The 118,467-nt window shown below is 33.1% G+C and overlaps 16 protein-coding genes and 1 non-coding gene across 33 annotated transcripts; 10 read left to right on the top strand and 7 right to left on the bottom strand.

Moving 5' to 3' along the window:
- Positions 1-2,562: 2,562 nt before the first annotated feature.
- On the bottom strand, positions 2,563-10,629 carry LOC111016504 (AGC (cAMP-dependent, cGMP-dependent and protein kinase C) kinase family protein). Of its 2 annotated transcripts, none has more exons than XM_022291932.2 (13): positions 10,091-10,621; positions 8,896-9,070; positions 8,519-8,602; positions 7,443-7,684; positions 7,069-7,312; positions 6,625-6,704; positions 6,184-6,268; positions 5,450-5,581; positions 5,262-5,375; positions 4,864-4,908; positions 4,240-4,324; positions 3,197-3,250; positions 2,563-3,099 (listed from the first exon to the last, which is right to left on the bottom strand). In XM_022291932.2, exons 1-13 carry the CDS (start codon positions 10,267-10,269, stop codon positions 3,008-3,010), a joined length of 1,611 nt encoding a protein of 536 aa, XP_022147624.1. In that variant the 5' UTR covers positions 10,270-10,621; the 3' UTR covers positions 2,563-3,007. The 2 variants fall into 2 exon arrangements, 1 of the variants encoding a protein (XP_022147624.1); XR_015791624.1 differs by lacking the exon at positions 2,563-3,099 and adding an exon at positions 4,559-4,645 and having other exon boundaries at positions 3,199-3,250; positions 10,091-10,629.
- Positions 10,630-11,951: 1,322 nt separating this feature from the next.
- LOC111016543 (protein ALP1-like) lies at positions 11,952-13,843 on the bottom strand. The gene has a single exon (XM_022291984.2). It carries the CDS (start codon positions 13,715-13,717, stop codon positions 12,263-12,265), a length of 1,455 nt encoding a protein of 484 aa, XP_022147676.2. The 5' UTR covers positions 13,718-13,843; the 3' UTR covers positions 11,952-12,262.
- A 7,973-nt stretch (positions 13,844-21,816) lies between these two features.
- Positions 21,817-23,708, top strand: LOC111016588 (Lactoylglutathione lyase / glyoxalase I family protein). Of its 2 annotated transcripts, none has more exons than XM_022292033.2 (5): positions 21,817-22,042; positions 22,377-22,551; positions 22,808-22,891; positions 22,980-23,183; positions 23,302-23,708. In XM_022292033.2, the coding sequence occupies exons 1-5, from the start codon at positions 21,986-21,988 to the stop codon at positions 23,394-23,396; spliced, it is 615 nt and encodes a 204-aa protein (XP_022147725.1). In that variant the 5' UTR covers positions 21,817-21,985; the 3' UTR covers positions 23,397-23,708. The 2 variants fall into 2 exon arrangements, with proteins under 2 accessions (XP_022147725.1, XP_087981612.1); XM_088125486.1 differs by lacking the exon at positions 21,817-22,042 and adding an exon at positions 22,084-22,321 and having other exon boundaries at positions 22,397-22,551.
- Positions 23,709-26,764: 3,056 nt separating this feature from the next.
- On the bottom strand, positions 26,765-28,906 carry NMT1 (myristoyl-CoA:protein N-myristoyltransferase). 2 transcript variants are annotated; one of them, XM_022291975.2, is made up of 2 exons: positions 28,748-28,906; positions 26,765-28,456 (listed from the first exon to the last, which is right to left on the bottom strand). In XM_022291975.2, exon 2 carries the CDS (start codon positions 28,400-28,402, stop codon positions 27,098-27,100), a length of 1,305 nt encoding a protein of 434 aa, XP_022147667.1. In that variant the 5' UTR covers positions 28,403-28,456; positions 28,748-28,906; the 3' UTR covers positions 26,765-27,097. The 2 variants fall into 2 exon arrangements, with proteins under 2 accessions (XP_022147667.1, XP_022147668.1); XM_022291976.2 differs by having other exon boundaries at positions 26,765-28,436; positions 28,748-28,905.
- A 1,766-nt stretch (positions 28,907-30,672) lies between these two features.
- On the top strand, positions 30,673-38,795 carry DWA1 (DWD (DDB1-binding WD40 protein) hypersensitive to ABA 1). The gene is made up of 13 exons (XM_088124978.1): positions 30,673-31,098; positions 32,240-32,265; positions 32,355-32,453; positions 33,123-33,199; positions 33,410-33,455; positions 34,072-34,132; positions 34,253-34,306; positions 34,433-34,513; positions 35,560-35,599; positions 35,928-36,040; positions 37,508-37,618; positions 37,972-38,088; positions 38,448-38,795. Exons 1-13 carry the CDS (start codon positions 30,904-30,906, stop codon positions 38,535-38,537), a joined length of 1,110 nt encoding a protein of 369 aa, XP_087981104.1. The 5' UTR covers positions 30,673-30,903; the 3' UTR covers positions 38,538-38,795.
- A 1,195-nt stretch (positions 38,796-39,990) lies between these two features.
- Positions 39,991-40,845, top strand: LOC111016528 (uncharacterized). The gene has a single exon (XM_022291967.2). It carries the CDS (start codon positions 40,309-40,311, stop codon positions 40,669-40,671), a length of 363 nt encoding a protein of 120 aa, XP_022147659.1. The 5' UTR covers positions 39,991-40,308; the 3' UTR covers positions 40,672-40,845.
- A 1,830-nt stretch (positions 40,846-42,675) lies between these two features.
- On the bottom strand, positions 42,676-46,403 carry LOC111016465 (calmodulin-binding family protein). The gene is made up of 7 exons (XM_022291879.2): positions 45,351-46,403; positions 45,012-45,077; positions 44,657-44,745; positions 44,430-44,517; positions 44,118-44,348; positions 43,913-44,014; positions 42,676-43,416 (listed from the first exon to the last, which is right to left on the bottom strand). Exons 1-7 carry the CDS (start codon positions 45,975-45,977, stop codon positions 42,949-42,951), a joined length of 1,671 nt encoding a protein of 556 aa, XP_022147571.1. The 5' UTR covers positions 45,978-46,403; the 3' UTR covers positions 42,676-42,948.
- A 12,577-nt stretch (positions 46,404-58,980) lies between these two features.
- LOC111016603 (Ribosomal protein S16 family protein) lies at positions 58,981-61,509 on the top strand. The gene is made up of 3 exons (XM_022292051.2): positions 58,981-59,202; positions 59,350-59,395; positions 60,979-61,509. Exons 1-3 carry the CDS (start codon positions 59,070-59,072, stop codon positions 61,187-61,189), a joined length of 390 nt encoding a protein of 129 aa, XP_022147743.1. The 5' UTR covers positions 58,981-59,069; the 3' UTR covers positions 61,190-61,509.
- Positions 61,510-62,276: 767 nt separating this feature from the next.
- Positions 62,277-67,488, top strand: LOC111016457 (DNA repair protein recA homolog 3, mitochondrial). Of its 5 annotated transcripts, none has more exons than XM_088125827.1 (8): positions 62,277-62,656; positions 62,827-62,884; positions 63,155-63,375; positions 64,471-64,558; positions 64,842-65,014; positions 65,398-65,544; positions 66,005-66,139; positions 66,659-66,795. In XM_088125827.1, the coding sequence occupies exons 1-8, from the start codon at positions 62,594-62,596 to the stop codon at positions 66,659-66,661; spliced, it is 888 nt and encodes a 295-aa protein (XP_087981953.1). In that variant the 5' UTR covers positions 62,277-62,593; the 3' UTR covers positions 66,662-66,795. The 5 variants fall into 5 exon arrangements, with proteins under 5 accessions (XP_087981953.1, XP_022147561.2, XP_022147562.2 ...); XM_022291869.2 differs by having other exon boundaries at positions 62,285-62,656; positions 66,655-67,488; XM_022291870.2 differs by having other exon boundaries at positions 62,286-62,656; positions 63,158-63,375; positions 66,655-67,488.
- Positions 67,489-68,897: 1,409 nt separating this feature from the next.
- On the bottom strand, positions 68,898-72,439 carry LOC111016480 (putative transcription factor bHLH041). Of its 3 annotated transcripts, none has more exons than XM_088125824.1 (7): positions 71,684-71,818; positions 71,476-71,561; positions 71,288-71,382; positions 71,109-71,186; positions 70,342-71,025; positions 69,862-70,248; positions 68,898-69,275 (listed from the first exon to the last, which is right to left on the bottom strand). In XM_088125824.1, exons 2-7 carry the CDS (start codon positions 71,477-71,479, stop codon positions 69,207-69,209), a joined length of 1,317 nt encoding a protein of 438 aa, XP_087981950.1. In that variant the 5' UTR covers positions 71,480-71,561; positions 71,684-71,818; the 3' UTR covers positions 68,898-69,206. The 3 variants fall into 3 exon arrangements, with proteins under 3 accessions (XP_087981950.1, XP_087981949.1, XP_022147589.1); XM_022291897.2 differs by having other exon boundaries at positions 68,899-69,275; positions 71,288-71,393; positions 71,476-71,592; positions 71,684-72,439; XM_088125823.1 differs by lacking the exon at positions 71,684-71,818 and having other exon boundaries at positions 71,476-71,595.
- A 5,604-nt stretch (positions 72,440-78,043) lies between these two features.
- LOC111016540 (uncharacterized) lies at positions 78,044-83,269 on the top strand. Of its 2 annotated transcripts, XM_022291980.2 has the most exons (9): positions 78,044-78,196; positions 78,348-78,417; positions 78,810-78,928; positions 79,214-79,296; positions 80,530-80,651; positions 81,519-81,683; positions 81,862-81,955; positions 82,565-82,763; positions 82,886-83,269. In XM_022291980.2, the coding sequence occupies exons 1-8, from the start codon at positions 78,053-78,055 to the stop codon at positions 82,746-82,748; spliced, it is 981 nt and encodes a 326-aa protein (XP_022147672.2). In that variant the 5' UTR covers positions 78,044-78,052; the 3' UTR covers positions 82,749-82,763; positions 82,886-83,269. The 2 variants fall into 2 exon arrangements, with proteins under 2 accessions (XP_022147672.2, XP_087982085.1); XM_088125959.1 differs by lacking the exon at positions 78,044-78,196 and having other exon boundaries at positions 78,243-78,417.
- A 1,935-nt stretch (positions 83,270-85,204) lies between these two features.
- On the top strand, positions 85,205-87,371 carry LOC111016493 (uncharacterized). Its single transcript, XM_088126147.1, is given in 8 exon segments — positions 85,205-85,465; positions 85,760-85,878; positions 86,031-86,113; positions 86,342-86,463; positions 86,584-86,748; positions 86,820-86,880; positions 86,882-86,911; positions 87,131-87,371. Coding segments are annotated over 8 exon segments (846 nt in total). The 5' UTR covers positions 85,205-85,440.
- LOC111016492 (CRS1 / YhbY (CRM) domain-containing protein) lies at positions 87,009-91,900 on the bottom strand. 5 transcript variants are annotated; one of them, XR_015791653.1, is made up of 10 exons: positions 90,777-91,900; positions 90,080-90,560; positions 89,865-89,995; positions 89,209-89,559; positions 88,946-89,102; positions 88,572-88,864; positions 88,424-88,483; positions 88,066-88,351; positions 87,502-87,639; positions 87,009-87,357 (listed from the first exon to the last, which is right to left on the bottom strand). XR_015791653.1 is itself a non-coding variant. In XM_022291918.2 (8 exons), the coding sequence occupies exons 1-8, from the start codon at positions 91,857-91,859 to the stop codon at positions 88,328-88,330; spliced, it is 2,580 nt and encodes an 859-aa protein (XP_022147610.1). In that variant the 5' UTR covers positions 91,860-91,900; the 3' UTR covers positions 87,865-88,327. The 5 variants fall into 5 exon arrangements, 1 of the variants encoding a protein (XP_022147610.1); XR_002602190.2 differs by having other exon boundaries at positions 87,009-87,639; XR_015791652.1 differs by having other exon boundaries at positions 87,009-87,636.
- A 67-nt stretch (positions 91,901-91,967) lies between these two features.
- TRNAG-GCC (transfer RNA glycine (anticodon GCC)) lies at positions 91,968-92,038 on the bottom strand. Its single transcript has one exon. It is a non-coding gene; the product is annotated as a tRNA-Gly (tRNA).
- A 2,209-nt stretch (positions 92,039-94,247) lies between these two features.
- LOC111016466 (cotton fiber protein) lies at positions 94,248-95,575 on the top strand. Its single transcript, XM_022291880.2, has one exon. It carries the CDS (start codon positions 94,421-94,423, stop codon positions 95,147-95,149), a length of 729 nt encoding a protein of 242 aa, XP_022147572.1. The 5' UTR covers positions 94,248-94,420; the 3' UTR covers positions 95,150-95,575.
- A 7,720-nt stretch (positions 95,576-103,295) lies between these two features.
- Positions 103,296-110,450, top strand: LOC111016533 (Translation initiation factor SUI1 family protein). 3 transcript variants are annotated; one of them, XR_015791759.1, is made up of 8 exons: positions 103,296-103,573; positions 103,680-103,769; positions 104,365-104,417; positions 104,505-104,586; positions 104,676-104,743; positions 104,831-104,914; positions 109,050-109,188; positions 109,723-110,450. XR_015791759.1 is itself a non-coding variant. In XM_022291973.2 (7 exons), exons 1-7 carry the CDS (start codon positions 103,426-103,428, stop codon positions 109,104-109,106), a joined length of 582 nt encoding a protein of 193 aa, XP_022147665.1. In that variant the 5' UTR covers positions 103,296-103,425; the 3' UTR covers positions 109,107-109,350. The 3 variants fall into 3 exon arrangements, 1 of the variants encoding a protein (XP_022147665.1); XR_015791760.1 differs by lacking the exon at positions 109,723-110,450 and adding an exon at positions 109,404-109,653; XM_022291973.2 differs by lacking the exon at positions 109,723-110,450 and having other exon boundaries at positions 109,050-109,350.
- A 4,811-nt stretch (positions 110,451-115,261) lies between these two features.
- On the top strand, positions 115,262-118,000 carry LOC111016468 (cytokinin dehydrogenase 4-like). Its single transcript, XM_022291882.2, has 5 exons — positions 115,262-115,879; positions 116,176-116,303; positions 116,628-116,897; positions 117,059-117,327; positions 117,565-118,000. Exons 1-5 carry the CDS (start codon positions 115,288-115,290, stop codon positions 117,878-117,880), a joined length of 1,575 nt encoding a protein of 524 aa, XP_022147574.1. The 5' UTR covers positions 115,262-115,287; the 3' UTR covers positions 117,881-118,000.
- The last annotated feature ends 467 nt before the right edge of the window (positions 118,001-118,467 follow it).

Here is a 118,467-nt window from a genome sequence, read left to right as displayed (position 1 = left end):
AAACCATAACACCAAACATATCTTGGTTTGTGAATTTGGAAAGTTTCGATTTTTGTTGTTTGGAGTTGAAGAGTATGCTTCTAATGATATTTGGATCGTCTAAATATTTAGATTTATAATTTTTAAAAAACATGTAGTATGAGGTATGAGTCCTCAAATTAGTTTTACATAGTTGTTTAGATTAACAAATTATCTGTTCAATTTGAATACTAAAGCGTCGTTCGATAATCATTTTAGTTTTTTCTTTTTTATATATGTTCTATTTTTTATTTTTTGTTTTTAAAAAAGAGAAATCAAAACATATTTGGTAACCATTTTCAGTTTTTTGTTTTTATAAGATTAGAGAATTAAAAATACATATTAGAGAGAGAAAATTTGATGTAGGGTAGAGATGACAATGGTGTGGGTGCGAGAGGATGCTCTCCCCCATTCTCGTGCTCGTGAAAATTTGGAGTCTCCGTCTCTACCTCATTCTTGGGTCCGAGAGATGTTCTCGAGAAAAATTATCGGTTTTATAATTGTTTTTATTTATTTTTAGAATTTAAGTATAAAAAAGTGTAATAAATATATAAATTAATTATTTAAAAAATGGAATCGGGACGGGGACGAGGTCGAGACATACATATCCTATTTTTGGGACCCGACCCTAATGTAATCGGGGACGGGGAAATTTTTGTCTTCCCCTAATGTAAAGACATGAAAATAGAAGTTTAGGTAGATGTAAATAAACTTTTGAAAGATAAATTTTAGAGAGATAAATAAAAAAGATTAAGAAATAAAAAGAGTGAAAGAAAAGTTAAAGACAAAAGGAGAAAAATTATAGAGAAAAAAAATAAAGTCGAGAGGAAAAGATATGTTAAAAGAAAAAAACAAAGAAATTATAAAGGAAGAGAAAAATTATAGGAAAACAAATTTAGACATAATAACAAGATTCAAAATATAATTTTTGGAGAAAATAAATAAATACAAAGATAAATAAAAGTTACGTAAAGAAAATTGAATGAGAAAATAAAATATAATTTTAAGAGTAAAAAATAGATTACAAAGTCAAAGAAAAATTATAAAAGATGAAATTCTAGAGATAAAAAAGTTAGAAAAAATATTAAATTTGTAGGGAGGGAAATGAAACTGGTCGAAAAAAAAAATACATATAAGTTTGGAGAACGATAAATAATAATAAATATTTAAAATATGAAAATTTTAGAGAGAAAAAATAAAGTTTGTAGAGAGAAATTTAGAAATAAATATTTAAAATATGAAAATTTTAGAGAGAAAAAGATAAAGTTCGTAGAGAGAAATTTAGAAATAAAAAATTTTAGAGTGAGAAATAAATTTTTTAGAGATAAATATGAGAAAGAAAAAAAATTGAGTATTATAATAAAAAATCAGATTTTGAATAAAAAAACCTGTTTTTGAAACTATTTTTTCTTTTTTTAAATTTACATAGAATTTCAAAATCGCAGAAAATTAAATAACAGTTATCAAAACGGTCGTAAATGTAAGTTTTGTTTTTCAATTTGAGTTATATTAAACTCAATTTGTGCCCAAATGCCCTCTAAGAAGCTGTGATGATAGTATTGCTCTTTGGCATGACAACTTGCAAAAATATAGTTGGTTTTAATATTGAAAAAATGTTTTCATTTTTTTTCTTGCACATGGTTCGTGGCAAGAAAGTACACCACTCGATTCTTTAATATTCCATACTTTAAATAAATATGTTCTATTCGACAAAAATAAAGTGGTGATATAGATAAAAGAACCAGGAATGTTAGCTATAATTCACTAAAAATAGCAGTGGCTTCAGCAAGCACGGTAAATCCAACATCATCTAAAATGTCGGAGAGAAAGTCATTACCTAACCATTTAAGTCTATTATCGCGAAACTCTCTAACTTAATGCAACACCCAGTTCGGACCGCATACGAATTACTAAAAGTAATTAGTTACATGATATAAGGTTGTCATAAATATTATCATGAAATGAAATGTGGTCACTTTCAACTTAGTTATATTGATGTAATGCTTGGACGTGGATCATGTTTGAAGACTTTTATTTATTTAAATATGACAATGGTCCTCAAATTTGTATGTACTCTTATCAAGTTTCGTGATGATAATGGTCACACTTAGACTTGATTTCATTTTTATATATATACAAATAAGGGAGATTGAAAGGGGGACAAGTTAGGATCAATTCACATTAAAAGTTCATATTTAGTCTTTATAAAGAATCTTCTTGTGTTTGTTTATAGCTGGTAGTTGAAGCTTTGCTCCCTTATACATAGAGGCACTCGCATCCGCTCCAAAATCCAGACCCGAGAGAGATCAAAGGTTTTTGGTGTTAAGCTTATCAGAAGATTTGAACGTAATCAGTATGACTAAGAAATCTCAAGCCCTTGCCACCTAGACTGTCACTTTGAGCTTATAAAGAATTCTTTTAGCGAACATGTTCTGTTATGATTCATGTTAAATCAAATGAAATACATTGCGGTGGAAAATAGATGATATTAACAAGTCACCTCATACCATCTTTGATAAAACCGAACATTTTACAGCGTATACATTAGAGACAAAATTATATATTCAGCCTGATTGGATAAATAAAAAAGCACTTGTTTTTCCAATGTAGCAAGGAATTTTGTGAGCAACACGTCAAAAAATGAATATTGAAAATGACACTTGAGAGACACCAAAAGCTCTGAGCACAGCTTCATGGATATCAATCAAGAAGAAGAAGAAGAAGAAGAAGAAGAAGGGACCAGAAACTGCCGCAAGAGAAGGGTAGTTTTATGAGCCAACCTGGGCAGTCAATGCCTCAGAAGAGAGAACTCAGTCTCACATGGAGGGGGGGAGGGAGGATGTTGAGTTCCTAAACCAAAACGCTGTACATGAACTCTGCAAAAACAATTTGGAACTTGGAAATTCCTTTGCTCACAGGCACCACCTGGCTGAAAAATAAGCAGGTGCTTGGCCACCATCTTCTTCAGACAGGTCTCTCTTTAGCATTTTTACTGTGACAAAGCATCCCCTGATGATGCCAGTATGGCTGCTTCCCTGTCATCTGTTGAGCAGGTGGTGGAGTAGTTCAATGCTGAGTCACCTGTACAAGATATCCGCAAGTTGGTTAGAAGGTCGCCATAGAACAACTTTAAAGCACTAGTCGATACCGATATGTATGGTTCACTTGAATCTCTTACTCTGAGTAGAGTCGACAGAGGAAGTCCGTGTCGGGCCGGTGCTCGACTTCAAATCTGTAACATGAGGAATCGGATGAACAAGAATGTCAACAAGATCATGGTGTGTTTGTTTTAACTCAAACCTTAGTCACTTTTTAGATAAGAGCTTGTCACTTTCAGCAGAAAGGAGAATCAAGGAGTTGGTAAAGTGAGAAGAGGGGAAAACTAACTATATATGTTTAGGAATTTTTTCGACCATACTCGATTCAGGTGATACGATGTAAAAGTTAGAATGAGCTTTGCAGAAAGTGAAGGAACAGAATGTATGTTTGAGAAAGTAACCACGGTTCAGAAAGAAGAATTAAACCCAGTCATCGTTAGCAGATAAAAGATAGAAGCTGCTGTGTGTCATTGAAATCCATATATCAAGCAGGAAAAATGGGCTTATGTCCTAAATTTGTCACAGTGGCACCACCTCAACAAGTTTCTCTGTTTTCTAACTGATCCTAATGCTCCACAGCAGTGCAGAGGTGTTTCTCCATTTTCTCCTTTGACATAGTTCATAATTCTACTAAAAACATGACTGTTAGTCTGTTACAAATATGCACCTATTTCTTTTCTTTCTTCTTTTCACGTCTGAGCCAGCTTATGCGCACGTCTACTCATCTCACAGAACAACTATCTGATGATACTATATTTGGTTTCCAAGAATAATCCTGGATATTTTATAAATGTGAGCATCTTGGTGGAGCATTGAGAGACAAACGCAATATAGGATAATTTGATGAGAGGAGATTTTTCGACAGGTCAATAACTATCGCAATTGTTTTAAGAGTCCTTAGAAACCCATCCTGAAGCAGTAAACTACTAGGCACTACAAACTCCTCCACTGCAATAAGTGTGCAAGTTCCATTATTGGTGAGTGTAATAACATTAAAGCTCTAGCCAATTGAAAGAGAAATGATGATGAGTATAATATGTCTAAGATGCAGAAATTACTTTTTAAGCCAGCAGCATAAATTCCATCACCAGAGAACAAAATCGGGAAAGAAGAAAATTCCTACCAAATGAATGGTGTAAACCTTTGACAGCTTCAAAGTTTTTGTATGTATAACCAACAAAACTAAGATCCTTGGGAGTCAACATCATCTGGTAGAAAGTCAATGGAGAAAATCAGATACCAAAATATTTTTTATTGTATTGTCAAAACAATAAACATAAACTGTAATGCAATCACCAAATCTTTCAAAACAAGCATGGTTGTTGGTCTGATCGATTTGATGTAGCTTCTTAACGAGCTTCACAGCGATGTTCTATTTCTAAATTGTTTATGGATTTTCATTTCCATGACATTTGCTTAAATTGGGATGATTTTATACTCACTGTTTAGTTTTTCTTCTTTTTTATTCTCTTTTTGGTAGTTTGTTTCTTTGTACTCCCATTTCTTATCATTTTATCAATGAATTGTTCCTGGTTCAAAAAAGACAAACATAAACTGTAGCAATTGAAAAAATGATAAGAGTAGGTGGGTTTATAATATTTGAAAGCAATGGGGCAAAAATATAAAAGGTTTAATCATTAGCAAAATGAAAATTGACTCTATGTTATGGAAGTTGTTTTTCATGTATAAAGATCTTATTCTGTTCTACATTGCATCAATCACACTAAAAAAAAATTAATTAACTTACCTTCCTTATCGGTCCAGATCCGCTTCTAGTCGGTGGTGGATCAACCTACAAAACAGTAGCTTGATCAGCATAAGAAAGTACATATTTGCTCTATTTTGTTCTCTTTTTTTCTCTCTTTGAGTAAAAAATTGCTTTATTTCTTTCTTAAACAATGGTGTGAATTTGAAAGAGTCCCTAGATGAACTCATGTAAATCTATTAATTGAATGTGTTTCTAAATGCTGGTATCACACAATCTGAATCAATAATCTCTTGACTGCCACCAAGGGCCATCTTTTAAACACCATGCCCAATTCTTTGAGGAACATTCATACAGTTAAAAGTTGGTCACCATCAAACAGAAACAGATTTGTCGCCCAATATTTAAGCAAATGCAAAAGATCATCTATAAGACCTCACCTCATCAAATTGCATAAAATTTTGCGTATCAAGTTCCCCATTGACCTCGGGCTTAAATGCTGCATCAATTTCATAGAGATTGTCCCAGACGGTATCTTTGAACCAAGGGTGAGCCTATAGGTTTCTTGTCAATATATAAAACATTAAGAATAGAACACCAACATATGTCTTATTTGAGGATAACTGACCTTGATTTGGTCTGCACCTCCAGTACCGAGCCTATGCTCGGCATCACAAAGCAGCCTACTGATCAAATCTTTTGCTTCAGGTGTTAATCTTATCTCATCGGGGAATTTTAAGTGATTTTTCCAATGTACAATCTGATAATACAGAGTTCAACTGCAAGCATTAGTTTAACTTGAACATTTCTTATCCCAAAAAGAAAAAAAAGAAGTTTAACTTGTGAACCACGAGATAAAAGAAAAAAGACATGAGAAATAGACCATGTAGCGTATCTCTTCAAACTAGACTAACATATAGAAGCAATGCTTTACAAATGACTACTCATAAAGTTCCTTTATGACAGCATTAGGTGAACTACAAAGACTTCTTTTAACTTCCTTTCACTGTGGGTTGAGACTTTTCTCTTCCTCTTTTGTATCTTTCTTTAGTTTCATTACTGCTTGTTTCTCATTAGAAAAAGAATATATAGAAAAATCATAACGAGTGTGACAAAGTAAAATCTCTGTGGAAAGTTCTAATAAACAGAAATAACATTACTACTAGGCAGTGGCTAGCTGCCTCTATTCCATATAGGGATTTTATAAAAGCCTTAAGAAGAGATTCCAATGTCATCGAAATTAGTATATTTGGACATAGAAATGAATAATGGCATTCTACTCACACAGTCAAAGAAGGAAGCAACAAGGAAATCAGATATCCTATTTATGAACAAATTCACAAGTGTAATTTTAGAGTCGACCTTTCGGCATGTTGTTACTGGATCATCAGAATAAAATGGTGGATAACCAACAAGCATTTCATACATTATTGCACCAAGAGACCACCTGCAACCGGAATATGTATAAGAATCTGTCCCTCATGATGACATTGAAGCAATTACAATTTGTTATTAAGACGAAAAAGAAGCAATAAAGTAAGGGATAGGGAACAATGAAGACGAACAAACCTTATAACAGAGTGACAAAATAATCATAATTGAGAATTTCCAATGGGAGGAGAGAATATCGTCTATCATTCTAATGATGTACAATCACAAAGATAAAGTAGTTAACCCTTTATTCCAGATCATTGTCATTTCCATCTCCCATTTATTTTGGAGATAGTAGGAAATTTTCATATATTGACTACTGTTGGAAATTTTCATTGCAAAAGGCCATACAAACAAATTTGATCAACTCACCAGTCACATTCCACACCGTATCCTTTTTTTAGCAACACTTCTGGAGCTATGTAATCTGGAGTGCCAACCGTGGAAAATGCCTGGCATTAATGACAATGTAGAGTTGTAAAATGATAGCAAAGAGCCGTGAAGGCGTGAACTATGACCCCTGAAGATGAATGGAAAAGAGTACTTAATATTAAATGTCGTCTATGTTTCGCATGTCTCCATTCTCTAATGATTTTATACCACCCCATGCAGAAATAATAAATAGGTATCAAGGTGCCTAACAATTTCAAAAGTAGAAGGACAAGTAGTTGATAGAAGTAAAAGAGTGGCCGCCACTTGGATTCTCCAGTGTCAGAAAAACAGAATTTGCTGGTGTTTCTTACTAAAAAATATGTGAATAAACACTGAAGATCAATAGGATTCCACAGTAGGCCATGAAGGGAGTTTTTCTTGTACCAGTTTCCTTCTGTTAATCTGCCAGTGCTGAAGTTGTTCAAGAGGGCTCTTCCAGCGCCTCCCGCTTTTTTTACCTGGGAAGCTCTCATCCACGTCGACTGTATCGTGCAAGCTATCATCATCAAGGACTTCATTTTCATTTATAGCAGACAGATTTGTGCAGTCAAGAGGCTTGCAAAGACCAAAATCAGAGAGCTTCATATGACCCCTTTTGTCCAGCAGAAGGTTATCAGGTTTTATGTCTCTGAAAAATTAGATCAACAGAAACGCACGAACCACGTTTTAAAGTTGTATGAAGACACACAATGAACTTGGAGATATACTAGATGCAATCTAGCTTGTCATTTGATTTTCCACCAACATTATAAACCAACCTGTGGATGTAGTTATGTTTATGAATTGACTCTATTGCCAGAACACTTTGGGCCACGTAAAATCTAGCCACGGTTTCTGTCAAAGTTTCCTCCCTTATCAGTAAAGTCATCATGTCACCTCCAGGAAGATACTCCATAATCAGATACAAGTATTCGGTATCTTGGAAGGAATAATAGAGTTTCACAATGCAGTGACTCGCAACTTCTGCAAGTAAATTCCTTTCAGCTCGGACATGTTCGACCTATGTTGTAAATATCAGACAAGTGAGAGAAGGTAAACCAGAACATTCCCATGGTGCAGAAGCTATTATGTTGCATGGTTGAATGGATCCAATAACATCTTTTCCACAATGGTGACAAAAGCCACAGTAAAACTAAAGGACTTCTCAAATCAAGTGAAAGGATCTGTCCTTTCCTCTAAATCAAGAAGCATGTTCACCACAAAAAGTTAAACAAAGAAATGGCTAGGATATTAAAGATTATGACGAGCAATCAGATGGAAGTTGAAAGTATATTCTACTAATATACATTTTACAGATTTTCCTTGCAAATATGAATGCTTATCAAATGCATACCGATGTCTATTTGCATGATTTCTGTAAAAGTAAACACGCGAACAGGAACAGAACTGCAGGACACTAATCACACTCAAAAAGAGCAGCAGGAAAAGATTCCACTTCATCTCTCTTCAAAGATGGAAAGGTCTTAGAAAATCAATCTAAGTTTTTCTGATGATTAAATGATCTTTTTTACGTCAAATTAATGAATACCCAATATTTAAAGGTCAGTCAAGGTAGAAGACAGTTGTTGGTATCTGAGTCGATCATTCCAAATATCAAATTCAAGTTTTTTCTTTAAAAAAAAGACTGGTATATTTACACAAAAAAGATGGAAAAGTCTAGGGAAGAAGAATAATCTATTTCAACTTCGTTGAGCTTTCTTTTCATCTAAGCAATTCTTGTACAAATTTCAGTATGAAAGAGCATTCCCATTGAATGACACAAGTATAAAGAAGATATTTATTGAAAGTTAAAACATTTAGAAGTTGAAATGACCATTTACACGTCAGCTCTTACCTGTCCTCTGCTGAGCATTTCTGATTTCCTCAGCTTCTTCATGGCATATATAGTGCCTGTTTTCTTCTCCCGACAAAGTCTGACCTGTAAAATAATACTAAATATACATTAAACAATATTTTCTCCTAGAAATAAGGCAAAACTAAAGTGGAAAGTTAAAATATAAGAAACAAAACAAAACATGTTTGGATAAAAAAATATTGTCCATCACAAACAACTTGTGAGCACATTTTAGTTCTCAAGAGATATTAATATGAAATGTAGTGAACATATCATAGTTTATCCATCAAAAACGTTGTCCAAAGGACGCAATTTGGTATTTTTACAAGATATTGTCATAAATATTTGACACAGAATTAATCATATCTATTTCCAACCTCCCCAAAAGCACCTCGCCCGATTATTGTCAAAAGGTCGAAATCTTCAACACAAATTTTATGCCTTTTCAGCCTCATGTAATGAGTCTCCGTGCGCTCCAAGTCCTTCAAAAGATTAATTTGTTCTTCTTCTGAGACATCTGAAGATGCCAACTTCTTTTCTAGCACAGAGCGCCTACAGATGTTAAAATAAGTCAAGAGAACCAGCCTCATCTGTTATAGAATCCGTAATTCAGTCCCTAATCTAATCAACATGCCACATTGTTGTTAGTACAAATTCCAAAATCATTTACAATGAAATATTATGTCAAGCAGGCATTGAAACATTGAAAGCCAAAAAAAAAAACTAATACATTTTACAGAGTTTTATGCCCCAAATGTTGGGAACAAGACAGGTACAAAATGCACCTTGGCTGTAAAATTTTAATGAACTTTTAGAGGTCAAGGAAACTTTACGGTCAAGAAAATTTTGAACGGGTAAATGTTGTAACACGCACATATCACTAAGGGGCAAGACAACCCACATTCTCTCGACCCCCATGTTTGTTTGGTAGAAATGTAGAGACTAATATCTGAACTTGTAATTTGATAGTTTGAAAATTTGCCTAAAAGGTATCAAGTCATGGACGGCTCGGTTGAATTCAAGGGCCTCTGCCACTAAATAAACACTTTTCAATTTCATATATGAATAGGAAATGAGAAAAAAAAAAAATGAAAACAACTCTTGATATCGCTTAGCTGACAAAAATCCTATGATAGATCAACTCATCAATTTAAGGTAGCATCTTGCATATTCCAAATACTCTTGAGACCTTTCGTTCGGACGAATGAAAGAATAAAAACAGACAATACAAAGACAAAAGTGTACTACTAAAGAGGAATTATGGTTATGCTTATAACCCAAGTCAAAAGCTATATACTTCTCCTACCCTTTTAACTTTTTCCGCAAGTATACGCCTCTCTCTAGCTATATAACCCGTTTTGCAAAAAGCAAAACATCATTAATACAGGAAGTTGATTTCTTAAAGCTTAACAACAACAACAAATCAAGACAAAAATCAGCTGCCCAGAACCCATCTCCGCAAATGCGTCAAATGTGAAGAAGACATGATATAAAATCAGATTCAGAGGCGATCATTGATGGAATCAGATTCAGAGGGGGGAAAAGGGGGAAATGGTGGGAAAATTGTGAAACCTCTCCTTGCGCTCTTGAATGTGCTTCTTTTGAGCCTTGTAATGGTTCTCGATGTACTGTTTGGCCGCGGCGACTTTCTCCAGAGTCAAGCTGGAACCCACGATTCCGATTTCCACTTCTTCATCCTCCACGGCGGCGGGTCCCTCCCCGTCTTCTTCAACCTCCTGAAGATTCTCCATATGCCTTTTTGGCTTGGTTCAGAATCTGCTCGCCAAAATCAATGAAACCCAGCTAGCTATTTCTCTCTCGGTTTCTCTAAACTTTCGGTTTTGGTGCGTGGGTGGTGAAATTTTAACGAAGCGGAGGAGAATGAGACCTCAAAAAATAACAGAGCTGACGAATTTTTTGTTCCTTTGACATCCATTTGTCCACCTGACATGTGGGAAATCGCGATTCGTTCTTCCCAGTTCTTTTACAATGGAAAAATTGTTAGAACCACGACAGCCTTCCACGTGGCACGCTCTCACGCATCCCCGCGCTCTCTCTCTCACTATACTCCATTGATATGTTTCATTCAATGCAATGATCAAGACAGATAAGCATTTCAGCAGATGTTTTTGTTATCCATGTTTGGTCCAAATTCAAAAATTTGAGAGCACAACAAATTTAATTTTGTGTCTAATATATTTCAAAATTATAAAATTATTTTTAACTCTCCATCCCGCTGAATTTAAGGAAAAAAAATTATAAATCTATTAAATATAAAATTGAAGTAAAATATTTAATAAACACGTTTCAAATTTCAATAACATATTAGGTGCAATATAAAAGTTTATGGGTTTTTAAATTTATTTATTATTCGTGATTGAAATTATAATTTAGTATTTTATATTATTAATTCTGCAAAATGGTTTACTTTATGAAACTCAAATGTATCCATTGCAAAATTCTAATCTACATCAAGAATCTTGGAATGTGTCAATAAAATAACAATTAAAAATCAAACAGAATATTAAATATAATATTTGAATTTGATTTTTATTTTTATTAAGTTGCTTTTCTCGATTGCCCCAAAAGTAAACATTCTGATTGGTGAATTATGAATCTCCCTCAAATGCCAAAACGTAAAGTGGTTAAATTAAAAACTTTAAAAAGTGAAGATCGGGGATGGAAGTAAGTAAAATGTTGATGTTGCGGCTGGCTGACCCCAATCATATTTTCATCCCTTTCTTTTTTTTAATAAAACATGGATGAGATTCAACGTCAATCCAATTCACAATATTTTGATCGTGTCTTAACCAATTGAGTTAAATTTAGATTGGCAGATCTTATTTTCATTTCAAGCAATAAAATTAAGATAAGGATTTTAATAAATTTATATTTGTACTGGATATCAATATTCATAAATTTCATCTCGAAATTAACTAACAATGAGAATAATAGGTATACTATAAACATGTGTTTTCGCTTAATGCGCAAGATTCCTCCAGTTTGGTGGGTGTGGATACACTTGCGCGAATCCACTGATGATGCAAAATTTTTACAGAGACAGACTCGATGAGTAATCTATTTAAAAGAACCCTCCGTGTAGTGTGCGAGTTGAAGCTAGCAACATGTCCATTACACACCGAAGGTTGGTAAGAACCGAGGGGGACAATGCCTCCTAACCTAAGTGGCCCTACCCATAGATCCTTGTGTCAGCGAACGTTGTTGTAGCAATCTTCGCTGGCTGAAGATGGAAGAGTGAACGTTGTTGAGCCTAGAGCCCAAGAAGGAAGCCCTCAAAGTAAGTTCAAGTCAATCCATGGATTCGATCGGGAAACCGTATCCAAACTTCGTGACTAATCTGCCTCATCTTTGATGTAACATGGTATCCAAAATTTTAGGTTAAATTTTACTATTTGGTTGGATCTCTTGATAATTGCCAAAACCCACTTATATATTGATTGGAATTTTGATGTTTGAAGTATAATTTCACATAAGAAATATGTATCAATTATAACTCTATAACTTGAAACATGGCTGGATTACATATCCATAAATCCTAATACCAGCACCACTAACCACTAAAAATCACCTAAACTAACGATTTTTTGTTTTCCATGATGGGAAAATCACCACCAACTTACAAGTATAATTACCTTATTTTAAACATGACTATAGCAATTTATATTATAGCCAAAAACAATGGAAATAAAAAAAAATTAAGAGGAACTTGAGAAATTTTCTTCACTAGAGGAAGCCAGTGCCGGCAAGGCCATGGTGGAGAAGATTATGAGCAATATGATCCCTGGACTGAATCGCAGTCGCCGATCGGAGCCCATTTTCCGGCGCCATCTCGTCGTCAAAAATCTCGAAATTCAGCTCCGGATCGAATCTCTCCTTCCTCATCTCGCAGATATTGTGCAGAACGCAGCAAGCTCCGAGCACCACCGGCAGCTCCTGCAGCTTCACCTCCGTCCTCTTCTGCAAACACGACCACCGCCCCTTCAGCCGTGCAAACGCCGCCTTCGCCGCCGCCTGAATCTCTCCGACCTTCTCGTTGAAGGCGTGCTGCGTCCACGTCAGATTCTGCACGGCGTATGGCACCAGAAGCCAGTCCATCAGCGGGAACCCTGAGTTTCCGACGATGTGGACGTCATTGAGAAGCCCTAAGTTGGCTCGTTCGTAGAGGGCGGATTTCTCGAGGACTTGATCGTCCGGCATCGAGCCCGGCCACCCGATGCAGACGTCGGTGAAGACGCCGGCGGGATCGACGACGCCCTGGACGGTGATGGAGTATGAGGTTTTCTGGTTCCGTTCGGTGTGGCGTTTGTTGAAATACGCGGCGACGTTGGATTTGGGGGCGATGATTGGGATGTGCGTTGTGTAAATTGATCCTCCGACTTTGGGGATTCCTGAAATCGACTCGAATTCTTGCTTGATTTTGGCTAATTTTGAATCGTCCGGCCATTGGAGGAATTTGGGCATTAGGACTTTGCGAATGGCGGAGCAGACCTCGAGCACCAGTTTATGGCAGGTGGAGATTCCGAGGCCGAATCGCTTCGAGACCAACCGGAGCGGCTCGCCGGTGGCCAGCCGCCAAATGCAGACGGCGACGCGCTGCCGGACCGGAATCGCGACTCGGAGCATTGTGTCCTTCTTCATCACCGTCGAGTCCAGTTCCTTACAGATCATATCGAACGTCGATTTGCTCATCCGGAACGCCCGCCGGAATTCATCGTCGGGGAATTCCGGGTGGTTGCATTGATCCCACCAGTCCTTCGATCGGTCCTTGACCCAGAGCCGCCGCTGCTGGCCTCCGGCTCCGGCGCCGCCCTTCGCCGGAGACGCAGAAGCAGCATTCTCCACCGCGGAACGGCGGGGTTTTTTGGCCGCGATGTCAAATTGGGGGAAACTCTCATCGGAAACTCCGAATTCCCGCTTGAAATCAGCTTCAAAGTTTGCATTTTCTTGATTAGAATCCATAACCCAGTGCTGTTGCTTCTCTTCCTGATCGTACCAGAAGGGGAGCTTTAGTAAGTCGTTGCCATCGAAAGAACTCTGACTCTGGTCATCGCCATCGCCATCTTGACGTCGCCGCTTTTTGGAGCTCTGATTCACACTGAAATTATCCATGTCCGAGAAGAGACTATAGATGGGCAATAACTCCTCCTGATTAAGAAATGGGAACGAGGTAATTTCCATGAAACCCAAGAACAGAACAGAAACAGAAACAGATCAAAAAATCTCAATCTGGGTATGAAAGGAAGAGGTCATTCAATTCAAAGAAGCAAATGTGAAAAGAGAATTGGGAAGTGATAATGGGAATTGGGGGAGTGGATGATATATATACGAAGGAACAGAGAAGAAATGGAGATTGGGGGAAGAAAAAGAAACGTGTGGGTGAGTGGGAACGCGTAGGAGATTGTTTGACGGCGACTGGAAGATGGACCTTTTTTTTTAATTATAAATTATTAATTTTTTGGATATAATTTTAAAGGGGCGTAGCGGTACGCGGTGTGGGAAGGCGAGTGGAGGAAGATGGCTCCGAAGGTTCCAGTTTTTTGGTTCCACAGCGTAAACACGTTCACGCGGACCGGACCGCCACGGCTCCGGATCTTGGAAGCTTCTTCGCTGTTGTTCATCTTCTTTATTATTCTTCTCCAATTTTCAATTATAAGCTAACCTCTCCTCTTGTAATTATTACTAACTTTGAATTAACACAATTAAAGTGTTTTCCTTTCCTTCCAAGTTTCGGTTTTTTTTTTTTTGCTAGTTCAACGACACGTGGGAAGGAATATTCAATCTTTTGGTTGGTTACATTCAAATTATTAATTTTGTATATTTCAATGTTACCTTTAAAAGGTTGTTTGTTTTTCGATAATCTAAATACATTGGAATATTTATAAGAATATTTTCATGACTACTTGAGAATAGATGTATTGTTAATAACGGTTTTTTGAAGTGTTTTCTTTCCCTCCAAGTTTGGTTTTTTAATTTATTTTAGTTGGTTCAAGAACACATGGGACGAGGATTCAACATTTTAATTGGTTATGCTCAATTTAGAAGTTTTTTAGACTTTAATGTCGTGTGTAAAAGGCTGGTTGTTCTTCGATAATCTAGATATATGTCCTCGATAGGAATATTTATAAGAATATTTGGATGAATGCATGTGAGAATGGGTAGTTACTACTATTTTTTTTAAATCACATATATTTATTATCTTTTAGTATATAATTTTGAAGCAACATATTTTAACGACCAACAAACATATGACATGTTTCTTCTTAAAGAAAAAAAAAGAAATTTGATAATACGATAAATAAATTTTACCAAGATAACATAAATGATACATGCTTATCTTTTTTTTTTTAACTACTCAAGTTGAAATTGAAAATTTATACTTGATATTAATTATTTTTTAAAAAATCTTATATAAATATAAATTCAGTTGTTCTAAAAAATAACATACACAAATTATCACATCCGAAATTAATTAAAAAACAAATGATTAAATCATTAAGAACAATTCTATTATATAAATGTAAATTAGATTAAATCAATATATAGATTATATGAATATTGGTAGAAACATTTTCCAACCTTATATAAATTTAAAACGTCCCAATAATAATTACGTAAACTAAACGAAATATTTTTAAACATCTTTATAAATTTTCCAACAAAATAAACCTCACTATCTAAATATGTCAAACCGTCTAAAATTCCAAGCATATAAAATTTCAGATCACATCTATATTCTCAAAAGAGACGACCCCTAATAGAATTTTGAATTTAGAAAAAAAAAATGTCTATTAAATCTCTAAATTTTATAAATATGTAGGGATTTGAACCTCGAAATATATATATCTCACTTGGTTAATTACATGTACAATTGAGTTGGTGACGTTTTTTTTTCCTAATTCCGTCTCTATTATTTTGTTTCGAAAATTAGATCGATGTGAAAGTAAAAACTCGTACGCGTGAGTATTTCTTTTTTCTTTTAACCTATAAATATTATTTTCATTAAAATTGAAAACTATATATATAGTAAAGAAGGAAAAAAAAATTATGCCGAGTGAGACCATGCACAATACAACTAGGCATCAAGCATATCCTCCCTTGCAAGTATCATCTACCTAGTGAATCCAGCTATCAAGTATCAACTTAGACTCAAATTTTGTTTTTATGTATTTAAAAATGACACATCAAATAAAGTAAGGTTTAAATTTCAATTAGTCAAATAATTTAAGATTTTCTCTATTTTGATTCAATTTTTGAATTTGTTTCATTTTAATTTATATGTATATTCATCACGGCGGACTTTAAAATAATTATCATTTATGGTCTTTACTATATTATTATTTTTAACAAATCGATAATGCATAGCTTCAGATGTGTATACTAACGTAATAATGTACTTAAATCTTGAATACGAAGATAAGGTAGACAAATACATGGTAAAATAGTATTTCAATAATCAAAATAGTCACTTGTTGGAAGGTTGTGGGTTTATAATAGTTATTGTTGTTATTATTATTATTTTAATTTGGTAATTAAAATGTTCTAAGATTGAAACTGAGACAAATTTGAAATTTCAATTACTAAAAATAATTTAAATCAATAAATTAAATCTACCGAATAATAAATTATATATATATATATATATATATATATATATATATAATTTTCTAAAAGTCAAAAGTGCATGCCAATTGTGCCTGACAGCTGACATATAAACACTTTTAAAGTTTTGAGGTAGATGGTTAATATATTTAAACAATTATTTTTATTAAATAAATTTTTGACTTGAATCAATCAAATTGTTGATCTTTGGCAGAACTATACTTAAACTTTCAACTCCACGTGGACTACATTTATGTTACAGCTAAAATCATAAAATATTCAAGAATATAAATAATTAAGTTTAAATTATTTGGGTCTAAATTTTTAATATATTTCAAATAAGTTCCAAAAATTAAAAATGTGTATCGAGTCTTTAAATTTTAAATAAATAATAATTTTAATTATTACCGATAAATTTAATGTTCGTAATAACCAATCTAAGAATCCATATATCAACATGTAACAAATAACAAGAAAAATTAAATGGTTGTTTGTTGTTGTTTTTTGCTTTTGTATTTTTCAAGCTTCCTAGATTAAAATATAAAATTTGAATGTTCGATAACTAAAATACAATAAACTAAAAAAATTATGAACTAAGATAGACTTCTAGCAACTTATAAATTAAAATAGAACTATCTTAAATATTAAACCAATAAACAAATAAATAAAACTTAGATTAAAGTATAAGTTATCATTGAACTTGACAATTATATGTAATAGGTCTCTAAAATTTTAATTTGTTTAATTTTGTATTTAAAAGATTGAAAAAAATGTTAATAAATACTTTAATTTTTAATAGTGTGCCTTGTAAGTCCAATTTTAAAAAGTGTTTCATCCCATTAAATATATTTAGAACGTAAAATTGAAAATTCAAAAGGAATAAAAATAAAAGTCATATACATATTAGATAGCTGGTAAAATAAAAATATTAGATAGCTGGTAAAATAAAAATATATTATACGAAATATTGGAAGTCTAAATATCTATTAAATAATTACGATTTGAGGAATAAATTTATAATATTGGTTTGTTTTATACATATTTTTTTTTATCAAATTATATAGATATTTATAGAGTTATAGGTTTCGATTTTAATTCTCGAATTATACTTATAATTTAAAAAAAGATAAAAACAAATAACAGTTAAAAGGATTCATAAAGCGATATAAAAAAAAAAAAAAAGATTTAGCGCAGCCCCCAACGTGGAGCACGCAATTGTAGCAGCAATTGGCATGCTCTAATGATCCAGCTGACGCAATCATACGTCATAAATACATATCAATAAATTTTATTTTATTTCATTCTTTTATGCTAAAATTTAAAATATATCTTATGGCCCTGGGTAGTTGACCTTCGACAAACAAACAGTTGGCAGTCAAATAGCGCAGGCAGTTATTCTTTTAAACCTTTATTTATTTATTTTTCTTTTCTTTTTTAATTATAAATCAGATTTCAAGTGGGAAATTAGTGAAATTGTTTATTATTTATTTGCATTGTAATCCACTAATGGCAGAGATGGTTGAGATTAAAAAAATGAATATAAAAATATGGTTTGAATTTGGGAGGCATTTGAAGCTTGATTCTTGGATTATCTACTGGTTTGATTTGTTTTAACTAAAGAAAAACCCTTTTGAAAATTAAAAGGTAATATTTAGTAATGTTATTATCAAGCTTAGTTTGTAAAATAAAGGAAACTAAAATAAAAAATGTTCATTTTCATTTTATAGTTCTTTTTATTAAAAACAAAATAAAGTAGATATTTTAAAGTTTAGGTATGGAATAAATTTTTTAAATTTCCAATAAATATTATGTCTAGAGATAACGTATTGTTTGTTTTCAATGGTGTTTAGGTTTGGTTTATAATTATTTTTTATTTACAAAATTCGAATCTTTATTTTATTTTATTTAGGTTGAAAATGCTACACAAAACTTTGAGATGATCTACTTTTTCTATTTTTAATTTAACTGGAATTTCGATAAATATAGTTAAAAATGGGATTGCCTTTTCTTTTCTTTTCTTTTTTTAATTAAAACAAGTACCTTACTTCTTCTTTTCTTTTCCAATTTAATCAAATTCTTTTGACCAAAGAAAAAAAGCCACGTGAGATCACGCGCCACGCGGAAGGGTGTAACTGAAAATTTCCGGATATTCTTTTTCTTTTTTCTTTTCTTTAGGAATTTCCAGATATTCATTTGTTGGAGGGTAAAGACGACGAAATATCTGAAAATATTATATATATATATATATTTCATTCTTTGTCTTTTAAAGACATAATGGGACCCACGCGTCAAATGATAAGATGCGTTTTTTTTAAAGACTTTCCCATACACTTCTTGATCGTTGATCCTCGGCTTTACTTCCTTTTAGTTATTAAAGTTTATGATTTATTATATTATAGCCAGCTTTTAAAATCTCTATTCACGTGGTCAAATTTAAAAAAATAATAATTATTTTTGGTTTACAAATTTTTTAAATTTCTAAAGTGTGTTTTAATCCTTTAACGTAAAAAAATATAATTATCTTGACTATCACTGTTATTCTATATTCTCACTCATTCATCTGATCTATATGATTTTAATTCAAAGTTAGATTTATTTGTTTGTTAATTTGCTCGTAATGATAAAATTAACCAATAATGACTATATATTTTTTTAATGGTGTATCAAAATAGACATATTATGATTTTAATAACCAAAATTTATTAAAATAAAGAAAAAAGGGTTTAATGACCAAAATATAACAGATGAAAGTTTAAATTCGGTTCCCTTTTGTTTTGGTGTTATGTTTTTTAAATCAAAGCGTGTTGTTTTTGTTATGCACCTTTTTGAAAAATTAAAGTAAAAGTCTGACTACAAAAAGGAAAAAACAGTATTTGATTATTATTTTTGTTTAGTTTAGATAAGAAACCAAATATTTCTAAAAAATACACAAATTTTAAATAGAAAAATAAAAATGAAATCAATTGGTATATTTTGGAAGCTTGATTATTATCATAAGTTGAACCTTCAAAATTGGACGCTAATATGAACATAGCTAAAGTGGATACGTCATTTGTTATAATTTGTTGATTGTATGATCGACACATCCATAATTATTGAAATGACATCTAAGGCTAAGCGAGAAAGTATTAAAGGGAGTCGATTACTGAGACAAGTGGTGATCTCATATTGTAGCTTGTCGAGAGAGAGGAAGCATTCAACCACCTTTCTAATATAGCGAGTGATCACTTTGTCTGACCATGAATATAAACAGTTGATAATATTACTCATCCCTTACGAAATCAAACTAAAAAAACAAAGAAAAAAATTAATTAAATATTAAGATTGTTCAAGATTGTTTTAAATTTAAATTTGCCTATTTAACCATTATAATCAACAAACACATAAAAGTAACACGAAATTTACATCAAACATGAATTTTTTTTTTTAAATTGAGTTGATTTTACTATATACCTAGAACGCGTAAATTATATGTTAGATTTTCAACTTTGTGATCATTAAATTTAAAATACAAAGTCAATTAGAACTTGTAAACCTAGTATAACGACCCACCCTTGCTATTTTATCAACGAAAAATAAACAAAAAGAAAAATCAAACATTGGAAACCATCAACTAGTGTAAAATAGGGACAAAAATGGGCCAAATCTCCCATTTAAAACGTGGTGAAAATTGAAAAGACTAAAATTATGTCTCACGTGCAAAATGTTTTGCACTTGTATATTTATGTCCTCCATCTCCCTCTTCATCCTTTCCACTTTGTTCCATTTAGGATAAAAGTTATTGCTTTGATTCTCAAATCTCACTATCCTTCTTTTTTTTCTAATTTCATTCGCTTTCAATCAATTTTAAATCTCCATATAAGTTCCATTACATTCTTTCAACGTATTCGTGTTCATTCATAATATATGTCAAATTTATCTCATAACTCTTTATACATATATATTTGGTATCCACAAGTCTTTGACAGAGGTCGTTGGTATGTCTCGATCATATTATATTTGGTTATCAAGAAAGTTTATAAAATATTAAATTTTAAGTAGGTAGCTATAACAGCTTCAACTAGTTACTTTTACTTTTTGATGGAACATTATTATTATTTCTATTTATTCGCACCACTAAATTTTTGACACGTATAATCTTGTGAATTTTTTTTTTTCCTTTGGCCCAATGACCATTGGGTCAACTCCATTGTATTTGTTTTTTCTCTCTTATACAAAAGTTAATTTGGAAACTTTGATTTTGTATACTTCATAAATATGTGCATGTTGAGTTTGCGATATTAAAAATTGTAAAGGTAGGTGTAAAATATTAAATTTATGGTAATTTAGTAACCTAGATAACTATTTTGTTTTTGGTTTTTGTTATTAAAAAATAGAATTTGTTGATAATCAATTCAATTTTATGTTAAATTATTTTAAAATTATAGGTAAATTTAAAAAAAAAGTTTTTAAAAATGTATTTTTATTTTTTAAAATCTGATTTTTTCTTCCAATACTCATACTTTTTTTTTCTTTCTCATATTTATCTCTAAAAAAATTATTTCTCATTCTAAAATATTTTTATTTATAAAATTTATCTCTGCCAACTTTATTTTTCTCTCTCTACAATTTTTATATATTTTATTATTATTATTCTCTCTCCAAATTTTTATATATTTTTGTTTTTTTCTAAGAGACCAATTTCATTTCTCTCTCTAAAAATTTAATAATTTCCTTAACGTTTTTCTCTCTAAAATTTCATATTTTATAACGTTTCTTTCTCTTCGTAATTTACTTTTTCATCTGAAAATTATATTTTATTTGATCGTTCAATTTTTTTACTATAATTTTTATTTATCTTTGTATTTATTTATTTTCTCTAAAAATTATATTTTGAATCTTATTTTTATCTCTAAATTTGTTTCCACTGTAATTTTTCTCTTTCTTTATAATTTCTTTTTTTCTTTAACTTATCTTTTCCTCTCCGAGTTTATTCGTTTTCTCTAAAATTTCACTATTTTTGTCATTAACTTTTCTTTCACTATTTTTTTTTCTAAATCTTTTTATTTATCTATCTAAAATTTATCCTCCAAAAGTTTATTTAAATGCAAGTCCCGATCTCGTCTCCGTCCTCGATTCCATTTTTAAATAATTAATATATATATATTTATTACCCTTTTTGTATACTTAAATTCTAAAAATAATTAAAAAAAATTATAAAACTGATAATTTTTCTCGAGACATCTCTTGGACCCAAGAACGAGGTGGAGACGGAGATTAAAAATTTTAACGAGAATGTGGGAGAACATCCTCACTCGCACCCATAGTCATCTCTACTCTACATAAAATTTTATCTTATTTTCAATTTTTTAACTTTTTAAAGACAAAAAACTAAAAATGGTTATCAAAGCTTTTATTTTTTAAAAACTAAAAACCAAAAACCAAAAATTAAAAACGAAAAAAATAAAAAACTAAAAATTAAAACTAAAATAGTTATTTAACGAAGCCTAAAAATAAATGGTTCAAATGCATATTTTTATGTTTGTATAAAAAATCGTGATACTTTTAAAATGTCTGATCCTAAATTCTTTTAAGGTTGACCATGAAATCATGAATTCACATCACAGTGATCACACCACACAAACTAGTTTCAATATTTGCAAATTAGGACTATATTCTTCATATTTACAGAAGTGGCCAGAACAAGGTGGGGTGTGGTGTGGCTTTCGTCGTTCTCCAGCACACAAAAATAAATTGGAATTTGCAGGAATCTTCTTGAGGTCAGAAATCAGAATCAAGAACAGAGACGAGAAGTGGCCTAAATTGATTTGCGAATTCAGGCGATTTGGGCCTAATCGCTACTCCAAAATGGCGTCCCTTCCCAGCCCATCAACGCCACCATCGGCCATTCATCTGAGACCGAAGGTATTCTTTTCTGCTACAGTTTTTCCGGCCGTATTGAAGCTTTAACCGCAGTTTTTCATCGTCTATTTCTGTTGAATCATATTGACTGTGTTTATGTTACTTACAGTAGCGAATTTGGTGGTTGAAGTTTTCGTAGAGCTAGGACATGCACCATTTGGGAATAAATTAGTCAAAACAATTACAATTTCTTCATTTCCAGAGTTCATAGTTCCTTTTATGTAGGAATGGATTCAAAGAAATGGAGAAGAGCTTTTTTTTTTATTTCTTTTGGGGGGAGGGGTAATGTTTTCCACCATTCTCTTGTAATACTTATATCCCCTCTTCTGAATAACAGGCAAATCTTCTCAATTTCAGTTCTGTATCTACCAACCCATCATTCCGAAGTTGTAGGAGAAGTGGAAGGACTGGTGGTTATCATGGAATTTGCTTTACAACAAGAGCCAAGGTGGGTATTGAAGGAGATGTGATTGAGAAAGATAAAGAGCCAATTGAAGTTGACGTTGAGAATGGTATGCTTTCATAGTGTAAATGTTTGCCTCGTTACACCTGCATCTTAAGCTTCTCAATCACTCTTGTGGAATAAATTTGACCTCTTGGTCTGGGGCAGTGTGGAAGATGTCAAGAATTTGAAGGGGAAAAAGAGCATTATCAAATTTTAACGATTAAGATGTTGATCATGTACCATTTTACACTCATATAGAGTACATATAGCTGTCCTCTATCTTTTGTTTGGAGATATATTTACTGAGTTTGAATGAACTACAGATTATGGAGCTGTTGGCGTTCACCATGTCGGGGTGCTTTGTGAGAATCTTGAGAGGTCACTTCACTTTTATCTAAATATTCTAGGTAAGGCGATTCTACGTGGATCACTGTGTTCGTGTGGAATATTCGTGGGAGACATAAATTTAAACGAAAAATTTCAACTGAAAAACAGGTCTTAAAATAAACGAGGCAAGGCCACATGATAAGCTTCCTTATAGAGGTGCTTGGCTGTGGGTGGGTTCTGAGATGATTCATCTAATGGAACTTCCAAATCCTGATCCTTTATCTGGACGACCTGAACATGGAGGCCGTGACCGTCATACTTGTATTGGAATTAAGGATGTATCGAAGTTGAAAGTGATCCTCGATAAAGCTGGTAGAAGTCTTCCCTTAACAAAGCTGAAAATTTTGTTACTTTTCACATTTCAAGACTTATAAATGATAGAATTACGGTTATTAATTTTTAGCCCATGTTTTCCCACTGAGTTATGCAGGTATTCCCTATACGCTTAGCCGATCAGGAAGGCCTGCAATATTTACAAGAGATCCAGATGCAAATGCTTTAGAATTTACACAAGTGGATGACTAATTCAGTTCTTATCAAATAAACTCTTTTTATCAACATCTATGAGCTTCCATTGCCCGTGAAGCACCTAAGGATCTTCAGATCACTGAAAAGGTCAGTTGCAATATACTATGGTCTGGGAGGGACAAATAACACGATATCTTCTTGCAAGGAAACAAGAATATGATTAAATGTATGCATGTCATGTACAAATGAACTAGTAATATGCTATAAATGTCTAAACTGGGCATCTTCTCTTCTGTAAAGATTATCTCTATATTTTTTTCCCCCTTTTTATTAAGTCAATATTAATGGTGTCTTGGAGTTTTACTGATATAGAGGAAGCTGTCGGTATTGTTTTTAACCTTCAAAGGATAGTTAAGAAAATAAAGGCTAAATTTCACGTTAGTGGCTAAATAAATAAAATTCACTGCTAACATCGCTTCTCATATATAAAAGGGAGTTGGTAGTGATTTTGATAAAGAAATCAGTTCAAATCAGAAAGTATCATGAAGTATTGAAGAAAAAACTGTGCTACTGAAACCAAAATGATCAAACTGTTCATAATCTTCATGTACCATGTGGGAAAAGGAAATAAGAGGCTGTTGTTATCATATATATATATTTATATGAATAGGGCGAGAGAGACAGAGAGAGAGAGCCTAAACTTGGTATTGAGATACGGTAAAGACTGGTGACAGAAAGAGAGAAAGCACGCAGAATATCTTGCACGAGCAAACATGCAAGAAAATAATCATGCGTGCTCACTCTCTTCTGTCACCTTCCTTAACACTTTAGACAAGGATTACCTGCTGTTTGTTGAGCAAAGTTTCCTTCAACCATTAAGTTCCACTGGAGAAGGATGATAAGGAGTTACAGAAACAGAAATTTGGATGGTTGATCTGATTGCATATAAGGGCAACACTAATTACTGATATTTATAATGGAGAAGGTTACTTGCGTTCCGTATTAAAATAACATAATAAGCTTGTGCTTTAAACTCTTATTGGTCTCCCTCTCCTAAGGTTCTGCTTGAAAGTATTTACACCAACTGGTTGGGGAGTGAAGTGGGGAATGGGAATTGGTAGGTCAGGGAACTGGATTATACTTGTCAATTGGATCCGATCCAAAATTTATGTTCTTTATGAAGTTGTTGCAATAAAATTGTTAATCCTTTAAAGATACTAATACCTTTTCATTTGTTAAAAAGGAAAGAAAGGAAGAACAATAATCGTTCTAGTCCTCAATGTTCAGGCCTTGTCCTCTCCACTTTTTTTTGTTTTTTTTTTGGGAAAGCTTTTTGTACCCTCTACTGATCTCATAGTATTATATGATTTCTTAGTATCTATTGTCAAAAATTAGTAGGATGTTAATGTGTTGTGTAACCTTTAATGTATAGCTTTAAAATACTGAAGCTTACAGGAAGTGGATTGTAGAAACCCAATCGTCAGAGCATTGGATAAGGTATTTCTAGAATATAATGAGATAGATTTGATGTATTATTGACGTAATGTTGATAAAGAATTAAACAAAAATCTTGGGGAGTTTTGTATAGTCAATATATTGATTGTGCCATTAAATAATGTGTTTTACCAGTGGGGGATTATTAATTTCGCTTATAGCTGTCTCTTTAGACCATGTAAAAGTAAATAAATAAAGGAAGAATACTGATCAAAGTAGGATTATAGTTAAATGTATCATGTGTGACCAATGCGGTGCTGACAGAGAGCAAGCAAGTAATAATAATTTAAAGAGATAATAATGAACTTGTATGTCACATTAAGACAACTTTGACGAAAATGGGGAGACAGCATTTATTCTTTAGGATATAAAGCAGGTAAAATTGTGCCAACTTCCATAAACCTATTCCCATAGAAATCATCTTTCTGACTGCCTTCCTAAATTGAAAATCTGAAGAAAAGTAGTTGGATGGATTTGGAATATTTGGGAGCACATTGAAAATTCATCATTACTCGTTTTATTGACTGTCTTTGAGGTGATTGCTGTGTCTGCTGAGGTATGATAGCTAGTTGTTAAACATAAATTCCTATTGAGTAGAGACATTTTACAGCCTTTGATTGGTAGAGTTGGATTCTGAGTGCCAAGGCCTGCGCCTTGGTCAAGGATTGAACTGCAGAAGTGCTGAGATGAGCTCATTCTCTATAAAGAAAATGAAACTGTTAATGGAAAAGCTTAGGAGCTGGCTTACTCAGTTGAATTGCTTTAATCAGCTCATTACTAATCTTAGAAGAGCCTAGAAGCTCCCTGATCGGATAGGCTCGGTGGAGGGAGCTCATGAGTTGAATTGTTGCGAACGAAATGAATGGGGTGCTTCAGAAGAAGCGATTTGTTATGATTAGATGATGACTTCATTTTCTCAGTTAGATTCTTGGATATAAACTCAGGCTCATGAAAGAGCTTTTTAAACTTTTTTCTCTTAATTTGGGTAGCTGGATGCGAGTCCATGTTCTTGAAAGTGTAGAAGCTTATTTATTCGACCGAGTTGGTTGGTTGAGCTGACTCACTGGGACCGGAAGAATCTCAGCTCACAAGTTCATAAATAAGCTTGGCTCGAGTTTGATTTTGTCCATCTTTTAGTCAGTTTTGAAGATTTTTTGAATGGTCAATTCAGTTTTGTGAAAGTCAATTTTTCAATTGGAATTTTGTTTTTTCGCAACTCTACTTTTGTGCAAGTGTTGGCTAAAAGTATAATCGTGACAATACTATCCATCCCCCACCAAATATACTATTTTGGAACGTGGCTCGTCCCGTTGCCATAATAGTGTTCAAGACAGTTTAAATGCTATTTTGATCCATTTATTTTCAATTTTGATTTATTTTAGTATGTATTTTTAACTTTTATTCATTTTAATCTCTATATTTTAAAAAGTTCACTTTAATAAATGTGCTTTAAAAAAACGATCATTTTAATATTTATTTGTAACTTTTTAAAACAAATTTTATATACAAATGGAAACTCCACTAAAAAAAATTTGATATACTAATGAGTTAAAGTGTGAAATGAGACAAGATGGTCATTTTTAAAATTACATGGACCAACCATTCAAAGGTATAGAAACTAAAACAAAATCAGCGTTGAAAATAGTGACATTTTAATTAAAAGTAAAAAACCAAAATTGAAAATTCAAGAATCAAATTAGCATTTAAACATTTTCAAAACCTTCACACAAATCCTTACAAAAAACCACATGATCGACTTGTTACATCTTGAAGGTTAAAGATTTAATGAATATGAAGCTTCTAAGTTAAATCTAATAGTATTAGTATAAGATCATCCATTTAAACACCTTTTTTGTTGACAAAATTGTATTAGTAATATACATGACTCATTTGAACAATTGCTGTCCACTACTGAAGATCAAATTATCATGTTTCTACTGAAAAACCTGGAATGGATATCTGATTATACCAACAGGTGAACAGGCAAATAAAGCACATGCTGGAGCAAAATGTATGCAATTGTCCATAGTACAAAACAGAAATTGAAAAGCCAGCACAAGTAAAAATGATCTGCGGAACATTATACATTATCCGGCAAAGTTTTTTTTTTCTCTCATACTCCAGAAGTTTAGTGCTTAGTGCTTTGCTGTTGACGCAGAAGAACAAAATAAAGAAAGGGTGCATCTTCAATCCTAGCCACCATTAAAAAATGACCAATATCTTTCTCTGGTTCACAGTTCAAATCAAAACAGAAACAAATCCAACTATAGCAGTACAAGCCCAAGTTCACTAGGTTTCAAAGCGTGCCGAAGTCGATAATTATACAGGTAATAGTGCAGTTGGCCATCGCCCGGACCGAATTTTAGTTCCTTCAGGAAGGACTCATTCTCCATGACATCCAATGCATTGAAGACATCAAAATCCTTCTGTTTTGCAACAATGAGAGCATCATTCATCAACTGTAACAATGGGGTTTTGGTGGAGACATTGTAATATGAATAAGCGGCCTTCAAGGTGGAGTATGTTTGGTTTCCAAGAATTGATGAAGGGAGAGTGTAGAAGCTGCAGAAGTCAGTGACTTCACGAGAATACTGACTCTCAACCAAGAAACTGTCCACTACACTCTCCTTTGGAAGAAGCCAATGCTCTACATCAGTTTCATCAAAATCTGGTGCAACAGCAAACTGGCTTAAGTAGTTCCTAAGCAACCTAGTAACAGCAGGTACGTCGCGAAGTTCCATCTTTCGAAACCCTGGGGTAACTGGAGAATCTGGTAACTTGTAAAGTTTTATGGTTCGACTCATCGTCATCCTCGCCCCAAGCCTCGAGAACCCGACATCAATAAGCTTCTTCGGGTTTAAAGATCTATGCCAGTATTGGCAAGTGGTTATTGGAGTTGGAAGAACAACTCCAGCCGTGTAAGCTGCCTGCCATATATTTTCCAGGTGAACCCTTCTTGTGACCTCTTTGATCATAACAGGAGCAAGTCTCTTGGACCTAAGCTTCTTATGAACGCATAAGAAATTGATCTCTGCCATCTTCACAACTTCGCCGCGCACCCGAATTCTGGCGGGGACGCCACTGATGAAAGCAACCAACTTCTTCGAAGCTTTAGCACGAACACCAATGTGCCAGCTCGTGAAGTAACCCGGAGGCCGCAAAGCCCATCCAAGAAACTCCTTGGAATAGTTGAATCTGAACAAGTTTTCATCATCTTCAACATAGTTGTTCTTCAAGAGATTGTACACCTCCAAACAAGTCTCATCAGAATCCATGTCGCAGGTGGTCCATTCATAGGAACTAGGAAGATTATAAGGCTCTTGTTTGACCTCAGATAATGGGGTTGGGGCTTCAATTGGCCCATCAGGCAAACTAGAGTCCCCAACGTCCTTGAATTGCCCAACAGGTTGAGTTTCCCAGAATTTGTGCCTTTTTCCAATGGACATGGAGTCTTGAATCCTACGAACCATGCTCTCCAATGAGCCATCGTCTTTGGTGACTTGGCCTGCTTCGTTTTCCTGGTCTGGGTTTTCCTTTGGAGATCCTGGAGAAGTGTTGTTATCGTCCATCTCGACAGAATAATTTAACCGTGACAATCAATGGCTGTAATCGATCCGAGTCACCTGACAAACTTCAAGCTTTAAAATTCTTCGAATAAAAAACCCTCCCACAACAGAAATTTCAAAGTCAAATAAGGAAAAATCAATAGCGAACTAGGTGGGAGGATCTGAACTCGAGTGATCTTCAGGAGCTCAATAAACAAAAACAGAGTAAACAATCAACAGATCTTCCAATGCTACAACACAATTCACAAATCCTAAAATCTATTTCTGGGAAACGAAATAAAGGAAAAGAAAAGAGATCTACGACAGATTATGAAACAATATGATGAATTGGAATGAGAGGAGTGGCACCTGAAGAAGAGAATAAGGTGGGCGAGAAACTTGTGGGGAGAGAGCATCAGATCCTGACCGCAGAGGTGGAATTTGGTTGCGAGACGAAAATGGCTATTAGGGTTCTTTATTTGTTTGTTTGTTTTTCTTCAAAGTCCAATTTTCTTCTTTTCTACTTTAATAACATGGCTGGCTGATGTTCTACTCTATCAAAATCGGCATTGGAGATGCCGATGGGCTTTCGATGATCGCGAGGAGGGCCTTCGTTCCTTTCTGATTTGGGCCTCAATCTTGCTCCATTAACCACTCAAATTTAGGGTTTCTTTCTTTCTTTTTCTAATTTAATTTTTGAATGAAACAATATACTTTAAATATCTTTCAAAATCATATAGCCAATAAATATTTTTTTATTTTTTATTTTTTTTATAACATTAGCATAAGAATTTGAACTTTAACATTCTCGAAAAAAATATAAATGTCTAAATGTTAGTAAGGGATATCTTTTTTCATGGACAGGTCTGGCCCGACGGAACTGAATAAAATTTTGTCCCTGTCACCTAAATAAAGATTAGGATGGGGAATATGTTCCTCTTTCCATGTCCTATTCTGTCTAATCGTCACCTTCCTTTTCTCCCTCTCGAAACTAACATGCATTTTTTATTTGTCCATGACAAATATCACTAAATGACAAAATCGAATATATCATTATGGTTTTTTTAATGATGTTTTAAAAAAAGATGGAATCCTTTGTTATTCTAAATTCTCTTGTGCCTTTTATTTTTTAGACTTATTTATAATTTGAATTTTGTTGTATTATGAATTACAAGATGTCTATAAAATGTTAATTTATTTTTTCAAATGCAGATTCCTCCTACAAATTTAACCATCTAAATGTAAATTTAGATCTACAATTAAATTTTAATTTATAATTTATAAAAATAACACTATTGGAAGATCATAAAATTTCATACAATTTTGCAAGGATGGATAATTAAATAGGGATGGGTTAGGGAGGTCAACAGTCTTAGATTTTTTTTTAAGCAGGTCAATTAGATATGCTTAAGTTGCCATAATATTTTTGTAATCTAAGGATAAATATATAAATAAGTTTATTCAATTAACAATTTATTTTGTTAAGAAAAAAATCAATCAATTTTTCTATTGAAATATAACTAATATCATGCTCACATCTCATCCGATAATTTTTCTCTTCTGCACGACTGCTCAAATAAAATCATACATTGTTAACTGACCAATTAAATAAATTGTATCGTTATATTTGACTTTAGCGATAAAAAATAATAAAATTCGTTTCATTAAAATTAATTTCAAATTAGAAAAAAATATCTTTTATGTGTTTTTTTCCTTACATAATACATTAATCTTTAATGATTTAAAATGTGGAGCTAACCCTCTTTTGGATTTTTTTAACACTGTGAAATTTTTTTTAAACTATTTTAAAACATATTATAGTTTTTTTTACGTGACGCGAGATAGGACCTTGTTTAAATGACTGTCTGACATAGTTAAGTAATTTTAGAGATTAAGATCCAATCGCCTCAACTCAAGTCAAAAACCCTGAGAAACATCAATCACGCAAACTTCTATATTCCATCGATTCGCCCACATGCTGTCACTTAAAACCAGCCAACTATAGCCTCAACCAATAGAATTGCTGCAAAGAACTCGAGGAATGCCAAGAGAGTTCCTACGAAAAGAGACTACATCATCATGTATTAGCTAAGCTCCACTCGACATAAGCATTTTCATGGACAATATCATGGAGAATAAAATATACAATATTTTAAAAAATAATTATATTTAAATAATTATTTATTTTTTTAACAATATTTAAAACGAAAAGTCTCATTTCTTTTAGCATGGGGGAAATTAGACTAGTATATAAAAGAAATATTTTTTACAAATTATTTTTTCAGTAAAAATAATTTTCGCTGCGACATGTCGTTTGTTAATTGCCCTCTACCTACTGCATTCATCGGCCTCACGATTCAGTTCAGGCAATTGATTTACTAAATTCCTCCGGCAAGCCGTCTTCTGATCGTCCGGCGCAATTTACTGGTGCTAAGACCGTCGCAACCGAGTTCATAGATTGGTCATTTTCGTTCTAAGCAAATATTTGAGATACTGGAGAAGGAGCTATAGCAAGCGCCAGTCAAATGTCAGCGGACGCGACGAATTGGGACGAAGATGCCTACAGAGAGAGTATTTTCAAGGAGAGAGAGGTGCAAACTCGGACTGTGTTCAGAACTGCATGGGCTCCCTCTTTAAATGGTGGTCCCGAGACAATCGTGGTCGCCTCCAGTGATGGATCCATTGCCTCTTATTCTATCGCTTCCTGCATCTCTAAGCTGGTAATTTTCTAAATTATTTTTAATCTTATGCTCATTTTTATTTTCTACCCGTATTTGAACGGTGTGGAATGTTTAAGGAGGTTCTTCGAGTGCTTCTTTGTCCAGATTATTTGGAAGATGTATTTTCTTTTATTTTTTGTTGGATAAGAAACTAATTTCACTGAATAAATTAGATTACAAGAGGGAGGGGAGGAAAAATTGAAGTTTGAAGCCAAGGAAGATTTTAAGAGTTCTTCTAAATGGCAGGAAGAGAGCTTAAATGATAATTACGGAAATAATCACAAAACTTGAATCAAGTAGGAGCAAGAATGATATTGTCCAAAAAACAGTCAAAAGACTTTTCAAGGTGGCTCAAGAGACTATTACAACCTTAAACAGGATATGTTCTATAGATTGTACCTCTGTGTCGTTGGGTTCTAAAGTGGCTAAACAGACTATTGTTTCTCCTAATCCACAAATGCACAAAAATGCTATAGCTAGCTGCAACCAAAGGATCTTATTCCTCTTAAAAGGATGAGCATCGAGAGTGAGAGAGAGGAGGTCCTTCGTAGGACATTGAGAACCTTTGGAAGAGTGGATATAGGACGTACCCAACTAATGGACATCCAAAGAGACATCAGACTTACCATAATGAAGTTCCTCCAAAGAGCTTCTCTGGGTAGTTGGATTTGACTTTGAAAGGTTCATTATTTTTTCTTATTCATTGCTTCATAGTTGTTACTTGTGCTCAATGTAGATATTCACGATGTTATAAAGGTCGATCAAATTGTTAAGGAATTAGGATTATAGGATTCAAATTCTTTCCATTTCCAAATTGAAACTTAGTTTTAATGGTTTATTTTATGATCGCCCAAGTCCATCTCAAAATTTTATCACGAGCTGCCCAGTACTTATCACTTCTTACAATTGATTGATTCAAATGATATTTAATTAATGAAGCAAAAGAAGTTAATTTTTGTGTATTTGCTGTTCAGTACTTACCATCTTACGAGGTTTATTTTATGATCACTGAAAAGTTCCTCTTTCTTCTTGATTGGTAATTTAGTAGTTCTGGACTAGGTATGTCGTGTGTTGTATTTCTTTATAGTTTAGTACTTCAAACTCCTATCCTGATTACACCTCTTTTTCATGCCTGTTTCAGCATTTTGGTTATAGCAATGCTAAAAGGCAAGTCCATTTGATCGTTTGTTCTCAATTCATTTCTAAATTTCGTGCTGCAAACTTGTACTTATGGTTCACTTTGTGCCTTACTCTAGTTTTCTGGCAGCAGAGCCTCATTGCTTCCTTCAAGGGCATGATGGGCCTGCATATGATGTCAAATTTTACGATAGTGGCGACAATACTTTATTACTGAGGTTTCTCTCTCTCTCTCAATACTACAATAGTTTGAAGACGTTACACTTGTTAGATGATTTCTTTTCTCTTTCATTTCTTGACAATTTTTTTATTGTTCCATATTCTTGTGAGATATTGGCTATTTTTCAGTTATCTCGATGCTGATTCTAATGTTAATTTAAATATGAATGAATTTGTATACTTATTAATTAACTAACTTAATAATGAGGCAACATTATAGTTTGGTTTAGAATTAGTTTAGTGTTATTTTCAGAAATTTAGAACCAGTTGGAGCAGAATACAGTTGAGACCGATTGGTTGTTTTGTGCTCTACACTGTTCAACTAAGTTTAAGTTCCGGTTGATTTTCTTGCAAAATGCAAGAACATGCCAAGTTCGACCATTCTGCTTAGTAGTTCTTTTGTTGGTGACCCATCATGACTATGTCTCTAGATGATGAATCCATTAGGTACTTGTTGGATCTTTAATACATAAATTGCCTAAAGTCTGTACCCATATTTTTCTTAAATTTATTTGACTTGTACTTGTTTGAGCTTCAACGACTCCCTAAATGCTTTGATTAAATAATAAAATTATACCTACAGCATGTAAACTTAAACGGCAAGTTGCATGGAAAACTTGCACTGGTCTTGATTAAAATATCTGATTAGCCGTGCACAACATTTATAGCTGTGGGGACGATGGTCACATTCGAGGATGGAGGTGGAGAGAATGTACTGATATAGAGATGCCTATTTATTTCCAAGGTAATAGTTTATCGTCTCTTATCTGTAGTTTTATAGGTTTCGTGACCCCTTGAGCAGGGGCTGCATTTTATTTTATAGGTTTCTTTGGCTGTTTGGAAATTCTATTTTCTTGTTGTTTTCTCACTCCTTTAAAATTTAGGTTTTGACTTGGTGTATTGTTTTAATTGCTATAGTTGCTATAATTTCTTCTTTTCTTTCTTTTTATTCCAGGTAGTCATATTGAGCCTGTCATGGACCTGACGAATCCTCAATACAAGTAGGTTAATCACAAATATTTGATATTTTTTCCTTAATTTTTCTTAGTATTCTTATTCAACCTGTAGTTGACCTGGTGGATTCTCAAAATGAGCTGGTTGCCAAAAAATATATACACTCTACTATGTGCATTTATTCAATTTAATATCCCGTTCATAATATTATACAAAAAGGAGAACACTGGTTTGCCTTGCTTTTATGGTTTCCTAATATTATTTTTTTAATTATTAATTTTTTTTATGAATAAAAAACAAACGTTAATACTTGATTTATGCATCTGGAACCTTCCATTTCGAAGATCAATCTCAATTCTCAAGCATTGTCCTTTTGACTTCTTAATTAGAACTTTATGTAATCATCTAGATTCTTAATACAGCAGCCACGCTTGGAAGATGGTTAACATATAATGCAGAGATGCTTTTATTATTTTCTATAGATTTTATGACTTATGTTTCACCTAATTTAATATAGACTTTACGATGTAACTTTATACTTGACTTATCTCATATTTATAAAAAAAGTAGACTATAGAATAGATATGGATTTATTTTTTCTTAGTGCACTTGATCATCTTTATTACTCATTCTTTTTAAATGTATCTTATTGCTGTCTTCTAGAGGTCCTTGGGGTGCTCTTTCTCCAATCCCCGAAAATAATGCAATTGCTACTGATGCCCAGGTTAATGGATCTGTTATTTTCCCCACTTATTCTATGACGCTGATGTTGCTAATTTAGTCCTCAAAAAAAAAAAAAAAAAAAAGGAAAAAAGATGAGGTGATATCTTGTTTTATTTTACAGGGTGGATCCATTTTTTCTGCTGCTGGAGATTCTTGTGCGTATTGTTGGGATCTGGTATGTGTATTTTGAGGTGGATGAGTGTAATTAATTGTAAACTTTCCAATCGGATTTTTTACAGCGAATAATTAAGTTCTTCCTAAAACTTACATAGTTTCTGCCTTTTGTATTTAAAATTTTCAGGAGAGCTGTAAAATTAAAATGGTTTTTAAGGGGCACTCTGATTACTTGCATTGTATAGTTGCCCGGAACACTGTCAACCAAGTACGTCTTTCCTTCTTTTCCTTGGTTATAATAGATTTCGATCTCCATTTCTACCTCGACCCTCTTTGAATTCTGTTTAGACTGCATAGTTTGTTCTTTTGTCTTCAGTGCGGTCGTCCTCCAGGCAGGTAAACTAGTAATGAATAGGAAAGGAGTGTTACTTCAAGGGTGTACACTGGCACAGATAAATGGGAATAGGAAACCTAGTAGATGCATATCCTTAGTTACTTCATCGTCATGAGACACAAACACAAAGCACAACAAATAAAGTGACTCAATAAAAATTACAAGCACCCTTTTCACATGGTAGATATGCATATTGATATCCCCCCTCGCAACCCTCTGTTGCTGTGGGTGGGGGCACACGCTGGCCTCCCGTGCGCACCGTCGCACGGATGGCTTAAATTTGTGTCCTCGGCGCCAACAGGCGCCATGCTACGGCAAAGAGAACTTCCTACTCTCCTCAGAAACTAACTTCTCCCCCCAACACGCACACACCCCACTATCCTTCACAACCTGAGTCTTAAGTAATTTGACTCACCACATAGTTGCTGGAAGATGTGTCTTCTAACTAACTTCTATGGCATCTCCCCATCATCTCATTTACTGCCTCCAGCCTCGATTTCCTCATTCTTGTAAGTGCATGAATTGTGAATCTGTTACTCTGTCAACGACTTTTATCTTTAATTAATAGTTGGTATGCAGTTAGTAGAGTATGGGATTCTCCTGAGCATCAGTGTAAAGCATGAAATTCTTGAGATTTAGTGAGATTGTTTGCCTAATACTCTCTCCATGTTCTGCCACCAAGCATTAGTATTATACCGATTAGGTGCTACTAATGAAGTCCTGCAGCCAAAAGGGAAGACACTAATTTTTATTTTTTTTTCTGTCCAATTCTTCAAAAAATTAATTATTATGGCTTCATTTGGTAAAGCTTTTGGCTTTAGACTTTAGTTTTATGTTTCGAAACATGTGACCATCATTAGTTTTCTGAACTATACTTTTCATGTACTTCCACCTTATTGTTTTCACACCTTGAATTTCAGATCATAACTGGTTCAGAAGATGGTACAGCACGAATATGGGGTATGTAAATTATTTATTTATAATATATATGTCTAAAGCAGAAGGCCATGCATCAACTTCAATCATTTCCTACCTGCACTTGTAGCATATTTAATGCTAAATTCTATTTTAAAAATCGTAAAGTTGTTGAGCAGGAACATAGTTTATTATAGACTATAGTGGTTAAAACTTCTCAAAGAGACCACGGGGTTCGAATTCTCTTTGACTATCTGTCTGTCAATCTGCTTATAGTCTCTACTTTCTTAGCAGTAAATTTTGGTTGGGAGATTTTTTGGTATAAGTATATGAATTTTAAGGTATCTTATACGTGTTTATACTATCAAACCAGATTGCAAGAGTGGAAAGTGCATCCAAGTAATTGACCCAGCGAAGGATAAGAAGCTGAAAGGGCACTTCTCATGTATTAGATGCATTGCTCTTGATGCAAGTGAAAGCTGGTTGGTGAGTATTTACTTAATTATCAGTATATTCCTCCATGGTGATTTGGATTTGAGTTTTTCTGCAGCTGTGCTCTTATTTTGTTATTTGGCCTGTTTTCTATTCTTCATCATTCTTAAAAAAAGCTATTTTTCTTCTTTTTTTTTTTAATAATTGGAAAAGCTTTTTTTCTTCTTGAAGGAAAATATTTGGTAATGGCTCTATATTACTTTGTTGTTTGGATCCACCACTGGATTCCAAAAATCCTACTTATTCAGATTTCCTTCTGTTAATCCTCCCACTTTAGCTGACTTATTCTCCATACTAATCTTCAAACCAGAGACCATCTCAAGCAAATTCGGCACTTTCAACTATATATTGGGTTATAGGAGAGGAACTTTCTGTCCCCATTTTAACTTTCTTTACTTATTTTACTTAAAAATTTGAAATCTAATTTAGTACTTTTTTTTGTTCATCTATTTTTTTCCCTTCAATTAAATAAATGTAGGTTTTAAAGAATATTCAAAATGGTACAATATAATATAAATGTTGTATTTTTCATTTTACTATTTTTTTGTATGGTTCCATTTTGTCTTTTATTTTTTTAGAATAGAAAGATCATTTTTTTCCTTGGGACTATAATATACTAATTAATAAACCTTTTGATTTTCCAATAAAATTTTTTAATGTTGTAAACAAGTAATACTAATCATCCATAACTAAAAAATCTTTGTTTTCAGTCAAATCATTTATATACAATACTCATAAAAAACCAATTTATTAATGGGGTGATAAAAACTATGTCAGATTTATCATTCCGATACTCTAACAATTAAGTAGGTAATTTTATTAATCAGTATTAATTTAATACATAATATTCATAATGATACCAGGAATGCTTCAGGGCGTCCCAAGATATGTTTTCAGTTATTGCTATACAATTACAACCCGTCTTTGCTCAATTGATACAAAACACACATGCTTTAGCACCTAGTATAACGGCCCCCGGTGTAACAACAAGCACCCGTTTGACTTGGGGGTGGTGATTTAGTGGCAGTGGGTGGCAAAGTTGCTCTGTTACCCCTATTCATTAGGAACCACATATTTTTTGGTATATCATATTCATGCATTTATGATTCATGTGACGGTATTGATACTCTTTAAAGGTGTTCTATTTTCTTGTAGCTCGCGTTTGATACTGGATAAAACAAATCTTAGTTTTCGTTTCCCTCGTGATAAATAAATATAAAATTAAATTATAAACTAATTTCATTTATATAGTTTGGTGACATTAATTTGAACTCATTAATAAAATTTATTTTCTTATAGCAAAATACAACTAGAACTTTACATGCATGGTCCGTGTTATGGACTAGTAGATGAAAAAATCATAGGTGAAAGGTTGACTAGGTTTCATTCCTGAGAATATTTCTCTTGCTGAATTGGTGGGTATAATGGAGTGATATTTACATCTGCTGCATTTTATTTTAGGCCTGTGCTGACGGTCGGAGTTTATCAGTTTGGAACCTTCCGTCTTCTGAATTCATTTCGAAAACTTTGACCCGTTCTTCAATGCAGGATATGGCTTTTTGTGATAATCAAGTGAGTGATTCTCCTTCTTGAACTGGTTATACTTTTAATTAAGTGACACTAGCCTGCATTTTGGTCTTGCTCAGGAATCTGTCATCATGTTTTCATCTTTCATTTGATCATTAGACAAGAAATATAAGATTTCCTACTTGCTTGTATGATTTAGCGCAACAGCAAACTCATTTTTGCATAATTATTGTTGACTTACAAGTTAAAGAAGCATGCACATGACCGTTATACGACATGAGCCTGCGAGAAGTTATCTAAGAGCACGAATATGTCAAATATTGTTATCTTAGTATATCTTGTGTTAGATCAGATTATTCTGACACCATTGTATGTTACTGTTGTCTCTCCGTGTCCAGATATTAGGCATTGGAGCAGAGCCATCACTAACCCGGTTCGACGTAAATGGATCAATTCTTTCACAAATACAATGTGCCCCTCAGTCAGCTTTTTCAGTTGCCTTGCATCCATCTGGCGTATGTTTAACTTGATTCCTTTTGTCCTCTGGAACTTCTTCATTTCTCTCAATTTTAGCGTAACATTATGGGAAGATTAGAACTTAGAAGAGCAACTAAAATGGTGTTCCATTTTGTTTTTATGCATATCCGTGTAATCTCATTCATTATATAGTCTACTACCAAATGAGCAACAAATTCAATCATGTAACAATCTGTTGCTATTTCGACCTTTCATTTTCCTTGGACTTTCATCCAAGCCTTAAATTGAAGTCCTAAGAGATAACTTGTCAATGATATGCTATGAATTCAAGGATCTTGCTTAGGTTATCTTTCCTCTATGCTTCTCTCACTCTAGGATGGTTTATTTGTCGGTTCAGGTCGCAGCAGTCGGAGGCTATGGTGGTCTCGTGGACGTTATCTCACAGTTCGGAAGTCATTTATGCACATTCCGGTGTCAATACAGATAAATCAATATAACCAATTGCTTTGCTGCAGGAGTTGGAGGATGTGCTTGGAAATTCGAAGGTGCCTGCTCCCAACTTACCAATGAGTTCCTACAGTTGAAATACGATTTCTTTTCTTGGAAGAAAAATTTTTAGTCGCTGTATCTTGTGGTTCTTCAATTTTGATATTTTTTAAATTGACAACATATATGCACTTTTGATTTATAACCTAATAGAATCATGGTAGTTTTTTTTAAATAATATTTACGAGTATTCAGGTTAGCTTGCACACGTCTCGACTAATTTCATAGGACAACCATATGACTCTACTATATTGAAATTGATTCTTAGATCGGTGGCTATTATGGGGTTTGAACTCATTCCTTCTAAACCCTTTTGATTTATATTCGTCTAAACCGAGTCAACTTATGATGGTTAGAATCATTCTAGTTTGTGAAAGAAAGAAGAATGTTCTCTTTTTTTTTTTTCTTTCTGGTGGGCAGGATTTGAACACACCTTAATCAATTGAGATTAGCTTAACGGAATTATATAAATAACATGGAGAACCTCAGTTGATATTATTATTTATCATAATTTTCAAATTTCAATTCTGAAGTAATTAGTGTGAATATCTTGTGGTCGCAGGAGTTGGATCTCACAAGACCACATGAAAATTCTATTCGCTGGTTCGAAGTTATTAGGCATAAATTGAATTATTTTCAAAGTGAGCAACATTAGAATAAAAATTTAATTTTAATTTCATACAGTTTCAAATAAACAAATTAAATTTCTGTCATTTTCGTTGGTTAATTTTTTGTTTTTTTGTAAATCGTTCTTAATTTTTAAGAAATATGTGTCTTTCATAACATTTTCTGCTCCTCGTTTTCAAAATTATGTATAAATGTTTAAAATAATAAAATCAATTTTTTGTTTCTTGTTTTTATTTCAACTTTTTTCAAAACACAAGTAAAAATGGTATTTTACCTTTAATGACTTAGAAAATACATAATAAATATTAAAAAATTAAAATACACAATAAATATTAAAAAGTTAATATAATGTAAAAATTTTAAATATTTAATTTACCAAATACACTTATATATTTTTTCAATGAAAAATAATTATCAAACCTAGTGCTTTTCTTAAAAATAGAATGCCATAAATTCTATTTATATTGATCCCAGTAAAGTTTTAAAATAAATGGAACTTGTACTAAAAAGTAATAATAATAAATAAATGGAACTGAATAGATGTAATAAAATATTAACACGATCTTTTTTAAGTTTTAACCCTTTTTTTCAATGCCTTTATTATTTTTAAAAGATAGGAAAACATATCCATTTTCATAAAAGAGATATAAATTAAAATAACATCGAAATTTTCATAAATCAATCACATTACGATTTTGATGCTCAAGCAAAAACTGTAATCAAACTTTTTCTTCTTTTGTAAAATCCCAATTTCAGATCAAAACCCTAAAAATGGATTTTGAAAAAGCAGCAGCAGGAGAAGACAAAGACAAAAGTAAAACTGCGTGAAATTTGGGGAATGGACCATGGTCATGGTCAACTACGAACTTTCGGCTCTCTCTCAGCGATCTGTTCGCCTTTCATTGGATAATCCACTTCAATTTCTCACTACCTTGCGGCGTAAGCTGAAATCTCCATCGGCCACCGACGAGGGTTCCATTTCGATCGATCCCTTTGGAGTCCACTTCCCATGAGGTGAATTTTTGGTGCGACAGAATCTCCTCGAGTGTTTCGAAGCTCTAAAACCTCGGATCCGGCGTCTAACTATGGAGGATTTCGAGTCCAAATCCAAATCATATGGGGATGGGAGAATGCAGATTGTGAACTACTACGGAGACGAAGCCAGAGAACCCCCTGCTTCCGGCGGAATGGGCGTGCAAGATTTCCGTTGTTACAGTGCGTCGTATGCTTCGCAAACGCAGATGGGAAACGATTTGAAGCTCAAGAAAGGGAAATCGACGAACGGATTTTCGTCCAAGAGCTGGAGTTTCAGCGATCCGGAGATGCAGAGAAAGAGGAGGGTCGCGAGCTATAAGGTTTATACTGTGGAAGGCAAAGTCAAAGGTTCTTTCAGGAAGAGCTTCAGGTGGCTTAAGGAAAGATGCTCCCGAGTGGTCTTTGGATGGTAGCGGCTTTAATTGGTAACAGCTTTTTCCTCCACTACTGTGTTGTTTAATTAGCTTATAGTTCTGAAATCCAAGAATCTGTTCCTTGAATATTATGATTCTATGAATGTGTAACTAGTGCTGGAACTGGAAGTACAGAATTTTTTTTCAATGAATTAGATAATGGCTTTATGAGAACCTGCATGAATGTGGCACTTGCTGAAACTTAATTTAGAAACCACTTTTTCTTGCCTGCTTTCTGTGAATTGTCTTCTCTAAGATTTCAACATGAGAATTTCTGGTTTTCGTGTTTAAGATATAGCATCTTGAATCTTCCATGATGGATCTGATAAGGATTGTGTCTTGAGTTGCAGTTTTTTTATATGAAATAACTTAAGGCTTTTGTATTTCCTTCTCACTTAATATGCATTGGGTGAGTAAATTGGAGAGAGGGGAGGAAACATTGCCTCATCTTATTCTTCATTAGGATTTACAAGCATTAGTTATTTATGTGCCTTCAGTGAAAGGGCCACAAAAGCCTTTCACCTTTCTTGATGAAACCTGTTTTCTGAAGAGAATTGTATCACTGCCCTTTTCTTTGAATTTTGGATCCCTGCTCTAGTTCTATGAATCACAAACTTGTTTGTGACCTCTCTCTCGTCCTTTAGGTTCCCTCACCCCTTGTTAGTGGGTTTGGTTGGGCACTTTGACACTTCATTAATGGGTGTTTGAGCTACGACCTTACTTGAACAAGATCTGTTTTATCGGTTGTACAACTGTGTCATTGTATTCTATAACTTAATGGGTGCTCAAGCCAATTTCTGACACCTTGACTAATCTAACATCATAGACTCATAGTAGCTCGGTCCTACAACATTTGACATTGAAAATTTGTTACGTATTTAATCTCTTAAGTGGATGGATGATCATATGACATTTAGATTTCTTTACGAGTTTGAAGCTTTTGTTCTATTAACATCATTATTTTGCTTGCTTTCAAGGGTTTGCTCATTTTAACTTGGTTGATACATAAAGAAGTTTTTATATGAATTGAGAATCTAACATAAACGTCGAGGACATATCTATGGGATCACCGAGAACTTAAGATTCTTTTTGTGATTAGTTTTGCTTCCTTTTTGGGTTTGCTCACCATCATGTTTTGCTTCAATATTTTCTTTGATTCATGATTAAAAGTGTTCTATGCTTTGTTTGTTCTCCTCTATTTGCTTCAATATTTTCATGATTCATGATATGGCATAAAGCATGAGATTTAAAGTAGATATTTTTCAAAATTTCCAGTGTTTGACTACAAATCGTAGTCATTAAAATCAGCTCAAAATATTTTTTTTGAGCAACCACTTGATTTAATCTAAAACACTAATTTTAGAAGTCTTAAATGAACAAACCCATAGTTTTGTTGAGATTTTTAGCCACTAATAAATGTTTTCTTTTTTAATTTCTAATAAAAGACATTTTAAAATTTTCACGATCTTTATTTTCTTTCTTCTAGCAGAAAGAATTAAAATATTTTTTTTTCCCTTGAAAGCTTCTCTTTTACAATCGAACACTATTTTCTTTTCTTTTTCTTTTTCTCTCTCAATTTTTTTTTTCTTTTTTCCTTTTCCCATGGAATCATGCGTGCTTTGAGGGAAAAGCCAAAATTGAGTTGTAGTCTTGTTTTTCGCCGCCTCGCATTCCCTTCTCTCCCCGACATCGTCCCACACAGCCGACTAGCAATTGCTCGTTTTTCTTATTAGCATGGGATTGGATGTTAATAATGAAAGACAGAACATCTATTAGAAGGCAGGCAATCCCCAGGGTTAATTCTATTGTCGGCTACGTGTTTTACGAGTAATTTTAGAATACATACATGTTTTGGTTGATGTGTGTTTTCTGTTAACATTATTTTAAATTTGTTATGTTAATTTTTTTAGAACAAGTGGGAGTGGTAAAGATTTGAACATCCAGTATAAAAAAAAAAGAATTATATATATTTATCAAGTTGACAAATATGATTGTTAATTCAAATTTTGGATATTGTTGACCGAAAGATAAATATGTATGTGATTTCCTTTCAAATTTATTCTTTTTACAAGAAGAATTGATGTAACAAACTAAATAACGCGAGAACCTCAAGTCAAGCCAATTCAAATTACTCTTTGGCCCTCAATTAGCCCTTCTGACCAAAAAAAAAAAAAATGGAGACAAACAGACAACAAAGGAATCAAAAAATTGGGTTAATCACTTCCACCTATTGTTGGGCCAGGCTAGTAAAGCCCATAAAGAAACCCCATTTTGGGCTTAGCTGGCAGCGGGAATTGGGGTTCTTGGGCTGGGGTGTCCCATATAAGCCAGCCTGGGGGAGAGCCTGATTTTTGGGCTTGGACGTGGAGAAGGAATGGGCCCATAATTAACCAACGGGCCATTGCCCACGCGTGGTGACAAGTTGACATGTTCCAGTGCTCTCGTTTGTAGTTCTGTTGGGTAGTCCCGGACGCACCCGATCCGAGGCCCAGCTCCTGTCGACCACTTACACGACAGCCGTTTCGACATGTCGAATTTTCGTGCTTCCGCTTCCTCCACCTTCCGGCCGTCGTCTTTCTTCGGCTCCACCGCCGGCACGGCGACTGTGAACTTCTCTCCTGATTCTACGACAGCTGTCGATTTGATTTCATCCAACGGTGTAGATTTGGAGGAAACCTCGCGTGATTCCGGTTTCTGTTCCTCATCGACGGCCTTGTATTGACTGTCGTCGTCAATTGCACACATCTGGGGAAGAATAAACAACCCATATAAGTATTGATTTTCCACTATTTAAAGAAAAAAATTAAATTACAATTCTAATGATCTCATCATGTCCAATGGATCCTAAATTAAAAGTTAATGGTTATGTTTCGTATAAAATAAAAATTAATTTTTGAAAACTAATTTTTTTAGTTTTTAAAACGTGACTTAGATTTAGAAAATATTCTTTTAAAAAATAGACACCAAACAAAGAAATATCAAATGAGCCTACACTCTTAATTTGAGTCTAAGACAACTTTCAATTTCATGTTTAATAGGTTTTGACTTGCTATATACAAAATTAAAAGTTTAGAATTGTACTAGACATCAAATTTAATTTCGTGTCTAATCAGTGTGTAAAAATGTTGAATAAATCAAAGATTAATTCAACATGAATTTGGTATATTTTGACACTATTTAAATTTAGCCATAAAATTTAAGCTCAATCTAAAAGTTTGATGGAAGGAGATGGGAAATCTACCTTGACATTGGTGAGATCTACGTGGTTTTCTTCAAGGAAGCTGAGAAATTCTTTGAAATTAGCTTCAGTGGGGTGATAATGACCACTGTACGGCCAAATTGCCTATACCCAACAAAACAAAAAGAAGCAAAATTTATTAACTTTTCCATTTCAATTCAGCATATGAAGAGAAGATGCAAAGACATGATGGGTTCAGATTTTGTACCGTAATGAACCCATCATGGGCCACCAGCCGGCCGGCGGCGGTGGTGGCGGCGCCGGAGAGAAAACTCGAGTGTTGAAATTGGCCCTTCTTTTTCTGGCCAACGTACAAGGATCTTGCAGTGCTCAGAACAAATATCCACTTGGAACCTTCTTTGGTTTCCACAATGGATCCACTCTGTTTATAAACCAGCTTCCCATTTTCCACCACTACTTCATAAGCTTCTCTTTCTTTCTGCAAAAAAATTGAAACTTTCTGTTAAAAACCAAGTTCTAGCAAATGGGTATCCATGGCGGAGGAGAAAAAGAGACTCACTGGACCCAAATATTTGATGCATTGCCGCTGCAGAGTTGCTCTTGGGCATTTCTCGAGGTTGATTTCTTTCCCATCTCCAATATCCAGCCTATATTTTTGCAAATCAAGGTAAGTTAGAAGATGGGTTTGGATTGGAATTGTGTTTGGATGCCGAGAAAGTTGCCGGGAAAATGACTCCTCAGAATTTTCCGAGCAAGAAAACAGAGGAAATGGAAAAGGTCACTTACCAGTAGAAGAATGGCTGATTGCTCTCACTTGCAAACCAGACGTCGTAGTACAAGTGCAAATTGTGGCCATAACGGTGGCGTGGATCAATCTGTAACCAAAAATATAATAGCAAAATTTGATCAGCAACAGATGTCAAAATTCACGGAGTTCTGTCTCAAAGAGTAGCTATTAGAAATTTTTGTTGGGATCCTCGACATGCTCTCTAAGATCACGACTCTTTTCAAGGTCTTGGCCGGATCCTACTTTTGGACCGGAGAGACGTTTGACCATTTTGGACCTTGATATTTGGACCTGGATATCATATCAAGATTCATAAAATTTGGCAAAATTTTGGTGAAATTTTGAGGAACTTACAGCTTCAAGCCAGTGCTGCAGGGCTAACTTTTGGGCCTTGTCGTCCTTGCTCAAACCTTTTCCAACCTGAATTAAGAACACGGTAAATGATCATAAGCTTTTGAAAGATTTGAAGTAATGATATGGGGAAAAGTTTTTGGGTTTAATTTCCAAAGTATTTGAAGCAAATCGCTGCCACTTTTAGTAACATTCAGAAGAAATTTGTTTGGTTCATTTCTAAAATTTCTATAACTTTGAGAATGTTTTAAAAATATAAAAGACAAGTTAACGATAAAATACTTGATTTGTTAAGAAAATTAGAAACAAGTAACAGAAAAGAATCGAGAAAACACAACTTACCTTGGCAGCTCTTGTTCTGGCTCTGGCCCACCGCGACACGGCGGTTTCCGGCTTCTCGATGTTAAAAAACGAAACAGAGCTCCGCTTCAGATTGGCAAAATCGATGGCCTTCCACCACAATTCTTCCACAACCACCGCGCAATCCGCCAGATTCCTCCTCGTCCGGTAGCTTTTGTAGACCTTCTGCAGCTTCACCGCCGCCGCGTCCAGCTCGCTCACCGGCCTCGGCGAGTACAGAACCGCCGGCTCCGGCAGAGAAGCCGCCGATTTGGCATATTTTCCGGCCGAAACAGGGAAGCTGAACGCCGCATCCTGATTAATCACAGTCTTAAACGAGAAACTGGTCTCCAGAATCTCCGGCTTGTTCCCCTTCAAACTGTTCGGTTTCGTTCTGCCGGTGGGTGCTCTGTTTTTCACTGCTTCCGGCTCCGAAATCTTGAAGCTGCTAGATTTCAAAATCAGAGCTCTGTTTTTGGCTGCTTCCGGCTCTGTAATCTTGAAGCTGTTCGATTTCAAAATCAGAGCCTTTTCTTTTGGAGAGAAGCTCGAATTGTTGCAGATTATGAAGAGCCCTTGGTCCAGAATCTGTTTCCAGGCTGAAATCAGCAGGGACAGGGATAACCCCATGGATGGGAGCTCGCAAGATTTCGGCAAATTGGAATGAAACCCAGAAATTAATGAAGGAGAATCGAAATGGGGTTGTTTCGATTCTGAAGTTTGGTGAGGGAACAGGATGAAATTGTGAGTGGGATTTGGTGTGGAACCTCTGTTTTTATACGAAATCGGGGACAGAGGAAGCACTGAAATGCTTTGAATGGCGAAGAATTTTTGGTCTGAATGATTCAAAGATTAAAACTTTGGAATTGGAATTAACTGTGTTGGGGATTGGGGAATGGGAAAAATGGTGGAGAACAAAGAAGGCTTAGAGATTTATAAAGTTGGGTGAAGACCGGAGAATTTGAGAGTGGTCAAATAAAGTGCCTCGATAACTCGAGCCCAGTTTCCATGAAAAAACACAGACTGCATTTTTTGTTTCTGCAACTTCTGGTTTTTTCTCTTTCTTTCTTTTTTTTTTCATGTTAAAATTACTTTTAATGTTTTTTTTATATAACATGTAGGTGGATTCGAACTCATGACCATGGTCAAATATAGGGATCTTAACCATGTTCGATTTGACAATTACTTTTTAAGTTGGGTTCATTTTTTACTCTCAAAATGATTTCGTGATTTGTATTTTTAATTTTAATTTTGATTTTAGTTCGTATTTTTAGAAAGTTTAATGGATTCAAACAAATATTATAAAAACAAGAATTAAAATAAATTTGTAAGTAAAAGGACACTGGGCTAAAATAGTATTTTAATTTATTTATTTTTACTGTAGGGTCGGCAGGGGCGTCACTATCCTCCTATTTTTGTAATTTCACTTTTTTATTTTATTGGCTGTGGAAATTGAAAATTCTACATCTCGTCTTGTTGACTTATGTTTTCCAAATTGCCACCACGTCGACGCTGGAACTTGTACCGAGTCACTGGTTTTTTTAATGGTCCAAAAGTAAATATCAAATTCATTTATTTATTGGGTGCAAAAGAAACATAGAAAATAGAAAATGATGTGAGAGTGAAAGCGAGCCTAATTTAGTTATAATTGATATATATCTACAGTCAAGAGATGGTGAATTCAATTAAAGAAAATAATTTGATAGGATAACTATTTCATTTTTTATTTCTTCTTCTTAAAAATTAAGTTTAAAAATATTACTTTTATCTTTATAATTTTGTTTTATCGTATATTTTTTTAACATTTTCAAAATTATAAATAAATTTATTTTTAAAATTAGTCTAACAGTTCAAATAAGTTTTCAAAATCCAATAAACACTTACCAATCAAATTGCGAAAAAAATAAGTATAATTTTTAAAAGCATAAAACAAAAACAAAACAGTTATCCAATAGTACTATGAAACATCTTTTTTATTAACCGACGTGTAGGTAATTTTTTTTTTCTTGGACAAAAATTATTGTCGGGATTGTTGAAGGAGAATTTTGTATTATTGGTACTTTGGGTTGGACCACAAAGAAGTAAGAAAACGACATACTTTGTTTGGGGATAGCCTTGACATAGCTATTCAAACCATACATTGGAGATAGGTTTTTTTTTTTTTTCCCTTTTGTAGGAAAAAATTACTAGTACTAAAATATTGGTTAGTGAGTTATAGAATTTGATGTTATATAACTAATGATTTAGCTTTTGGATTTGCAAATTGTAAAACTTATTATTACGTAGTTTGCGGGATTAAATTAATAACTTCATTTTGAAAATAAAATTAGTTTACAAATCAAAATATGGGGTCTGATTTTCCTAGGTTTCTCCTTAATAGTTATTTATATCACAAAATATCTAATAAATGTGGGTTTGTGGTGTTTTTCTTTTCTTTTTTTTTTTCAATTTTTGGTAGGGTGGGAATGGATTCACAAATTTTTTGGTCGAAAATACATTTTTTAATAAGTTAATTATGGTTAGGCGGACAATGTTGGTTTGTGTGTAATTTGGTATCATATTTGAAAAATTAAATTAGTTTGCCACATGGACCAATAAAAATATAATATTCATTTATCTCTTATTAGATACTGGTCAAACTCATGATTGGAAATATTGGGACCGCCGTGTAGTTGAGTCAATTTATATATTGTTATTAAAATTAATATAAGATCTTTTTGTTTGAATTTATATTTACTAAAAGTATATAAATAATTAAAAAGAGAGAGATTTTTGACTGTGGAATCCATGTATGCCTTTTCAAACTTCATATTGGACACGCCAGTGCTAATCAAGATAGCCGCTCATACGTGACCTAATAATAATAATAATAATAATAATAATTTGAAGAAAATTTTGAATAAGATGGAAAATGACACAAATATTTGTAGATTAGGTTGGGATATTATTACATTTATTTTACTGTGAATGAATGAGACGTCACATAAATATATGAGTATCAACTAATTTAATGTGGAGCGCATTAAATATATTATATCGTATCATTTTCTCCATTTTCTATTCACTTAATAAATGTTAGCATATTTTAGAATTTAATTTGGAAACAGACACGAAATTACTTAATTTCTTTTGTTTGTTTGACTTAAAATCTATGGATTATATTTTACTCGTTATTTGGGCCGTAAAAACACGTTCTGCTCGGTACAATTATTACTTTAATCAAATTAACCAACATATATAATTTTCACTTTAACCTCCAAACTAATATATAATTTTGGTCATTGCTCTAATTCATTTTTGTTGTTGTTGTAGTTACTACATTTGAGAAAAATTATTTTAATTTTTAAAACATTTCCTGCCTTAATCATCGTGCTACAGAAAATTTAATTTTAAACTTCCAACCTTTTGTTTATTTTTAACCAATATTTTCATTACATTTCACCCCCACAGTATTTATTTTGAAGTGGATATAGTATTTGAATGACATCAAATAATGTATTGCCATCACATCGTATTTTGAATAGTTCGTGATACAAAGTTTAATGACGATGACCAAATATAAAAATTTAATGAAATTTGGACAAATTACAAATCATTTGATAACGAGATACTTGTATACAATTTTGATTACACTTTAATTCGTTGAAATACAATAAATTTTTAACCAACGACTTAAAAACTTTCGAAAAGTAATTTAAAAATATGGTTTTATTTATTTATTTATTTAGAGGTTCGCTTAAGAGTTTTGAGAGTGAAACAGGATGAGATTGCCGAAGTGAAAATAAAATTGATAAAATAAAAGTTAAAATTAAAAACAGTTTTTAAAAAATTTTAGAATAAATAATGCATGTACTTTGTAAAAAAAATGACATTCTAGTGAGACCATGTTTACTTCAAACTAATGGGAAGGAAGGAATGAGAACAATTTTTTCATTTTTACACTTTATCTGTTTATGTATTAACGAGATTTACAATATTTTTTAATTAATTGCTTTATACTTTTATTATTTCTACCTTCATTTATACAACTAAAAATTTTTATCACTTTTATTACTCGATGTAATTTGATTATAAAATATTATATTAAAATTTTAAAATTCAATACAGTTTTTAAAAATATAAGTAATTATTAAATATTATAATAATAATATTTTATCTTAAATAATTATTTTCTAATAAAAAATATTATTTTAATTATTCATTATTTATTAATATTAAATAAATTATTATAATAAAAATATTGATTATGAATAACATAATAATAAAATTAATTATTATTGTAATTAAAAGAAATGTAATTAGCTAGAAAGAAGAAAAAGGTTTACTAATAATAGTTATATATATGATTAATAATATCAAAATAAGTCTGATTCCAATTTCAACAAATTTCTAGTAAACAACATCAAATGAATAACATTATCTGATTTGATTCCGATTCATGCCCGTTCTGATTTAGACCTAAGGGTTTGGGAGTGACTTTTGACATGTCAAAATCATTTTTGCTATTGTCAAAACCACTCCTCTTTTCCATCGATGTGTTTGGCAAATCAAAAGATTAATTTTAGGAAAGCTTAAAAATCACTTTAAATTAACTTTCAAGGTATCACTTAGACGGTGATTTTGAAAAATTAATTATACTTAAATATCTTTTTTCAAAATCACCTATCCTACCATAACTCTCAAACACACTGTAAACTTTGGATCCTGATTGATGAAAATCAAATAATGTGTATTATTTTAAATTAACAAATAAAATTATATTATATGCCAACTTAAATTCGACTGGTTAATACATGTATATTCTTAATTTAGATGTCGAATCAGCTATACACACATCATTTTTATATTCATATTTTTATATTTTTATATCAGTAATTATTTATTTTTAGGCAATATTTTTTTTAGGTTAAAAAACACATTTGGTCCCTGTACTTTCACTAAAGTAACAATTTAGTCCCTGAACTTTAACTGGTAACGATTTAGTCTCTGTACTTTCCCCAAAGTAACAATTTAGTTCCTGAACTGTAACTTTTAACGATTTAATCCTTGTAGTTTAAAATTTATAACAATTTAGTCTCTATCATAAAAATTTGTTTATTAAAATTAAATGTCAAATTTTATCATATAACAATTTAATATTTCTAATTCATAAACATATTTGGTCACTCTTTAGTTTATCAATCTATACATACAAGAAACTTAACAACAACAAAATTCACGATAAGGACTAAATCGTTACAAAATTTAAATTACAATGATTAAATTGTTAAATATTAAAGTTCTAAGGACTAAATTGTTACCAATTCGAAAGTACAATAACTAAATCGTTACAAACTAAAGTTTATGGACTAAATTGTTACTTTAATAAAAGTAGAGACTAAAAGTGTTTTTTAACCTTCTTTTTATATATATTTTATCTAGGTTGGCCTAAAATTGAAACATGTAATACTTTCTATAAATTTTTGAATATTTAATCACTTATTTGTACAAATAATATATACCTACAAAAAAAATATAAAAAATGTAAAATTATAGATTTGGTATGATTCGTGGACCCAAACTTTGTAAAAAAAATTTAAATTTTTAAAAGATATCTTATAAATTTCATAAACTTTTTTATGTGTGTCACTTTTGGCCATTTTTCCTTTTTAATATAGTATACCACCATTAGATATAAAATTAAAAGATTGGAATTAGACATCAAATTTGAAAGTGTTCATAGAATGTTTAAACATTTATTTTTAAGTTAATGAGAAATTTTTTTGAACCTCCTTTTCTTTTGTTTTTTTGGGAGAGAGGGTAAATTAATGAGAAGAGATCAAAGAGAGTTAAAAGTGTACCGCGTGGCACAACTTCCAATGTCGTATTAAACCCTCACCCATCAAACAGCTGTCGGTTGTTTTTTGACCTTGACTTTGGACCCTCCCTTTCCTTGTAAAACGACATGTCGTATACTTTCACATCTCAGTAATGGTGGACTCTAAACCCATTTCCACGTAGTTACAAATGCGCCCCACCTTCACATCTCATGGGGAAAATTATGGACTTTTTGGCTGTTCCATTATAAATAATGCAAATTATTATTTTATTAAAAAGAATTACACCTTTAAAAAATTATACTAATTGGCGAGGGGTTCTTAGACTATGATATTATAATAAAATTCATATATTTTCATCTCAAAATAAATTGGCGATCAAAGAAGTAACTCGTGTATATTATAAATATTCATTAGATTTTTTTATCTTTTCAATGTGGATTAAGTTTCAATTTTGGGTCATTTTAGTTATTTTTCGTTTGAAATGCTAATTTTGGTCTTTATATTTTTAACAAGTGACCATTTTGGTCCGTTTATTTTCATTTCTGTCTAATTTATTTTAATTATAATTTTAACATGATACCCAACTCACTAAATTTCTCGAAATGTAGTTAGTTATTTGTATTAAAATATTTTTGGCGTGTATTAAAAAATTGGTCACTTATTAAAATACATTATTAAAATAAATATTTTGAAAGTAAAATGACTAAACGAATAAAAGATGAAAATAAAAAGACTAAAATGAATATTTTAAAAGTAGAATATATAAAATGAACTAAAATCGAACCAATATAACAATAATTTAAGGTTTACTATCTTGCTTGGTCAGTAAATATCTTATATACCAAGTACTGTTTTGTTTTTGATAATTAGAGGATAGAAATAAGAGATATTTTCCTAAAATAATAAATGGCGGGTAAAGTTTTAGTGGTGGTAAATTGGTAATCATCAAGAAGTAAGTATTATTTCAATGAAAATTAAGTGAGAGGTAGTATTTAAAAATATAACATCATGTGTGAGATTTAACTTTGTTTAATTTTTTAGTATTATTTCAATGAAAATTAATTAAGAGATAGTATTTAAAAATATAATTGTGTGAGATTTAACTTTATTTATGGCCAACATTAGTTAAGATATATGGTTCGTTTTTTAGAAGTTAGAGATTCAATATCTTATTTCCTTATTTATTGTACTAAAAAAAACTTCTTTCGATCTTAACTATTTGTTGTGTTGTCCAATCCAATAAATATATATAATCATTATACATGAATGAAGCTTTGCGTAAAACATATACTCAAAATACGGTAGTTTTACAATTATTTAGGGTGTTATTTTTATTCTTTTTTTTTTTTAAATATATGTGTTTGGTAACTGTGTTTTATTTTGTATAAGAAAAAAAAACAAAAATGTGTATGATAACCCTTATCTAAAATTTTAAGTTAATAAAAGTAAAAATTTTATACGGAAATTAATATTTTTTTATTTTTAAATATTTATTATGCATTATATAGTCTCGTGATTAAAATAATGATAACTTGTGTTTAACTCAAGATATCAATCTCTGACTAAAAAATATTGAGTTTGATTTTGGAATCTTTATTGTATTAAAAAAAACGTTTATTTATGTTTAAGAAAAATGGGAAACAATTAAAAAACAAAAAACTTAGATTTTGTTGTTTAAAAAAATCAATAAATGTCATTAAACGAATTCTTATTTAATTTTACTAGCAACGAAGTTAAGTTAAATCTTTTAAAATATGAAGAAACAGTTGAAGAGACGAGAGGGAGTGTATGGATACTGTATTTATAATTAGGAAACAAACAACAGAGACACCCCTTTTTTTTTTTTTTTTTTTTTTTTTTTGGTGTTTGACAATTGACAATTCTTGTTCCTGTTTTGACAAATTCATTTATTTAATTAGCCGCCTCTATTGTCGGAAAATTCTGTCAGATTTATGCCTTTACCTCCAAAGTTTTAAATATTGATTTAGATGAAAATTCGGGAGTGTCAATGTTACAGAAATATCAATAATGGATATTAGAGAAATTACAAAACCGTAAAAAAACAAATAATATTTTTAATTTTTAAATAAATTAAAAATAATTAGTATTAATATTACTAGTAAAATTTTGTTAGATGTTTTTTATATTTTGTCAAATTTTTTTGTAATATTATGAAAACGTCTATTTACCCTTCATGTTGATGTCGAACGCATAGATACATAGCCATATCGACGGATACTTAATATCATGATATTAGTGACATTTTGTTGATATTTTTCATATTTTATCGATTGTTGTTTGTAATATGATAAAAATATCGATTTACCTCTCATGTAAATGTCGAACCATAGATACATAGAAATATCGTCGTGTCGACATATATGTAATACCATGCTTACTCATCCTTTGATTTTTAAAACGTAAATAATTCATTCTTGTAATCAACCTTATCCTTACTACTATTAAATATTTGATAATAAACAGAGAGAATATAAAAAAAAATATATTTTTTAAATAACGAGCTTAAAATATTTTCCTTTTAAAAATCAAAGCGTGGGACAGGACATTATTTGGAAAAAACAGGCAGCTGTGTTGTGGAGTCATTCATGTGTGTGGTGATGCACGGGGAGTAAAATTCGAGGCTATTTCCCATTCCCAATCACCAACCAAATCTCTCTTTTTCCACATTTTTTCTTCTTTCTGTTTAACCCTAATCAACATTCACGTGTTATACTAATATTTGACTAGCAAACATTTCTTTTCCACCTTACATTCTATTAACTTGAATCTAACGGAACCAACTTTCAATCGTGTCTAATAAGTTTATAAAAATAGAGGTGTCATGTGAGGGTGGTGGAATTTTTGTTTTTGTTTTTGTCTTTTTCATTTTAGCTTCGAGAACGAAACCGCAAGTCCTACAATCCGACCTCGCCTAGATCTCGATTCTTCACATATATATATATTAAGACCACAAATACATATTTTTATTTTCCTCCCTTCCCTTAAATTAGTCTTGATTTTCTTTTCTCCTCAAATATGGATTTTAGTTTTTTCTCACATTTTTTACTATAAAAATAAATAAATAAAACACACGTTTAGTCTTACTTTTGCTAAGAAACTAACGATTTAGCTCATGAATTTTAAATCGTAACAATTTAGTCGTTGTACTTTTAAATTGGTAACAATTTAGTCCCTGAACTTTAGCATGCAACAATTCAATTCCTATAGTTTAAGATTTGTAAAATTTTAGTCCACACGTTGAAAAATCTCATCAAAATTAAGTGTCGATTTTTACATATAACAATTTAGTTTTTGTAATTTATACACACATTTGGTCTCTCATTGATTTATCGATCTATATACAAAAAACTCAACAAAAATTTTCACGACAGAAACTAAATCGTTACAAACTTTAAACTATTGAGACCTAAATTGTTACATACTAAACTTTACAGACTAAATTATTACCAATTTGAAAGTACATGGACCAAGTTTTACAAACTAAAATTCAAGAACACAATCGTTACTTTAGCACAAGTGCAGAGATCAAATATGTTATTTAACCGAGAAAAGTAAGCAAAGAAAAACCTCCCCCTCTTGATTTCTCTATGGGGAATGCCCCCAAAATCACCGTGAAGTTTAATGCAAATGCAAAAGTTTGCAGGGATAAGGAATGATTTGGGACGGAGATGATGAGTCATCTTCATCCATGTCTCACTCTATCGATATTTTTATAAAGAAGCTAACTCAGCTAACTTAAACATAATTTAATTGATTTTGAGGTTTGAACCGTTAATTTGTCACACCCCACATTTGGGCTACTTACAAAAAATGTATGATATTTAGTAACATTTTTTGTGGACCCTATATGATTTATTGACTAATGTAGTTGGTTGGTCGATAATTAATTTTTGATATGGGACAAGTGATGAAGTTTCAAATAAGACTTTAATTTCGTATGTAACTGTAATTAATGTCAATAGATAGAGAGTTGTCCTGTTATTAAGATCAAAGTTTCATGACCTGTTTTATAAGTAAGACTTTATACTTCATTAATTGCGATAATAACTAATAAGTACACCTCAATTGGACTTCGTCGCATTTATGTCTTTTCATGTATATTTGCTCATGATCTCCCTTTTTATTTAATAATAATCTAGTATTTTTATTTTAATTTCGTTTCAATTTAATTCATATTCTTCCAAAAACAACAAGTATTATCGTAATTCAGTTGGTTATACATATCCAAATCAAAAGGTCATATGTTCAGATCCTTACCCAATCGCCCCCACATGTTGTTGTACTAAAAAAACTCGCTTTTCACTTTTTATTCATAATAATAAGCTTCAAAATCTTGCCTAATAATCATTGTACTTATCATAAAACCCTTTATTTCATTAAAAACGAGCGAACTAGTACATTTAACATATGTATCTCTAATTAAAAGGAATTCTCACTCCCCGTATTATTAGTACTAAAAAAAGATTAGAATCTCTAGTAAACATGCAACTTTAAAATTAAAATAATGCTTAAACAAAATGTCACATCATAAAATTCATTTGTCATATTTATAATTGATTTTTTACTTGAATTTTAATTTTGTCACCCTTAAATGAGGATACGTTACTTTTATTTTAATCAAAATGTAAGAAAGAAAAAACAAACAAAACCAAATGCTTTGGTTTTCTTTTCAAAAGGGAAAAAGTAAAAAAAAAATAATAAATGAATAAAAAATATATATATATATATATTTGAATTCTTCATTCAAAGTCTACGAGTTCTTCTTAGATGGCTATGGGAGTGTGAATGAACCATTGGAGTAAAAGGCTTCTTTTTTCTCTCATATTTGGTGGTCTTTGATTTTTTTTTTTCATTCTTGGTCGAGACGTCGGTTTCATGTATGTTGTTCCGTATTAATGTTTTTAAGTTTCATCTCAAAATTAATTGACAATAAAAAGAATGTTTAATGTACGCTGGTACATGCTAAGCGAGGAAATTTACCAATACTTTGCAATAAAAAGAAATCAACAATATTTGAATTCTTTTTAATTAGATTTTGTATTTTTAAAAGTCAATCTTGGGGCGCAATTGATTTGGAATTGGATACCGCACGCTGGTAATTGAATTCCTTCACCCCTAAATAAATAAATTAAATAATGAATCAATATTCCCCACATTTGAAAATTTTCAACTTAGTTGGCCACCCACGGCCATCTGATGCTGAGTTGCCATGCCCAAGAAAATCAAGTTACTTGTGGAATAATGAAAACATTTTTAAATAATTCAAATACTATATTGTAAACTAAGAATATTAAAGAGACAAATTTAAGGTTATCGGTGACCATATCTTCGTTTCTTTTAACACGATCGGTCAACTATAATATTTCAATAGTCCATCACGTGGCGTATGATGCTTGGATCGCATTCATACTAATAAAACTATTTGATCACGTCGAAGAAATAACGAACATATTTTGCACATGACTAAAGTTTTATATTGATTTTGACTTTATAAACGTGTTTATTGTTACATTTTATGTGGTATGTTAGCACAAATTTAGGAGCCCTATTTAATTAATTAGCGACACCCACCCTTCTGATTCAACAACTCCTATGTGAACCCACAACTGTTTTTTTAACAATACATGAGCTCATTAATAGCAAACAGAGTTGGGTACTTTTAGAGTCAAATTATTATAAAAATATAAAAAAAGGTTTAAATTATACTCTGCCCATTCGATCTTAATTTGATTTGTCGGTGTCTTTCTGGTTCTTGAACTTTAAAATCCTTATTTTATTTTTTTTAGTATAAGGAAATTTATGAAAAATCAAAATTGAGAAGGTTAGTATGAATAACTCTTTCTATCCGTGTTCGGTACTTTTCGATCCAAATTCTTCAATGCTGATTTCTCCTTACATGAACTGCTGCGTATTAGTAGTTTCATTCTTCTTGCGTCCTATAAGAGTCATTTCTTCTACCTCTATATTTCTGCATTTTCTTCTTATATCACATATTATTAATTGAGTTTAATGGTCAAATTTATCTTTCTCCATTATGTTAAGTATCCCACATTGAAAAGAAAAGAGACCTTACAATAGTTTATAATAGAAATCGGCTACTCCTCTCATTGCCAATTAATTTCAAGATAAAACCCTATGAATATTGATATGGTATCAGAGTCTAAAACGTTCAAATTGCACGAACCTAAAGAACCTCCTTCAAAGATTGAAATTCTCAAAATCCATTGCCTCCAAACTTCGACGGGACGAATTTTTTTTGGGCTTGATTCAATGGTTGAATCTTGTGGAGTTTTCTTTTTTCGTTAATATTCTAATTTTCTAAGAAACTGGGTTTGCTGCAATAGGAAGATTCTTTCGAGTAATGTTTCAGTAACTCGATGACTAATTCTCATATATCAAGAATTAAAATGCAGCTTCTTAGAATGTAATAATCGTGGCATATTAGTCATGAATGTTGATGGACAAGGATAACCCAGTCAAAATGGCCATCTATTCTATAGAATCCTATATCTACCCCGTTGTATTGACGTCTCTCGCTTATTTTGTGAGATAACCTCTAGTAGCCATATATTTACACATCCATCGTTTCTCCCTTAGGTAAATATTAATATATGTTTCCTTGACTTGCTAATATGCATTTTTGATTTTGTTGGTTTTGGTTACCTTTTTGCCATATTTTATGCATTGATCTTTGTTCCGATGCAGTGATAAAGAAAGGTTATGTGATGCAAAATATGACTATTTTCTGCACATAATTTTCAATTTATTTTCGGCGTCTGAACTTTCACTACCCCTGTAGATGGTGTTATATACAGGGTTAGTATCTACAACTATGCAGTAGTCGCTGCATCTGACATCCGCCAACAGGGATATGCACACGCCACGTCCCTATCTACTAATAGCCTCATAATTAACGACTTGCCAGCACCATTTCTGAAAAGTGAAAGACATGTAATTTTTTTTCCTTCTGGAAAATGAAGATCTCTAGAGATACATTCATAGAGTTGTTGTAGGGTGGAATCGAATGGAATTGAAACGTGCCCGGTAATGAACCGTTGATAATTGTTGTGCTCCTCCCAATTAAAACCGTGGCTAACAATGATCGCATAATGTTCTCGCATTGATTCATTTAATTCTTGAAAAAATGTAAAAATAAAATGGGTGGGGATTAATGATACCTTGTGTAAGAATACTAAAGAAACACTGTATTTAAGGTTGCTGATTACGGTGGAATGTTCAAACCATTAGGTTTGTTTAAAGAAATTAAATACATTTTAAACTTGTTTGAATCATATATGTAGATTTGGTGGTTTAAATTTTGTGGAAAGATTTTAGGAATTATATAGATTTTGTAGTTAAAGGTGGTTTCAATATTAAGTATGATAGGGGTTTAAATTTTGTGGAAAGATTTTATGAATTATGTAGATTTTCTAGTTAAGGTGATTTCAATATTAAGTATATAACATTGCTAGTTAGGGATAAGGGAATGTGGGAGGCCTAAAACGTGGATGGGTAAAATAGAGAAAGATTGCAAGGGCAATATAGATATGAAATGTGTGGAAGGATAAAATGCCATGCAATTTAGAAAAACTTTGGCCATTTTTCTTAACTATAAGGTGTGTGTAGCAATTTGTAGGACAAAGAGACTACCTGGGCTTGTTTATGGAGGCCCAATAGCTAAGATCGAAACGTAGTGCAACCTTGTTTCGTGGGCCGTTTAATATTGGGCCTAAACCCGGTTCGGTTCATTAGAGATCCGAATGTGAAAATGATAGGGAACCCGGAGCCCTAGCGGAGGCGCGACTTCTGTTCTCTAATCCGGTGTCTTTTTTTCCAGTTTGGCGGATATCCAAGTTTTTTGCAGGGTTTTACGAGCTCGAAAATGGTGGTGAGGCTTCGATTGTCGAGGTTTGGCTGCAAGAACAAGCCATTTTACCGGGTAATGGCTGCCGATAGCCGATCTCCAAGGGACGGCAAGCATCTCGAGGTTCTAGGTTACTATAATCCCCTGCCAGGTTAATTTCTCTCTCTTTTTTTTTTTGGTTCGTTTATTCGGGAAATGTGTTTGATTGCTCCTGCTAGTTCTCATGGACGACTTCAGATTCCTGAATCGCGAAACATTCTTTTTCTTTCTCCCTTGATATTCGAGTAATTTTTTTCAGGTCAAGATGGCGGTAAACGAATGGGTCTTAATTTTGAAAGGGTGAAGTAAGTGGTTCCTTTTGAATTGTAGCTTGCTTCATGCTATAGTGTTTATGGTTTATGAATTTAAGTGCTGCATTGCAATTGTGAATACAACTTTACTTATTGGTCATTGTGGAATACTCTCTCCTTATTGCTTTTTCGATCTACTTTTACAACAAATTTTTCAATTTCTGGCACTTTCTACACATTTCTTAGAGTGTTAATAAGATAATTCTCGTTCTCATTTAGTTTTTGTTTTGGGGTGTTTCAGTTGATATCAAATTAGGTAACCATCTGAGGCTAATATGGCTTCGAATGATTCTATACCTATGGTTATATAGAGAAATACTAAATGGTTAAATCTAGCCTAGTCTAACAGTATAAGCTTTTTAATTAGTATTAATAAACTAAAAGAAGTAGTTAAAACTTCTGGGTCTAGTGGTTGATCATTTTCTATTCCATTTCATATTTATGGTTCGCGTTACATATTGTGAATTGAATTAGTATTTGCGCTACACGAGTTGAAAATGTTGAGAAATATTAAATTTTTAAAAATTTATCATAGTTTGACAATCTAAGATAAATAACTTAAGTTTTATGCCAAAGCGAGCATAGCTCAGTGGTAATTGACATGTATCTTCAACCATGAGATTGTGAGTTCTATCTCCCACCCCCACATGTTATATTCAATAACTTGAGCTTTTGAGTGGGTGGTGAGTTAGTAGGTCAGTTGTCCAAGAAGTTATTATATTTTCTTGTGGCGGTAAAGAATGAAAAAAACTGGTGGTTCCTTTCTACTCGTTCACATTTGAAACTTTCATATTGTAAGCTGGAGTCTTGTTAGGAGGAAACTTAGATTATCGACCATCTTTTTATTCATGTCCTTTTGCCACTAAAAAAAAAGAAAAAGAAAAAAATGAAGTTTCGCGAGGAATTGACATTATGGTACTGCCACCTGCTTGTCAAAAAGTAGCTCAGGAGTCGATTTTCTGATAAACAAAAAGGAAACGAGAATTGTGTGTTCATGGAGTGTATCAGCAAATTAGAATCCAAAATTCCATTAACCAAGAACTGGGCAGTGACTTGATGTAGACAATGAGAAAATCCTGACTTTCTAGAGCAACTATGCATCTGATTAACTAAACTGCTCCTCTGGAATGTAGAATCTTAAGTTTGCTATCTTTTTCATTTCTTATTTCAAGTTCTATTTAATAACTAGTAGGCAACTAAGAGGATAAATCTTTAATGATGAATCATTATCTTGGAAGATCATTCCTATTATACAAAGGTCTCGTGCAATGCATCAAAGTAAACACATCATGTATAAGTTTGAAGCATTTAACGTTTGCTTTCTAGCCTTTTTGTGGCTTACTTGGAGTGTATGAAGTTTTAAAATTCCCACAATTCCTTGACGTTCCGCTCTTTTGTGTTTTGTGGTTGTTGAATTGCTTTCTTGAAGATCCACTTTAAGTGGTTCAAGCATCGATTATCACTGCGTTTCACATGCGACATTTCTTTTTTGTTACTGTTCTGTGTCTCCATTTTAAACTCATCAGGCATGATAACCCCTTCACTTTCATAGTAACCATTCACTCTCTCCCTTCTAGGTATTGGCTTTCAGTTGGAGCTCAGCCCTCAGAACCTGTGCAGCGTATTCTCTTTAGAGCAGGGGTACTTCCACCACCCCCAATGGTCGCAATGGCTCGTAAAGGTGGACCACGTGATACTCGACCCGTCGATCCTCTGAGTGGACGCTTTGTGACTCCAGAGAAGCCAACTGATGATTCCAGTAGCAAAGATGGCAACGCCGATTCATAAAACATTTTTTAAGAAATATGTCTGGAATCTTTTAAGTGAAGTTTCCAACTTTGTCCTGTTCTTCAGGTAATAGAGTTCAATAAATCAGTCCATTTACTTCGATTGTAAGATGAGTGGTTTTTGATGGGGAATAGGAGAGGTAAAGTAGTTTCAGTTCATTGTGGATCATTAAAGATGGAGTCTGTAGATATCATCAATAGCCAATCCCCAGTGCCAAGTATATGGCTGTTGGACTGAGCTACTTAAGTTAAGGTTAGCCATTACTTTTGAGAAAACATTCTCGTATTGTCAAATTCAACATGACATCTCTGTTTTATTTCTCTTATTGTGTCTATTAAAATGAGCGAGAATCATGTTTTTGCTGCCCGAGCAACTTTTTAATAAATAGACAAATTTGCCAATTTGTTTCAAATAATCATTTGACTAGGATTTATTCGGCTTGTGGGATAAATTAAATTATGCATAACTTATGCCAAACTATCAGTTTAATTTGTGTGACTTTTTTTTAATATATATATATATAGTTTATTTACAAGTAATTTTGTTTATGTTATTAGTAATGTTTGAGAACGTCATTATTAGAAAACCAAAATTAAAATCATTCTCAAACTAAATTACTTGATAATTTGAAAAAAAATTATATACTGTTAATGTTTCATGTAACTATGCTATTTTAAGTTAAAATACTATTTTAGTCCTAATACTTGTTTTGTTTTGTTTTTAATATTTTGGTTACTGTACTATTAAAATATCCATTTCAGTCCATATATTTTTAAGTTTGGTCTATTTTCTCTATGCTTTTCAGACTTTTGAGAAGTTTGTTTTGATTTTTATACTTTGTAAAAGGTAATTGATTTGGTTCATTTATTTTATTTTTTAAACACGATAGTATACTTAATATTCTTCAAATAAATTTCACAAACAGAGAATAATGACAAGATGTCGTGGACACCCAGAAAGTAGAAAAATTAAACCGATCCAAAAGTGAAAGTAGGGAAAAAAATAGTATTTTAATCTCTATTTATTTGCAAATTTCGACTCACCCATTTTTCTCAACGACAAAAGGAAAAAAAGTGAGGTTACTTTGAACGGGCTGAAACTGTACACAACCCGACCCGCCCCGGCCCACCACCGGACTCCGTGGTTTCGTAATTCCAATTGCCCGCGAATTGGATCCTGGCGGAGGGAAGAGGAAGACTGGAACCAAAAGCCAGACTTCACTTCAGTTGATTGCTTCGCATCTTCTTCTTCTTCTTCTTTTTCACTCTGCTACCAGTACTTGCTCAACCATGAAACCCTAGCATTTCAGTTTATTTGCTCTAAATTCTCCAAATTTTGTTCCGAGGAAACTTCTTTCCCTCGCCCTGGAGGAGCGCGCGAACCTCTCGACTCTGGCACCAGCGAATGTTTATGGCGGGGCTGCTTCGGAATGCGTCTCTGTTGAATGTCTCCCTTTTCAAACATGAGGTTTTTCTCCTTCTGCTCGCTTTTACGGCCTTCGCGCGATATCTTAACAATGTTACGATAGAAATGTGGAGTAAAGAAATAGATTATAGGTTCCGTAAATCGGGCTTTTTGAAGTCTAATAGTTCCGTAACTCGATTCTTGCTAAGTTTGAGTTGATGTTACTGGTGCAGGGATATAGGAGTTTAGTGCCTGGAATGTCTACTCAAACTAGCAGATTTTATTCCAAAGGTTCTGGACGTTACTTTTGAATTCTAATGTTGAAAATAGAGCTTTATTTTCATGCGCTTGTTAACTGAATTGATACTAAGTTTGATGATAGGGCTGACGGCTTTTCTTCTAGAGGCTCTGGATTACGCTTCAAAATTACCATTAGGGAAAATTTTCATGGTTTTTTGTTTGTATTTTTACGTATTTATCGTTGAATATGTTAATGGTTTCTTCCTCGTGAGCTGAAATGGTGGTCTATGTTACCATCTTATTTTATATATTTTGGATTAGAAGGTAGAAGAAAGTTGAAGTCAGACGGTCGTGGTTCGTGTGACGAGAATGTGTCGCAGAAAGATGTTGCTCTTCAACAAGCCCTAGATCAGATCTCGTCATCCTTTGGCAAGGGCTCGATTATGTGGCTTGGGCAATCAGGCTTTTCTAATCACGTCCCTGTAGTATCCACGGGTTCCTTTTCTCTGGATATAGCACTCGGAACTGGTGGACTTCCAAAGGTAATTTCCAGATTTGTGTTTGAATTAACTCATACCATCTGTACTGTCATATGTTAGGGAATTTTATTTTTCATTGGAGACAGATTTCTCACAACGTTAAGAAGACAACTCGAGTGTTCATAGAGTGTATCAGCAACCTAATTATCATGTATGAGTATGTATGTGTTTAGTAACCGATGACGGCTGATCAAATCAACCAAAGTCCATGGAGATTTATTTCCTAAATATTCACCCTTTTTCCCCATAGTTCAAGCTTTAGGCGGGAACAATTTAATTAAAATGGATTCTTGGAGGATTTGTTGCTAGATGAGTTATCCTTGCTGCAACAAGAATATTTTTTAATAATGGAGAAGGGCAATCTCAAAACTTATTAGAAATCAGCAAGAGCATATTTTCCATTCTTTTCGCTTGGAAATGTTCCCCATATTTAATTTTCTAGTAGAAAAAGTTACACGTATGTATTAATCTTGAAAAAACGAAGAACAGAAAAAACAAAATTGCTACTATCTTTAAAGCTCAAAGTAATCTCAAGTCTCAACATCAACCGCACTGTATATGAAATATTTATGGGTAAATGAAATTGGTAATGGATGAGACTGAGAACGCAGACCAGAATCGCCAAAGTCCATGTATCTCAAATTCTTAGAGGATGGGCTGTTAGGAGAGTCATCCTTGTCCTCTGATTTATTTTCCGGGCTTCTTGCTTTCCTTCCATATACTAACTACTATCAGTGGTTTTGAGCGTTACAACTCAGCGTCTATGGAGATCAGATTCACCAAGCCCTGGATGTTTAGTTCCTAAACGCACATCCTTTTCTCCCATAAACCAAGCTCAGTCAATATGGTTTCGGAAGGGTAAAAGTAATACGAAGGAATCCTCAGTTGAAATTTTGGTTGGCGTGCAGGTTTCCAGTTTAAACTTTTAAATTTAGCTTCAAATTTAAATTTTGTGTACTTGAAACAAGAAGTCAACATTATTTATGCTTTTTGTGTTATAAAAATGTTTCTACGAAAAGTGACAAATAAAATTAGCCCATTATTTTATATTAAAAGTGTGAAAATCTCATATATGGTTTGACCTTGAGATGCCTTCAGGGACGTGTTGTGGAGATATTTGGTTCCGAGGCTTCTGGGAAGACAACCCTTGCACTGCATGTAATTGCTGAAGCACAGAAGGAAGGAGGTTTTCTTCCTGCACTGACTATTGACTTTTTCATTCTCTCTAACCACATATCATTTGTCTATGACATATACTACTAAATGACACCAAGGGTTCTCAATCCTGTAGGATGGTGTTATTTTGTCCGTTTAGAATATGTTACAATTTGTGAGCCAATTGCGTCAGAATAAAACACAGAGACAAGAACATGAGTGCTAACTTGTTTGGACTTTTTTTTGTGTTATAAAATGCTCTGGGACTATGTATTTGCTCTTCTTTTGTTTCTAACAGTTTTTTTTAATTGTAGGTTACTGTGCCTTAATTGATGCTGAGCATGCTCTTGATCCAGCACTGGCTAAGGCTATTGGGGTAGACATTGATAAGCTGCTTCTTTCACAACCTGATTCTGGTGAACAAGCTCTAAGCCTTGTCGACACCCCAATCCGAAGTGGTTCCGTTGACGTTGTTATTGTTGACAGTGTATGTTATATGTTTTTTTATGGGTTTTGAACTATTTTTTGGGTATACTAAAGATTTATAGGTTGATATAAAATTTTTTTTACCCTGATTTGGGAGGTGGTAGTCTCCTTTGCTTACAGCAGTGGGAGAATTTTTGAGCTGTTTTCTTAAAATATCCTTGGTTTCTTCTGTCCTCAGAAATAGTTTTACTAAATGCTATTTGCGTCTGTATTGATCTTCATTTTTTTTCTTCTAGTTTCATTTCAATCGGTATTAGACACAAAGCTTCTTGTTTGTTCAGCCCATAACATAATTTTGATGCTTATCAATTAACATAATTTATATGATCAGTTTTTATCCACGTTGTGATTGCTATTCTTACGATGAAATTTTCATTATTTCAGGTAGCTGCGCTTGTCCCTAAAGATGAACTTGATGGTGCAGTGGGTGATGCTCACATGGCAATGCAGGCTAGATTGATGGGTCAGGCACTTAGAAAACTGACTCACTCTTTATCATCATCACAAACGCTTTTAGTATTTATTAATCAGGTAAGGTCTGTTGTTCTACTTCTCTTAATGGTATGGATTGAAGAAAACAATTAATTACTTTTATTACTTCTATGAATATGGCGTGTTGGAGTTTTTTCCTTCTATATTCTTTTCCAAGGTTAATTACCCAACCATCATGGGTGGTTCATTGGTCGGAACTAGGGTTAATTAAGAGGGAATGGGTTCAAACCCCATGATGGCCCTACCTTAGGAATTGTTTCTCGGCACTAAATGTTGTAGGGTCAGACGGTTGCCCCGTAAAATTAGTCGAGATGCGCGTAAGCTGGTCCAGACACTCACGGATATAAAAAAAAATGTAGAGTATGCATTTTGATGTACATCGTTATTGGCTTCTTCTTTCCAAGGGCATCGAAGTTTCTTTAGTCCTGCTTTTTTGCTTCCATGAGGATAAAATATATTTCTTGAGAGATAATGCACCATCTTTTGTGTCCATCTTCAGGTGAGGTCAAAACTTTCAACTTTTGGGGGATTTGCTGGCCCTACTGAAGTTACTTGTGGTGGAAACGCATTAAAATTCTATGCTTCAGTGCGCCTAAATGTTAAAAGTATAGGACTTATCAAGAAGCTTGATGAGGTATAAATCCAATTTACAGTTTTTTTAAATTTTGAAAAATTTCTATCGTGGCTGCCCAATTTACTCAATAGGCCTACTTTCACAGGTGGATAAATTCAATTAGTTTCCAATTCTATGAGGTTTTCTTTGCATAAACTACAGGATGATTGTTAACACAATCAATGGTACCGTTTGTGTATCTTTAAAAAATTATTATATTTTAGTTTGTTTTTAAGTTAATAATAATCATCAGGGTGTGTTTGGAGGTGGGTTCTGAGTAAGTGCTGAAATCAAAAGTACTAGTTGGAGGAGGTGATTAATAATAAATCTCATGATTTGGCTCTAATATTTGAGAAGCATTCTCTAAGTGCTTAAATCAATCTACGTTTTATTTACAATCTACTCATGTTAACAAACAATCATGAAGATGATCATGACTTAAATAGTGGGAAAAAGTCCCAAACTTGTTTTTTCAATTCACAATCTTGTGAAGATTGACTTAAATCAACCTACTTCTGATCTACTTTCTCTTGTAGACAGTAGGTAGTCGAGTTCTTGTGAAGATTGTGAAGAATAAGCTGGCTCCTCCTTTCAGAACAGCTCAATTTGAGCTGCAATTTGGCAAGGGGATTTGCCGGGAAACAGAGATTATTGATTTGGGATTGAAACACAAATTCATCTCAAAGGCCGGTTCGCACTACAGCTTTAATGGCCAAAGTTTCCATGGAAAAGATTCCTTGAAAAGGTTTCTAAATGAGCATGAAAGTGCTAGGGAAGAACTTATTTTAAAGCTTGGGGATAAGCTACTTAATGGGGAAAAAATGGAGGAAGACCAGGCTGTGGATGAAGACTCCGAAGTCGTATCCGCAGCTGCGGTGCCATAGCATACGAAATCGATCTCCTTAACTAATTTTCAAAGGCTTTTTAACTGTTTATACTCATCTTGTTTGGCACAGATTGGTGGCGGTGTTCAGAGGCCAATGTTTGATCTCAGAATGCTCCCTTTGGAGCCAAAGAAACAGATTTTTCATACGATAAATCTCATTATGCAATTATGTAAGAATATGCTAAATTCCCATACTTGCTAACAAGGCCGCCCGTTTTGCACAGTACAGGTGATGTCCTTGGATGCAGCTGTGGGTTATTACAAGGATGCAGATTAAATTCAAGGGGAATGCTAACCGGAGGTTTTTCTGTTCCTTTAATCCTCCTTTAAATGATTTATCATCATTGCTATTATATAAGTTTTTTTTTGTTAAATTGTACCTTGAGCATTTTGTTTATTTAGCCCTTAGTTGTGAGTTTGACCGCACCTTCACAAGTTGTATTAAATAATAATAATAATAATAGTTTTGGTAGAATTGGTGTGACATGACATGACAAATAATTGGATAGACTAATGAACATGTCACGTTAATATTTTGTTAAAAGTATTTAGAACCAAACTAAATAGAAACATTATTCAAAATTATGACACAATTAATTTTTTCTTTTTTATATAAAATTTGAGTAATGAAATTGATATAATACTCAATATTAGATATTAAATTGACAATATAACATTTTTTAAGAATAAAACATAGTTATGACTCCTAATTTTTTCCTCTGTTTACATTGTTTCCTCAATCAGCCCATTGTTTATACTCGCATGCATGGGTTTGGAAATTCAGAAGGGACCCATTTGGCCGATGAACCGAATAATTTTCTGAACACACATGGATACTAATAAAGTAATCCCATTTCTATTAACCCAAAGTTCTGACCAAAAATTTTATTTGCTGCCTCGGTCAAATTCAAAAAAGCCCAAAACCTGCAACTTGTTATGGAATTGAGTTTTAAAATTAAATTATTGGAATTGATCGAGAATTGGTTCATAGGTTGAATTTCTATGACTTGACATTGAGTCTAGGATTAAGAATATATATTCTCTATGCTATTCAAATATTAAATCTAGGCTTGTTAGTCAAATTTAATTTCTATGCTCTTGGTTTATATTAGTTTTGTATAAGGTTTAGGTAACGATTGCATCATTATCAAATAGTTGATATCAAATTTAACTAGGCAGATTCATTGGACAGTCAATACTGTCGTCTCGCCTTTTCTAACTCCTCCCTTAAGAAATACAAAGGACCAAGCTCACAATTTGCAGCCAAGATCAAAGCACAGAGACCCAATTAATTAATTAAAAAGGCTGTTGAAAGAAAATCTTGTCCCTCCATTGGCAAAATAGAAGGCCCAAAACAGGTAAAGATTCAGTCTTGCATTGGTTGGTGGATCTTGAAAGAGGAATTTTGACGATGGTAGTTGTTTTTCCCGCAGTCTTCCTTTAAAGTAGCATTCAATTTTGGCGACCGCTTCCTTTTAGAAACTCAACTGTTTTGTAACATCCAAAATCTATAGAAAATGCGACAAAAAGCTGACGTAGCTTTCTAAGTACTAAATATTTTTTTTGCAATTTCATGGTTCGTATGCTTTCATTTACTACTTTTGAGTGGATCAATAATTTAGTTCCGGTAGTTGTCTCCGGTATATGGATTTTGAGATGGCCGCACGTGCCTCTAATTATAGAGGAGCAAAGCTTCGACTCCTAATTAAAAAAAAAAATTAATTTTCGGTGAATGTAAATTGAATCAAAATATAGTGTCATATATATATATATATATAACACTAATCATTAACGTTATATATCCTTTATTAGAAAAAGTATATACTCAAGAGGAGGAGATGATTGGAATAAAAGCAAACTTCCATTTGCATAGAAAGAAGGCGGATGAAGAGATGTTTGATTAAAGAATCTTTACATTGGTAAGAAGCGGAGAAAATTCAAGCTATACAAGGATAAAACTTTAGTTTTTTTTAGTAAAAATCAAAACCAAGATAATATTGATACTATTGTTGAGATATGATATTGAGAACAAAACTTGCCTGCCTAGGAGACAAAAATGAAAAGTACATAAAAGCCAAAATAACAATATAACCATTAATCTATATTTTATATCTCATAAAAAAAAAAAAACTGACGGTGGAGATGAAATGAGCAGTTGACGAATTGTTTTATGGGAGATGGCGACTGGTGGTGTTGTCAACGTCACCGAGCCAGGTCAGATACAATCCTCTCCACTGCTTCCCTGAAGGCTGACTCGTCCCATTCATTCTCCTAATTCAATTGGAGAAAAAAAAAAGAGTAAGAAATTTGAAATTAAGCCAAAGTTTTTTCTTTTATCTACTTTAATTCTCCACCTGCCCTTTTACACTACTTTCCTTCCCATTTCCTAATATTAACATATATTAGTTAATTGCACTTTCCTCCTCACTTCCTCCTAAATTATTCGAGGTGGGTTTTTTTAATTAAAAATATTCCGATTTGTGCTTCCTATTGTTAGAATTTTTTACAAATAATAGAGATTATAGGTGCTCACAATACATAATCAAGATAAAATTTAGGTACTTACTAGTAAATGGGTATCTCTTACTTACCATCGTTAAGAAAATAACAACTAAGGTGGATGAATACATGAAAAAAGAGAGAGAAAATAGAATAAATAACTGTTGATTTTTTAACGATGGTAAGTAAGAAGATGTATATGGACTTGAGTTTTATTCTCTCAATGGAGGTTTGTTATGACGTGATGAAGAGGGGTTTTGGACTGTGATTTGTATTGATTTTTGTCATTTGGGAGTTGGGATTTTCTTCAATTTGCATATTTTAGTTGCAGAAACTAACCGTTAATTAATTTTCTTACCTCAATGATTAATCTCAAAGTTAGATGGTTAATAGAACTTGAAGCTGTTAACTGGGTGTTGCCTTCCATGGATACAACTCTCACATTGTCAAGCCTCTTCAAGAACTCAAGAATCCCAATGACTATGTTTGTCAATGGAGTTTCTCCTCTAGTTGCTATATGCAAATCGATAATTTGGCGTTCCGATGTCGATTCGGGAACGTTTGAAACTCGAACTCTGAATAATCTATCTGATTCTTGGGAAAATTCTCTTCTCTCTTCTTCTGTTTTAGCACTCTGCAAAAGCTGTGCTTCCAGTTGCTGGTTCTTCCGACTAAGCTCAGCCACTTGAGCTTTCAAAGAGCTCAAATAATCCCTTGTGGTTGTCAGCACTGATCCTTTGTCTTTCTGCACGAATCAAAATCCACTATTTCTTCAAACAGATCATCAAATGGTCACCAAAATGCAAAGATTATCAAATGGGGTGTTAAAAGATAGAACCTTTGTTCCTGGTGGGAGTAGAGATTTCAATGCCTGGAAGCTGTCGTTGAGTTTCTCCCTCCGCCGCCGCTCCGACATGACATGGTGAAGCTGCGAGCTCGTCGGTCGACTCGTCGTCGGTGGCGTGCGCTCCTGGAGCCTCATGAGATTCAAGTTCCTCAAGAAGGCAAATGATCTCTTGAGCAAGCTCTGCCTGCCCGAGCTTGGCTTTCGATTCGGGGTTAAAACTCGCGTGTATTTCTTGAATCCACTGGCTTTTACACTCAAATGGTAGTTCTGAGGAAGCCCCTCTAGAGGTTGATGAACAGAGGAGGAGGAAGAGCAAGCTGGTGATGACAGAACTGCGAGGATGGCTCTTGTCATGGCCTCATCTAAGGCCTCTGGTGTGGGGAACTGGAGGTTTCTTGCTTGAGCTAAAATTGAGTCCATGGATTGCTGCTGCTGCTGCTGGCTTTGCAGGATGGGAATGTGGGGAGTGGTTTGAATTCCATTGAAGAGAAAAGAGGAGCATTCCACGGGGCTGTCCATTGACAGTGATCTCAAGGAAGAAGAAGAAGACGAAGGCGGGTTCGGGGTGAGCGTCGGTTTTGGTTTCGGTTGCGTGGCTGGCAGAGGAAGCTCCATTGGAACCTTGGGAGGAACATCTCCAGGTACCAAGTTGCTTATAATCATCTCTATGTCAACCTGGAAAATTTCGTCATCAACTCTTTAAAACTGATGGTTTAAACTTTTTTCTTGAAATGTAGAGATCAAAAAGGTTTGTTTACCTGAGAAACATTGGAGAATCCAAGCTCAATTTCGCCATTGATGCTCCCCAAGAAGATAGAAGTCTGAATCCTTGCAGCCTGCCACAAACAAGAACAAAACCAGAACAAAAGAATCATAATACATACAAAAAACACTCAACACAACACAACAAAATTGTCTTGGTATTTGATGAACTCACGACATAAAACTGTCTCTGCACATCAGCAGAAGCAAAGGTTTGAAGCTGGGAGTCCTCCAATTTGAGACAAGGAACATTGTGTTTATGGGCACGTCCTGGAACAAGTCTAACAATATAAAACAAACCCACTTATTACAACACTGCAAAAACACAAGAACAATCAGACAAAGATTATATAAGCCAATTACCCATCTTCCACACTGAAATCTAATTGCCTGTATTCCCCAAAAAGCAACTGCACCAAACTGGAACAAATTGGCTCCACTGCTATCTCCTGCAATAACCCATCCAAGAACCTCAAGCAGCTGCACCCCAAGAGAACCAAAAACATCAAAAAATGACCCAAAAAAAGAAAAGGCAACAACTTTGAAACAGAGAGAGAACAGAGAGAGAGACTTGGATGGCTGAGGCAGATACGACCAGAGGCAAATGTAAGTGCAGCCAAAGGAATGCATTACAGATTGAAGAAAGCTATGGCGTTGGCCTTCATGGAGGTGGAAGGCAATATCCATGAAGAACTGATGCTGCATGGAGAGGATTAGGATTAGTTATATTTCTTCAAAGAATCTGCATTCTCTTCTTGTTTCTCTCAGTTCTTTCTGGTGTCTACACCTAACGGCAGACATTTCCAAATCCGATTCCAGTTTGTTCTGAAAGTTTCTGGAACCATGGATGTGAAAAAGGTGAATCTTTATGGTTGAGAAGACAGAGAATGATTGAAAAGTAGGATGGTTGTTGACGAAGATTTGAAGGGGTTGATGAAGTTTTTGATATGAAACAAGAGAGAGAGAGAGAGAGAGAGAGAGGGAAGAATTTTAATGGCGATTTGAAGGAGAGAGATGGGTTTTTGTGGGGGGGAAAATGAGGGACACAGAACAGTGACTTTTTCAAGAATGGATGCAGCACAGAGAGAGGGAGAGAGCCCGGCAAAGTAAACTTGGAAAAGTAGTGGGTCAAAGTCCACCATTCTGAAGAAGATTTTTGAATTAATGCAAACGAAACAAGTTTTGTCCTTTTCAATTCTTTACTTTTCTTTTTGTTACACCGGCAGAAATGGGACTAACTTACCTGCATCTTTACTAATTTTACTAGACAAACCACATGGTCTTATTACATCTACTGAGAAATGCTAAAATTATGAAATACTATTTTCACTAAGATCGTAAATTCTTTATCTCTAAAAATCCATTTCGTGGTATGAATCTCATCGTGACGTCCAAGTAGAGAGCAGGGATACATGAATGAACCGATACCACATCTGATTGGAGAGATCCTGAGGTCATGGAAGAATGGTCAAGAAAAGGTTAAAAAAATCGATAGTCACTACTTATACTGACAAGTTACACCTTCTTTTAGGTAACTAAATCATAAAAACTCCAAAGTTATGCATACTTGACTTGGAACAATCTTCGGTTGATTCGACATGTGTTATTACTTTTTATGTGGGTGTATTTCTTTCTCTCTCTCCCTCTCTCTTTTTTTTTGTTAGGTACCAATTCGGGAGATTCGAACTTGAGACTTCTAAACCAGTATGATCGAAAAACTTCAAGTCCTTGCCAACTGGACTATCATTAGATGCTGATATGGGTAGAGATGTTCATGAGGTGAGGCGGGCTTCCGCGTCCCCGTCTCTATCCCCATGACATTCCCCACGGGGAATTTTTCTCCATTTATTATTTTATTTTTAAAATTATTACTCAATTAAATATTTTTTTTCTAAGCAAATTTTAATTAATGGCTTACTTTTCAACGTTAAAATTTTATTTACACGGTCAATTCTTCTATATATTGGATTGTAGAGAAGAATATGATTTTTTTTAGTACAGGTAGACATAGAGTATATATAGATGGAGAAAAAAACTCCCTAGATATGGGTGTATCTTCTATGAAGTTAGTTGTCATATGCTCTTATTTTTGTTGTTTTGTATCCATGTATTGTCTTTTTTTACAAGCACAAAATACAAAAATAAAACTCAAATGATGCAATAAATAAATAAATAAAAGAGTATGTAATTTGAATGACGTCGAGGATAATGAAGAATCATGAAATTTCCCATATATGACCAAGCAGTGGAAAACTAGTGCAAAATTACAACACACAACTTATACTTTTCAATATTTCATATAATGGGATATAAAAATCATATCACAAAAAAGTACCATCAAAATTATAAAGTATTCATATTTATTTATTTATTTATTTTTAGTTTGATCAAAGCACTTATTTTATTACCATGAATAGCAACTTGTGCTTAAATTTTTCATGAACAAAAGCATAGTTATATATAATTCGAGTTTCCATAATATTAATTATTTTTTCTAAGAAAGACTTTACATTTAGACCATTTTTCTCTCAAAACTCAAATGAATAAGGTTTATTACACCTTGCTTACATCAATTTAGAAGCTTCTCATTCCGTTCACATTATTGACGTGGAATTTATGGAGAAGACTAATTTAGCAGCAAAGGAATCTAAATTTGGGGTTATATGAGAGAGAATAATTAAAATGTAATGCAGATCCATTTAACTGTATATTTTCAACCAAGATGTCGTGAGTTCGATCTCCACCCACATGTTATACTAAAAAAATCCAAACAAAAGTTAAAATTTGACATTAAAATTAAATTATATCACAGACATGAATATGTACATTAAATTATTATCAGTTAAATAACACTTTTGGTCCTTGTATTTCAGTTGAAGTAACGATTTAGTTCCTAAAATTTCACAAGTAACGATTTAGTCCATGTACATTCAAATTAGCAACAATTTAGTCTCTAAAACTTAGAATATAACAATTTAGTTTTTTAAGTTTAATGTTTGTAATGATTTAGTCTTCATTGTGAATATTTTTGTTAAATTTCTTATATATATAGATCAATAAACCGATGAAGGATTGAATTTATTTATAAATTACAAAAATTAAATCATTATATAATAAAAATTGACACTTAATTTTGATGAGAATTTTCGTGGTAAGGACTAAATTGTTACAAATTTTAAACTATGGGGACTAAATTGTTACATATGAAAGTTTAGGGACTAAATTTTTACCAATATAAAAGTACAGAGACTAAATCGTTACAGTTAAAAGTTTATGAACTAAATCGTTGTTTTAACGAAAGTACATAGACAAAATAATATATATGTGGAATAATTCTCTCTCTCTCTCTCTCTCTCTCTCTATATATATATATATATATATATATATATATATATATATTTATTAGTACAACATGTTAGGGAATTCGAACTTACAACCTGGAGGTACATGCCAATTACCGGTGAGCTATACTCGTTTTGACGTGGAATAATTATATTAAGAGAAAAAAAATTTACCCGTTTTAAACTAAGAATCTCTTACTTTGACGACATGTGATTTTAAATTCATTGTTAAGATTAATGTTTTTTTTAGGAAATTAAAATCAATAGTTGGATATAATATATTAGGATAAATATAAAACTTTTAATAGTTGGCCAAACCGAGCATAGCTCAAATGGTTGAGACATCTATCTCTGACCAGAAGGTTAATAAAAATTATAACACTCTAGGGCTGTGAATTTAAATTTATTAAAAGAAATACGGTATATAATATAAACTTAATTAAACATTAAAAAAATTACTTATTTTAAATCAATAAACACCTTGATCGTAGAGGTCTGCTGCCCCTTCTCACGCAAGAGAGCGCAACCCTCGTGATCACACAACTCCTCCCCGTGACAAGGGAGCGCGACTCTCATGGCCGCACCTTTTTGTGCCCACGTAGTCACCTTAACTCAGCCACCACTCGATTACCTGGAGGGAAATAAGTCTTTTATCTTCTCTTCTACTTTTAAGTTCATATACTGACTTTTAAGCATCGGAGTGTATGCCGGTACCTCGCCGGCATTAACTCACTCTTTCTTTGTGCAAATCATCTTTAATCCAATCATACGAGTCAAGATTTCCTCTTTCCACTATTCACAATCCATCTGATCAAATTTGAACCACCTGAGTCAATTGACCTTGCTATTTTAAGCATCACACTTTTTCTTATAATTTCTTAATATAACTTGTTGGCCCCATCAATCTTCTAGGTCTACCCGTATGAAGGATAAATCAGTAGATATTGGATAAATTAATAATTTATTAAATAATATTATTTTAGGCAATTTCTCTCTTTGAATAGACAAAAATCTCGACAAAGAGAGTCATATATGATTTTTTCGGAGACAAAAATTGTTTTTCCTTTGATAGTAACTTTTTGTCTGTGTGTGTTCATTGCATTGTCTTGTACCCACAAAGTTTTCATAAATAAAATTCAAAAGCACTTAAAAAATAAGTAATTTAGATGGTGATAATAATGACAGCCAAGAATACAAAATTTAATGTGACCAACTTTTTATGGAAAAGTAGTTCAAAAAAATGTAGCTTCATTATTGAGATGATGACATCTTATACTTTTCAATATTTTATATAATAATGCAATGTAAAACATTTTTTTCTTCTTCTAGAATATAGAGTACTACGATTATAAAGGTATATATTTGAACCGATCTTGTAATTTAGAAAGGTTACTAATATCTTAATTATTTGAGTCGATAAAAATAAAACAAAAAAATTACGAACTCATCAAACACCAAATTAAACCTATTTCATGTTATAAACACAGTATTATTATAAGATAAAAGGTACCATCCCCATTGTAATTTACTTATATTATTAATTTCCTTATTTATCAAATCATTTGTTTATGAGGATTAATATCTTTATTACCATAAATAGATTTATGGTTTTTTTATAAACTAGATTTATGCATCATTAGTTATAAACAAAAATATATGTAGTAACTCTCATTTAATACATCTTAAAGAAAATATAGACTTTCAAAAAGAAAATTAAGAGTATTTCTCGGGTTAAAAAATTTGATAATGTGAAGAACTCGAGATGTAAGAACCCGTAGATAAATTCTCGATTTGGGTTGGATTTAAAAATGTAAGAACCGACCAATTCAGGTCGAAATCTTAGTTAGAGTATATGTTAATTATCGTTGAGTTAGGTTCGTTTTGACACTATCATTTTTCTATTAATGGATATGTATGAATTTTAAAGAGATATATATTTTAATATATGTGGGAGTAATATTTATACAATTGGAATAACTTCTCGTTCTCCCATATACTTGATACCACGTTGAGTCCTACGAGGATTAATTATATGAAATGTTGGGAAAACTACAAAATTTTGAACTCAAAGTCTCTTAAGATTATTCTATGATCTATACCATGTTAAATCGCGGTTGAAAAAGAGTTGATAGATTAAGATAAAATTAATAAAATTAATTTTTTTTTTGTTCAACGACATGTTACGGTGGAAATTTGAACCTCCTACTTTTATATTATTGATTAATTAGGCTATGTTTAATTTGGATCACGTAAAATTCATCTAATTTAATCCGTCAAATGTCATGCATAAACACTTTTTGAATATTATTAACGAAATTTTTACGGTTGAAAGCACATACAATCATAATGGATGAGGTCAATGGTAGCGAGGAGCAACTCACAAAAACATGGAGTTAAGGCAAAATTTTTTATACGGACCTTTGATCGTGTAGGTTAAATTATAAATTTGGTTCCTATAATTTGAACATAGTTTTAATTTTATTTTTGTAGTTTAAAAACTATACACATATATATAAAACACATCAGCTCATTGTCAGGTAAAAAATATGTTAATATATTAATAAAGGTAGAGATAATTTGCAAGGTTTTGAGAATGAATTGAAAATTTTAAATCATAAAAATCAAATTAAAATTATCCGCCATAGATACAAAATTTTTAAAACTATAATAATCTGAATCAAAATTTCCATTTGTAACATATTAGTATATTATATCAATTTTATTTTTCTTACTTCTAACATAAATTTTGATAATTTAATTCCATTATTATATTTTTTTTAATAGATGATATTGTCGACTCATTTATTTATTTATTTTTATTTTTTTGGTGTGGATCTTTTGTGAGTAATTGAATTAATTTTAGTTTTAAAAAGTTTCTTTGAAATTTTTGTTAATTTTAAAAATATATATATATTTAAATAATATATGTTTTATTCTATATTTTATAAAGATCGGTCAATTTGAGTACGCATAAAGTATATAAAGACGCCTACTATCATTTTCAAAGTTAATGTTTCGATCTTCATCTTGCAAGGGTTGAATTATATATATAAAATATTGATGAATAATAGATTTTTGAAAGAACATTTGTATTTACGGAAAGGAAGTGATGGTTAGTGTAGAATTGAATTAATTAAATATAAAATTATATCATTGCTCCTTTTTTTTCTTGGCACAACAATATGGAGAATGGATAATAACTTATACCATTTTCATTGAAAATATATCCTAAAATCATGTCGATGGTAATGATTTAAATATTTTTGTTGGTTATCTTATATTTTAAAATCACATTTATAATTATAAACTAAAATATATAGAAATCATTATTCAAAAAAAAGATGAGACTTTTGAAATTGAAGTCTTGATGGTCTCATTTGTCAATCACGAGCTTGTCCAACATACCATTTTTTTTTCAACAGTAGGATTAAAACAATAATACTTTCCTTTCTAATCCGTGAATAAGAATCTTTCGAATGCTAACTATATTATACATTTTTTATAATAAGATCTTGTATTCGAACTCGACGACTTAAAACAAACAATAATAAGAACATTCGACTAACTATTACTGAAAATTGGACAAAAACCCAATTATTATGGTTTATTATTATTTATTTATTTTTATTTTTATTATTTTTTTTGGCAAAAGAAAAACTTTCGTTTGTGCTCAATTGTGGGGAGTGGTGTGGCAGCTGAAGCAGAAGAAGAAGAAGACTGCTCCGTCGTTCCGTAGAACACGAGTGAGTTTCAGTTTTAAGTTTTATCCAATAATCTTTTCTTCTCCACTAATCAAAAGTTGTATCCATGGAACCACTGATCTGTAATTTTCATTCCCCCACAATTTCACCAATCCCTAAAACTTCTCCTCTGATTGCACATCCTCCGCCGCAGGTGCGCTTCATCCGCTGTCGGAGCTCCGGAACAACCCTGAAGATGGCCCACTCTGCTGCAGAAACTCCCGGTAACCGAACATTCTTACTTCAAACCCATTGATTCGATTCGATTCTTTAATTATGTTGCATTCTGCTGCTTCAAATTTGCCTTCTCTTCCCTTCCTTTTATTGTTAACATGGAGGGAACGGCATTAAAGTGACCAGTTGAAGTTTTTGATCGAACGTAAACCTACAAGTATGACTCTAGGTTTGTTATGGAAAGACAGAAATTTGTCCTGCATTTATTGATGCTAATTGCAGATGGCGTGTTCTGATAGATAATACAGTGGGTGTGTTTATAATTAGCAAGTAACTAATGATAAAACCAGGCTTAAATAAACTGTTACAGTTTGAAATGCAAGATTACTTAGTCATAACTTCTAATAGTGCATATATCTAACATGGGAATTGCACGTTTCAGTGGGTCAGCACCAGAAAGTCATAGTGCCCAACAAAAATGGTGAAAAACTCGTGGGTATACTTCATGATACGGGATCAGCGGATGTTGTCATTTTGTGCCATGGTTTTCGTTCAACCAAGGTTTGTAATTAAGACTATTAATACATTTCTCTAAATTTGGCTAACTTCGAAACCATGCTATCAAATATGTTTTCACTCTTCCTGTTAAAATTTGGATTCTTTGAAGCTAGACTTCTGAGAATCTGCTTTGATGGAAATAATTCGTGTTTCCAGACCAAGTCATATTTGATTTTACAACCATCAAACTATTGACTTTGGGGACTACATCTCAGTGATCTAACTTGCTTATGTGGCTTCACCTTGCTGAAGGTTTAAAAGCTTACAACTTATGGTTTTTATTTTCAGGAAAATGATATAAGCGTAAACCTTGCTAAAACATTAGAAAATGAAGGAATCAGTGCCTTCCGTTTTGACTTTTCTGGAAATGGGTAAGCCAGGTGTATATTTGGTGTAATTTTCTTTTGTTCTTCCCACATATTACCAGTTATTTGTGACTTTTTTCCCACGATAGTTTTCACATTTTGAATGCTTCTTTACCCCCAAAATAAGAGCGTATGGAATAGCTATAAGGATAAGAGCCTAGCCAATTATTAATTTTGGTTAAGGTACAAGGCACTTTATTGTGCTGGCAGATGAACATTTTTTAATCTTGTATTATCAATCAAGGTAATAACTTGCCACATTTATCATCTTTTGACAGACTACATCACTTTATTTTGCTATTTGCAATAATGTTGCAGCAGCCAATGACATGTCATATCATCATTTAGCTAACAACATTAACAACAAAAAATATATAGAATCACAAGTCAAAGTTCAATGAAATAATTAATTTTTTTCAAGTTTATGGACTTAGACACAACCATCAAAGTTTTAGGAACTAAATTAATGATTTAACCAAAAGTTTTTCATTTGGTGCTTATATTACGAGGGAGATAACAGAGCAGATAGAATACAGCATAAATGTCGAATATGACCTCGAAGCCAAGTTGTAACATTCTTTGCACCGCACAGGGGCTGAGGCTGATTAAAATCGTCTGTTCTATCAATGTCCTTACAGTAAGCATTGTTTGTATTTATTATTTTAGCACCTTGGGTAATCATGGGCTATGTATAGATCAGCAAAGGAGAATCTCTCGGTAATAGAAAAATACTAGAAAGGAAAGCTGAGACCGTTTGGTTTAGTACAACTATGGCAATCTGCAATCCTATGTGGATTATGGTTTGAGAGGAATAATAGACTACTCAATGAGAAGAAAACAGTGTGGGAAAAGGCGTATGATATGGCTAAACATTGCACTTTTTGGTGTTCCTCATGTAAGTCCTTGTGTAATTATACTCTGTAGTAAATAAAGATTGGGATGGTTTTCTGTAAGCTTTTAATGGGAGTGTTGTTTTTTACTGTATATATTAGCTGCATTTTTTTTCTTTTTTTGGTGATAAGAATATATATATATATATGACTAGGCACAAACAGCCTAGGGGCAGAGGATGAGGAAGCCCCTCCCAAAAAAGTAATGAAATAAGCCTTCCAATATTAGCTACACCAATCAAAATTCTTTTTGTTTCAAAACAATATATAGGCTGTGAATGGGCAGTCTTGTGAGTGTTTATGTCAAGCCTCTGCTCAAGCTGCTTTACTTGTGAATATTGTCTTACAGGGAAAGTGAAGGTTCATTTAAATACGGTAACTATAATGGAGAGGCTGATGACTTGCATGCCATAATCCAACATTGGCGTGCAGCAGGCCGTGTAATAAGTGCAATTCTTGGGCATAGCAAAGGTTGTCAATTAGTTCTATATGCTCAGCACCTGAAACTGCTCTTGTCGCACCAAATAAACTGTAGTAAATATTTAAAGCCAAAATTATGTTTACTCTATACTGTTGAGAAGCATCCACCACAACTTCATTAAGAAGTAGCGAGCTAGATTATGATTGAGTAATACATTTTTATCCCATAGGCTAGAAATTGAATGATAGGTCTAGATTGCATCTATCTCTGTGTGGAATATGTTCTTATAGTATTTTGAACCCAGATACTTACAAAGAAAAGAATAGAAAAAGGGCTATCAAGACATTGCCAGAGTACTGGGACTAGGTTTTATTTGCTTTCTAAATTTCCATTAGGGAAATACTCGTGTTGCAAACAAAGTAGTAGCCTGTGTGTTGATGATGTTTGACAATGTCAGTGGCATCAGAAGAAGCACAACTTGTTTATTTTCACAGTGGTGCGGTTTGAACTTTAAAGCGTTGTAAAGTACACATCTAACTTTCATTATTATTGTTATTATTACAATTTCTAGAAGTGAGAAAAAAAAAACCCCCCACTACTGTTAGAAGTCATTCTACATGCTCTTAATCTCTTTAGTTAAAATCCATCTCTTGTAATGGTTTGATATTTTTATTTTTCTTAGACTACGGGCTTCACTCTGCATATTATGAGCTTCACCAAAATTGTATAGATAAGTTGCAGTGTTTTAACTTTTAAGCGTAGAGTGAAATTAGAACTTTAATGACTTCTTTGTTCAAGCTCGTTTAATAGACTAAGGAATACACAGATCAACCAACACAAGATATTTGTTACTAAATTAAAAGTTTATGCAATTTCTTTAAAAATAAGTGACGTAATTGTGAACAAATTAAATGCAGGGGGTGACGTGGTGCTTCTTTATGCTTCCAAGTATCATGGTATCAGTTTTGTTATCAATGTTTCTGGACGTTATGATCTGAAAAGAGGTATAAAAGAGCGCTTGGGGGATGAATTTATGCAAAGAATTGAAAAGGAAGGATATATTGATGTCAAGAATAAGAAAGGTATCTTTATTGCAGTTATTTTTCACAATTTTATGGGTTGAGTAATCCTCCAGTCATATATCTTCTACAGTTGAACTTAATTCTCATAAATTTTGGTTGAGGCATGTCCATACATATAAAACACTTGTTTTCTTGTATGTCTAAATCAACATTTGGTTAACATTATATTTCTTTTCAGGAACAGTAGAATATCAAGTGACGTTGGAGAGCTTGAAGGACCGCTTAAACACTGATATGCATGAAGCTTGTCTTCGTATTGACAAAGAATGCAGGTAAGAGAGAGTTGATCAATTTCTTTACGCCTTCCCTCATGTTTGCTTTATTGCTAAATCTACTACATGTTCACTTTAGAAATTTTATTGAGATATTTTCTATGGATATTTTTTTTAGTGAATGTTGTTGATATTAGCCCTCTAAATGGCTCAAATTAGGGAGATTGGATCTCTGTATAAAGTTGGCATAGATGTTTCTTGATTAATGTTGTTCGAGGCACCAGTCATATTAGTTAATGAGCCAAGCAGGAGCTGTCTTACTGGTTGGCTCACTGGCCTAAATACGATAAGCAAGGAATTATTTTTTCTTTTGATTTGCTAGATAAATGCCCACTTCCCCCTGTCGTAAAAAATGAACTGAATAATAGGAGAGGTATAAAGATGCAATAAGTATTGGATTTCTTCTATTAATTAATTTTAGAAATTTCAAATATTTGGTTGAGGTGAGGCGAATATTTCTTGTCTCTGTTCCATGGATCTGTTGAGAAGATTATTTCCAAACCATCTGGTGGATGAGAAAATTCTTGTTGGATCATGCCCTTTGCCTCTCCCCTGTTTTCTTGGAACCCAGAAAACTTAACTGATGAAAGATGATATTTGATTTTATAGGGTGTTCACAGTCCATGGATCTGCTGATGAAATAATCCCTGTTGAAGATGCATTTGAGTTCGATAAAATCATACCAAACCATAAGCTACATGTCATAGAAGGAGCCAATCACAGTTACACCTCACATCAAACTGAATTAGCCTCAATTGTTTTGAATCTCATTAAAACAATGTTGCAGCATTGAAAGGATGATGCTCGAGTAAGTACTTTCAGCCATCAGCTAACAAATGCTTGTTGCTAGCCTGTTAAGTAGAGCTACTTCATACAGGTTCCTGATGGATCTTGTATTAGAGGAATAATTACATTTATATTGTGCCACAGTTTACCTCATCCTCTGTGGGGTCACTCTCATCTCTCCCTTCTCCGAGCTTGGGTTATGGAAGAAGCAACCGAGAAGAAAGTATTAGCAATGACAGGTTTTATTACGGCACAGCTCAAGAGGTTCATGTCGATCTATTATATGCCTCTGCATCTAGCATTGGATAGACCTCATACAATAGTTGTTTTAGTTCTATCGTATCTTTTGTTTCATTTCTTCTAGAACAATCACAAAAACTTACGGATCTACCATAAAAAACTCAATACTTAATTTTAGTATTCGATGTGTATTCTTGAATAATCCTATTTTTCAATCATTCAACTGCTGCACTGCGGTAAGTTAAAACTGTTAGGAGGAGCGATTGATATGGATTCTATTTTTGCTTTTGATTGGCCAAAGTTAATCTCTTTCCATTCCTCATGAATGAATTTTTGTGGTGTACATAGCAGAATAGTTGGATTCTTTCTTATATTATTACTATTTGTTGGTGGAACTTAGAATAGTTGAATGTCAAGCTGAGGCTGAGTTTTCTGAGCTATAGAATTGGCATTTAGGGAAAGTTACAGAGATATTTCTATAAAAATATCGAATCATTCTTGAAAGGTGATTTGTTGCTTTTTGTTATTAAATTTTATTTCACATTGAGTTTCCTCTAAAAGGAAATTTCTGTATATTTAAAGTTTAATTTGATAATAAAAGGTTCCTTTTTTTTGGTAAAGTGAAATTCTTCTTTGCTAGATATATTTTTTGGTTCAATAAAATAATTGCTGCTATCAATGGAATGGCTTCTTTGTGCATCAAATTAATGAGAAATTATTCGATATTGTCTATACTTTTTTTATTTTATTATTATTCTCTTTTTAGATTATTATATTCTCTTTGAATTCTTGGTCTCCTGCAGGACTATGAAATTTTTATTTTTATTTTTATTTTCTAGGAATGGTGAAGCTAACCTAGCATTTGCTAGAATAAATATTTACATAATTGTCGACCTATATATATTATATGTTTAGTATAACAGGTGAGGGTGGGGATCGAAGTCACAACCTCTTAATGGTGCAAAAAGAAAAAGCAGTAACAATGAAATTGAAGATTTAAAAGTCAATCTGAACATAACTTAAGATAGACTCGGACCTACGATCTCTAAAGGAATATAATTTAACTCTTTAACCATTGAGCTATGCTCAGATTGACAACCTCTTTAAGACAAAAATTGATTTATTGAGTATTTATACAATAGTAAATCATAATTAAAAATATATAAATAATAGGTTAAATTATAAATTTGGTCTTTAAGTTTTGAAGGGTGTGCCTAATCATTGTCACTGGGTTTTTAAACTTTTAATTTTTGTATTTAATAATTTTTAGAGGTTATAATATTTTTAAATATGAAATTGAAAGTTAATATACTAGCTTAGGGCTATGTTAGACAAAATATTGAAAACTTTAAGAAATTATTATAAAGTTTAAAGACTTGTTAAACATAATTAATTCGTTTTAGAAAACAAGGGGCAAGGAACGTAATTTCACACCGGGTTTAGAAAAACTTGTTTTTGACAGAAACCATGTCAAATTTCATTTGAGCTCAAATTTTGTAGTCTTTGGAAAAACCCAAACTTATAATTTATGGTTTTTTTCTTTCTTTTCTTTATTACACATAATTTAAGTTAAATAATATCTCAATCGATAGAGTACGAACTTAGGCAAAATTTATAAGCATAGAATTCCACGAGGTTTAGTCATTTCCCTGTCTTATTCGATTTCTTCTAGCTCCATTAGCATCCACAGAGAAAATGTTAAGTTTAAAAAAGAGAATTCGAAATATAAATATAGACGTATAAAATTGAGGAGCAAAATGAAGCATTACGAGTACATAAACAACAAAATAATACAAAAATTAGACAAAATATAAAATTAGAAATAGGAAATTGATACAATTTTCTTGATTTTTCTTTTTTCTCCCTCTCCAAATCTCGAATTGCCACTATTTATAGGTAATTTGGAACAATTGGACACTAAGAATGGAGGGAAATTAGACACAAGGAACTTCTGTATAATAAACACGTGGAGCAACGATATTATGACGCCTTTTAATTTGGACATTAAACTCTAATAAGACATATTTCCGCATGTTGGCAAGGACTTGAGATCTTTTGGTCATACTAGCTCAGAAGTCTTCCAGTGAGCTTAATACCAAAAATCTTTGATGTCTTTCGAGTTCTAGCTAGAACGGAAACGGACACATGTGCCTTTAAACATAGAGGAGCAAAGCTCCGACTCCCGTTCTCAAAAAGAGAAAAAAAAAAAATAAGACACATTTTCTTCACATGGGTGAGTACTGAGAAGTGAGAAGATAAGATAACATCCAAATATATGAGAAAGTTTAGTACAAATTCCTTGGTTTTATCTTTATGGCTCCACTTCCAAACCCACACCGATCACCAAAGCAATTCTCTTCAACCTTTCTCCTTATAATCTCTCCCATAATCTGTGCCTAAATTTGGGAGAATCAATTCATAACTATACTAGTAGAATCAATTCTCTACTTCCTCCAAAAATGGCCGATTCTGCTCAAACTTCAGGTAAAACATCTCAATATCATCCTCCTACTTTAATACCACATCCATAAATGTTTTAAAAACTGCCTAAATTTCATGTTGCATTTCGAGTTCTACAAAAGTCTTGTTCTTGCTCTTTCCCTTTTCTGTTGTTTTAAATTCTCGACTGATCTCACAGAATAACTACGTGACCCTCCAATCGCTATTTTATATTGGTTTACGAAGATTTCCTTCGAGTGTCTCGTTTGTCAGATGCAAATGGACTAGTTTGTAGTTTGATGTTGATTTTGGGATTGCATAAATAAACCACTGCCACAGTGCCTCAGGAAAGGAAGGTCATTGTGAATGACAAGTCTGGTGGAAAGCTTGTGGGAATCCTACATGAAGCTGGATCTGTGGACATTGTTGTCCTCTGTCATGGATTTATGTCATCAAAGGTTACAATCTTTGTTTCATGTGCATTCGTTTCTAAACCCAAAAGTGGCGTTCTATATTTTGTTTGGAAGGTTTGGCTCTTCGCGCTGTGCTGTAGAATTACTTGTTAATGATTGAACTTCGATACGTGCTTGTTGTGTTTTGTTGTTTTCAGGATGATGAAGTTGTGGTGAATCTTGCTGAAGCATTGAACAGAGAAGGAATCAGTTCCTTTCGGTTCGACTTTTCTGGCAATGGGTACGCGTTGTGTAGAATTTGTTAATCAACGGACAGTAATTTGTATAGTTTGAAAATTTCTATCTCAGTGATCATATGTATGGTAAGTCTCTTGGTTCATACAAGGATATGTCAACTATGGGAAAAAACTAATGAGATGTTTGTGTTCTTCTGTTTTGACTTTGAAAATTGTCTAATGTTCTATGTTCTAAACTTGAGCTCATTCACTCTTGGATATTTACTCGTTAGAGAAAGCGATGGTTCGTTTCAACTTGGTAATTATGGGAGCGAGGTCGATGATCTACATGCAGTTGTCCAATATTTCAATGTAATAGGTCGTGCAGTACGCTCAATCATTGGCCATAGCAAAGGTCACCCTTCTCCCCCAAAATATACACATATATACATATTTGACGAAGAAACGAAGAGGACTTCTTCTCAAACAACTGGCTTATCTTCTGTATTTGTATGTCTTTATTTTGTACTTTCAGGTGGTGATGTCGTGCTTTTATATGCTTCCAAGTATAAGAATGTTAACATCGTTATCAACGTTTGCGGACGTTATGATATGACGAAAGGCATTGAGAAAAGCTTGGGGGAAAATTACCAGGAAGAGATGGACAAGAAAGGTTTTGTTGATATCAAAAATCCAACAGGTATTTGTTACTTTGATCTCAAATCCTTTACTTTGATTACCTGAATAAAAATCAGACGAACCATTTTCCAGGAACAGTCAGTTATCAAGTGACAGCGGAAAGTTTGATGGAGCGTCTAAATACCGATATGCATCAAGTGTCTTCGCATCGATAAAGAATGCAGGCAAGAACACCCATAAATTTCTTCATCTAGAGTATCATTTCTGATGTTATGGGAAGGATTTTTTACTTGTGATCATTGTACAAGTCACCAATAGGGATGGACCGATGGCAATATATGTTCTTATGATTATCAATCATCAGTTAAAGATCTATTCACCATCATCATCTCGGTTCTCGCATTTACAGCTTCGCCGATGAATAAATGACAATGTTTGTACAGGGTGTTGACAGTCCACGGAACTGACGATGAAATAATCCCTGTCGAAGACGCTCTCGAGTTTGACAAAATCATTCCTAATCACACAATATACATTTTAGAAGGAGCTGACCATAACTACGCCAGAAAGTCGCATCAAGCGGAGTTAGCCACAGTAGTTTTGGAGTTCATCAAAACATCTCTGCAGCAGGAAGATGCTGCACTAGAAGACGATAACCTCTATTTTCCTTCTGCACACATGTGAAGAAGATCATATTCAAGATTTTCGACATGGAGAGTGATATCTGTATGCTTTGAGCTTAATGATGCTGGTAATGGTATTAGTTTTTCATCTATGAGATGATAAGTGCAATGAAAATTACAGTGTTCCTCACCTTTTATCAAGTTCCGTGAGCAGCAGAATTTTAAGGGAAAAACTTCTAAATCTCAACTTTCAGTACATGTACTTTTGAACTCGAGGAAAACATAGACAATTTCATCATTCCTTTACTCTCGGATTTGCCTCTTATCTCCTATTGTAAACACAAGTGTGAGGCATGCGTAATAACAGATCCAATAACGACTTGAATTTGTGGTTCAAGGCATCAAGTGTATATATATTGAGCTTGAGCATAACAAATGGTAAGGTTCTTCTATGGTTTGATTTAAATTGCATGAAAAATTTGTAATATAAGCCAAGGGTAAAGCAGGTCGGTTCGGTTAGTGAAGAAACTAGGGACCAAATAACTATTTCTATCTATATAGCAGGAGTAAGACATTAAAATAAGTTGATCTAAAGATAATTGTTTTACTCCCAGTCTTTACTCTGCATATCAAATGTAAATTGCTAAGTAAGGAGAGACTATGATATTGATGTGGCAAAAGCAGTCGCACATGTTAACCTCCTGTGCTATTAAAGATATCTTAACAATACTAATAATGTTAGGATGTACTCGTACCTTGGTCCTAAAATAATATTGGTTTGTCCAAAATGAAAGGAATTTTGTACCACCAATGTTGCCTTTCTCGTGATGTCTACTCTAGTTGCCCGGTTTCAAAGCGATCAAAAATTGGCATCACCGCCAAATATATCCAATTTCGCCTACAATCCTGCATTCTTTGAGAAGTCCAGGCTCCACATTGATATCCGGACACATGGACAACCCTTGAAGTCGTTTCTAATTTTCTACCACCAGAAAAGAAAGATTATTCTTCCAAGAGTCATTTCCCATTTCTCTTCTCTTCCTGAAATCAGGAGTAGCACAAATGAGATAGAGCACACGGTCAGTCTAAGTAGCAAAGAACTCATTGTCGTACCAGTTCAGACTTCAGCAGATCAATTTTTTCTTCTAAATCTAAAATATGGTGCTTCAGTGCCTAGCAAGAGAAAAGGCAATACATATAAGGAAACGGTTTAGACAGTCATATAGACATGTAAATTCAGTACTAAATTAATAACGGTTACCTCACGCCTCTGTAGTTCAATTGATCGAGCCAATGCCTGTCTTCTTGTCAACATGTTTTTAGGCCTCAGTGCATCAGGACGGGTATAGTTTTTCCCACGATAGAAAATAACTGCATAACCTTTGATAGTTTTATCCAAGGAAATCACCACTCCACCGCTCTCTGCTTCCAGAGAGATCGCTATATGTTTGACTTGTTGTAGAGTTTTTCCTCTCACAATTATCTTTACCAATTCTCTGAACTTCCAATGCAAGTGCATGTTCTCAATGGTGCCATCATAAACACCTCGCCTCCCTAAAAGGATGATTGATAAAATTTCAAATTCTTTCCACGAGAAAAAGTTGACGTTTAGAATTAGGATGGGAATTTTTATACCTAAGAGCAGATATGGTTTCATGCTCAAACCAATCTTACGGAATAGAAGTCTTTCTTCATCAGTTATGGTTTCTAAATCAGTGGGGAGATCTGCTGGTTCTTGCTTCCCCTGCAATTTTGCTATACTCTTCTCAGCATTTTTTACTTTCCACTTTGCCTGTTATCACCATAAATTCACAGTTAAAAGATCCATTTCAAGCAAGAAATTTCAGTACCACAGCCCTTTCACCTCTAGATGTCATTAAGTGCATTTTGTTACTCACAAGAGCTAGTTTCTTCTCAAGGTATCTGATTAGGGAATCAAGTTTTGCTAAAGCTGAATCTTCTCTCATATTCTCAATATCTTGACTGCTTCGTTGGCTTCCCCAGCGAGAAGTTGCCGCTACGGTTTCAGCAAGTGTTCCAGCAACCAATGGAACATTTGAAGCTTTGACTTTTGACTCAACTGAAGGTGAAGCCACCTGTCGTACCTGCTCTTCCACTTCTTGCTGAAGATCTGCTAGCTTCCGCCTCTCTTTCACTGCTTCTGTGATAGTGGGTGGCAGGTAATCGTTGCCTCTATAGAACACAATATATTCCTTGTTTCTAGAGAGCAGCGTTCCCCCTGTCAATATCTGCATGCATAAATTAACCATTAGCAGAAAAAGAGAAATAACAGTCTACAATGACGATAAACCGAGGTTAAACATAACTACCAAAATAAACCTTTAGAATAATGTATGGTAAATTGATAATAGAATGCCTAAAGATCCTGAAAATTACAAGATTTTAGCAACAACACACCTGGAGGGACATTCCAAAATTTTATACGAAAGAATTGAGACACAACCATGTGCAAGTGTACTTTTTGTCCCCCTCAACATGATACTTGCATTCACAAGATTTTTCAAATTCAAGAAGCATCATTATTATGCCTCACCTTGAGTTCTTCTGCCATCCTCTCATTACGTGTATTTTCTACACCCCGTTTTATAGCAATCTTTGCAATTGCACATTTCTCCCATAGCTGCACCATAGCATTGGCCAAACCTTGCAGTTGTCTACTTCTTCCTGTGAGAATTATAGAAAAGATCTTAAAAAGGACATTAGTACTAACAAAACATGTGCACTTGCATACAAATAATATGATTGTACCTAAAGCAAAATGTGGAGGCATTTTTCTTGCAAGCCTACGGAATACTGTCACCTCCTTATTCCTGAGACAATGTCTCACCCCATAAGGCAGAAGTCTAGTTGGAGGTTTGTATCCCGGAACTACAGCAGGAAGCAAGTCTGCATCAATGGGCAACGGCTCACAGCCTGACCAATCTTTAAAGCGCGGACCTATCTCATCTAACAAATGGTTCAACTCATTCAACTCCGTAAGTTCACTTTTAGATAACGTCTTTTGATGCTTCGAAGCACCAGCAACAATTGTATTTGTAGTTCCAACTACGTTTTTAACCTTTACATCACCCGTAGCATGATATTCTACATTATTCGAACCATTCAGTTCAGAACTTTTAGCTTGATTTTGTTTGGCAAAAGATTGAACACAAGGCAAGTGGTATGTCATTCCCCTATACAGTACTATCATACTACCCGACCTCCATATGACCAGTCCGCCAGTTTTATTCTGATAAAAAAGCATTCCATGTCAGCCACTGGGATAATGTTCATTATTAATTCAGATCTAAGACAGAAACCATATTGAACTTAAGAATGCTAAATCATTCTTAAGAATGCTCAGAAACCATATTGAACTTACAGAGGGAACAGAAAAGTTATAAAATTCAGAAAAATATATATATATATATGGTTTGACTTATAAAAGTAGTATATAAAAGCTTACCTCTAACGTCTCGTGCGCCCTCTTCATGTTGACGATTAGCGGCCCATCAAACTTCAGCTTGACTACTTCATCTACTTTCCACTTTTCATGAATGGTATCCACCAGTTCTTGAGTTATACCTGCAACTCCCACTTCTATTCTTTCCAGCATTCTCAAAGAAACATTCCTGAGCCTCCGCAATTCGTGCTCGGGAAGCATTTGCTCAGCCAATATCGTTTTGCTTCTTCTCTTATCTGCTTCTTCAGAATTCCTTCGCGGCTCTCTCTTCCATGGCAAATCAACCGGATCACTGCAATCATTACCAGAGCTGACGGACTGTACAAAATTTTCGCTCGACGCCGAACGTTCTTCTATAGCCGGTAGAACATTCAGACGTACAGGATTAATTTCCTCCTCGTCCTCCGAAAATTCCACCAAAATTTCATCAGTACTTTCGCCAATTTCTCCATTCGATTCTCCACCACGACAAGGTCCATCGTCAAAAGATTTCGTACTTGCATCGAAATTCCTTACACCATTAGCAGAGTTCTCGCATATCTCATTAAACACTTCACCTTTTGGCGTTTCACGATTGAAATCGAACTGCAGATCTCTGGATTGGCTGCCGTGAACCCAAGGGGCCGAAATCCCGCGAGTTGTAGAAGCAACACGAACCGCTGGGGTTGCATCGTTTCGCGGCTCACGTTCTAAGACAGAAGATTCGCTGCCAACCTGCTCTATCACTTCCTCCTCCTCCTCCTCCGGAGGTTCTCTCCGTTGTTTTTGCTGCTGCCATGGGAACTTATCTCTTGAGGAAGTCGGTTTTATCGACCACTTGTTACGAATTTGCTCGAGGAAGCTAGGCCTGGGCTTCCGCTTCTTCTTCACTTCAAAATCCACTCGGATTCGGCGAGGTGGTTCAGTGTCAACTTGAATGGCGTTGTTAGAACAAGAAATTTTGAATCTAGAAGGCGTGAAAACGATTGAAGATTGGATTTCAGAATGGCGAAGAAGAAAGCAGAAAGATGGCGATGGCGAATGCAAAAAACAAGAAGACGAAGCAGCAGAAGTAGAAGGATTCGATAAAAATGGCGAGAGCGCCATAGTAACGGGGATCTGAAGCTGAATTTGTCACATTTCGCCAAAATTATCGACTGAAAAATAAATAAATAAAATATATAACTTAATTGGAAATAAAGGTAAAAAACATCTTGCACCAGCCGGGAATCGAACCCGGGTCTGTACCGTGGCAGGGTACTATTCTACCACTAGACCACTGGTGCGTCGATGAAATACCTCGTGTTGTTGTAAAATTAACAATTATCAATTTTGGTCTCGATGAATATTTTATTTACCTTAGAGAGAAAAAAATCTAATCTAAGAGTAACTTGTTAATAAAAAGGAAGTTACGAGATAATTGAAAAAAATATATATATTAAATTATAAATTTAGTGGTTGAAGTTTGATTATTGTATTTATTTAGTTGTTATACTTTAAAAAAATTATACAATATTTGAGGTGAAGTTGATAACGAATAAGAAAGGAGGGAAAATTTCATGATATTTCTCTTAAGCATATGTGTTGGATTAGTCGATATTGTACTAAGTTTGTTACGAGTTTTAGTTATTATCCTTTATATTCTAATTTGTATTGTTTGAGCATTCCTTATGTTGAACATATTTCTCACTATGATGTGTATTATGTATTTTTAATATTCCTTTCACACTTTTACGGTATTGAGGTATCACAATTTACAAATTTTTCAATACTTTCTTTACTATTTTATTCTTCTTCAATGACGTCAAGAGTAAGTTCCTCGAATTGATCTATACAAATGACTAGTTCTCAGGAGTTTTAAGACTCGACCTATTCTCTCCACTCCAGTAACAACATCGATTCTTACTCCCTTCCATTGCCAAACGATATCATTGATTGTTCCAAATTCACCTAATTTCATTCCTCGTTCACATTAGATACTACCCTACATGCCACAACAACAAATATTTAGAAAGCTTGAGATTTTGTAAACTTTCTATGCTTTTCCCCCTAACTTTTATATTTTTAGATTATATATACAAACAAAAATTTCAATGGAAAACGTTTTAAACAACTCCTTTGTCATGCCAACATTTAAGTAACGATGATAATGGAAAAACTTACACAAATATTTTTAATTAAAACATCTAAGAATTTTGAAAAAATTTTAATACAACAACATGTGGAATTCTCAACTGTTAAAAGGTAAAAAATAGATAAACGTTACGTTGTGACATTTATTTCTCTTTTTCAACGAATATTGATTCTTTAACTAGTTGAGCAACATGAATTTTAAAACTTAAATATACACCTATGACCATCATTTTAGGAACTAAAGTTCTATTGTTCTGTTCATTGAAGTTCATCCAAATCCAACGAATCCAATTAATATTACAGATGAGGTTCATTTGACAAATTTATAGAGAGAAAGATATACCATACCATACTACCAACCTCTTATGTTTTCCCACTCCTCGTCATAAAAGCTCCAACAAGAATTAAAATGATTGTTTAAATAAATATTATTGACTAAAATGAAAAAACCTTAAAAGACATTGATTTACTAATTTTAAAATTAAAATATAGTTGGACAAAACATCAATTATGTTCTTTTTCACATTATATTTGTCGTATTACATGTAAAATAAAAAATAAAAAATTCCTACATTTTTGAAGTAAAAGGGCTGGCACTATGTAGAATGAGATTTAAACCTATTTTATTTTTTACTAAACGTACCAAATAGTCTCTGATCATTTGTCTTTAATTTAATTGAAAATTCTAAGTTAAATAATTGTTAAATTTTGTTAACAAAAAGTTAATACATTATTAGATTTTTGTTTCGTTAACCTATTTGGAAACTTAAATACGGTACTTGAATGCTATTAAAGTACTGGATCCATGAATTTCAATTACCCCATTACCAAAATTTATTTCTAGTAGTAGATCTAACTGACATATTATTACGGAGTCGAGATATCTGGATTATAATTGTACGCTCTCATGCGATCTTAAGCACTACTTTTCTTGTTTGCGTTTTTGTTTGCTCTTATCACTCGACAGTCGACGACTAAAATTTCTCAATCCTGCACAAGCTTTCTCGAACAAAGAGGAATGAAAGCTAATATTTCACTGTTTTCGTTATGAGTTTTGAAGCGTAAGCCACTTACACAAATGCTTATGAATTTAATAGATGATGTTATCATCAATGGAACGAATATTCATACTCCTCTAATATAAGGAATTTATAGGATACGATACATAGGTCCAAATGTGTTAACCAACAATAATTCAATGACATGTCAACTTTCTTTTAACGAATTTAATAAGATTGGACGAGAAAATGCAGTCACATTATTAGTATTATTTTAACTAGTAAGAAGAGTAAATAGGCACATGTTTTATTCATTTATGAAACCTATCCCAAAGTCTACCCCAAAGTCCATCCCTCACCACCAACCTAATTTATTTTCTACCCTTTAGGGAAAGACAGATTTAAGAAGAGGGAGCAAAAAAAAAACTAAGTACTACCAACCAACCTTATATTTTCATTCACTACTCTCTAGTCTCCAGCATAAAGCTCCGCCGTTCTCCCCAAATTCTACCCCGCCGCCGCCGCCGCAGTTCCGGCATGTGGACTTCCTTCGCCGCCTGGGCCACCCCCACCACCCTCTTCATCCTCGTCAACGCCGTCATCGCCGTCATCGCCCTCACCTCCCGATTCGGCGCTCCCAAAACCTCCCACCGCCGCCACCTCCACGGCGGCCCCGCCCTCCTCCGCCCTCCGTCCCTCTTAGACAGAGTCAAATCCTTCGACTTCTCCCTCTACTACAACTCCGGCCACTGCCCCGACCCGAACCCGGATCCCAACCCGGCCCAGCTCGCCCGAGCTCCGTCCGTCTTGGACCGAATCAAGTCCATCGCCCTCCACAGATCCGATTCCAATTCCTCCGCCCGCGAAACAGAGCATCCGCAGCACCAAAAACCGAGCCCGGAGCAAACTCACGACCACATCGTGAACCGGAGCAAGTCCGATTCCGGAACCCATACTCCGACGGCTCTGGAGATGAGTTTCCGGCGGCGGTTACAGAAATCGCTGAGCGAGAAGCTGACGTGGGCGCCATTCACGGCGACGGAACCGCCGCAGGCTGAAACAGAGGAAGCGAGCGTTATCGAACGGCGTCGTCCGGCGACGTCGAGGGCGGAGATCGGCGAACGGGAAACGGCGCCGGGGGAAGAGGAGGAGGAGGAGGTGGACGCGAGGGCGGACGATTTCATCAATAAATTTAAGCAGCAGCTGAAATTGCAGAGGCTGGAATCTCTGCTGCGGTACAGAGACGCGATTAAGGGCAAAAAATGAGGTTCCTCTTCCTCGGGTTTAGTTTATTTTCTCGTTTTCATTATTGGGTTTCTCCTCTTCTTTTATGCGCTCGTTTTGTGAAGTGTTCGTGTGTTGGCTAATTTAGTAGCTTTTTCGTTTTGTGTGGAACATCCGCCATTAATGGCGAAAACTGGGTGCTCTGGTTTTAGACGAAAAGGGGAAGACAATGGTGCCGCCGACCGGGGCTCATCGGTCTAATTTCCCGCCGCCGCAACGCCGGTTTATGTGCTTACGATTTTTCATCGGTTTAGGAACTTCTAAGATTGAAATGAAGTTTGGGTTCCAATCCTAAAAAATGTGTGAGGGAATGGATCTGCAACATTCTTGAAACTCGGAGTTTGTCGCTTTTTGCCCCGAGAAAAAAATAATAATAATAATTAAAATGTATTTCGATTTAGATTTTAACTTGTAATGACTTCCATTAAATTTAATATTTAATCTCTCCATTTTAATTTGTAATAATTCAGTATCTACAGTAAAAAAATCTAAATGTGTTTTTGATCGGTAAAAATCTAAATTCTTGTATTTTGTTAATTTTCAATAGCAGTCCATGTGAAGAATTCTATTAACCATTGGTAATATTGTTTTTTACCAAACCTACCATGCGAACATGAACTCGACATGCCAAACTTAACCCGTCACTTAATTTTTATTTTTCTGAGTGAAAATTAAAATAGGATAATTATTAAGGAAGGAAGATAAATCACAACATTTTGTACGTCATATCAAAGGGAAATATATGTTAACGTTGTGTTTGTGTGTTAAAAGTTATCATCTTTGACTTAGATTTTTAACTTCTTATAATGTGCATTTACATTTTTTTTTCCTTGAAAGTATAATGTGCATTTACTATTTTGACGATGAATTGAAAATGTAAGTTAATATGTTATTATGTACCTATGATTAAATTGTACTAATTTTATGTCAATCTAAGATTAATTCAATGATAAATTGAAAACACGTCTCTAATCAAGTGGTCGAGTTTGAATTCACCCCACTTCTATTTGTTGTAAAAAAAATGATGTATTAACTTTATTTTGTTTAAAATATTATATTATATTATAAATTCAAATTTATTACTTGTAAAAAAAGTCAAATTTATAATTTGTATAGAAGGTAGAGGTTAATTAGTGTAATTAGTGTAGAATAACTTTATTTTGAATACATGTTCTAGTAGCATCTAAAGATTAACTAAATCTTGATGTATTTTTTTGGTTTAACTAAAGGAATGAGGATAAACAATAGAAAGAAAAATAAAGAGGGTAACTAGAATTTAATTATAATAGCGACAACACTATATATATCGTAATATGATAATAAGAATTGGAGCATTTTAAAAATATTAAATTATAAATTTAGTTATGAACTTTTAAAGTTCTACTTATTAGGTTTAATTTTTGAATTTGTGTCTAATTAATTTTCGAACTTTCAAATTTGTAGGTAAAAAACTAACATCTTATACATTTATTATATTTTTTAAAAAGTTAAAAACCTATTATTTAATCATAATAGAAAGTTTTGGGATCAAATTTATAATTTGTCTAAAAATATTGTTTCTCTTTTTAATTCAGCAAAAGAATGGGAGTGTTCAAATAAATAGTGTTGTAACCAATTAACTATGTTCTTGTTAGCGAATAATGATAATATTTTGTTGAATTACAATTCGTATTAAATTTTCATTGATATGTCGATATTTTCACATACCCATGAATTAAACATCGACATAAGATGAATCGATATTTCAACTCTATTGTAAAAAAATCGACGAAATGTTTAAAATATCAACAGAATATCATTAATAAACATATAATATTAAAAAACAATAATTTTAAACTTATTTATAAATGGTAAAATACAGTTTTGTTAATTCAAATAATTTTTTATTTTATCATTATTTTAAAAATATTCATTAATATTGATATCTTATCAATATTTTCATAAACATTGAGACCTTGATATTTTCGTGACTATCCACGTTTAAATTTTACTTTGACTTAATTAAATAAATTGTCAATGTAAAGACATCTCAACAGTAATTAATATATATTCATTTCTAGATATCGAAAATCTCGATTCATTATTATTATTATTATTATTATTAGGTTAAAAAATTTGGTCATTGTACTTTCACTAAAGTAACAATTTAGTTCTTTATGTAACAATTTAATCACTGTAATTTAAAGTTGGTAACAATTTAGCCTTTATCGTAGTTTATTTTTATTAAGTTTCTTATATATATATATTGATAAACTAAAAATGGACCAAATATGTTTATAAAAATATTAAATTATTATAGGATAAAATTTGACATTTAATTTTAATAAAATTTCTTAAAATGGGGACTAGATCGTTACAAACTATAGTCCATGAACTAAATTGTTACTTTAATGAAAGTACAATGACTAAATCGTCACAGACTAAATTATTATTATTTTAAGTTAAAAATGACGAAGACCGCACATCTGCTGCGTTCACATGACATGACTTGGTGGCTCCACCGTGACTTTATTTTTATTTTTTTCTCTGAAAGAGGTGGCCCCACCGTGACAACGTGGCTTTTAAAGCAATTTTCTTGTCGCGTTACTTTCTAATTCCACTTATGAATAACAAAAAAAAAAAAAAGTCTTGCTTATTATTATTTTATGAAAAAGATTATTTCCTTTTTTTAATCATGGATGTGAAATTCCGGTGATGATTACACTATTTTTCTCGCCCAAAATAATTAATTTATATATAAAAGAGATTTACTATTTAATAATATTGAAATTAAAGTTGTTGAATATTTTCTACTGCATACTATTTTATGTTTGGATTTTCATCAATTTATTTATAATTATTCTGTCCAATATTGATCATTGATCGCAGTGGAAAATGAAAAATTGATTTGTTTGGAATATTATAATACCACCACATATTTATTTCTTTATTTATTGTGATATTGATCTTTGTCGGTCTCTATATGTTTGTACTTTGTATACTTTGATTCCACTTTCATGTTACAATATTATTATTTCATGTATTACTTTTTCCTCCCTAATATTTATGTTATTTGTTCGTTTAATTTTATATTCTTAAATCTTTTTTTTTTCTAAAAATGATTATTTGATATTAAAATGTATTTTATTGATTAAGTAAAGAGTTATGTTACTCCATCACGATTTTTGTGTGTGGGACCAGAATTTACTTCTATAAAGGGTCAAACTGATTTCTTTTTTTTTTTTTTTTTTTTTACTTTACAACTACTTTAGGTATGTTTATCTACTTCAACTCCAAACTTTTTAAATATGTTTTTACCTATTTGCCATCGATATTTATTTTCAACATTATAATTACTTTTAAAATTTCATTAAATTTATCTTAATTAATAAAATTTTCAAACACGCAGATCTGAATATGACTAAATTGGTTAAAATATATATTCAACAAACATATTAACTTCATATGCATATTGCGAGAAATACAATCAGTTATGGATTTTTTTTTTGTTTTTTTAAATAATATTGTCAAATTGTATATGGTAGAGATTCCCACTTACCACCCTAAGTGTTTGATATTAAAAATATTGCTTGTTTTGACATCCACTCATATTTTAAAACATATTTTGTACTTTTAAGTATTATATATATAATTAAACTTAAAAAAAAAAACAAGGTCAAGTTGTAATTTTAATTTAACATAATTTTGCTTTAGGTTGGTCCATATGATAATATTATCATAGGATTTGTTTTAATCTGAGTATAAAGTTCAAAAATTTTAGATTAGTCCTTATAATTATTCAAACTTACAAATTGTCTTCGCGGTTTGGGCATTTGTTTTAACGTGGGCATTGAACTAATGTTTTTTTATTAACTTATTATGTCAGTTGATTGTATTAGGATTTAGGGTTAAAAGAAAATGGGAAGGAAAATGACTGAGAATGATTTGTGAACTTTCAAACCACGCACCAAATTAAAATTGAACACAAATTAGACGAAATTGAACTTTTGAAAACGACAGATACTGTGACGTTCGAATAGAAATATGTACATGAATGAATTGATACCACATCTAAATGAGAGAAAAAATATTGATAGTCACTATCTACATCAAGACTCAATAATAAAAATTTTAAACTTAAGCGTACCTAGTTTGAAGCGAAGCATGTGAGTGATGACAAATCATGTTTAACTCATATTGGTGTATAGAGATAGTGTTCACCCTCCTAAATAGCTCTTAATCAGATACCGAACTAAAACTATATCCAAATTAGAGACAATAAATTTGTAAACCTTTCATGTTTGAAAAAATTAAAAAAATTTAGACCATTCATAATCAATTTAAATATATTGAACAATAAAAGAATAACGCTATGCAAGCATATCCTCTCGTTTTTTTTGTCTTTTTTTTTTGTTTTTTTGTTTTTGTTTTTTGTTGTGTTTTATTTGGGACTTGCTTCATTTATGAAAACTATCATTGTCGTGACGTCAGCAGTGACTTGTTGAGATAGCTATGGCGGTCGTTCCTTTTCACCTTATAAAATGAACCGGACCCTTCATTACCACAGGTCCACACTTTAGGCAAATATCAAAATAATTAATAAAAATTTATAAAATAATCACTACTTTTTAATTTTATAAAAATGGTAAAATTTAGAAGCCCAACCTATATCAGGTAAAAGCTCAATATACATGATTATTAAATAATAATTGACTTTAAAGACGTACGTGGAAAATCAGTGATTGTTTTAAATAAAACTTATTTCTATTTGAATATTACCATCTAAAATAGTGACCATAATTTAAACTATCTTAGTTTTGTAATTAAATTTTAAGTTAAAATATTATTTTAATTCTGTAATTTTATTTTTAATTTTTACAAATTCGATTCATTTTAATCTCTGTATTTTTAAAAGGTTCATTTTAGTTCGTGTACTTAAAAAATTGACAATTTTAATCATTTAATTTTTTTTAATCTCATTTTTTCTATCACAATTTCAACGTGACAATACATTTAATATATCTTTTGAAATGTAACACGATTTTATATTAAAGGACTTTCGTTAGATTAGGTATATAATTTGTATTAGCATATAATAAGTAAGTATTAAAATTATCGCTCTGTAAAAGTATGAGAATCAAAACAAACACAATAGAACAAAAGTTAAAATATAGAGACCAAACTAAAACATAGCTAAAATAGAATAGTGTCGTAACCAAAATAGTATTTTAACCTCAAAATTTAAATTTATCTAAACTAATTTGGATTATTATTACAACTTCATCTGTGCTTACGTGGACTTTCATTATCTGATATTTGTGCTCTAACTTCTATTCTCTCCCTTTTATTTTTATTATTTTTAAAACTTAACCTTTGTAGATCGTGAAATTATAAAATAATTTTTTTTCCTTTTTTTTTTTTGTTTTTTGGTTTGCTCTTCCTTTTAAGCAGGGGTTAATGATAACTTGTCACAACTAATAAAAACAATAACACAATTATTGGTTTTCTGAAAAAATATTTCACCACAAATTTGATAGAATTAAAACATAATAAAATCAATATTCAAATCGTCAGCCTTCCTTCTTCTTCAATGTCTTAACTTTAGAGCCTGTTTCAACATGCAAATGGAAAAGCTTAATCAACTTCCTTGCCCATCATTTTACCATCCTTCACAATCATGGCTTCAAGAACATCGACATTTTTTTTTAAAGGTAAGCATATCATTCCAAAATACTACCGTGTCACCCTATTTCTTTATCCTCCGTATCTTTTCTCGAGAGGAAAATATTTAAAAGAAATTGTAGATAGTTTTTGTGTTGCGATACTTATTCTTATATAAAAAACTTGTAAATAAATAAAATAATATAAATAAAGATAGATTAAACGTATTTTTGAATTAAGAGGATTTTATTTATTTAACTTAAACCAAGATTAGAATTGTTTGTTCAAATTTGTGGTTTTGTATGTACGCTAGGTGTCCACATAATATATGACGTGCCATCTCACTCCAGGTCTAATCAACTAAAGAAACTTTGCCACGTAATTTTATGGGCCAAATCACATAATTAAGATTGTCCTAGGTTTCAATCTTATCGGTACCATTTTTAAAAGTGGAGATTTCAAGTCGTTGAAAAAGAAAAAAGTTTGTTAGTTAGTTCCATGATTTCACATACGTCAACATTAATTGACAATAGTAAAAGTAGACAGGAACGTTGATGTTTAATTTTTTTTGGGTAAGGTGTTAGCGGTAGATGATAACTTAACTTAAAAATTAATTTTCATGTGTTTTTCAATATTAATATTGTGTAGTTAGGTGGCTGTCATTTGAAATTAGTTGGGTGCACACAGGTTTGGAATCGATGAAAAAAAATGTTAACAGTTGTCTTACTAAAAATTTGTTGGTACATACAAATAGAAACTTGTAAATTATGTACGCTTAGCCACATACACTACGAATTTTAAGTTAGTGTTTAGTCTAAACTTACATCAATTTAATAGGAATGAGACATTGAGAATTGAGATTCTACCATTGTGGTTATCATACAACCGACAGTGAAATCTAAATGTTATTAAGTTTCATGTCAGTCAAAATCATCTTTAAGTTGGAGTCGAGCTGAGTTATCTTCACAAAGTTATGGGCCCTTCCTTCTTGTCGTTGAAGTATCTAAATTGAGGCTTGAACACACATGTCCTAAAGAACACAAGTTGTGCTTGATTTTACCTCATGACAAATAACAAAATACTTTACTAAATCTTTAATTTGGTCATTATTGACGATTTGACATCTCTTCTTTTTACAAAAAAAAAAGCATGTAACAATGTAGCTGACCAATCAGAAGGTAATTTGAATTATTCGTAACATAATTGTCTTCCTTTTACAGTCTGCCAAATGTGATGAATATTTATTTATTTATTATTATTATATAATTAGTAACTGTAGGGAATTATATATATATATATATATATATATATATATATATATATATATGTAAAAGAACGAACTATCTTTTTATTTGATCTTTGGGACCTTAAAAATCTAAGTTATAATGAAAATTTTAATGCAAGAAAGGCAGAAACTAGTCTTATAGTTCATTAAGATTTCACGTGGTTTAGCCTATTTTTTATGAAGATATTCTTAAGAAACAATAAACTATTTTTATGTCTCTTTTTTTTTTTTACAAAAATCATATTAATTAATGAAAATTGTAATAGGATAAAAGTAGTTGTCATATTTACAAATTTGTTATATAAAAAAATAGTTTATGAACAAGACAATTTATTTGTTTGTACATCATTAATATATTTAATATAAAATACATTATTGATATAAAAAACCTTACCATTATTATGCTATTTTTGCATAAATTTCAACGCCTGGCAAATCTGGTCACCATATACTATTCTTTGCTATTTTTGGAATCTCTCAATTTTGACAAAATATAAATTATCATAGAAAGTAAATAAACTTTGAGATAACAGATCTCATAATGACCATTCCACCTACTTTGAATATTAAAAGCTTACAAATTTACCAGCAACGTGTGAGTAACAGGGGTGTCCATAAGTTTAATTGAACACACTTCCATATCAAAAGAAAAATTGGGAGAAATGATCTACTCAGTCATTTTTTATTTTTTCGTAAAAATTATGTATATTGCTAGAAAAAAGAGTTCATAGTTTGAGATTAAGACACAAATCAGACAAAGAGACTGGCCAATAAAGTCTTAATACCAACACGGAATAAAACAAATTCAAACAAACGAAAAACATTATAAACACAATTCACCTATCCGAACTCATTCATGAAAATAAATGTCTAACTACGTATCAATGAACATGAATGATAACGCATCATATCTCACCAAACATACATATCATTTGGGACAAGATATAAAATGACGGTAATCAATATATGTATGGTATATCCAATAAAATTTTAGATGTAAAACATGATTGTTTGTTTAAGTAACAAGATGAACAATTCACAGTGAGATTAGTCTGGTAGGGTTGCCTCGTGAGATTATTCGAGCTGTGCGTAAGCTGGCATGGACACTGTATAAAAAGTGAATACCAAAATTATGACGTCATATATAAAAATTATAAACGAAACGAATTATATTTATATTTGTGAAATATTTACATTCCAACGCAATACCTTCTTCACTGCTCATTGCCTCTCGAATCTCATTCTCAGGCAATAAGGAAAAGAGAGCAAACGAAAACGAAAATATCCCGTCTTTCGCACCGAAACGGGGCGGAGAGACTGTGCTTGAGCTCTAATGGCGGAGAAACCCCAACCGGTGCTTGTATTGTACTGTCCCGTCTGCAGTTTGCCGGCGGAGTACTGCGAATTCGGACCCGATTTTGAGAAATGCAAGCCTTGGTTGATCCGGAATGCCCCGGACCTCTACCCCGATCTCCTCAAAGGTTCTTCGCACTCCAAAACCCTAATCTCCTCCTATTTAGTTTCTCCAACCTATTCTAAATCCGAGTTCATCCACTAACATTCCGTTGTTTGTTTTTTTGTTTGTAGAGGCAAACGCGAAGGAAGCTGCTGAAGCTTCCAACCAACTGCAGTCCACCAGTATCTCATCTGCTGCTGGCGATGGAGCCGCTTCTTCAGGTTAACTTGTCAAATATATATATATGTGTGTGTGTGTCTGTATCTATATGTATAATAGTTTTTATTTTTTTGTTTCGTTGTGTCGGCATCCTAGGTTCACTTAAATATGTCGAAAGCTACTCACCACGGTGTTATTTACTTCACTAATGAACACATCTCAATTGTTTGAGTTTGAGCACATTTGATTTTGCGATCCATTCAGAGGCTTCTTCTGATGTACCTGCCTAGTGTCAGCGTTTCTGATGTCGGAATTCTGCAGATGGTCGGAAATATATAATTTGTGTTCAGTAGGATTAATTGACCCTAAAATAAATTGTTCAATTTAGTTGGTCAAATCTCTTTCATCTCAAAGAGATTGCAGTGAGTAGTCCCATTAAATGTTTTTCCCCCTTTTGCCAAATGGTTCACTTTCTTGCCCTTCTTCTTAAGGTGACTTTTGACTTAATTGTCTTGTGTCTGACAGCGTCCAATTGTATTGTATTTTAAGCAACATTTGCTTGCTCGTAATTGTTTAATAGTAATTTTATATTTGTTTGGTCTCAATCTACGACTTATTTCTTTAGTCACTCTTTTCATTTTTTGTGGAGAACTACAGCACCTAAGCAAGAGGAAGTGAAACGTCTACCTGGTGGCAAGATAAAGAAAAAGGTAACTTAGTTTTTAAACTTGGTTCTGTTGTCACTGTTTAATGGGACTAGAAACATGATATATGTAATTTATTGGATTTACTTGTAGGAAAAGCAAGAAGTTGTGATTGAGAAGGTTACACGAAATAAGAGAAAGTGCATTACAACTGTGAAAGGGTTAGACCTTTTTGGTGAGCAATACTTTGTTTTTTTTATCCCTACTTGACACTTCTTCATTGTTACATTAATTCTCAATAACAGTTCCTCTAACTGGATTTAGGAGTTAAACTAAGTGATGCTTCGAAGAAACTTGGGAAGAAGTTTGCTACTGGGGCCTCTGTGGTTAAGGTTATTAACTTATGGTGCCATTACTTAAGTATCTTTCTACTGTAGATGCCTTTGATATCTTACCATATGCTAAATGCTTGGTTTTAGGGACCAACTGAGAAAGAGCAAATTGATGTTCAAGGGGACATAGCCTATGATATTGTAGATTTCCTTACTGAGACTTGGCCCGATGTAAGATATTTATTCATTATTAATATTAGGGAGAAAGGCATATACCCTCCAATTGCCTTTGAACTCATTTCAACATTGTACTTGAATGTCATTCTTTTACTTGGTATCTTTTGTGTTTGAATTTGGTTGGTTATTTTTAATATGATTTGCACATGATATCAAAAATATGATTTGCACATGATATCAAAAATATGATTTGCACATAAATTATAGTGGAGTCTGGTTAGTTTTTAAAAATGGTGAGCTGATACATGCAGACTTTCAGCTTCTAGTGATAAATAGTAGGTTGGGTACTTTTGTTTTATTTTTCTTTTCTGAAACTACAATGGGTAGGGCCAACATATTCAAATATATTTTTCTCCATTATCTGGTGATTCTAAAATTGTAACAATTTTGTGATATATTATTTAACACAAAAAGAGAAAACATGAAAGAAACAACTTTAGTTAAGATTATCTTTGATGCAACTGTATTTTATATGTGAAGTTATTAGCATTTCTGCAATTCTATGATATTGAACTATTGTTGTATGTACAAGAGACATCCAGTTAAGGATTTCAATGTTAAATTGGCTCCAGGTGTATTACTACGGCTCAAATGGTATTAATACAAATGGTGCAGCCAATCAGAGAACCATGTACTACTCCCCTACAAGATCAAAGCTCTACTTCCCACTAATATGATTCCCTAAGTTCCAGTCTACTAGGGTATAATCAAATCATTAGCGCTACATCACACTCACGTCTTCCCATCCATGAAACAAACTGGGAGATCTTGGGTTTGCTATTAAAAATTGATTCTCGTAGGTTATTCCCCCAATTCACTGCCAGTGATCATTCTCACTTTTGTCTAAGTTTTGGATAGACCAGGTCTCCCATGTCTAGTGATTGCAACCAATAAACCTCTGCTCCTAATATCAGATTGCAATTTCCTGGTTCTAGATGTTGACATTCCTTCGTAGATACGATCCTTTTGCAGCATTAACACCCTTTAGAAGTTCCTCCAATTCACCAGGTTTTGGACCTACGAAAATGCTGTACTTGCTCTGTTTATTCTTAATCCTAATTTATCCACCACATTTTGAGTAATTAAGTTGTGAGTTGCTTTAGTGTCAATCTTAACCACCACCTCTTAACGTTTAATCTTGGCTTTTAATTTCATTCTGTGGGACAAAGTAAGTCCCACCATTGAATTCAGCTATAATCCTCCCATCTCTCATTAGGCTTATCCTCCACTGTGATGTTATGCTTGTATTGATCTCCCAGCCACTCATAGAAAATTCTTTTGTAATTACAGTATAGGCTTATTTCAACAAGATTGGAAAGCTGTAATGTGGTAGCTCCTAGGGGGGCCTCCTCGGCTCTTGCCTCTGAACTGTGGTTCCTTTTTGTTCTTAATATAATATATATATTCCAGTTTCTTATAAAAAAAGAAAAGAAAAAGATCTCCCAGTCCTTCTCTAAAATTTCACTTGAACTAGTAGTGATGCCTTGTGGTGATGTTCTCATCACAATCAAAACACAAAACCTTCTCTATCGTACGCTGGCTGCTGGCTCCTTCCTCACCCTTCTTGAGAATTGGTTGAGTAGACTGGGACTGCAGACATTTTCAATTTCTTAAATATTAATGAAAAGTTATGTCTTCGTGAAATAAAAAATCTCAAAATTTTCTTCCTTCCTGGTGTCTACAAATGCCTCGTTCACTGTATTATGATGGGTTGATTTGTGATAACTATAATACCTTGGGAGTTCTAATCATATCTTGTAGTCATCATAAATTTGCCCATTCAAACCACATCAGACCCGAATTTAAGCTTATGGCTGCCCCTAGCTTCTCAACATCAACCATGCAGTTTGATGCAAAGAATTACCTGGCTTTGAATATCCAGCCATCAAATTGTCCTTTTGAACGTGGGAACTCCAATCTCCCCTTGAGCGCACTGGGATTCAGGTATTCACATCCCTTGCTGCCTGATTCCTTTGCTCCCTGTCTCAGGCATTCTCCCTCTCTCACATGCTACCTCAATTTTGTGGCAAATTTTTAAGTCACAACAATTGTTCTACTTTGTCGGGTGACACATTTACACTCTAGTTGATAGGTGGTATCTTCTGTAGATCATCTTGTTCTGAATTTAACTCATACTTCATCGAGGTCAGCCTGTATGAAAATGGTGGAATGCACCCCTTTTTTGAAGTCTGCTCTTATTCAAGCAATCTGGAAATTTTCTTCACCAAGAAAAGTGAAGGTTTTCTTATGGTCCCTTAGCACACAGAAGCTTGAACACCCATGAAAAGCTCCTAAGAAGTGCACAAACTGGGTGTTTTCCCCCTCTGTTTGTAGCTTATGTATGGCCAACACTGAGTCAAGTGACCATATGTTCATTCATTGCTCGTTCGCGGCTCGGGGTTGGCTTTTTCTTATGGATATTTTTGGTATGTCAACTTGTTTCCCTAGTTGTATAGATGACTGGCTAATAGAGGTTCTTCATGGTTGGAGTCTCCCTAAAAAAGCAAGGTTTTTGTGGAGGTGTGCTTCGAGAGCTCGCCTTTGGCATCTTTGGTTGGAACGAAATCTTCGAGTCTTTGAAGATAAGTCTTCCTCTTTTGAGATTTTTTGTAGAAATATCCAACACACTGTCTCTTGGTGGTGCATCAACTAAAGCAAATTCTTTTGTAACTACAACCTTTTCATGGTTTTGAACAATTGGAAAGTGATTGTGTAGTCCTTTTGGGTGGGGTTTCCTCTACCCCAGCCCTTAGGTTGTTCCTTTTTGTTTTCCTCATGGAATATACAAGTTTCTTATCTTAAAAAAAAATAACTCACACTTCATCTCTCCTGCCACTAAATTTGCTTCAACCTTATCATTCTTCTTTGTCCATGTTCTGTTGACATGCATAGGATTTGTCATGCCTAATACTAAAGTTGATTTGCTCCAAGTATATTAAGACACACAAGAACATAATGTTTAATTGTATTGTGAAAGATGATACAAGCAATTCAGGAGGTCTGTCCTATCTTACAAGAATGCTGGCTTCCAACTAATTACCCATGTTCTGCTGTTCTCTTTTCTCTTCTCCCAATCCTTCCCCCTCCCGCTAATTATCGAATGTCCCAACCTCATAACAAACGGGTATTATTAGATCTTTAGCATTATGCATCACATTTTTATGATCACTTGCAAGACCCATATAACTGAAGCTCATTACTTGATGGGCTACTCATCTTGGGCTCCTCTACACTTCTATAGCATTAGTACACCATTTTGGTGTCCTGGAAGGCCTATCATTTTTTGTTCTAAGAACTTGTGGAATTTGAGTTGCTTGTTTTTACCTCTTTAATGGGGATAGTGCTATGTAGACCTTTTTTTAGTGCTAAAACCTAACTCAGGGTGAGTCGGAATTATTTGATTGTACATACGTTTATGATTGGGTCTAGTGTGGTAGATTAAATAGATAGAACTCTAATTTTGGTCTTTTTAACCGTAAAGTAGGTGGCTATTTGCCTTTTTCCTCCACAGTCTTCAAACTACCATTTACTTTTATTGGTCTTTTCCCTCTCTTTGGGGTGTGGCGGTGTCATGATAGAGCATGTAGAAAATGGAGTTTAGAAAATTTTAGCAAAAAAGGGAATTAGAATTTGGAAACAAATAATGGTTTAGAGAACTACTAGGCCTTAACTAGCCATTTCGTAAGTGACACATGTAGCTTCACGATAGATGCTTCTTTTTGAACACCACCTTCATCTTGAACTTTACATTCTGAACCGAGTATTTTCATTTTGCACATTTTGCAACCATTTACCAAGCAATAAATAACAGCAAATATGTTATCAGAAAAAATAAATTAACTATTTATTTTATAGTTCTAATGTAAGAAGAGGATGACCTTTATATTTGCTTTCATATGTTTGATGTCTCAGATGAGATTGCTTTTTGAAAAAGCTTTGTCAATGTTGCTGATGTTACCTCTGATTGCCATGTTTGATTGCATACTTTATATCCTTGTTAAATGTACCTTCTGTTGTTCCTCATTTGAATTCCCCCCTCCCTCACCACCATTTATTTCTAATCATAATTATGTGGACATAAGATGTATTTGGAAATATTGAGTATATTTGTAATATGCTGTTGTAACAGGTCCCTGAAACTGCAATTTTCTTCATCGAAGATGGGAAAAAGGTTCCTGCTGCTTGACAAAGAAATCATGGCAAACAAATAATATGGACTTCTGTGCATCCTTTTCCATACTTGTGCGAGTCCTTTTAAGATTCCACAAGTAAGTGGCCATAACAGTTTTTTTGTTAAAGTTCCAGAAACCTATGTATTGGTTCATGAGACCTTTTGTCCCGCTTTCCTCAATCCTTGTAGCGTTTTCTCAGGAGATAAGTTATTTAATTTGTCCTTTTTTGTTAAAAAAGGAAAAAAAAACTTGGTCAAACTCTGGGTTTGTATAGGGGGCTATCTTGATCTTGTACGTTTTACACTTTACAGAAATGACTCAAGAGGCAATTCTCACCATATTTCTCCTCCCCCGACCGCCGCCCTCCCACCCACTTTCTCTCAGTGCAAATTGTTGCTGTCTCTTTTCATTTGGGAATTAGGAGTTTGTCAAAACATTGTTTTCACGAACAGTAAACTTTGACAGCATGTATCATTGTTTTTTGCTTTGTGGGTAAAGGGGAGTGTAACAATAAAAATTCAACAAAACAAATAATGGCTGAAGTGAGAATTGATTCGCTAATTGTGCCAATTTTGTGTGCATTAGAACCTAATATATGCTGATGTTGATGTTGAATGGTTGCTTGCTTAGGCTTTTTAGCATATGGAGGAGCACTTCAACCACAGATACCTTCTATATGATGCTGGTAAGGAAAACTTAAACCCCATTTGATTGCGTGGTCAAAGGCCAAAAGGCAGGATAGAGTTTGAAACCCTAGCTTAGTTAGTGTTCCTTTAAGGTAGGGAGGTAGAGAGGGAGGTTAAAAAAGTCAATACTGGGAGAGGGTCACATGATTTGATGGGAAAGTGCATGTCTGTCTTGTTAGCAGAGAGAGCACACTCAAAAACTTTTGTGTGTGGGCAACTTTGTCGTCGATTACAACCTCTTGGTGGTGAATAGAAAATTCTTTCGTAATTACAGTCTCTATGTTTTTGCAAGATTGGAGAACTATCGTCTTGTAGGTTCCTTTTTGGAAGGGGATGCCTTGTACCTTGTCCTTTGACTGTTCTTGTGTTTATAAGACATGATTCGTTTCTTATAAAAAAAAGAAAGAAATAACTTTTAAAAGAATTAGAAAGGTGAGTTGTGTGTGGATTTTGCGTGCGTGTGGGTGTTTGTGATATTAGGGGGGCGGTGGGGCGTGAGAGGTGAGTGGTATTATTGGAAGCAAGAGAGTTGGCAGAAGCAGAAAACAAAGTCAAAAGGATAATAGTTTTATGTACAGTGTGGGAGTGGCCTTGCATTGCCTTAACTTGCTTTTTACAATTTTTGCTACTCTTCAACTCCCAACTTTCCTACCGAAAGTGTTCTGTGTTTAGCGTGATTTTGTGTTTTGTTTGGACCCTAAGAAACTCTCCCCCCCCCCCCCCCCCCACCCCACCATTAAACTATACTATCTTGGGTGCTTTTATCAGGTCAATTTGTGGATTTGGCCTTGGTTTTTGGGCTTCATTTCAATTTTCAGTTTTATGTACAATGAGATGACTTATTTGGTTAGTAAGGATCAATGTAAATAGTAAAGAGTTTAGAAGGAATGAGTTCAAACCATGGTGGTCATCTACGTAGGATTTAATATCCTACGAGTTCTCTTGTTAACCAAATGTGGTGTGATTAGACGGTTGACTCGTGAATAGTCGAGGTGCGTGCCAGCTAGTCTGGATATATGGATATGAAAAAAATGTTTTAATTTAGTTCCTATAGTTTGAGTTTAGTTTCAATCTCATCCTTATGATTTTAGAAGTTCGGTTTTGATTAGATCTCATAAATTGTCTATCCACAAAAAGATCTGTATTTTTTTCTTTTGGGTAAATATATCTAATGATCTTTGAGCTGGTAGAGAATTCACAATTGGGTCGATCTTTTAAAATTCTTAATATTGCCTCCAATGTATACAAAATTCTAAATTAGATCATCTCTTAAAAAATTAAAATTTTTGTCAACAATAAATTGATATATCATTAAACTATGGAACATTTGATACATTAAGCTTATTATTATTATTATTATTTTTTTTTTATTGGGTCATAAATTCTAATATAGTCAACTAGCCCTAAATAAACAAAAAAGTGTCACGTACCTGTGAGGTTTGGTCGAACTATATGAATCAAATTAAACTTGTATTCAAACTAAATTGAGGGTGATTTAGCCGTCAATAATTGAACCTTTTATTTATTACATTTTTGGCTGTTTTGAGTTAAAAAGGCTACAAAATTGGTACTTTTTATTCATTTATCTTTCTTTTTTTGGTGTTCCATACATTTTTTTCCTTCTAATATTTATATCTAATTTCCTTTGGTGTATTTGTTTGAATCATCTGCCGTCATCTCTAAATATTTTGTTACCATCATCTGAGATTGGATCTGATTAACCCAATCTGATTGGACAGTGACTTTTCTGCAGCATATATATTTTTCAAAGGAAAAATATGATCTGATTCTGATCATCAAAATCTGATTTTAAAGGAACGAGGATAATTAGAAGATATGAAGTTTAATATTAGTGTCATTAGAAAAATAAATGAACAAAACTGATCTGGTTTTTTAAAAATTGATATCATATGACACTTCTTTTTCAAAGATTTAATGTCATTCTCATCAAATCTCGACATCCTACAGTAAAAACCGTGATCCGAAGACTTTACTGTTGTGAAGAAATTTTGGTTTTATTTATATTGGGGTTGGGGGATTTAGCATTAAATTCTCTAATCTTGATCGAGACATTATCCATTTTTAACACTAATTCTTTTTTAATAATAACCCTTAGAAACAGCCTTGATTGCGTTGCTAATTAAAAAAATACCATCTATAGTAAAAACTACCAACTTTTTTTTTTGGACATAAATTAAATTTGTCACAACTTTCATATTTCATATATTTATTTTTCTTGGTTGAATCGTCACCCATTTGGGGTTCCTGAGAAATTTTTAATTTGCACTTCAATCCCTTTCTATTCCCTCTATTTCTTGTCCCATAAAAAAAAAGAAAGAAAAAATCTTCGTGGATTAAAATTTTGTCCAATTTGTCTTCTTTAATATTATATGTAACAGTCTTGACATACTTTACCTAAGAAATATCATTTTCAACCTAACATCGAGGTTAAGAATGTCAACATAGGATAAATACGTAAAAAAAAAAGTATTCCAAATATTCCAACATAATATAATATAAGAAAAAAGGTAGCTATCTAATCTTGTAGTCTAATTTGAGAGCACTAGGTAGGCTTAGCCTTTATCTTGAGATACTTTGAACAAATTTGAGTTCCTTCAAATTCTTGAAAATATATTGTGCTCATGGTTGACTCCAAGTTTTAAGTGATTTCCTACATCAAAAGCAAAGGTGGAAAGTTGTAAAATAATTTGAGTAAACCAACCAATAAACTTAAACTACTATTTAAATAAAAATTCATTTTCTATGGATTGTATTAGTTGCTTAAATCAAGGAAATGATCTCTTCACAAAATCTTCCAAGAAATAACCATTGTGTAGTTAAGAAAAATGTATAAAATGAAAAAGAATCATAATTAAAATCAAATTTGATCGTATCTTCTATGATAAAGTTAATAGGACGAATTATCCTTATATATATATTTTAAGAAATGTATTGTAGGAAATAAATTCAGACTTAGATTAGGGCGGCGACTAAACCATTAATTTTATCAACAAGACAATCAAATTTGACGAGGTGAGTTATTACTGTTAGATATGTATTTGTTAGAATGGTAACAAGATAACTCAACTAATTACCAAAATTTTAAAGATTTTTTTTCCTAATTGGAGAAAATAAAATTATGCATGAACTCTGTAGAGATAGAAAGAGAGAGAGTTGACAATTCAAATGGAACACTCAAAAATTAATTCTGTTGAAACATCGTGTAAATCTGGACAAATTCATATTAGAAAAAAAAAAGAAAAGAAAAAGCCAACATTGAAATTCAAAAACTGATCTTTGAAAAAATCATTCAATTTAATATAATTTTTTTTTGAATTACATGGTTTTCTTTTCTTTTACTTTTAATTTTCACCCGCTATAAAAATGAGTTGTTTTCCACCATTTTCTCTAAACTTTGTTTTTTTTTTCTTATTTTAAGGATTGTGTGTATAAATAGAGGCTTGGAATTTTTTACTATGGTTTTTTTCTTTTGTTATTTGATAATTAGTGTATTGTGTGTTTTTTTTTAAATCTAAAATATTTGTGCACTTAATTCAACTATATGAGATTAGAATATTGTCAAACTATGTTTATGATATTCTTATTGCCGGGAACTATATGTAGATTCATATTTCATATTAGCATGTTATGAGATTATTTATTCTCTCTCATTTTTATCAATTTATTATGTATTAATTTAAACGGTAATACAATATTTATGTATTATTCTAAGTCTATGACAAAATAAAATATCAATCGATTGTACGAAGCATTATTTTATAGTAATAAAATGAAAAAGATAAATTTGAAATAATTAGCAAATAAATATAATATAGGTCCAAGCTAGCAAAAATAACTTTTTGGAAATGAAAATACGACAAAATTCATATTTTAAAATTGGGATATTAAAACTTAGCTTCTTCTTCTTCTTTTTTTTTTTTTACTAATGAATTTCAAATTAGCTTAAATTTTATTAAAATTTGCAATAAACAAATTGGAACTATTGAAAAATTCATTAAATAAACAAAAATTAAATACATATCCATGATGTTGATAAATGAAGGAAATATGTAAATATATATATATAATTTTAATCAAATGCAACAAAAATTAAATACATATCAGCTGTAATTGGCATAATCCTCCTTGTTAGTACTAAGTCAACAAAATTTATCAAATAAAAATTAATATTATATATTATTATTGTTGTTACCACCAACTGTTTTTAATCATAAAGTATCAACAATTTTGCTAACTCCTTCCAATGAAATGATTTATCTTCCACTAATTTTCTACGACAATTAGAGTTCAATTTTATTTTTTCCCTTTTCTTTAAACACTTTTCTTTTCTTTCTCTATTTACGTTTTATCTTTGGTAAAAAGATTACATAACGTAAAATAAATTTGTCATTTGCAATACATTAAAACTATATACTAATTTTGTCAAATACCTTTCTTTTTAATGAATATAATAAAAATTACTTCATTTCAAAATTGAATAAATTAAAAACATAAAAATTAAAAACCAGTCTTTGAAAAAAAAAAAGCATAGGTCCATAATATATCTTGTTGAATGTTTAGACTAAAAATAAAATTAAAATATGCAAAATGATCCCTCATCTTTTATGATTCTCAATTTTGTCATCCATTCACAATTTGACCTTCAATAAAAAAATTACTAAATTTTGTTGACAAAAAGTTGAGAGTGATTAAATTTATATATTTGTACACGTGTTTGAAAATAAAAACATATATTTGAAAAAAAGAACATGAAAATTAATGGGTCCGAATTATCTCATTAGATTCAAAAAAAGAAATTGGCATGATTAAAGCATATATCCCGACCAAATGGTCATGAATATAAAAAGAAATAAAAAGAAGTAATTATAATTTCCCACAAGTATTGTATTTTCTAAATCCGCTATATATAATAATAATAACATTTGTAAGCTATTTAAGATATGTAGTTTATTACTTTAATTATCAAATAACAAATAAATATTCAAATGAAGAACAGATTACAAACTTTTCTTTTTTTGAGAAAAAAAAAGAACAGATTACACTTGAAATAATGCCTCTCTAAAAGCAAATTTGATTTCTAAATACTTAGCTTAGTCACTAACACGTTTGAAATCACGTCCCTAATAATTTTGTTTGCTATATATTAACGCATTAACTTCCACCAGAAAACAAAATATATAAAAAAGCACTTTAATATTATTTTTTTGTTCACTCATTACCATTTAAAACCATATTTAAAATTTTATTCAACCGAAAATAATAAAGAATAATACCATTTAAAAACTTTTATAATTATAATATTTAATAACTTACTATTGTTTAGAAGTCAATTCTAGGTTGCCATTCCATTCATTCTCCACACACATTTATTTCCTTTTTAGATTTCATCGTCTCTCTCTATTATTTATTATTATTATTATTTTTGGATAAATTTCTCTATAAATATGCATGTTTTATTTTCTTCCTTCTTCATCTCTTGAAACGCAAAATGGCATCACCCAACTTCTTTTTTTTCCTATTCACTTATTTTCTGATTCTCCAAAACGCACCGTTTTGTGCTGTGGCTCGGAGTTTGGTTCTACCAAAAGCCATCGCAGAGAAGCTCCGAACTGACCTCCAAACCATCAATTTAGCCTCCACCGATTACGGCCGGATAATCAAACAGAACCCTTTCGCCGTTTTCTTTCCGGTGACCGCCAACGACATCGCCGGGTTGATCCGGTTTATGTATGCATCTCCGACCCCGTATTATATGGCTGCCCGCGGGCAGGGCCATTCCGTCCGCGGGCAAGCCTTGGTGCCGAATGGAGTGGTCGTCAACATGACCTCGCTCGCTAGTTTTCGACAAGGGGCCGGTAGAATTGTGGTTTCGACGGCGGCATCGTATGCCGACGTCGGTGGTGAGCAATTGTGGATTGACGTATTGCATGCAACGATGCACAAGGGGCTCACCCCCGTGTCGTGGACGGATTATTTGCATATCACCGTCGGCGGGACGCTGTCCAACGCCGGAATCAGCGGTCAAACGTTTCGATTCGGGCCTCAAATCAGCAATGTTTATGAACTTGACGTCGTCACTGGTCTCTTTCTCTCTCTCGGAATTCTTTTTTTAGAATACCAACATCTCTCTCTTGGCTATACTATCTTCAGATTGACTTCTATGTTTTTCTTATCGATTTTTACTCCTTTAATTTCTCAAAATATTTTTCCATCATTTGAATTATCTTTCTACACCTCTAAGGATCACTTTTTATGAGATAAAACAAGTTGAATTGTATTATTTAGCTTAATAATATATAAATAAAATACTTTATTAAGGAAAAGGAGGATTTTTGACGATTATATTCAATAATTTATCGTTGGGTGCAATTTACAGGAAAAGGAGAATTTTTGACGTGTTCGCCCAATACCAACCCGGAGCTCTTCTACGCTGTCCTCGGCGGCCTGGGTCAGTTCGGCGTCATTACGAGAGCTAGAATTGGCCTTGCTCCGGCACCCACCAAGGTCTCTCTCATTATTGATTAGTCAAATTAAATACCCATTTTATTAACTTATATGAATAAAATAGATCCGATTTAGTGTGATTAAACAGCCCTTGGCCGGCTAAACTCTACAAAATTAGCATAATTAAATTATTGCGTGACGTGAGACTTAATTAATTAATTAATAAGCGTTTTCTAAAGATCTTCCCCTTTCCTTTTAACGACCTTACGTATTCTTAACGGTTTCTTTGACTTTTTCTATATTATATTTTTTTAATGAATAAATTTTCTATGGATTAAGGTTAAAAAGATTTCATTTTTTATATGGATTATTATTTTATTGTAGGTTAAATGGGTGAGGATGCTTTACACAGATTTCTCTGCAATTACAAGGGATCAAGAGCTTCTGATATCCAACAATGGAAAAGAGAAATCCAACGGCCTGAATTACGTTGAAGGTTTGCTTATGCTGCATCTGAGCACACCTGATAATTCCTCCTTTTTCCCTCTCGCGGACCAGCCCAGAATCTCCTCCCTTGTCTCCCAATACGGCATCGTTTACGTCCTTGAAGTAGCCAAATATTACGACCAACAATCTGCCTCTTCCGTTGACCAGGTCCTCTCTTTAAACCTTTTTTTTCTTAATAATAATGAATTATTCAATATAATCCTTGCCATGTGACTAATTATTATTATTATTTTTTGCTAATTTTATGGTATGTAAAATTATCAGCTACCTTGTTTCACTCCTCTCGAATAATTTCTCTATTTCTATAGGAATTGGAGGGATTGTTGGGAGGGCTAAGATTTGAGCCCGGGTTCAAGTTCATCAAAGACGTCACGTACGAGGAATTTCTAGATCGAGTTCACAATGACGAGCTAGCTTTAAGAGCCTTAGGGCTGTGGGATGTTCCTCATCCATGGCTGAATCTTTTCATTCCGAAGTCGAGAATCGTCGATTTCGACTCGGGCGTTTTCAAAGGCATTATTCAAAAACGTAATCTCACCTCCGGCGTCGTCCTCTTCTATCCCATGTTTAAAAACTTGTAAGTTTTTGCGATAAATCACTTGTCTACATTAAGGAAGCTAGTTTAAAAAATTAGAACACATCTCAATTGATAACTGATAAATAAATAACAAAAGTTAAAAATTTAATATGATATCAGACCCTCCTATTATAAGTTGATATGTCAGCATATATTTAATTATTTATTCATACTCGTATCCTAACAAAACGAGACCTTATGAAAAATGTTGTTTTTCTTGACGGGAAACTTTTGCAGGTGGGATGAACGGAGCTCGGCCGTGATCCCCGAGGAAGACGTGTTCTACACGGCGGCGATTCTGTTTTCAAGCGGTTTCGGGGAGTGGCAGGCGTTTGATGATCATATAAAAGACATTTTGAAGTTGTGTGAAGAAACTGGGATCGAAGTGAAGCAATATCTTCCCCATTATGAAACTCAAGAAGATTGGATTAAACATTTTGGCGGGAAATGGCCTCTTTTCTCGCGGAGGAAGGCCATGTTCGACCCTAAACACTTGCTCTCTCCTGGCCAGAGAATTTTCAACAAAACTCAATCCAATAATTTCTTACCCTAATTATTTAAATTAATCACAAATAATTTCCATGTATTATTAAGATTTTGTTTTTAACTTTTTGATCTACTTTGTACTTAGATTTCCCATCTTTTTATTACATTTAATCTTAGGTTTAATCTCCATGTTCCTACTAATAATTTTTTTTAGTAAGAAAAGCTTTGTTAAGGAATAGAAAAAGTATTGATTGGCCACAACATTCACTTTCCGCTAATTCAAACGTCCTATGTGTTGGATAGTGGGTACAAAAATTTGTCATCCCTATCCACCCTAATGAATAAGATGACGCCACACGAATCCTTTTGTTTGTGAGTTGTGTCTACGCTACTGTGACTTGTAGATCCATTATTGCAACATTTTCTATACCTTATACTAATAATTGGGATATAACAAATAAATAAAGATAATAATATAAATATTTTGTTTTAGTTAAACACGTGAGGTAGGGATTTGAACTCTCAACCTCATAATTGGATACATGTCACCTATTGAACTATGCTCTAGTTGATAATTAAGTAGTAACACAGTAATAATAAAATATGGGATGTGATTGGTCAAAGTAGGCATACACTGTGAAGGTAATTTGCGTT

Source organism: Momordica charantia (assembly GCF_013281855.1).
Source record: "Momordica charantia cultivar OHB3-1 chromosome 6 unlocalized genomic scaffold, Mcharantia_2.0 BLBB01000006.1, whole genome shotgun sequence".
Taxonomy (NCBI): Eukaryota; Viridiplantae; Streptophyta; class Magnoliopsida; order Cucurbitales; family Cucurbitaceae; genus Momordica; species Momordica charantia.
This window is presented reverse-complemented; position numbering and strand designations above follow the sequence as displayed.

Excerpts from the sequence above, each read along its gene's own strand:
- LOC111016504 (XM_022291932.2), bottom strand. The coding sequence starts at position 10,269 with ATGGAGAATCTTCAGGAGGTTGAAGAAGACGGGGAGGGACCCGCCGCC. Across the intron at positions 4,909-5,261 it reads ATTTTATGCAATTTGATGAG|GTTGATCCACCACCGACTAG; the intron begins GTGAGGTCTTAT and ends ACTGTTTTGTAG. Across the intron at positions 3,251-4,239 it reads AGGTTTACACCATTCATTTG|ATTTGAAGTCGAGCACCGGC; the intron begins GTAGGAATTTTC and ends CTCATGTTACAG.
- LOC111016543 (XM_022291984.2), bottom strand. The coding sequence starts at position 13,717 with ATGGAAATTACCTCGTTCCCATTTCTTAATCAGGAGGAGTTATTGCCC.
- LOC111016588 (XM_022292033.2), top strand. The coding sequence starts at position 21,986 with ATGGCGTCCCTTCCCAGCCCATCAACGCCACCATCGGCCATTCATCTG. Across the intron at positions 22,892-22,979 it reads CTTTTATCTAAATATTCTAG|GTCTTAAAATAAACGAGGCA; the intron begins GTAAGGCGATTC and ends ACTGAAAAACAG. Across the intron at positions 23,184-23,301 it reads AGTGATCCTCGATAAAGCTG|GTATTCCCTATACGCTTAGC; the intron begins GTAGAAGTCTTC and ends TGAGTTATGCAG.
- NMT1 (XM_022291975.2), bottom strand. The coding sequence starts at position 28,402 with ATGGACGATAACAACACTTCTCCAGGATCTCCAAAGGAAAACCCAGAC.
- DWA1 (XM_088124978.1), top strand. The coding sequence starts at position 30,904 with ATGTCAGCGGACGCGACGAATTGGGACGAAGATGCCTACAGAGAGAGT. Across the intron at positions 33,200-33,409 it reads GATGCCTATTTATTTCCAAG|GTAGTCATATTGAGCCTGTC; the intron begins GTAATAGTTTAT and ends TTTTTATTCCAG. Across the intron at positions 33,456-34,071 it reads CTGACGAATCCTCAATACAA|AGGTCCTTGGGGTGCTCTTT; the intron begins GTAGGTTAATCA and ends GCTGTCTTCTAG.
- LOC111016528 (XM_022291967.2), top strand. The coding sequence starts at position 40,309 with ATGGAGGATTTCGAGTCCAAATCCAAATCATATGGGGATGGGAGAATG.
- LOC111016465 (XM_022291879.2), bottom strand. The coding sequence starts at position 45,977 with ATGGGGTTATCCCTGTCCCTGCTGATTTCAGCCTGGAAACAGATTCTG. Across the intron at positions 44,746-45,011 it reads TGCAGCACTGGCTTGAAGCT|ATTGATCCACGCCACCGTTA; the intron begins GTAAGTTCCTCA and ends TTTTGGTTACAG. Across the intron at positions 44,518-44,656 it reads AATCAGCCATTCTTCTACTG|GCTGGATATTGGAGATGGGA; the intron begins GTAAGTGACCTT and ends GCAAAAATATAG.
- LOC111016603 (XM_022292051.2), top strand. The coding sequence starts at position 59,070 with ATGGTGGTGAGGCTTCGATTGTCGAGGTTTGGCTGCAAGAACAAGCCA. Across the intron at positions 59,203-59,349 it reads TTACTATAATCCCCTGCCAG|GTCAAGATGGCGGTAAACGA; the intron begins GTTAATTTCTCT and ends AATTTTTTTCAG. Across the intron at positions 59,396-60,978 it reads CTTAATTTTGAAAGGGTGAA|GTATTGGCTTTCAGTTGGAG; the intron begins GTAAGTGGTTCC and ends TCTCCCTTCTAG.
- LOC111016457 (XM_022291869.2), top strand. The coding sequence starts at position 62,594 with ATGTTTATGGCGGGGCTGCTTCGGAATGCGTCTCTGTTGAATGTCTCC. Across the intron at positions 62,885-63,154 it reads TAGCAGATTTTATTCCAAAG|AAGGTAGAAGAAAGTTGAAG; the intron begins GTTCTGGACGTT and ends ATTTTGGATTAG. Across the intron at positions 65,015-65,397 it reads ACGTTGTTATTGTTGACAGT|GTAGCTGCGCTTGTCCCTAA; the intron begins GTATGTTATATG and ends TCATTATTTCAG.
- LOC111016480 (XM_022291897.2), bottom strand. The coding sequence starts at position 71,817 with ATGCAGCATCAGTTCTTCATGGATATTGCCTTCCACCTCCATGAAGGC. Across the intron at positions 71,394-71,475 it reads GATTTCAGTGTGGAAGATGG|ACTTGTTCCAGGACGTGCCC; the intron begins GTAATTGGCTTA and ends TTATATTGTTAG. Across the intron at positions 71,026-71,108 it reads GATTCTCCAATGTTTCTCAG|GTTGACATAGAGATGATTAT; the intron begins GTAAACAAACCT and ends GAAATTTTCCAG.
- LOC111016540 (XM_022291980.2), top strand. The coding sequence starts at position 78,053 with ATGGTTTATTATTATTTATTTATTTTTATTTTTATTATTTTTTTTGGC. Across the intron at positions 81,684-81,861 it reads TGATGTCAAGAATAAGAAAG|GAACAGTAGAATATCAAGTG; the intron begins GTATCTTTATTG and ends ATTTCTTTTCAG. Across the intron at positions 81,956-82,564 it reads CGTATTGACAAAGAATGCAG|GGTGTTCACAGTCCATGGAT; the intron begins GTAAGAGAGAGT and ends TTGATTTTATAG.
- LOC111016492 (XM_022291918.2), bottom strand. The coding sequence starts at position 91,859 with ATGGCGCTCTCGCCATTTTTATCGAATCCTTCTACTTCTGCTGCTTCG. Across the intron at positions 90,561-90,776 it reads GGGCGCACGAGACGTTAGAG|AATAAAACTGGCGGACTGGT; the intron begins GTAAGCTTTTAT and ends CTTTTTTATCAG. Across the intron at positions 89,103-89,208 it reads TTGAGAAGAAACTAGCTCTT|GCAAAGTGGAAAGTAAAAAA; the intron begins GTGAGTAACAAA and ends TGGTGATAACAG.
- LOC111016466 (XM_022291880.2), top strand. The coding sequence starts at position 94,421 with ATGTGGACTTCCTTCGCCGCCTGGGCCACCCCCACCACCCTCTTCATC.
- LOC111016533 (XM_022291973.2), top strand. The coding sequence starts at position 103,426 with ATGGCGGAGAAACCCCAACCGGTGCTTGTATTGTACTGTCCCGTCTGC. Across the intron at positions 103,574-103,679 it reads CTACCCCGATCTCCTCAAAG|AGGCAAACGCGAAGGAAGCT; the intron begins GTTCTTCGCACT and ends TTTTGTTTGTAG. Across the intron at positions 104,587-104,675 it reads GAAAGGGTTAGACCTTTTTG|GAGTTAAACTAAGTGATGCT; the intron begins GTGAGCAATACT and ends AACTGGATTTAG.
- LOC111016468 (XM_022291882.2), top strand. The coding sequence starts at position 115,288 with ATGGCATCACCCAACTTCTTTTTTTTCCTATTCACTTATTTTCTGATT. Across the intron at positions 115,880-116,175 it reads TGAACTTGACGTCGTCACTG|GAAAAGGAGAATTTTTGACG; the intron begins GTCTCTTTCTCT and ends TGCAATTTACAG. Across the intron at positions 117,328-117,564 it reads TATCCCATGTTTAAAAACTT|GTGGGATGAACGGAGCTCGG; the intron begins GTAAGTTTTTGC and ends AAACTTTTGCAG.